This window comes from Mesoplodon mirus (genome assembly GCF_964341445.2).
Source record: "Mesoplodon mirus genome assembly, chromosome: 19".
Taxonomy (NCBI): domain Eukaryota; kingdom Metazoa; phylum Chordata; class Mammalia; order Artiodactyla; family Ziphiidae; genus Mesoplodon; species Mesoplodon mirus.
In genome coordinates this window covers 48,285,856-48,428,232 of record NC_138995.1, presented here as the reverse complement: position 1 = coordinate 48,428,232, position 142,377 = coordinate 48,285,856, and the positions used below count along the sequence as shown (strand labels likewise).

Sequence of the window (142,377 nt, the reverse complement as noted above, 5' to 3'; positions counted from 1 at the left end):
GTTTTAAAATAAACATTTATTTATTGCACCAGAATAGGTTGTTGGACTATGTTTTGATTAAGCACCCAGATTACAGGGTTATTGTATAGCATTGTGTCAAGAGGCCCAGCCATTCACGGAAAAGAGAATCACATCAAATTCTTGTCAAACCATAAAAAAGTTTCCATCAGAGGAACTTGGGCGGCCTTGATGCCTGTGAGCGGGGAGCTGGCATACATCTGTGCCACTGTTATCAACTCATTAATGGTGAAAGGCACTTTCGTCTTAATTGGTCACTGGAACTTGGAAAGACCAATCTGATAAACCAGAATTTAGGCCCAGCCCCAATGAAGGAAGTATAAAGTGCCTTCTATATCTGGCTGCCCGGGGTTCGTGTGGGCTGGGTTTTCTCCCTGGAGCCTGTGTGGAGTGGCTGGTTTCCGGTACTGGAACTGATGTTCCATCTGGGGGCCTCCTTGCCTTCACCTCCTATGAGATGAGCTCAAGGATGCGAGTCCTAAGCCTTCACTTTGGATGCATACATCAGCGCAGGGCTGCACATGTGCCGATCTGGGTCTCTACTCTCTGCCTGCTCACGACCCTGGGCTCTTGCAAGTGTCTCCTGCTGTGGTAGCCCCCTAGCTTCTTTGTGTGGAGATCATCAAAGGATCTGGGCTGAGCTGCCCCCCACAGGGCCACAGGACTCAAGCCTGCCCTGGACACCAGTCCTTAAGAAATCCAGAATGGCATCCCTAACCTTGCCTGGGAAGGGCACTCGGGGGTTGAGGGGGTCCCAGCGTGACTCAGGAGGGTCTCCCAGGCCCTTCTAGCCTGAAGGAAGCTCCTGATAGCTGCCTCCCAGCTGGACCCCTGCCTTGAGATTGAGGGGCGTAGTTGGTAGCCTGGGAGATTCCAAAGCTTTCAATCTACCCCAGGGAGCCCTGCCCTGTGTTTGGCAAACCCTGACGAGATAGCCTGGCCACAGACGTGACCAGGGACTGTTCTACAATCTGGAGACAGTAAGTAAATGGAAACCCATTCCAGACTGATGTTCTCAGATACTGTTTTCATTTCCTTTTTTGCTTCTGAAGGAAACGCATTTTAGTATAATTCAAAAACCACATTATCTGCCCAAATCCCATCTTTCCAGCAGCATCCTCTGAGTTGCCGCCCGCATGGGTTCTGAGGCCTGCCCCTGCCCCTTGCCAGCTGAAGGGTCTGTGGGCTCACCTCTTGGAAACCACAAGGGTGAGAGGGGTCCCCGAGGCCCAGGTGTAAGCTTGTGTGAACACAGCAGTGCTGCCTCAGACATCAGTTTCTTTTTACGCAGGCGTTTAAATGTGTCTTTGCTTGGAAGCCAAGCCCAGGCCAAGTAGATGGCGAGTTTTGGGGTAGAGGGAGCAAGTCCAGAGGTGGCCAGCTTGGGGAAGGAGGAGCAGCGTTTCTGCCTGGATTTATTCATTCCCTAAGACCCTGACACGGAAGCCACCCAGAGGCCCTAGACCTTGAATCAAAGTCGGACATTTAGGCTCTGTCCTTCCGTGCTGTGTCTCCAATCCCAATCGGGAATAAACATCTGTGTGAGAGAGGTCCTGTTTCCTAATTTGTGGCAACTGGTTCCTCCAGGTAATATAATTATATTCAAAATAAGTTATGTGATGGGAGCAGAATTTGAAGAGAGTATTGAAATGAGCGCTCTGGCTTTGTTCCCTGCTGGCTTTCTGCCAGTGAGGGGGGGGCTGCGAAATGAGTTTCCGAAACCACGCCCCACGATGCACAGCCAGATGCTGGGACAGATCTCATGTGGTCTTTTTTTTTTTTAATTGAAATATAGTTGATTTACAATGTGTTAGTTTCAGGTGTACAGCAAAGTGATTCAGTTATACATATACCATATATATATATATATATACACACACACACACACACATATATATATATATTCTTTTTTAGATTCCTTTCCATTATAGGTTATTACAAGATATTGAGTACAGTTTCCTGTGCTATACAGTAGGTCCTTGTTGGTTATCAATTTAATATATAGTATTGTATATATTTTAATCACAAACTCCTAGTTTATTCCTCCCCCCTCCCCAACTTTCCCCTTTGGCAACCATAAGTTTGTTTTCCATATCTGTGAGTCTATTTCTGTTTTGTAAATACTTTCATTTGTATCATGTTTTGAGATTCCACATATATCTCATGTGGTCTTATGCCTCATCACAGAACCTTGGCCCTGGCTTATCCCTGGTCCATCCTGCAGACGGCATCTTCCCTGCGTGATTGGGTAAACTGCCTTGTGTCACCCCTGCTTGCTTCCAAGTTTTAAGAACTTGATCCTGGGAAAGGGAGGAGAAGGAGCTGATTAGGAGTCAAACCCCTCATGCCCGGACCCTGTGCCCACGCTGCGCTATAAGGTACAGGCCATAGAAGCTTCCTTGCAAGCCTCCTTTCCCAAGATGCTCCTCTCCTGCTCGCCCAGGACACAGGTGGGGTGCGGACTCGCTTCAGGAGGGGCCCTGAAAAGTGCATCCGGGTCAGTCCTGAGGCCAGGACCCTTCTCTGCCACATCCACAGGGCTGAGGCTTTGGGCCTGAGACTCAGGACCTGAAGTTTCCTGTTAGACTCTGTCCTGGGGATGCACATGTGGATTAAATTAGAGCAATATGTTTTTCTAACAGCATCTTGGCTGAAAAGCCAAGCAGATAAATGAAGACAAACCCGGCTTTATGTGAATGAAAAGCGGCTGATGGGGGAGCCACTTCTGCCTGAAGCACCACAGCTGGCAGGGCTGCCCTCCTGGGCTTGCCCACCCTCCCACCTCCCCCTCCAGCCCTGACCCTGGAAGCACTCACCGCAGGGCTCCTTCTGCCTCTGAATACCCCTCACCGGGCCTCTGCTCTGGCCAAACCAGCTTCCTGCCCATCTCCAAACCTGCTGTGTGCTGCCCACCCCTTGGCCATGGCCGTCACGCATGCTGTGCTCTCTGTGCAGGATTTTCCCTCAAGTTCGTCTGGCACCGTGGTGAAGAGTACACAGTCCACCAGAGTCACCGTGGGCAGGTCGCTTACCTGCTTCGTCTTCAGTGTCCTCACCTGTCAGTGGGGATGATGATGTCTACCCCGCAGAGCTCAGGGAGGACTGGGGAATGAGTCAAACGAAGCCCTTAGCACAGCACCTGGGACACAGCTAACATTTGTTGATCGTCATCACCATCATTATTGTTACTACCATCTCCCCAAACACCGCCTGGCCTCAGGGCCTGGTTCTGTCTCTGCCCCACTGGTCAGCTTCCTGGAGGGATCATTTCCTCCGTAAGGAGTTCCTTCTGCACCTCTGATGGGTGGTTTCATGCTGGCTGAAGGCAGGGAACCCTCAGCGCAGGGGCCTTGTCAGGGTAGCAGCAGAAGTGGAGATGGCAGGTATTTGGGTAACATTTGTTGGTAGATTGGCTCGTGATTGTGGGTTTCGGTGTTGGTTTTAATGAGAAGGAAGAGTGGGCCAAGCTCTCCCACAAAGGCAGCCTGTATCCATCACTCCTGGGCCCGCTCACAGGTCTTTCATATGGAGCTGGTCCCGAGGCCTCCTGGGGAAACAGGTGGTAACTTCCTAGCAGTTGAACACTAGTCAGGAACTGATTAGTCCCTGCATGACTCAAGAGTTTAGGAGCAGTGTTTCGTATTATTTGAAGCCGCTCTGTTTTGCAAACACTTTCATGGACTTTCACTAAAGGAGCCCCTTCCTAGTATGACAAAAGCATAAATGGAATCCTTCCTTCTCCCCACCCAGTGCCCACTGGCTGCTTCCCCACCATAAATCCTTCCTCATCAGACAGCCCCACTCAGCTGACATCCCCTAGTAGACGGTAATCTTCAAGAGGGAAGGGAAGGGGTGGTTCTCCGATTCGTACACCTGCCCCCAATGCCGAGGCACTTATACAAGTTACGGGTGAGGCAAGTGCTCCGTAAATCTCGAGTGCCTGAGAGTACTACTTAGGAATGCCAAACCCTCCTCTCCTCTCGGCCCTCGCAGCGCTGTATCTGCACTTCTCTTCCGGACGCACAGCGTTCTCCAGGAAGGTAGGGACTGCATCCATCTCCTTACTGTCATCCTCCCAATGCTGAGAACACGGCAGGTGTTGCATAAATAGATGCTGTGAATGAATGAGTAGAAGGAGAGAGAGTGTGAGATAACAGAAAATACATACCGGTCTCTGCCTTCGGTTCCTGGCACGGGGCTCCTGAAACCCTGGTCATTTCCTGGGTGGTAAGGGTGTCTTTTGTTCTAATGAGGTGACTCTGTGGGGCTCCTGGATGACGGCTGGTCCCCAGAAACACCAAGCCATGGTTAGAAGCGTGGAGTTTTCAGCCCCACCTGCGATTCTCTTGAAAAGGACGAAGGGCTGAAAATGGAGTTAATGATAGATCATGCCTACGTGGTGAGGCCTCCACAAAAATCCCAAAAGTACAGGGTTCAGAAACCTTCAGGTTGGTGAACACATTCACGTACCGGGAGGGTGAACCACCCTGACTCCACGGGCACAGAAGCTCCTGTGCTTGGGACCCTCCCAGACCTCGCCCTATGTATCTCTACATCTGGCTGCTTATCTGTATTCTTTATCATATCCTTTTATTACCTGGTCAATGTAAGTAACTGTTTTCCTGACTTCTGTGCGCTGCTCTAGCAAATTAATCAAACCCAAGGAGAGGGTCGTGGGAGCTTCTGATTTATAGCTGATCCATCAGAAGCACAGGTGACAACCTGGACTTGTAACTGGCATCTGAAGGTGGGGGGACAGCCTTGTGAGACTGAGCCCTTAACCTATGGGATCTGACGATGTCTTCAGGGAGATAGTGGCAGAATTGAGTTAAATTGTAGGATATCCAGCTGGTGTTGCAGAATTGCTTGCTGTGGGAACCCTCCCACACACGTATGGTGATCAGAAGCGTTAGAAGTGAAGTGTTCCATGTGAAAAGTAAAGGAGAGGAAGCAGGAGGAAGGACTGAGTTTTCTTCCTAATACATAGAGAGGGATTGCTAAGAAAAGGGCAATGCAGGTTTATTTTACTTTTAGGATATTGTCACAAGAAGATGACTGTGAGTGTGAAAGAAAACAAGGGCCCTGTGATACCCCTCTGGACAGTGACCTTCACCAAAGGTGGCCCTGTATGGAATAAATGCCCTCTCTCACTCTCCTCTCTCATTCCAGTCTTGAGCTGGCGAAGCCTGGGGGCTTGACCACCACTAGAAGCCAGAGGCAAAGAGCCCATTAATGTGGACCCCCTGGGCCAGCCCTGAGGGCGGAGAGGGATCTGAAGTGCAACAGGAGCATGCTTGGCTCTCCTGGGAAGCAGGGAAGTGATTCCCATTTCTCAGCACTGTTCTCTGATAGGTACAAAAAGGGCCTTCATCAGCTTTGCCGATTCCATCCAGCTCAGCTTTTGATGCTTTTTAAATTCCCCACGGAAGACAGACAAAGATGGATTCAGGTAGGGTCCTGCTCAGAGACAAACCTCTGACATCCCCACCTTCAACCTACTACACCCCAGCCTCAAACAGGGGATCAGAAGTCAGGAGTTTAAAATCACAGCCAGGCTCCATCCCCAAGCTGGTTTGGGATTATCCAGGTCAGAGAGCATGGGAAGGAAAAAAGCAGATTTCTTTTTTCTCTTTGAGTTAAAAGCCTACAGCATACAAGCTACTCTTATATGCATGTCTTTTTGGAGACAAAGGGCAGTTGGAAAATTAGGAAGCAGTTTTTTTTCTTTTCTTTTTCTGATTTGATGCTGGTGTCTTAAGAATCTGAATTTATATTAAAAATGTGAAAGTGCCAAACCTCAAAGCAAGTCCGTGGAGCCAAAGTAAGTGGAGTGCTAGCGGAGAAGAAAAACGAAGGCAAGGTCGTGATGTGGTGTGGCGCAGGAGGCCCTGTGGGCCCGCTTGTCTGGAATTCTGCAGCGCTTGGGTTGTGTGGGATCACAACGCTTCCCAGCGCTTGTTCATATCTTATTGCCACGGGTGAGATGGGCGGGCAGCAGCATCCCACACATTCAAAAGACCTGTGTTACTGGTGGAGGGCTTGGATTGGGTCTCTGTTGGGAAGTCCGAATCTGGGAGACGCCTTATCACCCAGCAGGTCCCCCTTCTTTCTCCATAAAGTGGGGACCCCCTCTCAGGGTCCCGCTAAGCACCTCCCCTTCTGGGTGGTATATATCTTTCTGTAGCTTGCTTTTACACTATCTCTCTCCCTCTCTATATATAAACATATGTCATGATGATGTGTATAGATCTAGGTTATTCATTTTAATTACTGAATATATTTCATTATATGACTTACTACATTTTATTTATCCACTGCTCAATTAATGGAAATTTAGGATAGTCCCACTTTGGGGCTAATAAGCAATGCTGCACTTAACACATTTTAATGTCTCCATGTGCACCTGGCCTTGAGGACTCTGGGGTATGTAGTTAAATGAGGAACTCTCAGGTGATGAGTAAGTGCATCTTCAGCTTTTCTAGCTCTTGTCAAATTCAGCTCCAAATTGTATCGTGAAAGTACACTCCCACTGGGAACACATAACTGGTCCCATTTCCCACATCCTTGCCAACAGTTGATGTTATCAGATGATTACATTTTGCCATTCTTCTTCCTATTTCCCTATTTAATAGTGAGCTTGAATATCTTTTCACCAGTTTATGGATTCTCTCATTTTTCTCACCTATGATTGCCTGATAATATCTTGACATTTTTCTACTAGATTATTCGTATTTTTCTTATTTATTTATAACAGTTTGTGAAACACTCTGGATATGATTTTTTTTTTTTCGGTTATATGGGCTGTAAATATCTCCTCCCAGTCTGTGGACTGTCTTTTTTTGTTTTGTTTTGTTTTAACATTGCTGATGGTATCTTCTGATGTGCAGAATTTTTGAATTTTAATGTAGTAGAAGTCTTCTTTTGTGGTTTATGTTTTCTATCTTATTCAAAAAATTCTTCTTTAACCTCAATGACATAAAAATATTTTCCTATATTTTTTTCTTAATTCAAATTGATTGAAATATAATTTACACACAATAAAATGCATCCATTTTAAGTGTAGAGCCTGACACATTTTGACAAATGTGTACAACCGAATAACCCCGCCTCCCAAAGAAAATATAGAATGTTCCCTCACACCTGCCCGGACAAGCTGCCTTCCTACCCTCAGGACCCAGGCAATGACTAATCTGCTTTTTGTCACTATAAATGAGCTTTAACTTTTCTAAATTTCATTTAAATAAAATATACTGCATATAGAATTCTGGCTTCTTTTGCCCAGCATAATGGTTTTGAGTTTCATCCATGTTGTCACATACCACTTATTTTTTATTGCTGAATAGTATTCCATTGTATGGATATAACACAATTTGTTTTTCCAGTTAATCTGTTACACATTTGAGTTATTTCCAGTGGAGCTATTATGAATAAAGCTGCTATGAACATTTGTGTACAGGTCTTGATTATGTATATATATTTTGCTGTTTCTTGGGTAAATATCTAGGTATGGAATCTCTGGTTCACACAGTCAGTGAATGTTTAACATTATGAAAACCGCTAAGCTGTTTGCAAAGAAATTGAACTATTTTACACTTCTGAAATGTAAGAGAGTTCTAGTTGCTCCACCAAAACTTGGTATTGTCAGTGTTTTTAATTTTAGCCCATTTTAGTGGGTGTTTAGTGGTATCTTATTGTGGTTTTAATTTATATTTCCCTAATGACTAATGTTGAGCATCTGTTTCTGTGCTTCTTAGCTTGTGAAATGTCTGTTTAAATCTTTTTCCGATTTTAAAATTGGGCTGTTGGGACTTCCCTGGCAGTCCAAGGGCTAAGACTCTGCCCTTCCACTGCAAGGGGTTTGGGTTTGATCCCTGGTCCAGGAAATAAGATACCGCATGCTGTGCAACACGGCAAAAATAAATAAATAAATAAATAAAATTGGATTGTTTGTTTTAGTGAGTCCTTTGTAGACACTATGCAAGTTCTTCATAAGATATGTGTTAAGAATATTTTCTCTCCGTTTATGTCTTGAACTTTTATTTTCTTGACAGTGTCTTTCAGAAAGCAGTTTTTCTTTTCATTCTGATAAAGTCCAGTTTATCAAAACTTTCTTTTATGAAAAGAAAATAAGTGTCTTGTCCAACACATCTTTGCCTACCCCAAGTTCACAAAGATTTTCTCCTATATTTAATACTAGAAATTTTATAATTTTATATTTTACATTTATGTCTGTTAATCTATTTCAAGTTAATTTTTGTGTAAGTTTTGAGATAAGAGTTGAGCTGATTTTTTCCATACAGATGTCCAGTTGTTCTGGCACCATTTGCTCTAAGGACTCTCATTTTCCCAATCAAATAACCTTAGCACCTGTGTCAAAAATCAAGTAACCCTTTAAGTGTGCGTCTATCTCTGGACCTCTATTCTGATCTATATTTCAGAATCTATATCCTCTGATCTATATATGTATCCTGACACCAGTACCACATTGTCTTGATTACTATAGTCTTACCAAAATTCTTGATATCAGTTAGTATACATCCTCCAACTTTTCTCTTTTCTTTCAGAATTGGTTTGGATGTTCTAGGCCTTTACATTTCCATATAAATTTTAGAGTAAGCTTGTCAATTTCAACCCAAACATAAAATCCCACTGACATTTTTGATTGGAATCGCTTTGAAGCTGTGGATCCACTTGGAAAGAATTGATATTTTAGCAATACTGAGTCTTCAGTCAATGAACATGGACTATTTCTCCACTTATTTAGGTCTTCTTTAATTTGTATCAACAATGTTTTGTAGTTTTAAGTATAAATGTCTTGAAAATCTATTGTTAAATTTAGTCCTATATAATTTCATGGTGTTAGATGCCATTGTAAATTTTTTTTTATTTCACTTTTCAATTGTTTGTTGTTATTATGCAGAGAAAAAGCTGGGTTTTTTATATTGAGCTTGAACTCTGAGGCTTTACTAAATTCACTTATAATTTCTAGTAGGCTTTTGGACATTCCTTAAGATTTTTATGTATGATATCATGTCATCTTTGAAGAAAAAAAAATTCTTCCTATACAAGCTGTGTATTTTTAAAATTTCATTTACTTGCCTTATTGCATTGACTAGGATATTCAGTACAATGTTGAATAGAAGTGGTGAGAGTAGGGCTTCCCTGGTGGCGCAGTGGTTGAGAGTCCGCCTGCCGATGCAGGGGACACGGGTTCGTGCCCCTGTCTGGGAAGATCCCACAGGCCGCGGAGCGGCTGGACCCGTGAGCCACGGCCAATGAGCCTGCGCGTCCGGAGCCTGTGCTTCGCAACGGGAGAGGCCACAACAGTGAGAGGCTGGCGTACCGCAAAAAAAAAAAATAAAAGTGGTGAGAGTAGAAATCTTGTTATTCCTGATCTCAGGATGAAAACATTCAATCTTTCATGATCAAGTATGATGTTAGGTGTAGCCTCTTCAGAGATGCCCTTTATTGGGTTGAAGACGTTACTTTCAGTCCTTGTTTGCTGAGCTTTTTCTTTTTCATGAATGAATGATGAATTTTGCCAAAAGCTTCTTTTTGCATCTATTCAGATGACCATATGGATTTTTTTCCTTTATTCTGTTAATATAGTGAATTACATTGATTTCCTTTGAAATGTTAAACCAACCTTACATTCTTCAGTTAAACCTCATTTGGTCATCTATTGTTGGAATTAATTTGCACATATTTTGTTGCAAACTTACACACTGGTGTTAATGAAGTATATCAGCCTGGAGTATTCTTTTCTTGTAATGTCTTTGTTTGGTTTCATTATCAGGTTAATATTGGCTTCATAAAATGAGTTGGGAAGTGGTTCCCTCCTTCTGTATTTTCTGAAAGAATTTATGTATGCTTCTAAATGATTTCTTCCTTAAGTGTTTCACAGAAATTCTCAGTCAAGCCACCTAGGCCCCATAATTTTCTTTGTCAGGTTTTCAAAGTTATTAATTAACCAAAATTTAAAAACAGATGGAAGACTATTTAGACTTTCCATTTCTTACTGAGTCAGTTTTGATACTTTGTATCTTTCAAGGAGCTTTTCCAGTTCATCTGCATTGTCAAACTTATTGACATAAATTTGTTTATAATATTTCCTTATTATTCTTTCAAAGTTTGTAGGATCTTTAGTGATGACTCCTCTTTCATACCTGATGTTGGTAATTGTCTTCACTTTTTTTGTGTGATCAGTTTAACTAGAAGTTTTAAATTTTCTTGATGTTTTCAAGGTTTTGATTTCAGTGATTTTTCTCTGTTATTTGTCCATTTTCAATTTTATTGATTTCCACTCTTATTTATAATATTTCCTTCACTCTACTTTCTTTTGGTTTGATTTGCTCTTCTTTTTCTAGTTTCTTAATATGGTGTCATAGATAATTGACTTTAGACTTTTCTTCTTTTCTAAATATATGTGTTGAAAGATCTTCATTTCCCTCTAAGCACTATTCAACTGCACTCAACTCCACATTAGCTGTGTACCAATAATTTAGTGTGTTGCATTATTATTATTCAATCAAGATATTTTCTAATTATCTGTGATTTCTTCTTTACTCATTGATTATTTAAAACTGTATTGCTTAATTTCCAAATATTTGGGTATTTAATAGATATCTTATTGATTTTTAATTTAACATTATGTTGTCAGAAAACATCTATGATTTCAATCCTTTTAAATTTATTGAGGCTTGTGTTATATAACAGCAAATAGTGTATTTTGGTGACTGATTCATGTGCACTTGAAAGGAATGTGTATTCTTCCATTATTAAGTATAGTGTTCTATAAATGTCAGTTATGGCAAGATGGTTGATAATGTTCAAGTTTTCTATATCCTTACTGATATTCCATTTACTTTATCAATTATTGAGGGAGGAATGTAGAAATCTCCAACTATGATTGTAATTTTATCAATTTCTCCTTTTAGGTATGTTAGTTTTTGCTTTATGTATTTTGAAACTTTGTTACTTAGTGCAAAAAATTTTAGATTTTTTTATATCTTCTTGATGAATTGATCTTTTCATCATTATGTAATGTTCTTGTTTATCTCTAATAATACTCTGTCCTGATGTCCACATTGTATGATATTAATATAGCTACTTCAGGTTTCTTATGAGTGTTTAAATGGTATATCTTTTTCTTTCTCTTTTAAAAAAATTTTAACCTATCTGTGTTTTTATATTTAAAGTGTTTCTTAAATGGCATATAATTTCATCTTGCTTTTTTATCCAATCTGACAATCTCTGCCTTATAGTGTTTAGACCATTTATAGTTAAAGTAATTATTGATATGATTAGGTTTAAGTCTACCATCTTGCTGTGTTTCTTATTGTACCATCCTTATTGTTCTTTTGTTCCTCATTCCTGCCTTCTTTTGGATTAAATTTTTTTATTATTCCACTTCTATGTTGGCTCATTAGCTATACGTCTTTATTTTCAGTCACGCTCTAGGGTTTATTTTGTGCATCTTTAACTTATTATAGTCTGCCTCCAACTAATGTTATACTACTTCATGTATAATGTAAGAACTATACAGTTTTACATTTTACTGCCTCATGTGCTTTGTACAATTGTTATTACATGGTTTACTTCTATATATGTTATAAACCTCAAATGCATCTTTAGTTTTGCTTTAAAAAATCAAGTATATTTAAAGAATTTTTTTAAAAAAGCAAGAAAAGAGAGGGCTTATATTTATCAACCTATTTACTATTTCCACTTCTCTTCCCTCCTTTGTGTTGATTCACATTTCCATTTTGTATTGTATTCCTTCAGCCTGAAGAACGTCCTTTACCATTTCTTGAGGTGAGGGTCTGCTAGTGACATATTCTCTGAAATGCTGAAAAAAAGGTCAACCTGTAATTCTATATCCTGCAAAGGTAACCTTCAAATTTAAAGCAAAATAAAGACATTTTTCAGACAAATGTTTTTGAAGATTACCTTTGCTGAATGTAGAATTACAAATTGACATTTTCTTCTTTCAGCACTTAAAGCTGTTATTCCATTTTCTTCTTGATTGCAGTGTTTCTGACAAGAAGTCAGCATTAATTATCTTTGTAATTCCTGTATGTAATGTTGTAATCTGCCTTTTAAAAATATGTATATTTGCTTCGTCACCTGTTTTCAACCATTTAAGTATGATTTCTTTGTGCTTATCCTATGTGGGGTTTTTGAGATTCTTCTGTCTATGGGTGGACATTTTTCACCAAAATTGGGAGTTTTGGATCATTATTTCTTGAAAAAATCCCACCCCCACTTCCTTCTTTACTTTTATAGTTGTGTTATACTGCTTGATATTTTTCTGCAGACCACTGAGACTGTTCATTTTGTAAAGTCTTTTTTTCTTTCTGCTTCAATTTATTTCTATTCTATGTCTTCAAATCCAATGTCTTCATGTTTGCTGATTTTTATCTTCTTCAGTATCTACTCTGATATTAATCCCATCCAGTGAAATTTTCATTTCAAATGTGAATTCGTCATCTCTAGAAGTTCAGTCTGGCTCTTGTCTTTATGCATTCCATTAGTCTCATTATGTTCCCTTTAAATCTTTGAATTAAAAAATTGCTGATTAAATTTTTGTTTTTGATGTTTTTCTGTAAATTCCTTGGGATTTTACTCATCAACAACATGTCATTTGCAAATAGAGAATGTTTTATTTCTTCCATCCCGATTTGTATGCTTTTAATTTTTTTTCTAGGTTCTTGAGATGGGAGCATAGTTGATTCATCTGAGACATTTCCTTTTTCTAATGTTAAGCATTTAGTGCTAGAAATTTTCCTCTCATCACTTCTTTAGCTGCATTTCACAAATTTTGACATGCTGTGTTTTCATTTTCACTCAGTGATATATATATATATATATATATATATTTTTTTTTTTTTTTTGGCGTTACACGGGCCTCTCACTGATGTGGCCTCTCCCGTGGCGGAGCACAGGCTCCGGATGTGCAGGCTCAGCAGCCATGGCCCACAGGCCCAGCTGCTCCGCAGCATGTGGGATCTTCCCGGACCGGGGCACGAACCCATGTCCGCTGCATCGGCAGGCAGACTCTCAACCACTGCACCACCAGGGAAGCCCAGTGATATATTTTTAAAATTTCTTTTCAGGCTTCTTCTTTGATCCATGGACTATTTAGAAGTAGGCTGTTTAATTTCAAAGTGTTCAGAGATTTTCTTGTTGTCTTTCTGTTATTGATTTCTAGTTTGATTCCCTTATGGTCAGAGAACACACTCTATATGATTTCAATTCTTTTAAATTTGTTAAGATTTGTTTTATAACCCAGGATATGGTCTATCTTGGTTAATGTTTCATGGGTACTTGAAAGTAATATGTTCTGCTGTTATTGGGTGAAATACTCTATAAATGTCAATTCGATCCTGCTGGTTCATAGTGTTGTTCAGTTCTATGTCTTCCCTAATTTTCTATTTAGTATGTCAATCAGTTGCTGAGAGTGGGATGTTAAAGTCCCCAATTAGAATTGTGAATTTGCCTATCTCCTTTCAGCTCTATCAGTTTTTGCTTCATATATTTTGAAGCTCTGTTTTTTGGTGCACACACATTAAGGATAACTAGATTTTTTGGTGGATCAATCCTATTATCATTAAGTAACGTCCCTCTTTGTGCCTAGTCATTTTCTTTGTTCTGAAGTCTACTTTATATGATATTAATATAGTCACTCCTGTTTTTTAAAATTAATTTTTTTTTTTTTTTTTTTTTTGCGGTACGCGGGCCTCTCACTGTTGTGGCCTCTCCTGTTGCGGAGCACAGGCTCTGGACGTGCAGGCTCAGCGGCCATGGCTCACGGGCCCAGCCACTCCGCGGCTTATGAGATCTTCCTGGACTGGGGCACGAACCCGTGTCCCCTGCATCGGCAGGCGGACTCTTAACCACTGCGCCACCAGGGAAGCCCTAAAATTAATTTTTGCATGATATATTTCTTCCATCCTTTTATTTCTATTGAAATATAATTGACATGTAACATTATATTAGTTTCAGGTGTACAACATAATGATTCAATATTTATATATATTGCAAAATGATCACCACAGTAAGTCTAGTTAACATTTATCACCACATATATTTACAATTTTTTTCCTGTGATGAGAACTTTCAAGATCTACTCTATTAGCAATTTTCAAGTATATAACACAGTATTATTAATTATAGTCACCATACTGTACATTACATCTCCCAAGACTTATTTATTTTATAACTAGACGGTTGTACCTTTTGACTACCTTCACCCATTTCCTCCACCCCCCACTTCCTGCCTCTGACAACCACCAGTCTATTCTCTGTATCTATGAATTTGGTGTGCTTTTGTTTGTTTATTTCAGTTTTGTTTTGTTTTTTAGATTCCACATATAAGTGAGACAGTATTTGTCTTTCTCTGTCTGTCTTATTTCACTTAGCATAGTGCCCTCAAGTTTCATCCATATTGTTGCAAATGGCAAGATTTCATTCTTTTTATGGCTGAATAATATTCCATTGTATAAATATACCACATATTCTGTATCCATTCATCCATCAATGAACAGTTAGGTAGTTTCCATGTCTTGGCTAGTATATGAACATGGCTGTAATGAACATTGGGGCATATTTGAGTTAGTGTTTTCATTTTATGCAGATAAATAACCAGAGGTAGAATTGTTGGATCATATGGTAGTTCTATTTTTAATTTTTTGAGGTGCCTCCATACTGTTTTCCATAGTGGCTGTACCACTTTACATTCTACCAACCGTGCACAATGGTTCCCTTTCTCCATGTCCTCATCAACATTTATTATCTCTTGTCTTTTTGACAATAGTCATTCTAACAGGTATGAGGTGATATCTCATTGTGGTTTTGATCTGCATTTCCCTGATGACTAGTGCTATTGAGTACCTTTTCATGTACCTGTTGGCCATCTGTATGTCTTCTTTGGAAAAATGTCTATTTAGATCCTCTGCTCATTTTTAACTTAGACTGTTTGGTTTTTTGCTATTGAGTTGTATGAGTTCTTTATATATTTTGAGTATTAACCCTTTATCAAATATATGATTTGCAAGTATTTTGTCCCATTCTGTAGGTTGACTTTTCACTTTGTTGATATTTTCTTTTGCTGTGCAGAAGCTTTTTAGTTTGATGTGGTCCCACTTGTTTATTTTTTGCTTTTGTTGCCTTTGCTCGTGGTGTCAAACCTAAGAAATCATTGCCAATTAAAAAAAAATAATGTTTGCATGATATATCTTTTCCATCCTTTTATTTTTAACCTCCTATGTTGTTATGTTTGAAGTGAGTTTCTTGTAGGCAGCATATCCTTGGGTTGTGCTTTTTTACACACTCTGTCAATCTTTGTCTTTTAATTTGTGAATTTAGAACATTCATTTTTAAAGTACTTATTGATATGTTAGAATTTAAGTCTGCCGTTTTATTATTTGTTTTCTGTTTGTTGCCTCTGATTCTCATTGTTCTGTTTCTCTTTTTCTTGCCTTCCCATGGGCTATTTGAGCATTTTTAGAGTTTCATTTTGAACTCTTTATGATGTTTGTGAGTATATGGCTTTGTATAGCTTTCTTAGTGATTCTCTAGGTGTTACCATATACATACATAACATCGCAGTCTATTGGTGTCAGCGTTTGACCACTTCAAGTGAAGGATAGAAATGATGCTTCCATTTAGATCCTTTTACCATCCCCACACTGTAAACATAGTGGACTTCAGAGTTTCCTCTATATACATCAGGTGGTATTATAACTTTTGCTTCAACCACAAAATATGATTAAAGAAATTCATGAAGTGAAGGATAGTCTATTGAATTTGCTTCTATTTTTACCCATTCCATCGTTTTTCTTTCTTTCCTGAATGACTCAGTCTTCTACTTTTATCATTTTCTTTCTGTTTGAAGAGCTTCCTCTAAGGATAGATCTGCAAGCAACAAATGCTCTTAGTTTTCTTTTATTTGAGAATGGCTTTATTTTCTTTTTATTCCTGAAAAAATAGTTTCCCTGGATAGAGGATTTGTAGTTAACGGTTCTTTTCTTCAGCACTTGAAAAATGTTGTGCCACTTCCTTCTCACCTCCATGGTTTCAGATGAGAAATTCATTGTCATTTAAATTGATCTTCCTTTACAGGTAATGTATTGATTCTCTCGACTGTTTTTAAGATTTTTTTTTCATTGTTCTTCGTTTTCAGAGGTTTGATTATGATCATATCTTGGTGTAGATTTCTTTTAGTATTTCTCTCATACTTTTCAGTCCCACACTCTTTTCTTCTCTCCTTCTGGGACTCTGATTATATGCATGTACATCTTTTGTTATTGTCTCACAGAATTCTGAAGCTCTGTAATTTTTTTAGTCTGTTTTCTGTCTGTCTGTTGTTTAGATTGGGTAAATTCTATAGATCTGTCTTCAGGTTCATCACTTCTATCCTCTGTCATCTCCATTCTACTATTGAGTCCATCTAGCAAGTTTTTTTTCTTCCAGCTGTTGTATTTTTTAGTTTTGTAATTTCCATTTGGTTGTCTTTTATTACTGCTATTTTTTGCTAAGATTTTTAATTTTTAAATTTGTTTCTAGAGGATTTGTGTCTGTTGAAGAATTTTTATGGCACTGCTTTAAAATTGTTGTCGGGTGGTCTGACATCTGATTCATCCAGTTATGGGAGTCAATTTTCTTTTCTCATTCCATTTGTGGTTCTTTGGAATGATGAGTGATTTTCAGTTGTATCCCAGATACTTTTGTTTTTATGTTATGATACTCTTGACCTATTTAAATCTATTTTATCATGTAGGTTCTGGTATATATTCATCATATGTAGATATATGTGTATACCAGAATCTATCTGTATTAGTTCCAGTGATGGTTTGCCTATCAGAATCCTTTCAATGTGATTCTAGTCTTCTAGCCTCATTCTTCTAGCACTGCTGGGGCTACTGCTCAATCTCTGTTGATATCATTTGTCGATGTCATTCCTGAGGCCACCTGGTATTGCTGGGACAGCTTCTGGAGGGTTGGGGATGCGGGACAGAAGCTGCTGGGCCTGGATCTTTTTATGCCACTAGCTGATGCTGCACCTGCAGGTGGACCGGCTCACCAACCTCACCGGCTCAGACTGCCTGCCAGTGCCTCTGTCATGGAGCAGGCATTCGGGGTCCCCACTAGGTCTAGTCTCTTTGGGGCTTTTCTTTCCTTGTCCTTTGTCCAGAAAGAGTGGACTTTCCTTGTCTTTGTTGTTGTTGTTGTTGTTGTTTATGCCCGTTGGTGGTTCTGAGTTGTAGGAATCTTTGGTACCTAGTCCTCGGTATATGAGAGATAAAAAAGAAAACTGGGGAAATTCACCATGTTATAGTTCCTCAAGTCCTGAATCCCCTAGCTAGTCCACCTTCAGCTTTCTGGCTTTAAGAGTCTTTTAATCATTGTCTATTAAATAATTTCCAAGATATTTAGTTAGAATTAGAGGGCAGTGTTTTAACACCTCTTCTTTACTCCATTGGTGGAGGAGGTCTTCCTGCCCTAGGTTTGTGGGGATGGTTGAATACACAACTGCTGAGACTGGGCAAATGAGATCACCAGCGTTTTAACAGTCACATATAGTCATAGCCTGAGGGAGGACACCACATGCCATGCAGGGTCACATGGGGGTCTCACTTGAGAACAGAGTGAACAAAGAGGGGCTGTAGGAGGCAGGCTACATAGTGTCAAGAGGGTGGGGTGCCCCCTGGTTCCCACAGGAGAATGTGATTAGCTTATTTGAATAATTTCATGGGCTGGTATGGCACTGAAACCCAATACTCAGGAATAAACTGGAGCTGTGCCTGGTCCCTTTGATAAGGAGGTTGTTTGGCTAACGGACCTCATCTGTGGGAGCAGAGTGAGGAGGGAACTTACAGTTATGCCATTTGAGGGCCTCCTGATTTTACCAGATGTCAAGGCAGCACACAATAGTGAGTCTTACAGCACAGGGAGAAGCAGGGAAAAGTATCATCTTTCTCCAGAACTGGAACTCAAGTTTTATTTTAAAATTTATGAGAACTTTGTATTCTGATCCAGGTTTGTTTTGATATAAAACTGCTTTTCTCCAGATCTTCTATTAAAATTGTGGGTATATTCTTGGACCATCAGCATGAATCCTGAGCACACAGTATGCAGCTTGGGGTGATTTAGAAAGTGCTATTTAAGTTATGTTTTTCTTGAAGTATTTTAATTGAAAAGTAATACAACCATATTACAGATAATTTGAAAAATATGGAAAAGGAAAAAACCCTTCATAATTTTAACCTACAATCATATCAATTATAATATTAGTATAATTTCTACAGTCTTTTTTCCACCCAAAATTTAAAACTGTAAGTATAGAATGTATATAGTTTGTTCATCTGCTTTTTATGCTTGATGGTTTATCAGAGTTCTTCTATCCCTCTTTCTTACCTTAACAATTCAGGCCAACATTTATTAGGTGGGGCTGAGCAAGGGAGGAAGCTGTGGAGGTCCAAAGTACAGCTTGTACCCTGAGGGGTGAGCAGGACATCTGCAGAGGAGAGTAGTTCAGTGCAAGGTTGGGGGTTGTCTGAACCCACGCTGGATGAGGAGAACATCTGCACAGTGGTGTGGCCTAGCACATGTGTCAGAGCCCAAGGAGGATGAAGAAGGCATCAGGATTTGGGAGGAAGGCAGTGACTAGGTACTTTAAGCCTAGGGGAGCTGTGTTTCTCACTGTTGGAAAAGGGAGAACACTAGACTGGAATGTGGGGTGTTTGTTAGACTGGAATTAGAATTATTGGTAAGAACTCATGATTTTCTATATATATAGAAATATATACATAATATGCATAAAAGCATGAGTATATATGTGTACACACACACTTACATTCCCTGGCATTGTCCACTAAGAAGGTTTGGGAGAAGTGATACCCCAATAGCAGTGAGCACACATAGCCCTATATCTTGGTTTCTAAATGGTATTCTCCATTAAAAGGAACCAGTGTTCCTTGCAGGAAGGGCTGACTCCAGGACTGGAGCAGGAAAAATATAAGATGACTTTGTTATGCCAGGAAGCAAGGAGGTACTAAAAATGATGAGGATATGTCAAAGGAATATGAAAGCCAGCATAGAGAAGCTCCCACTGGCCAAATCTGGGGTAATTGGAGCACCAAAATAAATAAGGTAACAGATTATGACCCAATGAATAGAATAGAAATGGATGAATAAACCGATAAACAAATAGATAGAAAATTCCATGAAAAACGGGGTATTACATAGTTTCAAAGTACTATTAATTACAAAGAGGAAAGGAGTAACTTTAAGGAGGAGAAACCTGGTAGATCCCACCTTAATCTAATGATCAAAGTGAACATCATCAGTAATGGGACAAATAGAAATCATGTGCCACCTGATAGGATGCAATAAGAAAAACAGGAATACCCTTCTGGGATATTCTGGCCAAAGATTCATAACCTGAATCTTTATTTTTTAATTAAGGTGAAATTCACATAACATAAACATCATCTTTTTAAAGTGAACAATTCAGTGCCATTTAGTACACTCACAATGTTGTAGAACTACCACCTCTATCTAGTTCCAAAATATTTTCATTACTCCAGAAAAAGCCCCTACTCATTAAGCAGTTACTCCCTGTTACCCCCTCCCCCCAGCCCCTGGAAACCACTAATCTGCTTTCTGTCTCTATGGATTTACCTGTTCTGGATATTTTGTATAAATGGAATCTCATACAATATGTGATCTTTTGTGTCTGCCTTCTTTCATCTTACATAATGCTTTTGAAGTTCATCCATGTTGCAGCATATATCAGTATCTCATTCCTTTTCATGGCTGAATAATATTCCACTGTATGGATATACTACCTTTTGTTTATCTGTTCATCCACTGGTGGACATTTGGGTTATTTCCACCTATCGGCTATTGTGAATAGTGCTATACAAGTATTTGTTTGGTCATCTGTTTACAATTCTTTTGAATATATAAGTGGAATTGCTGAATCACATATCCTGCTCTTATCATGAGACAATATCGGCAAGCCAAAACTGAGGGACATTCTATAAAATAACTGGCTTGTAATCATCAAAAACGTTAAGGATATTAAAGTTAGGGAAAGGTGGGGGAAATTTCCCAGACGCAGGAACTAAAGAGACATGACTGCTAAATGCAACACATGATCCTGGACTGGTTGCCTTACTATTAAGGAAGCTACCAGAACAGTTGGTGAAACCGAATGGGTCAGAGGAGTAGATGTTGGTAACGTATCAGTGTACTTTCCTGATGTTGGAGACTGTTTGGTGGTTATATAGGAAAATGTCCCTGTACACACCAGTATCTGGGGGTGATGGAGCATCATGCCAACAAGTTACTGTAAAATGGCTCATAAAAAAATAGTTTTGCCTGGTGCTTACAAATTTTCTGTGGGTTTGGGGTTGTTTCAAAATGAAACAAAATTAATTGAAAATAGTTGATATATTTTCCCTCAAGGGCTCTCCATATTTGTTTCCAATTTCCTCCTCTTCTCTCTTGAATGTTCTCCATTTAAAGTCTTGCCTCCTCATTCCCACTTGATAGGGCGAGTGTTAAAGTCACCGACGAGCTCTATGCTCCTGAATCCAGCAGTCAAGCCCCAGGCTGCACCTTACTCTTGCCTCATCAGTGGCATCTGGCAGGTTGATATCTTCTTCCTCACTCAGCCTCCTGACCTTCCTCCCACCTTGTTGGCTTCTCCTTCTCGGACATCTCTCTGCTAATCCCTTCTTACCTCTCCTAAATTCTAGATGTTGGGTGCCCAAAGCTCAGTTCTGGTGCCTATTCCCTATGCTTTCTACCCTCACTCCCTTGGAGACCTCATCCAGTCTTTACCTACTACCTATCTACAGATGACCCTCTAACGTCTACCTGCAGCCTGGACTCCTCCTGAGTTCCCCACTTGTGTACCTGACCATCTGCCTGCTCACCATCTCCACTCATATGCCTAACAGACATCTCAACTCAACATGTTCAAACCTGAGCTCCCAGCCTTCCGTATTTTGCTCTCCCCCCAATAGTCTTCCTCATCCCAGTAAAAGGCAACTCCATCCTTCCTTTGCTCAAGGGAAAAACCTTGACTCCACCCTAGCCACCTTACTGTCTCTCATATCCCATACCTGAACAGACAGCTAATCACAAGGATTCTTCCTTCAAAGCGTGTCTAGAATCTAACCATCTCTGACCACCTCCACTCCTTCTACCCTGCTCCTTCACCACTCCTCGGAACTATTACAATAGCATCTAACTGGTCTCTCTGCCTCTCCCTTTGCCCCCTCAGTCCATGTCACTCCTCTAATGACCACTCTTCAGTGGATGCTCATCTCACTCTCTTAGAAGCCTAAGTCCTAATAATGGCCCACAGGCTATCTTAGATTGGGATGCTCCAGAGGCTGATGCTGAGACAAGAGCTTGAGTACAAGTGGTTCATCTGGGAGGTGATTCCCAGGAGCAGGGGGAGATAAACAGGGAAGTGAGACAGGAAAGGAAGGAAGCCAATACAAGGTGTGTTAATAAGTGGGTTACTGCTGTAAGCACCAGAGCTCCATGCTTCTGGGGACCTCTGGGAGGCTGCCTAGGGCATGCCTCATAATTGTCAAATGCAAGCAGCAAGGTACCTGGGTATTTATTCACCAACTCCACATTGGTTGAGGGCTACTCCCAGGGAACTAACTCCCTGGCCTGCCCTGCTGCACTCCTGTGGCCAGAAGAGGCCCTCAGACAGAGAGCTACAGGGGCAGGAGGAAGCCAGAGGGTTTGCGTGCATCCAATGGACAGTGCTGAAGGGATATAGGTGGGGCACTGGCAGCATTTTCTTCAAAGGCCCTACATGCTCCAACTTCTGTCCTATACCAGGTACCCCTGTGACCTCACCTCCTCTCACTTCTCACTCCTTTACTTACTCCAGCCACACAAGTTTCCTTCCTGCTGTTTCTCAAACGCGTCATGCATGGTTCTACCACAGGACCTTTGCACTTGCAGCCACCGTGCCCAAAGTGCTCTTCTACCAGGTATCTGCCTGTCTCTCACCTTACCTTCTTTAGGGGCTTTATCTAAATGTTCAGCCCAGCAAGGCCTTCCTGAGAAAACAGGTGGCACCCTCCAGTTAGGACAATCTGAAGAGAGTTTAATAAATTACTATTTACAAAGGGTAGACAGGGTATAGGGAAACTGGAAGGGGTGGTAATTTGCCCTGGGGCTAATAAAGGCAGCCATCGTTACCATACCTAGGCCTGAAACGGCAAGGAAAGCATGTGTTCTTGGAGCTGGGTGGGCTTTATGAGAAGACTCCTAATAGGGGGTGAGGCCTTTGGAGGAGGGATGAGGGAGGCTGACCTCAGTTGCCTTCTGCCCTCCAGTCTCCTGAAGGTGTTTCCTGTCAGCCATGACCAAAAGGAAGCCAGAGGGTAAGGGAACCCCTTCATGCTGTTCACAGATGTCAGCCCACAAGGAACAAGGCAGAAAAAGAGGGACAAATGGTAGATGTCCAGCACACCAGCCAAAATAGCAATACACACATACTGCCTATCCCCTTCTCTGCTTAATTTTTCCCCTTAACTTAGTACCATCTAACCTATGATATATTTTGCTTATTTATTTTGTTTGTTGTCCATCTCCCTCTACAGGAGCATACACTCCACAGGGTTAGGGATTTTTGTCTTCTTCATTCACTACTGTATGCTGGCAGCACCTAAACTAATGCTAGGCATATAGTTGGTGTTCAATGAATAGTTTTTGATTGGATAAGGTGGCTACCTAGCTGTGGCAGACAGAATAATGCCCCCAAATATGTCCACATCCTAAACCTAGGAATCTGTAAATATGTTAGGTTATGTGGCAAAGGGGAAGTAAGGTTGCAAATGGAATTAAGGTTAATCGGTTGACCTTGAAATAGATTACCCTGGATAATCTGGGTGGGCCCAATGTAATCATGAGTCCAGAAGAGTCAGAGTCAGAGATATTTAAAGATGCTACACTGCTGGCTTTGAAGATGGAGGAAGAGGCCACAAGCCAAAGAATGGGGGAAGCCTCTAGAAGCTGGAAAAGTCAAGGAGACAGATTCTCCCCTAGAGTCACCAGAAAAGAATGTGATTCTGCTGACACCTTGAATTTAGCCTGGTAAACCCATTTCAGACTTCTGATCTCTAGAATTGCATGATGATAAATCTGTGTTGTTTTAAGCCACTAAGTTTGTGGTAATATGTCACAGCAGCAATATGAAACTAATACACTAGCTGTTGTTTTTAACGGCTGGAGCATGGGTTCTGGAGCCAGTTGAGGCTGCTCTTCTGGCCCTTGTTATCTGGGGGATCTTGCACCTTTCCTTTTCTCTGTAAATAAGACTATTGATTGCTCCTTCATCACAGCTGTGGTTTAAGGATTTGGTGAGCTCATGCATGACATGCACATGGCTCAGAGCCTGGCCTCCAGTAGCCCCTCTACTTGACCATAGACCCTACAAGTGCCTGGTAGACTGTAGACAGTACATATTTATGGGAGGATAAATACATTTCATCAAATGATGTTCCATAATAGACTTCATCTTTCCTCTGTTTTTAGAGCACTGGGCTTTCTTCTATTTTCATTTTTACTCTTGTTAATAAAACTGAGAATCTTGGGACTTCCCTGGTAATCCAGTGGGTAAGACTCTGCACTCCCAATGCAGGGGACCCAGGTTCAATCCCTGGTTGGGGAACTAGATCCTGCATTCCACAACTAAGAAGACCACATGCTGCAACTAAGAAGTCCACATGCTGCAACCAGAAGATCCCATGTGCCACAACTAAGACCCGGTGCAGCCAAAATTAATTAATTAATTAATTAATTAATTAATTTTAAAACTTGAGAATCTTTGTGCAGTTTTTTTTGTTATGTTTTTTTGAAATTAGTCTTCTACTTCAAAACAAGGGTCCCTGTTGGCTGCAAGGCTGGTGCTCCCCACACACAAGCAGATGGCTGCCTTCAGCGCAGCGTGGCTCAGCTCACCCGGCAGCTAAGCACCTCCCAGGACAGTGAGGCCCCACGTGGTCAGCCCAGCTGGAGATGGAAGGTGGGAGGGGAGAGAAGGCAGACTAGAGGCTGTGTCTGAAGTCGTTTTGATGAATTCCATTTCTGGGCTGGGCTTCCACTGGGCTCCTCCGCCAGGGCATGGGAAAGTAGGGGAGGCAAGGGGATGGAGAACCAAGAGCGTGAGTGATGGTGCTGCAGTCATCTGAGCCAAGGAAGCCTCTGTGAGGCAAGAGAAGTGTCAGCGGCCAGTTCAGCAGCTCTGGGTGGTGCCGGCCAGGGTGAGCGCAACCAAACTGCCCTCCTCCTGGTACTCTTCCATGATCGGCGCTCCTGAGGCTACAAACCCACTAACTGAGCAGGGGGGTGGGGGCTTCCCCAGATGTCTGGGACAGTGAGAGAGGCTGAGCTCTGAGAGAGCAGGGGACAGAGGAAGCAGGGAAGCAAGCTCCAGGCTTCTGCAGTGCCAGACCACTTTCCATTTGTTCATCTCTGTGCTGCTCACAGCTGGTGCCCCTATAACCCACAGAACCTGAGTTTGTAACTCAGAGGGGAGGAAAGGATTGTGAAGTGAAGCCAGCAGGAGAACAAAGGAGGCTTTGCTTGAGAGGGAGGCACCTTCAAGTGAGGCCTCCAGGGCCAGGGGAAGTGACTCACAGGGCCCCGGGGATGGACCCACCCATGAGGGATCTGTGGGACTGAGAATGCAGCCCAGCTGCCCACGGGGTGGGGAAAGGGTTGTCAGTCTCCTGCTCAAGTTGGGTAGACCTCACCCAGTGCTCCCCCTACTGCCCTCCCTCAGGATCTGGTGTGCATCCACACTGGGGGTTTGGGGGCGGCCCTGTGCTCACTGGGCACTGCCAGGCCGGGCTCTTGCCACTGTTTCGGCTTCTGCCGCCTTGGCTGCAGGCACGGTCCCCTCTGCCTAAGCTTCACTCCCATTGGCCCAGCAGGGACCTGGGCTCCCCAACTCTCAGCAGAGCCATACTGCTGCCCTGCCGGAGCGAGGCCATCAGTGCCACCAAAGGTGGCACTGTTAGCGTTTGGCTCCGTCCCAGGCTTCCTGGATGCCTGTGATGAGAACTTGGAGAGCCCTGGCAGCGCACCTCGGGCAGTTGCATAACCTCCCCCAGTTATGCTCCTTATACTGTGTGGCAACCGGGCGAAAATTCCAGGACGTTGTACATGCTCGTACAAATCTGCCTTCACGCTGTTTGGCTGCAGGGAGAGGAGGTCTCTGTGGGCCCCGGGAAATGGGGGTGTGTTCGCGTCCAAGAGGGCGTGGCCCGCGTCCAGAGTGGGAGCAGCCGCCTCGCCCAGTTGGTGCAGGCTGTTTGCCCCAAACCGCAGCTTCCGCGGGAGCCCTGGACCGGGTCCAGGATGCAGATGAGGAAGCTCTGGTGACAGTCTCGACATGGGCTTTGAACAGCAGCCTTGGCTCGCTCCCGCCCCCCTCCCCGGCCCCAAGCAGCTCAAGCCCATGGCAGGTGGTGCACCTCCCGCCCCGTCCAGCCAGGGATGTGGGGACCCCCTGTTCTCCTAGGGGCAGGGCCGGCATCCTCCCAAGAACTTGGCTTGGGCGTCCCAGCGCTTCCCTGGCTCTGGCCCTGCAATTTTAAGGCTTTGTCGCAGTTTGTGATGTCTGTGTGAGGAGGTCCTGGGAGTCAAGGCCTGGATGACCCAGCTGTTGTCATCCTAGAGCCACGACTCAGTCAAGTAAGAGTGCTGTCCAGCTCGGCAGTGAGGCCCAGAGATGGCTGTCAGGATTGGCTGTTCTGTGTAATGGAAACAAAGAGGAGAATCCAAATGCAACTCACCTCCAGCCATCGCCTTTGTATTCCCCCTTGGGAGTGTGCCTGCCTCTGTCCCTGGATCTCTCATTAGAATTTCAGAGAAGCCTTGTTCACTATGGAGGTGCCAGTCATTGAGGCCGGAGAGGTTGCTGGCTCTACTTGCAAGTCAAGGAATTTGCGGGTAATCTATATTCGATGTTATGACAAATTTGAAAACTGTAATATAGAAAGTTCTTTTCCAGATAACTTTACAGGACCTCAAGTAAACAATTCTTGTGGATAAACAGACATCTTCTCTTAGCCCTGTGGGCTGTCTTGTCCTCCAAGTACCTGCAGTGGCTGGCACATGCTGGCTGTCAATCAATCAGTGGCACAGGTGGCAAGGAAGATAAAGATCTTTGCAGTAAGCAGGACCCTTTTGCTGACTGAGGTCCAAAGCCTCTGCAGCCACGTTAGCCCACTGTTCAAGTCAAAGTTACATGACCCCAAAATAGCATAAATACTGTCCAAGAGGGTGAGATTGGAAACACAGGGGGCCTCTTCCCTGTGAATAAACAACTACCTACAGGCAGCAACGCCTGGATACATATTCCAGGATTGGCCCCCACTCTGCCTGAGGCTCTGAGGTTTGAAGAGCTCCCCATGGGTCAAGCAGGTGTCTTGTTTTTCCAGCTCTGGGGCTTGGGAGAAGAGAGCTGCCATCTGGTGTTCCCAAACAAGATCAACCGGGGCAGGGGGTGAGGTTGGGGGGCTTCCCAGGGGCTGGGCTCTCCTTCCACTAACAGCTCTCAGAGCCATGCCCCTGGGCTTACCGAGGACTTGAGGGCAGGGACTGAGGCAGGGGCTGTGAGATCCTTCTCTGACCCTCAACCCTCCCGGGGGTTGGGTTCCATTTGGGTCACTCTGATTCTTCTGAGAGAATGTCACTGCTAGTCTGGCTCCTGGCAGGAAGCTGCCCTTAGCTGCCACCCATACTCTTTTCTTTCTCTTGGTCCACAAATGGCTACCTCATGAGCCTCAATCTGCAGGTGGGGCAAGGCTTCTCTCTACATGGAGCTGCCTCCTTTGGGTGGCATGGGGGTGAGCAGAAAGAGGGTCAGCTATGTCCTCCTCACATCTGAGCCAAGGCCAGCATTATGTGGCTGTCTTTGTGCTAAACACATTTGCCCACCCACCTTAAAGTCAACAGAAGTCGAGAGCATCAAACTGTGACATCACAGTTCTTACAACATCCCTCATCAGCCCAGATATCAGGCTCAAGGGCAGCAGCTGTGCTCTCCAGCTCTGTCTAGAACCCCCCATTGGCTTGAACCAAGTGCCCTGCCTCGAACTGAAAATCCTCTGGCAGCTTCTGCATTTGAATGTTCCATCTTGTCATCCACTTAGGAGGAACTCCAACCTTGTGGGTCCTCCAGGGCCACCGCAGCTGTCATCCTGTCTCTGGGGAGTCAGGAGGGTGGACAGGGCCTGATGGGATGGGGCCATCTTGGCAGGTAGCTTTCTCCAGAGAACTCAGGTCTGCCTCCTGGATGGGAAAAAGGGTAATCTCCAACCCCGTGCTCTAATTAGGCTTTGCTGGACTCAACCAAATTGGTCTTCCCTTGGTCAGGGGCTCAATGGAGCCATTTCTCACATCCATGCTTCTCTGCCCCTTTGTCAAATGTGTTAGTGGTTTGGTTTACATATACACGTGCACAAAATGAATATAGTACAAAAGGGCCCAACCCTCCACGGCAACTCCTCACCTAGATCAGGAAGATTCAGTATTTGGGACTAGGGCTACTCAAGGTGCTTATTCAGTGGACAAGCCAAGTCCCAAGTGTGGGGAGCAGTGGCTCAAGAGTCACTCAAGCCAGAGCACCTTCTTGTGGCTGCCTCGGTAGATTAGAAACGAAGTGCTAGAGCTGGGTGTATAATTTATAAAATATCCTTTATTTATTCTATGGAACACAGTCAAGTGGTAGCTTTAAAAAAAAAAAAGCTTTTTAAAAGATATTAGTGTCGTGACCCGACTTTGAGCTCCATGTCATTAGGACAGTGGCCAAAGCCACCTGCTGTAGCTTTGCAGCGTTCTCTTCTGCACGGGCAGAGGTCTGGTGGGGAACAGGGAAGTGTTGGCACAGCTATCTGTCCAGTTGCTTATAATCAAGAATAATTTATGAAAAGCAGAAGTAACACTTATATCGCTGGCAACTGATCAAGAGATTACTTACAATATAGTATATTCATTCAGGAAGCATAAAAATGTTTGTACTTATTGTTTATGGGGCCTATCTTAGAATTTTAGCATCACTTTGGGAACATGGTACTTCTCTACAAATTTAGAAATTCCCTAAATCATACTTCCTGGTTTGTCTTAATTAGTAAGGAGATAAGAGTAACATCCAGTAAGGTAGTTACTCTTTTTTTTTTTTTTTAGCACAATGGTTTAATCAAAATGATAGTTTGCTTGAAAATGTTAAGGAATCTCCACCGACCGGCAACCATGCTGGCTATCATACTATAAAAATCCATAAACACACGCGGCACTGAGCTGTTTCCACAAGACTTCCTTTCTAATAAACACAACACTTTCTCCTCTCAGATGTGAACCTCAGATGCCAAAATGCCCATGTGCTAACTGTAGGCATGTTGCTGAGCAAAGGAGAAGGCTGGCAAGTCTGTCCAGCAAATTCGATTGTACAGTGGGATGGCGACTGCTTTGCGGCCTCAGACAGCACGTGGCTGTGGCCCGTCCCCCAGGCAGGGAGAGCCTGGTGGCCCTTACTGGCATGGGAAAGGGTCCTGGTCAGTTAGAACATAAGGACTTTGAGGAAAAATACAAAAAGACTCATTAAAATTGGAGGCCTGCGTAAGTACATTCAAACTCCTTGGAAAGAGACGCATTGAGGTCTTGTGCTGAGCTAGGGTGACCTGTCCTCATGCGAAGGGCTGCGTGTCCCCTGGCTGGCCTGAGCCATGCATGGACCACCTGCCACCTTCTCCTACTGCTCTGCGGGGCTCTAAAGAGGACGTCAACCTCAACCAAAAACCAGAGGGAGGGAAAAATCACAAACATTGAAAACTGGGTTCAAAAGCCCCTGGACACTTTGGGTCTGCCTTTCCCCAGCTTGCATCTGGTCAGGGGCTGTGAATCAGAATTCCGAATCTGTGCTGCCCAGGGGGCACAGGCACAGCCGTGAGGAAACACCCAAATGCAATTAACAACAGCAAGCTCAGGACCCTTGTCCCTGCCCCACCCCCAGTTACCGCTGCTGGTTCTTCCTCATCTGAACTGAAGGAACCGAGGGAGGAATCCCATCCTCAAACCTCCCTGCACAGCACAGAATGCTGGAATCTGGCTGCCGCTTCTGCACAGGATGGAGCCTCAGTCTTTCGCTTTATAGCATCATTTATGGCATGAACTAGGAACATAATGTGTTTACACAAACACGTGACAATTGTACATCAGCATCTTTACAATATTAAAGGAGTCATATACAAGTCTACAGGCATCGTACAAGGGGCAGTGCTGGCCAGGATGCCCCGCCCACCCAGCAGTTCTCTGCGGTTTCTCCAACCCGGGAAAGAGCCATCTCAGGAGGGGAGGGGAACTGTGACAAGGCAGGCGGTATCCATCTTTGGGCCTGTCACCTGAGTGGCAGCAGGTCTGTGGGGACCCCTCAGAGGCAGCCCTCATTGGAATCCAGGGCCAAGAACCCAAGGTATGACTCTGTCCGGGTCTTACTGGCAAGCTAGTGTAACAACAGTCTAATTAAAATTCAGTGTGCATGTGAGTGTGGGAAAATCAGAGTGGGGGACGGCTTCCTGAGCTGGGGACCCAGAGGATGCTGCTGACAGATGGGCCCCTTCACCGTGGGGCCCATTCCTGAGGTAAGGATGTGGCGTGGCCCCGTGGCTGGTCCTGATGGGGAGATGACTTCTCTGGGAGCCCAGGTGTGTGCACGCACAGATAGGAATCGAAGGCCCTGGGCATTAGTTGGTCAGGTGGCTCTCAAGTGTGGCCTGTGCCCCAGGCAGCAGCAAAGGTAGGGTCTCAAGTGGTTCCACAGCTATCCATCCCCCACGCCTGTACCACCCTCCTCCCAGCAGCACAACCCCGTGGGAGCCCAGTTTCAGCCCCTGTGGCACTGCCATCCCTGCATCTGCCCCTAGAGCAGGGACCAGAAGTCTCCAAGCCCTGCTCTGCGGGCACCTGGGCCCGAGTGTCCGGCAGCTCTTCCACCCCCCATGCAGACATGCTGCACGTCCGACTGAGCTGAGCACCAGATAAAGAAGCATTGGTCCTTGTCGGCCTCTCTGACTTGTGCACTTACAGTTACTTCCGACTTAAATACTGTAGAAAAATAAGCCATCTCTGACGCAAGGAGACCCACTGGAGTCTGCTGTGTGGTGAAGGATGGACAGCTCCTCAGTGTGCACTGGGGAGGCCTCTGCTGACCCTGCCTTGGCACATGTGGAGCCTCGAGGACCGGACTGGGAGCCGAGGGGCCCAGACAACTGGTGGCCGAGTTCTCCCACCTCGGCATCTTTGGGTCACATCAACAGTCCTTCAGTGGACATGCCTCCAGCATCCCACATTCTGTTGCCATGACACATGGGGCCTTGGGGCTCTCTGGGCAGGCTTTGGACCCTCCAGCCCCACCCTCAGTCTCATGGCCACCGCTAAGCAGGCATAGGCAGAACTCCAGCACTGTTTCCTGGTCCCTGGGGGGTCCCCAGGGCCCAGAGGCCTCAGGTGGGCACTGAGGCAGGGCCTAGTCCAGGGGCTCCTGCTTTATTCGGACAGCAGTGGGCGTGGGCTGCGGTCGTCGTTCCTCCCGGCACAGCACATATTCACTGAACTGGGATGAGTCCACGCCACCCCCGCAGGACGCAGCCATGCTGAAACCCCTCTGGAACAGCCTCTCCAGGACCTGCCGGGGAAGAAACAGGGGTCAGTCCTGCCCAGCTGCAAGAGTCTGTCTGCCCTGCCTGGTGGGCAAGCGGGCACTAGTCAGGGCAAGCTACCTTCTCCTGTTAAGACATGTCTTGCTTGCTGACAGAGGTCCCTGCAGTGGGCCAGCCACAGAAGGGACAGGGGGCAGCCAGGCCCCAGGGCCCCTCAAACAGCCAAAGCTGGATGGGCGACCACCCTGCTGCCCTCAGGGGTCCACAACCTTGATTGGGCCCCTCTCTCTCCAGACACATGGTCCCAGGTTCCCCTCCCTCACTGAGGCCCCAGTAATAGAGACCCTGCCCCCAGCCTCTGGGCAGCCACCTGCTTCCCTGAGCTTCGAGTCCCAGATGGTTTGTTGCCTGGGGGCCCATCAGCTCAAGGGAGCTTGGGGTGGAGAGGAGGCGTCCTCCTGATGTTTGAGTCTCTGCAGGTCTCCGTGTCCACGTGGGCGGGCTTGAGCCTCTGTGAGGGCAGGGCCCGGTCACTGTGTGTGACACCTGGATCCTGCAACTAGCAAGTTCTGACGGACAGCTTGCGGAATTTCCCCCACAAAGTCCACTCTGTCCCAAGCCTGAAATAGGAGTCTGCTCTTGGGTCTGGAAGTGCTGATGGAAAATAGGGCTCCACTCCATGTGGGGCTTCCCAGCTCTTAGACCCATCTGGGGAAAGCCAGTCCAAACACGCACTGGGCGGCTGTTTGGGTGCTGGTAGCCCCGGGCAGCATGATGAGGAGGGGGGCTCCAGGCCGCCGCCACTCTCAGCCCCTGACCTGCTGCTCCCACTGCCTGGGTTTAATTTGAATCCAAAGTCAGACTCTGGGTGTCAAATGAAGCACACTTTGTTGAAAATACTCTAGGCCATTTTTAGAGAACATCCTTTCAGGAAAAAAAAAAAAAGCATAGATCAATTTTTTTAAGTCCACCCCCCAGGCGCCATCATTTAATTATGAGCGGGACATAAATTATGCATCGACACATTGTTGCCTTTTCTGTTAAGATGGCACTGGAGGGCCTCGCCATTGCCGGGACCGAGCCTCCCTCCACCTCCCTCTGCCGCCGGAGGGCGCCGGCGAGGCACGGGGGAGGCAGCGGCCGGCCAGCCCTCACCTGCACCGAGTTGAGCCGGCAGTAGCCGTTGAGCGGGAAGCGGATGACGTGCGTGGGGTCCTGGTTCCAGCCGGCGTTGACCGAGTTGCACATGACGTCCCCGGTCTCAGGGAAGACCTCCTCGATGAGAGCCTTCTCGCCGCTGAGCGCGATCCGCTCACCCAGGTCCGGCGTGACTCGCACCACCAGGCAGTCGCAGGCCCGGCTGCGGCGCCGCTGCGCCTGCTCCTGCTGCCAGCGCTCCAGCTCGCGCACCATGGGCTGCAGCTGGTAGTAGCGCGCCTCCTCGTACAGCAGGCTGAAGTCCTGCGGGCACGCGCACACGGCTGGGGGAGGTGGGGATCTGCCCTGCCGGCTACAGGGGGCGCCCGTCTCACAACCCGCACCCCCAGGGCACAGTGTGGTCTGGGATGGTTTGTCCCCATTGTAGGGATGGGGAAAACGAGGCTCGGCTGAATGTGTGCCCCCCCAAAAAGGTCTTGCCTCCATCCAGGCAGCGGCTGGTGTGCACCTGTCCCAAGACCCCCTGAGCTCTTCCATCTGGCCCCAAGCACTGGGGGTGGCTTCATCCCCCTGAAGCAGAGAGAAGCCTCTGGATAGACCCGGAGGTTAGAGGAGCCAGAGGCTGTGCGGATGCCTGGAAACCTGCTGATTTGTCAGCAAGGCACTGGGCAGCCCCGTCCTCACCTGCCCTGGAGGAGCTCACCGCGGGGCAGGGAGGCGAAACAGACCTGTCTGGGTTGGATTTTCGGCATCATTATCTACCAGACCTTCTCTGAGCCTCAGTTTCCTCATCTACAAAATGGATGTAAACACCCAGCTCAAAGAGGGGGTGGAGCTTAAAGGACAACAAGATCGGCCCCTGCGCTCGCAGGCAGTGTGAGGAGGTGTCTGGGGGGACACCCACCTCTCACCAGCAGCCCACTCCCGGGCTGGCAGGCTCGCACCAACCACCCCTCAGGCCCTGATGATCAGACCACTGCCCCGGTCAAACACATGTCCACCCACACCCACCCCAGCCCTGAGTAGCTGAGGACCCATGACCACCCCACTCAGCTTAAGTCCGGCTGGTGAGCCTGAGGACCCCTGGGGGGAGGCAAGGAAGCCCAACCCGCAAAGCCGGGCCCACCCCACTGTCCCTAAGTCCGTTCCTCCTGCTGACTGACCCCAGCTTTCGGAGTCACCCCAAGGGAAGCCTCCCCAGGCCTGTCATCAGTCAAGAATGCATCCTGTGGAGCTAGAGACTGTCATACAGCGTGAAGTAAGTCAGAGAGAGAAAAACAAATATCGTATATTAACACATGTATGTGGAACCTAGAAAAATGGTACAGGTGAACCGGTCTGCAGGGCAGAAATAGAGACACAGATGTAGAGAACAAACGTATGGACACCAAGGGGGGAAAGTGGCGGGGGGGTGGGGATGGTGGTGGGATGAATTGGGAAATTGGGATTGACATGTATACACTAATATGTATAAAATAGGTAACTAATAAGAACTGCTGTATAAAAAATAAATAAAATAAAATTCAAAAATTTAAAAGAACCCATCCTGTCCCTCCACAGGGGTTCCTCAGGGCACCATGCCGGGCCTCTGCTCTCATCCACTCAAGGTTTGAAATGATGTCTGCAAACCAACAACCCCAGTTCCTTCCTCATAGCCCAGAACATCTCCCCCAGATGCCCCACCAGCTCTTCCACACAGGAGTGCGGTGCCTGTTCCCTGCTGTGCGGCGCGGTGCCCCCAGCCTGTTCTACCCTGGGCCTCCACACATCCCCTCAGGACTGAAGCTGCAGGCCAGAGGCACCCTCGAGAGCCCCCGACCCTCACCATCCACACCCGTGGCTTCTGCATCTTCTTCCTAAGCAGTGAATCTAATCTAGCACTCTGTTCCACCTTCACTGCCTCTACCCTCCTGCTCCCCTCCGCATCCTTTTCCACACAACAGATCTGATGGTCATGCCCCTACTCACAACCCTTCCACTGCATTCAGGGTAAAAAGCCAAATGCTGAGCCAGCCACCAAGGTCCTGACACCAAGCAGCAGCCTTCCTTCCTGCTCTTCCCTTCCCAGTTCATATGGTCCCAGGCTGCCACCTATCCAGCTCCTTGCCCTCCCCTCTCCCCTCCCCACCAAGGCCCTCACACCTGTCTGCCCCCCGTTCCTCCGCCATCACCCAGAGAAACAGCCTTGCCTCCAAACCCACCCAGGCCCGCTTTCCGCGTGGTTCACCCTCACAACACTCTCTGCTTCTCTGAAGTGTTTGCCCCTGTGGAATTCAAGTGTTTCTTTGTTCATCATCTGTCTTCCCACTGGACCGTAACCACTATGGGGACAGGACCCATGTCTGCCTTGTCTTTCACTGCATTTTCAGCCTGAGTTCGGCTGTTGGTACCCAGGAACTGAATTGAATGAAGGAGAAAACAGCCCCAGGGCCACTGGGTCCTCTGGGTGCCAGCAGGAAGAAAGAAAGGAAGGACATTTGCTGGTTGGAGCTGGGGTAGCCCAGGCATGGGCTTCCTGCCTCCGGGATCCCCGTGCCGTGAGGGCCCTGGCACCGGGGGCAGGACTCTCAGAACCAGGTCGGCTGCCGCAGACAGACTCGCCTGGAGACCTGGGGGCAACCTTTTGTTTAAGGGTGTTTGGTTTGGATCAGTTTTCCCCCTGCCAAGTGCCTACAAGGAACAGATCTGGGAACCTCTAACTCCTGTAACTCCGGCACACGACAGTCGTTCAACACGACAAACATGAAACCGGGGTAAGCGCCACTGCCGCTGCTTAATTGTTGTTACACCCTGATAAATAAGCTAAAAATGTGAGAAAACAAAATTAGTTTAGAAAAACTGATTTAGCCCTTGGCTTAATCGTTTAAGTTTTTATGGTTGCCATGACAACTGTGGGTCCATTTACTAAGTCACAGCCTATCCTGTGTAATGCCACCGCACAGGCAGTGTGCCGTGCAGCTGCTGGCTGCGGACTTACCTTGAAGTCATCTGGGAGCAGCAGTTTCGACGTTCGCAGGAAGCTCAGGACATAGCGGAAAATCTCCCCATCCCGGTCGATGAAATAATGTTGCTTCAAACTGTCCAGGACGATGGGCTCGGTGCCATTGAAGAGGCGGCTTATTCTGGGAGAGATGGGGGCGGAGATGTGGGATGGAAGGGCGGGTCCACCTGCCCCACCCCGACTCCTTAGAGCTCTCCCTGCTGGAAGGGCCAGGGGCCTTACATGGTGACTCTGGGCTGCGCCAGGACTGCAAAGGATGTCTGCACACGCCAGCGGCAGCCAGGCCACAGTCAGCCGGGACAGCGCGGCAACCAGCATGTGCACACGCCCCGCCTACACTCACAAGCCACAGCCAGAGAAAGGCACACCCAGCTCTGTACACCTGCCCGCCCGCTGACACAGGTTACAGGCCTGGAAAACTACAGTGAGACACAGACACAGCCACCTCGTCCCAAGCACACAAACCCTTGCCAGACAGAACTGCCCAGAAAACCCCCACTGACCACCAGACATGCCAGCTCACAGCCACCCGCCCAGTGAACACATGTAAACCAGCTGCCACGCTCCCGGATCACACACATCCATCTCGCCCACCCGCGTGAACGAGCAGCGGACAGGACACACCTGGGCAGCAGGCATGGCGTCACATGGTCCCCTCCCTCACAACACACAAATCACAGGCAGACCCAGACACATCCCGGTGAGGGACACACCAGGCAGCACGGGTCCACCAGAGACACAGCTACGTACGCTCAACAAACTCACAGACGAACCACCCACAGCCCTGCGCTCAGGGAACCCTAGGGGAGAACAGAGGCAGGCACCGGGGACAGCACGTGTGTGTGCAGCTACAGTGCACGCACGTACACACACACACACGCATACCCCAGTGTGTACACACATACCAGTGTGGATGCACACAGAACAGTGCACACACGTTCTCCAATGCGTGCACACGTGCTACAGCGTGTGCGCACCGGGGAGGGGACCGCGAGGAGAGGCCAGGTCCCAGCACCCCACCTTCTGAAGGGCAGTGGCTCTGACGGAAGCACAGGACCTGCAGGAGGCTCTCGGGGCGCCCTGATGCCTGGCCCTCTCCAATTCCAGGGAGGAGGAACCGGGCCTCCCCACCTCCCAGGGCGGCAGGCTCTGGTTTGGCTAACTTCCCCTGCAGACCTCAGGCCCCGGTGGGTGGGGAGAGTTAGGATACCCCGAAAGGGGTGGGGACAGCCAAGAGCTTGACTTGGGAACCGCAGGGAGGTCGGCAGGGTCTCCCCAGGGGCAGCACCTCCAGACATCCTTCGGCAGACAGGCAGGGCCGCACACACGTCCCCAGCTGGACCCTGCACAGCCCGGGAGAAGGGTGGCCCCGACCTGGGCCCCAGGCCTTCCAGCCCAACCTGTACAAGCTGAGGCTTAGCCCCCTCACTCTCTCCCTGCACCGGCAAGACCTCCCAGGAGGGCTCCCCTCTCCCTCAGGAACCCCCTCCTCCATCTGCTTCAGGTCACCGCTCCGCAGGCCCTGCCCCACTCCAGCCACCGTGCGCCAGGGCAATGAGCTGGGGGGTCACGGCACCCAAAGCCTCTCTCGGGTCCTCCAGCCACTCTGGTGGCCTGGTACACTTCACATTGACACCAGCCACTCTGGTGGCCTGGTATACTTCAGGCATTGGCCAGGAGGGTCTGCTCAGGGGTACAGTGACTAACCTGTTCTCACTGTGGGGACATGGCCCAGCAGGGCCGTATAGAGGGTAAGGCTGCCTTGTAGATGGGCATGAGCAGGCCAGAGCCCATGGGGAGGTGTGGAGAGGCCCAAGCCTGTGGAACCAGTGCTACGGTCACCCAGATACAACTCATCTCAGAGCTCCAAAGGCCACGGAGCCCTATCAACCCCCAGGCCTGATGACAGTGACACTGGGGAACACAGCCCCGCTGGAAAGCTCTGTGGGCTCCATGGCCTATTCCAGGCCTCAAGCAACCCCAAGACCTAACCTCAGCAGAGCTTGGGCATCCAGATGTCAGAATAAGGGCCACCCAGCAGCCCTGGAGACACACAGGACTGAGCGAGGCTGCCAGGTGCCATGGGCAGTCATCAGCAGACTGCTGAGGGACCCCACGTGGCACCAGCAGGGAGAAGTCAAAGCCATTTCCATAGGTTAGCCAGCAAGTGTGAAGCCTCAGCCTCCCTGCAGAATTTTCTCCAGCCTTCTTGGTTGAGCTCAAGCTCTCTGTGCAGCCAGCAATGTTACACGGCTGTTTGTGTTGCAAACCCTCCTGACATCAGGCTGTGAAGCTCCAGACCTGTTGGTCTAGAGGACTCCCAATCTACCACATTCCAGGGCTTCCTGGGTTCTAGGTTGTCTTATTGGTCCAAGGCTAGAAGGCTCTCAGTCTGCCTTATTTCAGGACTGGCTGGTTCTAGGTCTTTCCACGGGTTCAGTGTCTCTTCACAGACTAAGGCCTTTCATGCCCTCAGGGTCTGAAGCTATCAAGGACATGAGCAGCTTGAGGGAAGGTTAGGACAGTCACTTCAAAGGGAGCTCCCGACAGCGTGTGTGTGTGTGTGTCTGTGTGTGTGTGTCTGTGTGTGTGTGTGTGTGTCTGTGGTCTTAAGGGTCCATTCCCACCCCAGGCCACTCTCTGAGGGAGGCCGCAGGTTCGGGGTACCAACTTCAGAAGTCTTCCACAGAATAAGCTGGCCGGTTCTGACCCCAGCTGATAGGGGTTGTCTTCTTTTTCTTCTTCTTTCTTTCTTTCTTTCTTTTTTTTTTTAAGCTTTGGCTCCAATTTCCTGCATGTTTCAGTGGCAGGTTTTATTAGTTCTAAAGTTCCTGGACATCTTAATTTGTTGCTTCCCACAGCAAGGATGAACGCAAGCGTGGGGCTGCCATGGCAGGAGCTAAACGCGGTGGCAGACACAGGAGCCCACTCCCAGCCCCGGGCAGCTGGGCGGGGCCGGCTCTGGGTGAGGACCCGTTGGCGCTCCCTGCCTTGCCAAGAACCAGAAGCCCAGGCATAGCTCTGTGGGCACCGGGACCTGAGGGGCTGGTGGGGCTCCTGGCATTGCCCAGGGTGGGACTTTGCTGACATTCAGAACCCCGTCCACCCCGGGTGACCTTAACACAATTCTCCATCTCCAGGTGACTTACACATCGGTGACCCTGGGTGAGGGATTGATCTTTGTTTCCAGCATTAGTGAAAAACAGTTTTTTTATTTTAATAATTTACTCAGAGAAGGACGAGAGAGATCTGAGGGGCTCTGGCCAGCAGAGCTGCCCAACCCACTTCTCAGGCCTGGCCTGACCCACTGTCCTGACTGTCCTACAGGTCACACCACCCTCCCCTGGCCTCTAGGCCAAAGCTTCAGGCTTGAGGAGCAGCTCTCCTGTGAGCCAGAAGCCATCCAGGCAGAACAACAGATTCATCCTGAGGCCCAGCCCCAGGAAAGAATGCAGACAGCCACCCGCTCTGGGCACATCCTGCTGGCCCGAGGGTCCCACAGGTCATGGGCCGACAAGATGGCCCGCCCCATGTCAGAGCAGGACAATGGGTGAGGATGGGCTGTGGGTCTGGGAGGGGAGGACCACCCCCTGCCCGCCCTGTTCCAGGCAGCAGCCTGGAGACAGAATGAGGAGGCCGTTCCCCGCGGGCCTGGGCCATGATTACTCCAGAAAGGCAAGTGTCTGATTTCGGAAAACACTCTTCAGAGAGGTTGTGGGCAAGGGTTTTATGAATTTCACTCGCAAACGTCGTCAACCGATTAAGGGATGATCTATCTCAAACAACGCGCGAATGCCGCAGAAGGCAAAATTGAAATTAAATAAGCAGAATCCATCTCCCATCCTAGACAGGGCTCTGCCAGAGTGCGCCAGGCCGACACAGCTGACGTGGCCTCCTGGATGCTGCCCCCTCCGAGACCCCCAGGTCACAAGTGCCCCAGGCCTAGCCTCTGTCTGCTGAGGGAGTGAAGCTCCAACCGCCACCTGCACCCGATTCCCCAGATTCTGAACGACACGCTGCATCCACCTCCAGCACTGCCCCCTGGAGGGCGCCACCCTGGCCTCCAACGAGCTCCCAAAGCGGCCACTTCCACACACTATGAATCCTCCATGCTCTGAGCAGCCACACCAGCGACGAGGCAGCCTGATCAGAAAGCTTCCCAGAGCCGATCCCCCTCGGTGTCTGGGGGATTCATTAACTCCTCTTTTTATTTTAAATGTCTAAAACAGAGGTGATGCCCTGCAGCCGTGGCCCTCCCGCCGCCAGCCCTCAGTGGTGGCCGCCTCACTGTACCAGGAGCAAGCAGTCCCAGGCTCAGCAAGCAGCATGCAGCAGCATCTCCAGGGGATGCTCAGAGACCCATCCCACCTCTGGTCAGCCCTGCTGTTAGAGGGGGAAACCAGGTCTGCCCCTAGGAGAGAAATGCCTGAGAGGCAAAAGCAGGAGAGTCAGCAGTGCCCGGCGCCTCCCACAGAGGAGTCCAGGAGTCAGGAGCACCGGGGAGCTGGGCAGAGTGTAAAGCTCCCTGTAGGGAGGGTCCTGGTCAGAGACGCTTTGCCCGCTGATGGCGGCATGTGGCTCATGCTTATCCATAGCTGTGGATATTCCTGAACATCATGGAATTCCTAGTCAGTCACTGCAACCCCCCCAAATCCAAGGGAGCCTGCTGCTAGCCCTTAGGGTCCAGCCGTGGCCACCCAAACAGGCAAAGATGACAAATTGCAGCTCCCCCTCACCCTTCCCCTTATGCTCTATCCCAAGGGTTAGACTCGGACATAGGATGAACTATTTCTCCCCAGCATGACCCCAAGAAGTACGCAGCATTGCTCACGAATGGTCCCCTGCAAAGGCCAGGCTTGAGTCTCACTCAAGAGTAACCTGAAGAAACATGAGATTCCCCAGCCAGCTGCTGGCCAGCTGGAGGTGGGGCTGGCTCTGAAAAGTGGCCTCTGCCAGTGAGTCAGGAACTCCCCCTAACACTACCAATGCCACGAGCTCAGGGTCACAAGTCCCTGTGCAAAGCAGCCATTGACAGGGGCACTCTGCTTCCTAAACCCTAGTTCCCCAGGTCTAGGAGCAGGGGGGCCTTGGAGAGCCCTGCGTGTTGGCTGGTAGCAGGTTACAGATGCTGCCTGTCACCACTGCACGCCCCGGTGCCATGAGGGGCTTGGCTCTTACCTGGAGTCAGGGTACTTGGTGAGCGTGGCCAGGCTGCTGGTGTACATGTGGCCGCCCACGTCGATGTGCACAGGCGCGTTGGACTTAGTGAGCTGGGCTGGCAGTGGGATCCCCTGGGCGGCCAGGGGAGACACAGGCGACCGGGTGAGAGACAACCGAGACATGCTTCCTCCCTCCTGGAGATGGAAACAAGGCACAAAACAAGGGTTTCTCCACGACGGAGCTCTGCACTCCTTTTATTGCCAATGTGATCACAGATCTAATCAGATCACTTCTGCCTGTGCCTGATCACATATTCAGCTGACAAATTATGGCCACCACTGTAATTAAGTGTATTTGCATCATTTTCTTCAAAGTACCAGAGGGAAAAAAGAAAGATGCTTATTAGCAATAAGAAATCAAGAAAAAAAATTTTTTTCAAGGTGTCAGCCTCCAGGGGCATAAAACAAACTGCAAAATTCTAATTAAAGGTCGTGGGCTTATGTGTTAGATGTGAAATATCCCCTGACAAACGAATCACCAATTTGTGAATTGGGATTCAGGGGTTTTTGCAAGTTTGTCTCAGTAACGAGACACCTCTAAATTAGTGACTTCCTCAGCACCTAAGGCGTTGAGTTTTATACATGTAGTAAATTTCACATCAAATTAAGAGCATTTTTGTTTCAAAAAAAAATACATAATCGTACGGCCAGTCAACAGCCATCTCTTGAATGCCACAGCTATGGCTGCGGCTGCGAGGAGGGGCAGCCAGTGAGCTGGCGCTTGGGAAGAGGGCAAAGAGGAGGACACCAGCCCTTGACCCAGCCCACCCTGCTGGCTCTCACCGCGGTGCCAGTGCTGCCGTGGGCGTGAAGCGAGGACCCGCTCGGCCGCTCCTTGCGGTGAGGCATCTAGGCTTCCATCGCTGCCCAGAGTATCTGTGGGAAGCACCAACACAACCAGACAGGACTTACTCCTCAGTGGTCCTGGGCGCCACGTCTCCCAGTCAAAGATGCTTACAATCCTGCTTTATGAACATGCGTCCCAGGACCCCATGCCCTACCACACTGCCCGCTACTATCCTGTCCCCACACCCCAAAGCAAGCCTCCGGGCCATAGGAGATTACTTACACAGACAGACAGACAGACACACACACACACACACACACACTCACTCACTCACTCACACATGTGTTTTCAGGGCAGCTCCATGTCTGCTAATTCAGCTAATGACAGTACTGAAACATATGCTCACCATTATTGCCCCCAAAATGTTTCAGAACAAATCCGATTTTCTTGGTATTTTGGTTTCAAGACACGTTACCAAGCATGTCTCCTCTTGCTTCAGAGGGAACCCTGGGAACCACAGCTCAGAGAGGATCCCCCCCACCCTCCATGGGCTGGGGAGCCCCAGGACCTCTTTGAACACCATCTCTTCAGTGTTAAGATGCAGTTTGCAACTGGCTGGACACAGAGAAGCCAGGGAAGAGTGAAAGTCACTTAGGAAGCCACCGCTCCCCCTGTGGCTCCTTAGAGAAGAAAACTTGTCTTTGTTTGCCCAGCCTGCACCTCTGCAGTTTCTCCCCAGACCCCGGGAATGGTCTTATCTGTGCCTAATACATGCCAGATCCCTTTGGGATCACAGCCCCAAGGCATTAGAAGGCTGGCCAGAAGGAAACAGCAGCTCAGCTAATGAACTCTCTCCTGCCTCTCCTCTGAGCCGCAACCACCTGAAATAAGATTGTCCCACAGTCTCTAGAAGCTGTCTGAGAACACTTTGCAGGCCCTATGCTGGAGAAGAGCAGGTTTAAGCAGACCCTTCCACTGACCTGGGGCTGGGGGAGACGTGCACAGTGACTGTCATCCCCCCCGCCCCCACTGGCTTCCATATACCTAAACCTGGACTTATCCGTTGCAGGGGTAACCCGAACCTCTCTCAAGGATTGACTTTGTGCCTTGAAATTCAACATCCACTTTTAATACATGAACCAAGGTCCAATGAGAATCAAATCCTGCAAATTTAAGCCGGGTCACTCTCCCAGGATTTGTCCTGCCCTCGGTGTCCTGGCAAGTCCTCTGACAGGAAACCGGTGGGGGTGGCTATTAGCAGACAGTAATGTTTAACGTCTAGCTGTCCGGGGTCTGCTGCTTTGGGCATTCCTGAGTTCCCGCAAGCTTCAAAAAGAAAACCAGGTCACTTATCTCAAGGAAGTTCTGAGAAACCAAAACATATCTCAGGAATGGGCTATCCTGCCCTGGGAGGCTCTGCTAGGGAGGAGTCAGAAGGAAAGCCACGCTGAGGATAAACTGTGCTGGAAGGAATTCCGATGGAACGTCTATCAAAGCAGTCTGCACAATGCCGGCCCTACTGCCAGGACACTACTCAGAAGTGACATTTAACACCAAGAACCCATCACAAAAGCTGCTCCATCCTGTTCTCACCCAGACTTTTCCATCGCAAGCACTACCTGATGTTCATGGCACACCAGAAACTCACCATTGGAAGCCCCAGGCTGTACGCCTTGCCGCGAACCTCCACTGCTCCCTCTGACAAACGCATCTGTGCTGGACAACGACCCTTTCCCCGAAACCACTGCCAAGGTCAGAAGCATAAAGTGGGTGCAGGAAGAGACACAAGTTCATTCCGCCAGCACCAGCATCAAACCCATGACCGGCCCCAGCTCGCCACGCCCCTCCCGAGGCTCAGCCAAACCGCCTGTTGCAGGGGCCTCGGCGGTAGTGTGCTGCACGGCCCGCGGGTCTCCAAACTGGCTGGGTATTGACCCGCTTCTCCAAGCTGCGTAGGGAGCCCGGGGCCCCGCGCCCGCCCGCCACCGAGCCCCACCCGCCCGAGCAGAGGGAAGCGAGCAGAATGCCATGCTCATTTACACACAAAATGATTTTGTGTCCCATTGTGCTCGCAGTTGTTCAGCTCTCTGGGGGTGATTAAACTGGCTGAGCTGCAGCAGCTTGAGACGATTTCACTAAATCGCTTCTTCGTGAAGTCGCTTCTTTGCTAAGCTGTTATTTTAACCATAAAAGGTAAACAGAAGGCGGCTCGAGAACTCCCTTCAGGTCTGCGCCCAGGGCGCCAGCCCCGGGCAAGAGGGCCAGGGGCCTGCAGAATTGTCCAGGGGGCGGGCCGGAAGGGAGGCAGGCGGGCCACCTGGCGCGCGCCAGCCCGGCCGCGGAGCCCGCCGGCCGGTGTGAACTTCGTTCGGGGCGGCCGGAGCCGGCTGGGTGCAGGCCGGCGGCGCCGCGGGCGGCGGTGGCCGCGGCACCCAAAGCGCCTGGCAGGACCGCGAGGGTGTGCGGCACGGGCGGGGCGGAAGACAAAGTTAAATCAAGAAGCAGACACTTAGAGACCACAGATGGGAAGCTCGCCTAATTAAGGACGTAAAAGCGCTTTTGTTCTCAAAGTTTATTGTTGCCGGGATTTAAAAAAAATTAATTGAAACTAATGCTGTTATTCACTCGTGCACTTAAATTCCTTCATGCACATTTGAGACGCAGAGTGAAAACTTGAAGCTGATCTTTATGCAGTCGGAGGTGGGGGGAGCGGGAGGACTGAAACGCGCTCCAGCTACGGGAGAGGGGGGCTGTTTGAGAGTGTGCCGGTGCGCGCGTCCAGGTCAGGGGGTACCAGCGGGAATCGGGGATCCGGAGGCGGCGATCGCATCTCCGCGCGGCCCGCCTGGGGCTCTAGACCACCAGACCGCCAGCCCCTCCCGCTCCATTTCGGACTCGCGGGTGGGCGTCAGAGGACGCACATCTGTCCCGTTGGAGACTTTTTCTCTCTCTGATTTGGACACCAAGCCGGGCCCAGTCAGCCGAAGCCCCGGCTGCGTGAGCCGGGTTCTGACCCCGGAAACACGCCGGCCCTGCAGGGCGCTCGGCCCGGCACTGAGGCCCGAGTGCCGGGACGTGAACACCCCCTCACCCCCACCTCCCCGTGCGGCAGGAAGCTCGGTGCCCGCCCGCGTGGGGAGGGTCCACCCGGGGCCAGGGCCGGCCCACGTGGGCAGTCCCCCCCTCCCGCACCAGGCCTTTGTGCTGGGTGCCCCCGTGCCGCCAGCCCCCGCCGCCCTGCACCGGGACAAAGCAGCCGCCCCTCCCACGTCCGAATCACGGCCGGGCGACTTTCTGGCGATCGCAGCCACTTTAGGGACAGGGGTGCGCGTCGCTGAGCGGTGGCCGCCCGCGCGAGGCTTACCTCGGAGCCGGAGCGGCGGATCGGACTCGGGCGCAGCCCCCGCCCCGCGCAGCCGCTGGTCTCGGGCGCCGGGCGCAGCCTCGTCGCCTCCGCTCGCTGCGCGGGTCGCTCCGGTCTCGTCCTGGAGTTACTTTCTCTCTCGCCCCCAACCCTCCCCCCACCCACCCCTCCCGCCCCGGCCCCCGCTTCGCGCGGCCCCTCGCGGCGCGGCGCGCCGGGGCCTCCCCTCCCCGCCCTCCCCTCGCCTCCTCCCCTTCTCGCGGCGGCCGCCGCCGCCTCCTCCTCGCGCCGCTCTCCGGCTGCCCTCCCGCCGTTCCCACCTCCTCTCCTCCCTCCTCTCTCTCCAGCGGCCTTCCCCGATTGCTGGCGAGAAAACCAGCCCCCCACCTTAGCCCGTAGCCCGCGCCCCGTCGCGGCCGAGCCCGGACGCAAAGGGCAGCGATCCGGCTCCAAATTACCCAGCGCTGCGAGCGCGAGCGGGAGCGCGCGGCGACTCCTGGCTCGGGGCTCGGCTGCGCCGCGGGGCAGAGGATTAGAGTCGCAATTAGCTCCGCGCGCCCGCGCCTGCCGCGCTCGGCGACAAAAATGCGCCGTTTCCCTTCCTTTAGCCGGGCGATCACCACCCGCCTCCCCCGGAGTCCGCGCCTTCCCGTCGGGGCCTCCGCCAGGACCCTCCCGGGAGCAGTGCGCCCAGGCCCCCGCGCCCTCCGCCGCCCAGCCCCCCGCCCCCCGCCGGCCAGCCACGCGGCGCCCGGGCCTCCTCCGGGCTCGGGAGGGGGCGGGGGAGAAGCTGATTTTAATCATTGTCATTTCATCTGATGTAATATTTCCCCGGGCGCTTTCAGCTGGGCATAAATTTTCGGCTCCCAAATAAGTAACACAGGGCACGTTTCTCACATTTCTTGACTCCTCGGTTACAAAGAGGAGAGCAGCCGCCGCCGCGGCGCCCGGGGATAGGGGCGGGACTTGGGAAGAAACTGGGCTGCGAGTCGGCCGGGGCTGCAGAGGAGCCGGGGGCCGGTGCCGCCCCTCCCCCTCCCTGGCCTTCCTCCCCGGGTCTCTGCCCCGGCTGCCCCTCTACCGGGGAGCAGCGCCGCCCGTGACGTCTGCGGACACGCGGTCGGCCACCGCGGGGGAGGGGCACACAGGGGGCGCCCAGCCGGCCCCCCGCCGCCAGACGCGCCATTTCCTTTACGCGCGCGGCGCGATGGAGACGTCTACCGCCAAGACTCCCCGCGGCGCTGAGGCCTGCGCCCGGGGCGTCCCTCCTCGTCCTCGAGTCGGCTGCCCCTTCCTCCTCCTCTTCTACCTCCTCCTCCCCTTCCTCTTTCTCCTGTTTCCCTTGCGCCCCGCCCGTCCCCCCTCCTCCTCCTGGACCATTTCCCGGCTCCTAGGAAACGGAGCGCGGAGCCTCCGGTGCAGTGCGTCCGGCCTGCACTGCGCCCCCGTCCGGCTCCGGGGACGCCCGGGCCAGAGCCAGGCTCGAGCTGGAGGACCGGTGCTCTCCGGCCGGGAACGGCGCCGGGGCCCCCACCCCGAGCTCCAGCCGGACCTGGACGCCCTCTAGCGGCTTCACTCACGGGAGGGGCGCTGGTGAAAAGAGGACAAGGTGGGGGCCTCCCTCCCTTGACCAGGAGACCTCGCGCGTGGAAAGAGGGCCCGCACCGCCGTTCTGTAACTTCTCCACGTGGGAATAAGGAGAAACTTTCCTCCTAAGGGAAGGTTTTATTTATTTATTTACTTTAGAGCTCGAACTACAGGAGAAGGGGGAAATTTTCTCATTAAAGTTACATCCCTGCAGTTAGTTCAATTACTTGATATATGCAGAAGATGTTGTTAATTTATAGATTTAAATAGCTTACAAAGATGCCGCAGGCCCCATCAGTTAATTTCCTTAATTTATGGATTCTTCGCTGCTCCTTGAAGAGAAAGGGGCCCAGGAAGTAGGTCAGGGATCTGTGCAGCGGCTCCCGCACGGCCCATGGGCTGCCCACTGCTCCCCACGCCCTGGCGCCCCCGGGCTTCTGGCTCCCAGCTCGGGCCTGACAGCACCACTGTCTGCTCTCTACATCTCGGCCAGGCCCAGCAGATCTGCTTTGCTCCTTGGTGGCTGCCCCAGTCTCTCCAGGGCTACGCAAGGCCAAGGAGCAGCAAAGCCCCCCTCTACACACACCCCACCCGGCACTGAAGGGATGGGCCCAAATAAGAAGTGAAACAAGTATCCAAATACTTTGATCTCCTGTGTCCTCTCTTAAATGCTGGCTGGGATCACAAATGGAGAAAGGCGCGTGTGGATACCCCAAACTTCTTCAGGGAAAGAAACTTCCCCCTTCTCAAGCCTTGGAGTGCTTGGCGGGGCGGGGCGGGGGCGGGGAGGGAGGCATGAGGAAGAATGCTCCAAGCTCCCGTTTGAGGAGCAGAGACCCACTGAAAACTTGCTTGTCATGGGGCCACCCCTGTGACCCCATCGCCCCTCACCCCTCACCCGCTAGGTGCCTGCTAGAGCTTCTTTGTTTTGTGTTCAATATGGATGAATATGTACAAATAAATTAATACTTAGAAGATGAGTATAAACTAAACTGTTTTAGGAAGCCACATGGCGATGTGATTAGTATTGGTATTCATGATTTAACATTTCTTTTCCCACTAGATGAAGTTTCTAAGATTTGCAAGGTACATGTCAAGGACGGGTGTATAAATGGATTTTTATTTATTCACAACTCCAAGACTAATTGCTTCTCTTTGCCTCAAGGCCATGAGATTGGTTTTAATATGACACTTCAAAAGTATTCATGGAACTACAGAGATACTAAGTGTCATTGTTTAAGAGACAAATCTCACTGTGGTACTGGTGACCCTGCAAAGAGGATGATGTTCCATTTCATTTTAAATTCCTCGATGTTTTTTTAAGAGTTTCACTTTATACCAACTATATTAAAAATGCACAATTTAATTGAAACAAGAACTGACCATTTTGAAAGACCTTTATTTCCTTAATATTGCTGGGAACTTTGTTTTCATATTCCTGAATCCTTTTATTAAAGAGCTGAACTTTATACGTGTCATTTAAGAAGAGTAAGTTTGGGCCATAATTTATTCTCAAGTGTTTTAAAAGTTCCCGGCTAAATGTCAACCATCTTTTACATTGAGAGACTTGGATGTGGGCTGTGATAGGCATTTAATGATCTGTGGTATATAATGCAGTGGTGAGGTTTTGTTTTTTTTAATTGAAGATGTATAATTAGGACTGAAAACATACTGCAACATCTTGTGAAATACATCGTGTTTCATTACTCTAGTCCAAGAGATGAAATTGGATGTGAGTCTAATCAGAATGGAACTTGCTTTATCAGTAGATTTGACTAGCACTTGAGCCATTATGGTTCACATATTTTAAAAAGTGGGTTCAAACCTGAGCTTGCTTTGAGGCTGCTCTGCATGAGCTCACATGAAGCTGAGGCGGGTCAGGCCCTGCATCAAGGTGTTGTGGACAAGACCTCAGTCTCCGGATGTTTCAAAGTGGCTTCCAGTGTGACTTTGTATTTTGTTGTTGCTGTGTGCAGACTATATTTTAAGGTCAAGACCTTAATGAGAAGATGAGGTCCCAAAGTCTGCTGAACTCAACCTTCTCAGGAAGTCTGTGACCAGATAGCAGATGTACAGGCTGAGACACAGCTGCTGCCGTCCGAGAGGGGAGAGTGTGAGGGTAGGGGGATGGGGAGAGGCTGGGGTGTTAGGGCTGTCTGCTCCGCCACCCCCAGGCTCTCTGGGGTGAAAGCCAGGCCCTCCCAGGTCTGCGCCCACCTCCAGACTCAGAGATGGCCCTGACCAGGCTAGGACAAAGCCAGCCTGGTCCAGAGATCACAGTCTGACATCCACTTGGCCTCTGTCTCCATTCCAGGAATCCCCCAGTCTTCCCTGTAGGACCCCAGTGAATCTGGAAACTAAAGGGAGTGATAAAATGTGGGGCTGTTAGCTCCGTGCCCTGCAAACAGGGCCTCCTGACTGTCAGCCAGGTGACCGGCTCCCTGGAGAACAGCGGTCCAAACCTGACTGAGGGATGGCAGGTGGGGGCCAACTGCCTGTCCTTGAAGTTAATAAAACAAGACCAGCCGGCTCTCACGGAGCTCGGCTCAGTCCCCAGCACTGTGCTCAGTGGGATTTCTGGTTTCTGATGGGAGGGAAAGCAGGGCCTCTCTCCAGGGGCTACAGACCACCCCCTCCTTCTTGCCTTCTGCCTGCAGCCCAGGTATGCTGCTCAGAACCAAACCAACCTGCCCTCCCCGGGAGCCAGCATCAGGGTGACAGCGATGAGACAAGACTACGATCTCCTGACCAGGAATCCGAACATGGTGGTGGCCTGTGGATGACCTCTGGGGGACCAGGACCCCCTCCCCCAACTTGATCAATATTCTGCATCTGAGCCTTCTTCCCAAGAGAAGTTTCAGCATGTTTACCAGATTTTCAGAGACGGTGAGTTTGGGTGCAAGTAACAAAACCTACCTCACAATGGACTTCATGATAAGGAAAGTGGATTCTTTTGCATAATGGCAAGTGGGAGGCAGAGTGGTCCTGGAGTCCATTCAGAGACTCAGCGGAGGATTCAAGGGCCCGGGCTCTCTCCACTTTCCCCTGCCATCCTCTGCATGTTCTCCTATCCTTATGCCAGGTCCTCTCTGGTCTCAAGATATTGTAGCTCAAACCTTGCTATCTCCCTGGACATGCGTGGAGAACAGGGAAGTGATCCAGTGGGCCTCACAGCCCTCTTTGGTGCACCATTGGCCAACTTGCAAGCCAGTCCCAGGGAAAGCGTGGACCAATCAGGTCTAGTCCTGGCCTGCGAGGGGCTGGGGTTGCTGCCCTGGGCTGTAGGGTGGAAGGTAGACCCTGCGCACAGTCAAGATCTGCCTTGGGGGAAGGAGGAGAGGATGGGCTTTGTGCTGGGGGCCCCAAAGGTGAAGAGCTGTTGACCAGAACCCTGAGCTGGAAGGAAGGTAGAAGCTAAATAGGAAAGAGAATCCCCAAAGGGCACCTCCAGAGAGGCTGCAACAGAGATGATGCTCCAGATCCTTCTAGGGTCCCAGGAGACACCCGACCTGGCAGAGTATGGCTGCCCCCAGGCAACCAAGCCAGGCCACTGACCCCAGGCCCTCTGACCTCCTCACCTCTGGCTTCTTCTCAGGGCTCCTTCTCTCGAGCTGCATCAGTGAAGTCCCAAGGTCCTCCCAGCAGCCCTTCAAGGTATGGAGACGAGGCTGTTCCCTGCAAAAGCACCTGGCATTCATCAGGGCAATCAACATGTGTTGCTCTCCCCATGCAACACACAGAAAAGAATTCCAGAAAGATGAGGCTATTGCAGTTGCTGGGGGCCGGTGAGGCCCTCTCTAGTGTCCTCCAGGTCTCTCAATCAATGTCAGGCTGGCTCGGATCCCTGGGAGAACAGCCTTCAATACCAAGTCCTGTCCTTAAATGACTTTGTGTGGCTGCCACTCTGGTTCCAGGTGACCATCAAAGTGGCCCTGGGGTCACAGGACTAGGGGCCCTGCAGATGCATTTATGTGGGCCTGAGGGAAAGCAAGAGTTGAGACAGTGAGGCAGCCTTTGATCAGTCATCAACCCTGTCCAGGGCTCCTTCCTCTGGCCAAAGCTCCGTACACTGACCCTCTTCCACGTCACAGGCAATTCATTCGCCTTGGGCCTAGGCTTTAGGGAGACAGTCATGCATGGCATGAACTTGGAAGTCTGAGTACAACTGGGTGACCTTGGGTTTCATCTCGCAGAGTCCCAGTATCCTCCCGTGTAACCTGAGAATAGCGATGATGAGGAGCTGATGCCCTTGCTGGGAGGATTCACGGTGAGAGCAGATGCAGAGAACTCGGCTCAGGCCAGTGTAAGAGCTCTTGGAAGGGTGATGGTTGCTTCCTCTTCCAACTGACCCTCCTAGAATCTCTGGTGGGGCTGTAGTTACACCCCCGGATCCTACTCCAGGTGCTGTTGGCCCAACACCCACCTACAGGAGACACACAGAAGCTGGGGAAAATGAGAGAGACGGAGGCCCCTCGAGTCCAAGATTTGGGGATTGAAACCTTGTGATTGTATAATTAAGATAAACATGTATACGTTAAAGGGGAGAATGTAAAAGTTGCCTAACATTTAAAGACAAAACACAAAACTTCAGAGAAATCTCATACTTGCTTTGGGCCATGCCTCTGGGGTGCGGCTAGGAAGTGTCCTCAGGCTCCTCTAAGCTCAGGGCGCTTGGGGGTGGATGGAATCACAGGTTGGGACCCAGGGGGCAAAGAGGAGCCCCAGAGGCCAACAAGGGTCTGCTGATAAATTCTTCTCATTTTTCAAACTGTGAAACTCTTTACTGTCTTTTTAAAAGTAATTTTACGTTTCAGTAAACACTGCATGATCATTGTAGAACACACACACACACACACACACAGTGAAACGTACAAAGGAGAAACAGAAATTAGTTTCTCCTTCCCTGAGAGCAATGAGTCAGTAATTTGGTGTTTGTCCAGCCATTCGTCTTCCTGTTCATGTACACACACAGACACACAATTACACAGACTAGCACAGATATGCACACACATACACACACTCAAGGACACACAAACACAATCACAGACACATACAGCCACAGATACACATACAGTTGCACAGAGACACACACGCGGATATGCAGGTACACACACGATCACATGCAAGTGGCAAACACAAAGGGACACGCAGCATGCACACATACATAATGTTGCACAGGCACAGATACACATGGAGTCTCATAGAACCACAGACACGTCGTGCGCACACCATCCAAGCAGGTATGCAAACATGCACATGTGCACATGGTTTTTAAACCATGGCATCAAACTACTCATACTAATCCGCAGTCTGTCTTCCCCCTTCTGTGTATTTCAAAATATAGAAAATAATCTAACAAATATCTATACACCCACCACCCAGGCATGGCAAATATTAACAGCTCAAATATTTGCTTCAGATTCCTATTTTAAAATCAGATGAAACGATACAGACCAGTTGAAACCCCTCCCTTCTTCCCCCACCCTGTAATTGCTACCCAGAAGTTGCCACATTCCTGCGCACCTTTTTATACTTTTTGCGACACATGAATGTATTCATAAACAATGATGACATTTGTGTCTGCTTTAAACTTTCACATAAGGGGTGCCTCCTCTTGCATTGTGGTTTGGCCACTTGCTCTTCTCACATCTCTGGGCCTGGTAGGTGCCCCCCCGCCTTGCTGCCCCTTTGATCCATGCAGTGGCCTCTGCCTCCTGCCCTGGCCCCCATTCCGCAGCCAGCTCTTCTGTGTATATAGGCCAAGGGCCCCCAAAGGCCTCTCCCGTTGGAATTGGGTCTTTGATGCGTTTGCTGAAAACAGTGGTTTCTGGCCACTGTGGTGTCAGAGGTAAGGAACGGCCCCACCTCCACCTCCCACCTCCCAGCAGGCTGCTTTTGGAAGAGGTGTTTGGATGGGTGTGGTCCACTCCTCCCCTCCTCCTCCTCTCCCCCTCCTCCCTTTCCCCATCCTCCTCCTCCCTCTCTCCTCTCCTCCCTCTTCTCCCCCTCCCTCCACCTCTCTCTCTCCCTCTCTCCCTCCATCTCCTTCCACCTCTAGGCGATGCAAGCCTCTGGCTGAAAAGCTGGAAGGTCACCCAAGGAAGTGCAAAAAGAAAAGGCATCTTGATATATCTCAAAATATTATCTCCAGACTAATTCTGACAGTTCTGTTTCTGCATTTAGGTCTCTTACCCTTTTAGAATTAACTTTTGTTTGTGGTTTGAGGTCAGGATCTAAAAAAGAATTTGTTTTTCAAAATGTCTAGCCAGTCTTTCGGGTGAATCAACTAGTAAAAATTTTATATTAGGCTTTTGTCTGGGACTGGGGAGAATCAAGGTCTTATTTTTGCTTTCTAATAGAGGAATGTGGGATTACAGGTAAATTGTAAGAAATTAAAACATTTGTTATTTTAGTAATTAGAATTAGTTACAAATTAGCCCCCCTCCCCTCCACACACACCCTGGCAATCTCATATTCCTCTTCCTAGGGAACCTCAGTTTGGCATGTGATAGATTAAATTATTGATACCAATTTTTCCCTGCCCTGTAGTGGCTTTAGACATCTATGCCCTTGCCATGCTCGGCAGAACGCACTCCACTCCCCAATCCTGGGCTTCACCAAAGGGAAGTTAGCAGGTGCAGCACAAGGAGCAGAGGCTTGAAGTTGACTCCTGTAGCTGAGCTTGCCTCTCGAGCTTCTGCCATTGCAGTAGGAAGAAAATGCCCCAGGCAACTGCTGACCCTCCAGGTTGAGCCCCAGAATGAGACACGTGGGGTGGGGCTGCACCAGCAACCATGACACATGAGAAATAAATGCTTATTGTTGTATGCCACTGATATTGTGTGTTTCTTTGTCACACAGCAAAAGCTGACTGATACAAACTGTATGCTTTTGTGTGTGTGTGTGTGTGTGTGTGTGTACATACAATCTCAATCCAATCTGAGTGGGAATGTATATACTATATGTATATAAGATACATTTTATTCTATGATTTATAATTATATGATATATATTTATTATAGATTATATATAACATAGAGAGTATATAAAATTATATAAGTGTGTATATTATATATGTTTGTTTATTTATTATACACCTTGGCCCACCCCTAACATTTGCAGGACCAGAACAAGAGCATAAGTGGAGATCCACCTTTTTTATTAATTTTATTAATTTTTTATTAGAGAATAGTTGATTTAAAATGTTGTGTTAGTTTCTGCTGTACAGCAAAGTGAATCAGTTATACATATACGCATATCCATTCTTTCTTAGATTTTTTTTCCCATATAGGTCATTACAGAGTTTTGAGTAGAGTTCCCTGTGCTATACAGTAGGTTCTTAGTAGTTATCTATTTTATATATAGTAGTGTGTATATGTCAATCCCAATCTCTCAATTTATCCCCCCTCTTACCCCCGGTAATCATAAGTTTGTTTTCTATACCTGTGATTCTATTTCTGTTTTGTAAATAAGTTCATTTGTACCATTTTTTTAGATTCCACATACAAGCGATAACATATGGTATTTGTCTTTCTCTGTCTGACTTACTTCAGTTAGTATGATAATCTCTAGGTCCATCCATGTTGCTGCAAACAGCATTATTTCATTCTTTTTTATGGCTGAGTAATATTCCATTGTATGTATGTACCACATCTTCTTTACCCATTCATCCATCTATGGACATTTAGGTTGCTTCCATGTTTTGGCTATTGTAAACAGCACTGCAATGAACATTGGGATGCATGTATCTTTTCGGATTATGGTTTTCTCCAGATATATGCCCAGGAGTGGGATGCTTCTGGCCTTTAATCCCTTAAAGCCTTAAAGCTCTTTCTCAGGTCACCAAAGACCTACATCACCTCCATTTCTCAGCCCTCACGTTACTCCACCTCTCAGCAGCCTTTGGCTCAGCCAGCCACACCTCCCCTTCCTCAGCTTGATGGTGATCTGTGCCGCCCAAGAGCTCCCAGCTCTCTTCCTCTGTGAACTCCCTCCCTGCCTCCTCTGAGGTTAGGGGAGGCCCCCAAAATGCGAGACAAGCCTGAGGAGCTGTGTGCCACACCACACGCCTTCCCTGCCTGGGCAGTTGTGGAAGCTGGTTTTGAGATGGAGCCTCTATCAACCCAGTTCCCAAGTGCATGATGAGAAGAGACCCTGCTAACCCACGTTGGCCCCAAAGAGTGAGGGAGAAATAAACTTTAGTCTTTTTCAGCCTTTGAGATTTTAGGGATATTCGTTTATGCAGCATCACTGCCCCTGGACTGGCTGCTGCACTTGACATCTGCAGAGCAAACCTCGCACCTGTTTCTTTCCCCTCTTACTCAGCCCACTGCTTTTCAGTTTTGTTTGCTGGCTCAGCACCCCTATCTGGCCATAGGCCTCCTTCTCCTCTCCTCTCACCTGTTATCCCTCCAGAATCTCACTCACAGCAGTTCTGCATGACAATGACTCACAGATTTACACCTCCTCCCACCTGCAGGTCCTGCTGCCTGCCCACCTGATGCCTCCTGGGGGATGTCCCAGAGGTTCCTCAGACTCAACATATCCTGACTCAGACTCATGATCTTGCCCCCCCTTCAAAGCTGGCCTCTCCCTGGTTTCCCCATCTTCCCCTCCCGCTCACTTGTGCAAGCCAGAACCTGGGAGTCATCCAGGAACCTCCTTCTCCTTGACCCTCTTCTCCATTTCCCATCTCCGTCCATCACCAGGGCCTCTCAAATTACCCACCCACGTTTCTCTATCACCACCTGCACCACCCTGGTCCAGCCGCCTTCTCCTCTCATCTGGATGCTGGAAGGACTATCCTGTCCTCATTGCTGTCAATCTTGCCCTCACAATTTATTGTCCTCATGCCAGCCAGAAGGATCTTTTCAAAAGATCGTGTAACTGCTTGCTTAAACCTTGCCAAGACTTCCCTTGCTCTAAGAGAAGATAACACCACCCTCAGTGGTGCACGCGGACTGGCCCACCTCAGGGCCCCACTTCCCTGCTCCCCCTCAGGGAGGGCTCCTCCCTGGAAGCAGGCTCGGAGGTGGAGATTATCAAAGGAGGTTCCTTACAGAGTGCTTTTGCATCAACATTTGTGCAAGGGAGGGCAAGGAAGCAGTGGGCAGAGGGAGAAGTTGAGCTCTTATCAGTCTCCTCAGAGGTCTCAGCTGACCCCACAAGGAGCGCAGAGTTGTCCCCCACATGGGGCAAGTGTGCTGTGCTTCTGTGCCGCCATATTGGTGGCTGGATGTGTCTTTGGATGTGGGGTGTAACCTTGGGCAAGGCGTCTCTCTTCACCCGAGGCATTCTCTGAAGGGAGCTGATGGCTAAAGGCTTTCTACAGGCAACACTCCCAGAAGTTGGGGGAGTAAGTTCTTTCGTACTGAAGGGGGATTTGGTGGTGCAAGAAATGTCCGACACAGTCCATCCCTTGCATGACCAGGCTCTACTTTTTCAAAAACATGCAGGGAGCAGCTCCTCCAGGATTCTGGTGTGCCTCTGCCTGGGGGAATTTAGAAGAGAGGGTTAGTGAGATTAACTACAACCTCCACTGCTGCAGTTGGTCTTGAGGCTACAATCGATACTCATCTTCCCTTGCCTTCGTTATCAGTTCTGGATTTCCCCCACGACTGTTCTGGTCTTAATGACTTACCTGGTGGAGTAACCAGACCCTCATCCCTGAGGGGTCTGAGACCCTGGCAAATATGACCCTCTCAGGCCAGAGTTGCTGCCCTTGCCCATTGACTGTCAAAACTGGGCTGGGAAATACCAACAAGCAACTGGGTTAACCAGGCACCAAATCTATCTCTCCCTGCTCCCTACTGTATAACAAAAATGCTACCTCTTTCTGATGATCAGGGTCCATTACCCCTGCCAAGCTGGTGAATCTTCTTTCTTGCTGGTCCCTTGGCACAAGGAGCCTCAAGTGTCCTCAAGTGTCCAGGCAGCATCTATAGCCATAATTCACAGAACTCTTACTGTGGTCCTTGACAGAAGCATTCTTTATTAGAACCAGGCTCTCTAAGCCCTTAGAGCCCAAGACCGTGGGAAGCACACATTTCCCAAGTGGGAGGCTAGGAGTGGTGGCAAGCAGGACACTCTTACTTCCACTCCTTGGTTCCCAGACCCGCCTTACCTGCAACGTAGTGTATTCATTTCCAGTTGCTGTTGTAATAAATTACCCCAAACTTGGTGAGTTAGAACAAAATAAATTTATTATCTTACAGTTCAGGATGTCAGAGCCTGAAACGTATCTCACTAGGCTAAAAATCAAGCTGCGTTCTTTCTGGAGGTTCTAGGGGAAAAGCCATCTCTTTGCCTTTTCCAGCCCCTAGAGCCTGGCTCATTCCTAGTCTCATGGCTCTTTCCATTATCGAAGCCAGCTGTGGCTGGCTGAATCTTCCTCACACGGCATCGCTCTGACGCTCTCTTGCTTCCCTCTTTCACTTAGAAGCACATTGTCCCCACCCAGATAATTCAGGATAATCTCCCCATCTCAAGATCCTTAATTTAATCACACCGGCAAAGTCCCTTTTGCCAAGTAAAGGGAACATATACACAGGTTCTGGGAATTAGGACATGGACGTCTCTGGGGGAACGGGTTGTTATTCTGCCGACCACACACAAGGAGACCCATGTCGACCTACTGTTGATTTAAAGTGTACGCTTTGCTCTGGAAAATGGCACCCCATCTTTGCAAAATATTAACTCCGAGCTGGTGCTTTAGCTGTGCTTGTAACAGGCCCTTCCATTGCTTTATCAGATTGTCAGATTCAGGGTGATATAGGAAGTGTTATGACCAGTGCAAATTACAGTCGTTTGCCTCCCCTCATACCTCCATTGCTGACGCAATGTTTTGTGGGACCCTGTGTGGGTGCATCAAATACTCTGTAAGCCCTTGTATAGTTGTCTGGCTTAGGCCCTGTGGGCAGGAAAAGCAAATCTGTACCCAGAATATATGTTTACTCCTAAGAAAATGAACCACTGCTCCTTTCAGGATGAAAGGGATGCAGTGTGGTCAACTTGGATCTGTAGGTTGGTGTCCTCAAGGAGTGGCACTGTGTGTAGGACTTAGCTTTGGCCTCTGTTGCTGGAAGATTGAACATTCAGCAGCAGCAGCAGCTGGATCAGCCTTGCTGGGTGAGATCCCCTGCTGTTAGACTCCTTCATAGCCTCCACCCTGCCACTTGTGCTGACAGTGAAGAGGTCAATGACAGGAGCTGGTTGATGTCACTTGGTCAAATCATTCTGTTGACTTGGTTGTTTAGTGCCTCTTCCATGATGGATGCTCTCCAGTGAGAAAGAAAGCTTCACACTTTGTGCCATGTCCCATCCACATGACTGCCCCAGATAGCCTAGCTTCTAGTCAATCTCCTTCTAGTCTCCCAACTAGAAACCCTATTAGGTTTCTATTGAGCTTCTATTTCCATCAAAGAGGATCACAGGTGCTCTGCCCAAAGGTCTACAGCTCTACCCACTGGGAAGATTTCAGTCTACCATGCTCCCTCAGGGTCAATCCTGAGTGGGGCTGCAGTGCAGGCACCACTTATTTTTTTTACTTGCTTCCACATACCAAGCTAACACCTCTGTGAACAAAGCTGGTCTTTCATTAGCTGGTCATACCCCTCACCATGTGGCCATAGGTATGAATCAATGGAGAGGCCTCGGTGCAACAGTGGTGGATAACAAGGTAGTCTAGGCTACCTGCTCGCACACCTTGCTTATGGCTTCTCCTCCTGCTCATACTTGGTCTTAGATGTTCCACTTCTGTCTTATGATGGATGCTGCTGGGTCCACTTGACCTTCTGACTTGGTGGGTCTGACAGAACTCAGCTCATGATGGGCAGCACTACAGTCTGAATGTTTATGTCCCGCTAAATTCATATGTTGAAACCTTGACACCCAAATATGATGTCATTAGGAGGTGGGACCTCTGGGAGATTCTTAAGTCATAAGGGTGGGGCCCTCATGGATGAGATTAGTGCCTTATAAAAGAGGCTCCAGAAAGATCTCTGGCCCCTTGCACCACATAAGGACATGGTGAGAAAATGCTGGTTATGAACTAGAAGCAGTGCCTTCACCCAGGCATGCTGGTGCTATGATCTTGGGCTTCCCAGCCTCTAGAACTGTGAGAAATAAATGTTTGCTGTTTATAAACTATCCAGTTTATGGTACTTTATTATAGCAACCCGAACAGACTAAGACAGGCAGTTATGGCTGCATTTTCACTTGGTGTCCCATGGTCGGTCTATACCAGGGCCCATAGCATGCTAGGAACTACTTTTCAAAGGATTTATAATTTTCCATATGGCATGGCCTTGTGACAGAACCTTAAGAGTCTGCATTGTAATCCTCCCCTTGGGGCTTGCCAAAAACTCTACATGGTATCTTTTCCCAGTGCTGATACCTCCAATACCATAGGATCCTCTGGGTCGTACAGCCTGAGTTGGCACCTCTTGCATCATAGCCGGACCTGCTGCAAATTCCTTTCCATCTCTGACCTGAATCAAAGCCAGCAGATTTTCATGTCTCCTGGTATGTGGTCTGGAGTCGTCCAGACCACATGTATGTGGATGGTGCCTTCAGAACCCAAGGAGGCCTACCAAGCATTATACTTCCTTCTTTGAGGTGGAAGGTGCAAGATGCCATTATTTGTCCTAGGCTTTGGTTGCCCTGGCATGCTCCAGACCATTGCAGCTCCTAAAAGTTTTACTGTTATGACAGGCCCCTCAAATCTCACTGGGTTCACCCTCCTAATCTTTGGAGTGCATGGGTCTTACTTAGGCCCACAATGTACTAGCCACTTCTTGTTCATTCATTCTGATGAGCACAAGGTTATTGATATGGCAGACCAATATGATATTTTGCAGGATGTGGGGCCAATCCAGATCTTTGGGGCCTATAATTGGACAGAGGCCTGGAGAGTTAATGTATTTCTGGGGCAAGACTGTGAATGTACACTGTTATTCATTCCATCTGTCTCGTTTTTGCAGGGGCAAACTGGTCAGTTCAATAGAGCTATAATGAGGACCACTACCCTTAGATCCTTTAGCTTTTAAAAGGTAGCACCATGGGAATTCCCTGGTGGTCCAGTGGTTAGGACTCTGCGCTTTCACTTTTGAGGGCCTGGGTTCAATCCCTAGTCATGGAACTCTTGCAAGCCCCATAGTGCGGCCAAAAAAAAGGTAGCTCCAATATCTGCCACCACCCTCCCCCTCCCCCAATTGGGATGCAATATTGTTTTTGTTTGTTTTTTGCTTTTTTTTAACATCATTATTGGAGTATAGTTGCTTTACAATGGTGTGTTAGTTTCTGCTGTATAACAAAGTGAATCAGCTATACATAAACATGTATCCCCATATCTCCTCCCTTTTGCATGCAATACTGTTTTTTATATACTGTCTTGGAAGCAGACAGAGGGCAGTTTCAGAGGCTTCCTCTTTGCCGGCCCCACTACAAAAGCTCTCACCCCACAGGCCAAGGAGTCAAAGTGGGGCTTGTGACAATTACTAAGTCTCTAATTACACTTTGGGGAGTGGGGAAATGACCACTGGGTGAATCTGTGGACCCAGTGGATCCACTGTAAGCCAGGCTTGGGCCAGCATTTCATCTGTTACCTGGCCTGTATGTCCCCACTCTAATGGAGGGCCGCCATGACACATCAGAGCTCAGCATATCTATATCAAGTTGGACCCTGTCCAATGTCTTAGACTTACTTGGGTAGCCTATTTCCCCAGGATATCTTTGGAGAAGGACTGGGGGTATGATTACTAGATATTCTTGCTTTTTGTTACAGGCTCATCCATCCTGGAGGCTTGATTTCTCCTTCAGTCATTGGGTTCCTGGTCTGAAAACTGACTTACCTCCAGAAACTGGGCAAGGAATCATGACATTTTTTTTGGTTGGGAGGATTGCCCTGAGGCTCCTGATTATCCATTCTTTTTTTTTTTTTTTTGTGGTACGCAGGCCTCTCACTGTTGTGGCCTCTCCCATTGTGGAGCACAGGCTCTGGACACACAGGCTCAGCGGCCATGGCTCACGGGCCCAGCTGCTCCGCGGCATGTGGGATCTTCCCGGACCAGGGCATGAACCCGTGTCCCCTGCATCGGCAGGCGGACTCTCAACCACTGCGCCACCAGGGAAGCCCCTGATTATCCATTCTTGATTTCTTTGATTGTACAGATTGAGTGTAACATTTGTTGGCTGCCCACCTATTTTGCCTCCAGGGAACACCTTGTTCTCGAGGACCTGCTATAGGCCAGGTCACCTGGGGCCACTCTGACCGGACCACCCATTATAACGAGTGCATCCACCTCTCTTCAGATGGGTAAATGTCACCACTAGACCTCTTTTTTGGGTTCTCTTGCCCTCATTGCTGTCAGTGACCCTTGTGTCACAAGAGCTGATCCTACCAGCAGCCCAGCGCCCAGAGGGGAGCCATCACCCATCATCTCAGTGATGCTGGCGCTCCTCTCATGCACACATTCCCTGCTGCTTGGGTAAGTGGTGTGTCTGCCCCTTACCCAACATAGTCCTCCACCGGTTTTCCCTGCCTTGGGGCTTTAGCACATTCACTCTAGCTCGCCCACTTTGCAGAGCCCTTTAAGCCCCCTTTCCACCATGACTTTTTCCATGCTTCTAGCAGAATTTTTGCACCATCTCTCGTGGTCCTTGCTAGGGAATCTTGCATCCCAGGAAAGTGCTCTCACATTGATAAGCCCTCCAATCATTCCAACCTTACGTGTCTCTCCCTGCTCCTCCGTGGACTTTGGATGATGCACCTTCAAAATCCAGTCCCACCTGTGCTCTCCTGGCTCCTGCCAGGACCCAAGGGCTATAGTTCCTTTCCTTCCTTATCAAGTCTAGCACTGCCTTGGCCCAGTCATGGTGTGACTTGACCCCTAATTAATAGGTCTAGTGGCCAGAAGGGGAGGTGGGGCAGATCCTGGAGGGGCTGTATAATGTCTTGCAGAGCAGAGATCTCTGCATTTCTTCAAGGAATAGTGGAGCATTAGTTCTTAATAGGGAAGAATGGGTCACTTCTGCAGGCTCAGAGGGTTCAAGACAATCTAGGGATTTCAGATTTGGGGTGCATCAACTCAGAAGTCCCATCTGAAACGTCAGGGTGCCATCCTCTCCCCATCAGAGTATGATCTTGACACAGAGCTACTTAGGTTGAGTTTAATTTTCTTTGCTGTAGCCTTGATCATTTCAAAGCTCTTTTGTTTTGGTGGCGCCGTGCGGCTTGTGGGATCCTAGTTCCCCGACCAGGGATCAACCGGGGATCGAACCCGGGCCCTTGGCAGTGAAAGCGCGGAGTCCTAACCATTGGATCGCCAGGGAATTCCCTAAGTTTAATCTTCTTTGGAACTTGGCTGCTCTGAGATTCTCCACCTTGTCTGCCCTCCTGCTACAGGACTCAGGGACCTCCTTTCGGCACAACATTGTAAATCAACTATACTTCAATTATTTCACACTTAACTCTTAATTGCTCTCAGCCTTTGCTTATCTTTTTTCAAAGAGTTAGTCAAGTTTGGCAATAGCCACCTAATTCCACCGATTTTGCTTTCCCCTGATATTTCTCAGGTGTCTGAATAGTTGCCCTCAGCAGTTGCATTTCTTTCCACAGGTAAACATCTCAATTCATGAAAGGTGAAAGTGATAACAATTGCACCGTCACCTTGTTGTAAGAGGAGCTACCCACCTACCACTGTCACCAGGCAGGCGAGATGGGTGAATCTGCTCCTGAATCCCACCCCAGCACCTGCTTTCTCAGCCTCCTCAGCCCTCGCTGCTGTAGGTGGGGTTCTCCGGGAAGCAGAACTCATTAGCATGCAAGAGGTTTATAAGGGAGAGTTCCTGGGATCAGCGCTTGTGGAATGGAGGTTAAGAAAGCAGGATTAGATGGAGGGAAAAGTTGTGCTCTCACGCTGTGTCAGTTTCCTGTTGCTGTTATAAGAAATTGCCACAAATATTGTGCCTTAAAGCAACACAAAGGTATTATCTTACAGTTCCAGAGTTCAGAAGTTGAAAATGGGTCAACAGGGCTGTATTCCTTCTGTAGGCTTTAGGAAGTATGTGTTTCCTCGCCTTTCCCAGTTTCTGGAGGCTTCCTGCATTCCTTGGTTCGTGGTTTCTTCCTTCCATCGCTCTGACCACTGATTCCATCGTTTTCTCTCCTCCCTGACTCTGACCCTCTGACTCACTTCATAACGACACTTGTGCCCACCTGGATGAGCCAGGATCTTCTCCCCATCTCGTGATCCTTAACCGTAGTGGAAAAAATCCCTTTTGCCCTGTAAGCTACCATATTCACAAGTTCTGGGGATGACCATGTGGACATCTTTGGGGGCTGTTATTCCATCCAGGCATGTGGAGCTTTGAGTCTGGATGACCCTTCAGAATTGTTGGGTGAGGACGCTGGGCCTTTCTATTTCCATGTTGATTAGATATTGGGCGTGCTGTGACCTCAGGCAAGCAGCTCTCTTTAGCCTAGACAATCCCTTAAGAGGACTGCCTGCCAGCAGCACTGCTGACACTGGAGGGTCTTTACTCCTGAAGGGGATCTGGGGGGCTCATCATGGCATCCACCACAGCCCCTTTGCTCCAGCCCCAGCAACCGTCTTCCCTCCCTCACCTGGCCACACAATCTTTCACCCCAGGACATTTGCACATGCTCTTTCCTTGCTCCGCCACCTGTCTTGATCTTGGCTCCATCGCCACTTCCTCCAGGAAGCCTTCCCTGACTTCTCTGTCTAGGTCATCTCCACCGTAGCCCTCTGAAGCTCATGATGCTACACCTGCAGCATTCCTCCTTCGTTAGCATCAGACTCCCCAGGCAGAGCAAGCTCTGCAAGGCAAGGATGGGGTTTGCTTTTGCTCACTATTGTGTCCCCTTCACTGAGCGCAGTGGGCCTCACATAACAAGTGCTCAGAAGGTATTTATTGAATAGGTGAATGAGAGGACCTACTGCTTTCTTCCTTAGGTGGATCCGTCATATTTGGCAACACGAGTGGATCGCATTTGGTCCTTCTACTTCCCTACTGATGAAGATTCAGGCTGTTTCCAGTCCTTTGATCGTTCACATCATGCTGCAATGAACATTTTTCACGCATATTCTCATCTCCCTGCCTGGAGTTTCTGCAGGACAGATCTCTAGAGATGGAACTGCTGGGCCCATCAGAGTGTCCCTGAGGCTGGGACTGGGAGTCAAGGGGCCTGTCCCTCCCTGGGCAGCAGTCCCTCCCCTGGTGAGTCCCCTGCTTGAGTTTCTGCCATGGGCACAGAAAGAGCAGGGGAAGTGGGTTCACAATGGGACAGAGAAGCATGAAACAGCCCGCCGAGGGAGTGGAGGTAAGCCCGATAGCAAGAGCCTTGGTGGCACTCAGGGCCCCAGGCCCTGGGCTTCTGCAGCCCTGCTGTTAAGTCCCCGTCTTACTGGACCCTTCATCAGGTCCTCCTTCACCTGAAATTGGTGCCAACAGATTTCTTATACTTGCTACGAAAAGGTCCCAGCTGTTATAAGTGCCAATTCTTGTCATTGCTGTCTAAATATGTGGCTTTTACATTTTACATTCCTTTCTTGGGAAATGAGGGGTGTGTGTGGGGGGGGGGTGGGGGGGGATGGAGGGATCTGTGATAAACTTTTGTATATATTCCAGAGGTCTCTGAAAAGATGATGCATTCTCTGGGGGGTGCAAAGTTATATTTATGCTAACTATAAGCATGTCAGCGTGAGCCCCTTGTTGGCCCTGGTAGGGGGCCGGGCTGGGTCTCTGGGCCTGGCTCTGGGTCAGAGGTGGAAAGAGGGTGACATGGCCAAGCACACTCTCAGACCTGGTGCCAGATCCTGTGTGCAGGGCCTGCGGTGTCAGCGGCTACAGCGGGGTAGGGTGGGGGATCGCTGCACCAAGGGGCCTGGGGTGAGGGGCTGAGGGGGAGCAACATCAGAGTCTGAGCAGCTTCTGGGGTTTGTGGCAGGGGCTGGCAGCAGGCTGGTCTGGGAGATTCTTTTGTGCCCCGTGGGCCGCCCCCCCGCAGTGTTCCTGCAGGGGCAGCGGAAGCTCGAGTGACCCGTCTGAGTGGCCGAGGATCTATGAGGGGATCCCCACTCCCACTGTCATCCCACATGCTGGGCCCTGGTTCCGGGCGGGAGCACATGGGTGCCATCACCACGTGTCCCTAGCACGGCGCCTGGCACATGTGACCATTCAGGAAACGTGGAGTGGATGGGCGCCGACGGCCTTGGCCTTATCATGGATCTGTTTTTGACATAGAAAACCTGTCGCATCTCCCTGTCTCGAAGCCTGGCTCCCCGTTGTTTCCAGCACAAAATCCAAATCTCCTTCTCGCGGCCAAGAGGTTCTGCCCTCCGCACCCCGCACACGTGCTGAAGGCGTACACCCTGCCCGGACTCAAGCGCTCTCTACCTCGGGGGTGGCCCCAATTCCTGTCCTTGGGGGCAGCCCTGCGGGGTCACATGCCCTCTCAGCCCTCGGGCTCCAGAGGCCTGTGATTGCGCCCCCTGGGGCCGGGCCCTCAGCCCCACCCGGGCCCCTCCCACCTCAGTTCACTCCGCACAGACCCCCATCAGGCCGGCAACCCTGGCTGCAATCCCACGGAAAGCCCAAGCCCTGAAAAATGATGGCGAGCTTTGTCCCTGTGCCATTAATTTTCCTGTGACTGAGGCCTCCCCTCAGGGTGGGTGCGGGGCTGGGGGACGGATGGCACCTGCTCGGCCTGCCAGGACTTTGCCAGTGGGTGGTGTGGATGGCGTTTCCCGAGTGAAATGCCGCGTGGAGATGAATGACCCCTGAGCTGTGGGCTCTGGGCGCACAAGGCCTGGGTGGAGCTGGCGGGGGTGCTCCGTGGCCTGGACACCCCCCTTCCCCACCCCGACCCCCGCCCGCCCCTTCAAGGAGGAGGGCTGCGGGCTCTTCACCGTCACCCAGGTTCCCAGGATCTCCCAGAAATGCTTGCCTCGGCTTCATGCCTGAAACCTCAAACACAAATAATTTCCAATTTGCCTGAGAGTTCAATCGCACAATCCAACGTTAAATAATAGATTAGATGCCTTGGGGAGAGAAACAGGATTTAAACAGAAGAAGTAAATAAAAGGAAAAGTAAAATTCAGCACATCGGCTCAGAGGGAGAGAACGCGAGCTTCCCCTGCTGACCTGCATCCGCTGCCCTGGCCTTTCCTGCCAGGCTGGGTCCTCTTCCCTGCGTCTGCCAGGACTGCCCTTGGCGCGCCTGCGTCTCCCCACGAGCTGGTGCTGGCTCCACCCCTCAACAGCCTCTCCCACCAGCTCCCCAAATAGAGGCCCGGCTCATAGCCCAGGCAACTGCCACGTAGCCCGCGGTCACGCGATGGGGCTGGGTTCAGACACCCGTGTGGAAGGGTGGCATCTTTAGACCCAAGAGGAGGCTGAGGAAGGTATGTCTACGGGACAGGACTTGTTTACAAGCTCGGGGACTGAGGTCGCGTCTGTCCGGCAACCTTTCCTTCTGCCCACCCTGCCCTCCACACACCTCCTGCCACAGTCTGTCCCTGTCACACAGAAACCGCACCGTCCCCAAGGTTACAGATCCCCAGCTCCCACCTTACTTCCTCCACAGACCCTCCCACCTTCCGTCTGCCATCAGCCCTTCTTGTCCTCATGTCCCTCCTTGTCCACCCCAGATCCCTTGGGCCACTGATTCTCTGTCCCCTCCCCTCTTTCCACCCCACGTGCCTAGGAGGAGCCCAGCTCTAACCTTTTCTGTGCTGCTAGAGAAGCGAGACACCACACTGGGGGACACCAGGGCCAAAATGCCGGGGTTTGAATCCTGGAACATCCTTTTAATAACTGTGTGAGCTTGAGCAAATTACTTAACCTCTCTGTGTGTCACTTGTCTCTTCTGTAAAAAAGGGGAGGATAATGACTGTATCTACATTACAGGGTTGTAGTGAGGATTACATAAGCTAGTATATACGAAATACATAAGCTAGTATATACGAAATACATAAGCTAGTGTATACGAAATACATAAGCTAGTATATATGAAATACATAAGCTAGTATATACGAAATACATAAGCTAGTATATACGAAATACATAAGCTAGTATATACGAAATGCTTAGAGCAATCCTGGGTAAAGCAATAAAACCAGAATTCTTAATGTTGCTCAGGGGCCTAGGAGGGAGAGAAGCGGCTTGGGTTAAGATGAAGGCACTGGACAGAGAGCGAAGTACACAGATTGAGGACATGCTTAGGGGACAGAGAGAATGACATGTGTGAAAAGGAGGAGTCCAGGGCCGATCGGGAGAGATGGGAGGCTTGGTGGGGACGTGAGACGTGAGGTGCCCTGAGATATGCCGACAGAGGTGTGGTGTGGGGTCTGAGGTCAGGGCTGGAGGTGCAGGTTTGGGTGCCAGCTGTACAGTGGAGTGCAGCTGGCTGAGCTGGCCCAGGGAGTGTGTTGATCAAGGGGTGTCTGTCGAATTCAGAACGTGGGGTAGTTGGAGACTCTGAAGCGACCCATTTCCATGGGGGGCGGGGCACTGGAAGGCAGACCACGGTGGGCTCAAGAGCAAAAGGCTGGGGAAGGAGGGGACAGAAATGGGCAAGGGCTGGAGGGGATGTGAAGTTTTGAAGAGGGAGCTGAAGCCTGAGGAGCTGGCAGAGAGAGGGCCTGTCTCTGAGGAGGAGACAAAGGGCTGGGATCCAAGAGGCGGTGGAGGGCTGACCCTGGTCGGGCAGCGGGGAGTGAGAAGCGGGGTCAGTGCACACAGAGCATCAATTTGACTTGAGACAGTGAAGGCCTTTCTGGTCCTCGCCTTTCCTTTCACTGCAGTAAGAGGCACACCGTGAGCTGTGCACATTTCTGTGTGTGTGTGTGCGTGCGTGTGCATGTCTGTGTAAGTGTGTGGATGTGTATCTCTCTGTGTCCCTGTGCACCTGGGTCTCTGTGCATGCTTATATGTCTGTGTGTGTGTCTGCATGTGTGTTTGTACCTATGCCTCTGCGGATGTGTCCCCAGGTCTGGATGTGTATGTATTTGTGAGAAGGGGTGTGTGTGTGTGTGTGCATGTCTGTGTATGTCTGTGCCCATGTGAGCACGTGTGTGTGATGCAGTCACAGAAGGCCTGCGTCACCCTCATGGAGAGTGGAGGACAAACGCCGGCAGGTTTTTGGTGGCCCTGAGAGCTCTGTGACGGTGAATGTGAGGACAGCCCAGTGAGCCCTCTCCTCCTGCAGTGGAGGGGGGTGGCTGGAGGGGGTTTGCCAGGGGCAGGAGATGGGTCAGGATGTACCCCAAATCTAAGCTTGCCAAAGGAGGGAGTGAAGCCAGCAGGGGTGATGGCAGACCCCCGCGCCAACACTCCTGGTGACACTTGGCCCTTCTGCTCTCTGTGTCCTTCGTGTTGACCAGTCTGTGCTTTCCAGGGCCTCCTGAAACCTTCTGGCCCCATTAGGCCCAGGAGGGGCGCTGGGGATGTTTGGTGTTAGGGCAGCTGTGTCCTCTGCAGCTGGAGGGTTGGAGATTGACCTCCAGGGTCTGCCCGGAGACAGACCTGGAGAGGCAGGGTCCCCGTGACCCTATAGATGAGAGGGACAGAGGGCAGAAGAGCGACGCGGTCTCCGGTGGCTCTGGGGGATGCTCCGACCCGCGTGAGCGGCACACAATCGGCGTGTTGCTGCCACCTCGTGGGCCTGCCGGGGATGCTCAGGCCTCTGCTCAGGAGTGAGCGCGTAGCGCCCTCTGGTGGCCCAGTACTGTCTCTGCTTGAGAAGATGTGCGCCCTCCCGCGCTCCCCCACTCCTTAACAGTATAGACGCCCAGGGGCGGGGCGGTAGGCGGGCCCAAAAGTGAGGGGTCTCAGCCTGACTGCTTGGGTGGGATTTCAGCTCCAGGTCCTGCCGCTGTGCAGCTCTGGGCAGGCCTCTCTGTGCCTCAGTCTCCTCACCTATAAAGTAGGGTAAGGCATGGTCAGGGCTGCTGGGAGGGTATATCAGGCAGCCCATGGGAGAGGGCATCACGGCACTGGCCCATCAGGAGCGCTTGATTCGCGGTGGCAAACCCTAGGCCCCATGGTTTGGAATTACTTCTGACCTCTGACACCTGACCCTTGCCCTAGGCTTCAAGTGAGCTTGGGAGCAGACCTCCAGCCCACTCTCTCCACCTCCCCTCCTGGAGGCCGGCCCAGAGACGGGGAGGGGGCAGGAGCGTCTGTTCCCACGTGGCCCCAACCCCAGCGGCTCCCTTGGCCACCCTCTGCTGTCTTCTTACAGCCGAGCCTCCTGTGAAAAGGGCCCTTCTGGGCAGCATGAAGAGTCAGGGAGCAGCGCAGGCCTCACCGCCAGGCCAGGCCACCCAGAAGAACCAAAGCTCAGGGCTGTCACGTGCCCTCCCCTGAGCCTGGGCCCGTGGACCATGGAGCCCCCTCCATCCAGCAAGATTAGCCGGGGCTAGCACACTCCCCATGCCAGGGGCAGCTCCCCCAGCCTCATCCAGGGTCATTGTACCCACCAGCATGGGGCCCGGAGATGGGGGTAGGATTATTTCAGCCCTGCTCAGCCCCAGACTGCCCACCCCCAGTTCCTGGATACCACCCTGGTCCACTCCTGGGTCCATAGGTCAGCAGTAATCCCCTTGTGCCCAGCTCTGGGTGAGATCGGGGGAGATACCAGGACAAAATTCCCATGGTTAGCCATGGGTGCTCCCCAGAGAGGAAAGGGCTACGAGGATGGGGAGAGTGAGGGGAGACCACCTTCTGCCCTCAGGGCTCTCCTGGGGCTCCCATTCCCCCACCGAGGGGTCTTAACCCTGAGAATGAAATTGGTAAACAGGCCCTGCCTGGGAGGGGATAGGGGTTTGGATGACTGTCCCTCCATCCACTGCCTGCCCACCTCTGTCTTGGGCCCTTTTGTGGGTGGCCTGGCCCATGATGACAGCAGATAGGATGGTATGGTCATGTCTGGGAGGCCAGAGGTAACTGAGACTCATGTCTGACCATCTGGCTGGACCTCACATCTCATCTCCCCAGGGGACTCTGGGGCTTTTGGGGATGTTTATTCTCTTCACCACTTAGAGAGCAGGTCTCATGTCTAGGGAGGTCTCAGCTGCAGGGACTTCACTGTGGGCTGCCCCAGAGAGGGCCTATTTGGAGGGCCAAGCTGGCAAAGGGCACTGGGAGATCAGTGGTTATTTTCCCAACTTGATGGGCCGGGTTGGCCCCTGGGAGGAGGCTGTGACCCCTTCTTGGGTCCCTGACCCGGAGGGCCCCCTCCTTCACCACGAAGTGGTAAACAGGTTAAATGGGGCAGGGAGGGGCAGGGGAGGGGCAGCACACGATGGTCCCAGAGAGGAGGGAGGAAGGTCCACATTCCCCCCATCCTCCCAACACATATACGGGCTCACACACGTGTACACACCCCCTCACCCCAGACACAGATGCCCATAAGACACCTACCACACCACTCACACACACTTATACACGTACACATAGACTCACATGCTCACCATGCGCCCCCCAGAAACACACACACACACACACACACACACACACACACACACACTTTCCTTTGTTGGCAGTTAAGTCCACTGTCCTTAGGGCTATATGAGGCTGGGCCTGGGGGCTGGAGCTGGGTCCAGCACCATCTCAGTGGATTCAGGGTGAGGTCTCAGGGCTGGGCTTCTGGAGCTCATACTGGGGACCATCAAGCGGTGATCATGGTCATTGCCTGGACTGTGCTTCTGGCATGGCCACCCAGAAGGAAAGCCCCTCTTTGACGGATGTGTTTGTGTGTACATCTGCCCAACCCAGGCCTGGTTGTCTCTGAGAGATGACACAAGATGTCTTTTCCTACCCTCAAGTACACACACACACACACACACACACACACACACACACACACAGTCATTCAAACCATGGAAGGATGGTCCCTGGGCAATCCTGATCGCCTCCAAGCAGCAGCAGTGGGTGAAGGTGCCCTGCAGGCTGCCCCAGCTGGGCTTCTGGGTGTCTTCTTGCTGAGTAGAAGACCAGTGACACTGCCACAGTCTTCGCCAAATGCATCCTAGAGCAGAGGCACTGTTTCTGCATTAGGAATTCCACCTCACTTTGTGAGCACCGCAGCCTAGGGGCAGCTGTTTCTGGGTCATGGTCAGCCAGGCCCCTCCCTGCCTCCTCTCACATTGACCTGGCCCTGGCTGAGGTGTTGAGGCATCTCTGAGCCTCTCACCATTTGCCTTCCTGCCTTCCACACCTGTTAATCCCTCAGGCCCTGACCCCAGCCTCCTCTCTGCCCCTCTGGATTCCTTCTGTCCGATGGCCCAGGCCACTTTCAGCTGGAACCCGAGCGGAGGCCTCACCCTGCTCAGGGTTCTTGGACACATGTGGCCCTGAGCAGGTAGTTGGCAGCCTCAACCCCCTTGTTCTGCCGTTATACCTTTCCAGAGCCCAGAAAGAAAGATGGAGCCAATCATGCTAGTGTGAACCTGGCTGGGATGTCCCACCTTGGGGAGCAGCAGCGCCCCTTCAGGGTCTGGCAGCATCTCCCTTAGCAAGTGGGAGCAGACTGAGAGCAAGCTCTGGGGCAAGAAAGGCCACAGAAAGATTCAGGGGGCATGCAGCAAACTGCGGGCAGACAGGCCGACAGAGAGATGAGACCCAACGGCGGCAGACAGACAAGCCCCTAGAAACAGCCAGGCAGCACTTCCCATTACAAACAAGACCCCCAAACAGCCACAGTCATACCCAAACTCAAAGCTCCAACAAACACTTTCTCTGAGTCTTTTCAAGAATCACCCTGGGGCTTCCCTGGTGGCGCAGTGGTTGAGAGTCCGCCTGCCGAAGCAGGGGACATGGGTTCGTGCCCCGGTCCGGGAAGATCCCACATGCCGCGGAGTGGCTGGGCCCGTGAGCCATGGCCGCTGAGCCTGCGCGTCCGGAGCCTGTGCTCCGCAACGGGAGAGGCCACAACAGTGAGAGACCTGTGTACCGCAAAAAAAAAAAAAAAAAAAAAAAAAAAGAATCACCCTGCCTTTTGACAATTTCAGACCATTTCTGCGTGTGAAAATGTATGGTTTTGGGGGGAGAAGTTTGCTCTACAGCTCCCCCACCGCCCCAGCTGGTTCACAAGTGGGCAGGCAATCCTGGTAGCTTTGAAGTGGTTCTGTCAGGGAATGCAGTCAGGGATCAAGGCTAGGTCAGGGGGTCTGCAGATGACATCTTCTGGCCAAAGCCCTGCTTATCCCAGGGTTCAGAAAGCCAAGGATGGCATCACTCCCTGCCTGGAAATGCCACACCCCCTGAGACCCATGTGCAGTGTCCCATTGATCCCAGGGGCAGCCCCCAAATAGCAGCTTGCCCAGAGAGCTTGTCACTGCTCTGGCAGTCCCCAGAGGGCCCCCCACAAAGTGCACTGACAAAAAGGGACCTTGATGGTCCTCCACGGGGACAGGTCTTTCTTTTTTTTTTTTTTTTGCGGTACGCGGGCCTCTCACTGTTGTGGCCTCTCCCGTTGCGGAACACAGGCTCCGGATGCATAGGCTCAGCGGCCATGGCTCACGGGCCCAGCTGCTCCGTGGTATGTGGGATCCTCCCGGACCGGGGCACGAACCCGTGTCCCCTGCATCGGCAGGCGGACTCCCAACCACTGCGCCACCAGGGAAGCCCTAGGTCTTTCTTCTTTGGGGATGAACGTGCCGGTACCAAGACGGGAGGACCCTACTGATGGAGACCTGGCCCTGGGAGCCTGAGGCGAGACACTGCTGGCCTCCTGCAGGTGAGCTGCTGGGTATGCTGCTCCTTCTGCTCGTGCCCTGCGCTTGCCTGGGCGGGGTCTGCAGGCGCGGGGCTCAGGCTGTCCTCAGGAGAGAGAAGGAGCCCCAGAAAGCACGGGGAAGGGCCCCTGTGTTTCCACACCAACGCACAGAGTATGGACACGGCTGCTCTGGAAACCATGTGCTTTATTTGGAACCTCATTCCAAGGGAACCTCCCCCCTGGGTCATAGAAAAGCTGCAAACCCTGTGGTTTGGTACAAGGCAATGGCTAAGGGATGCGGGAAATCCCTTACAGCCGGGGCCTTTGTCCTCTGGGCCTCAGACTTCCCTGGTCATCCTGACTCTTGGCAGAGCTGGGTATGGGCAGCTTGGACTGCTGGGGTGTCCAGCTCACCCCCCCAGCATCTTCCTTATTTGAGGAGTATGGAAGTGGGTATGGGACAGCGGCCAGGGTCCCCATCCAAGGCCTGGGCCTCTGTGCCCCCCTGAAGGGCCTGCACCACCCAGCAGGCAGGGCTCCTCAGAGCCTTGTTGCTCTGGATACATCTCAGCTCCCAGGTGAGAACCCACGGAGCGTGGGATGCCCCTGCGGGACAGGTGAGTGGGCGGGGCCGGGCCGCCCACGGCAGGTTGGCCCCGCCCCTCAGTACAGGTCTGCGAAGGGCTTGGAGTAGTTGAACATCAGGTAGTCCATATAGTAGAAGTCGTAGGTGCGCTGCCGCTGCGGGGTCGAGAGCTGGGCGAAGTACTGGTGGGCGATCTGTGCGGTGGTCCGCGCCTCTTGCGAGTGCCGGTCCTTGAACCGCGGGAAGGTCAGGTTCCGCGGCGCGCGGATGAGGCTCAGGAAGAAGTCGGCATCATCCTCCATGCTCTCAAACTTGCCCACAAAGTCATAGTCGATGAGGCAGGGGCTGCACAGCCGGCTGACGTGGTCCCAGTGGATGTCCATACCCACGGGCCGGTGCACGTCCAGCAGGTACTGGATGAACTCGGGGAACCGCACGCCGGAGCCCGTCCTCAGGGCTTCCCGAGAGGCGTTGGCCCGGTATCGGGCCAGGATGGCCTTGCCGAAGACGGGGTGATAGTAGCTATTGGGGTGCTCAAACTTGTCGCGGAAGGCAGAGACCAGCCTCTCGAAGGGCTCGCGGACGAAGAGCATCTTGGTGTAGGTGCTGAGACGGTGAAGGATGCCCTGGCGGTCGAAGGTGTCCAGCCGCTTGAGGGCGCTGCCGTAGTGGACGGTGTTGTGCTGGATGTCGGTGGTGGACGAGGCCAGCCCGGCCAGCACCATGAGCACCCGCTTCCAGTTGGAGCAGCCTGCCTTGGGCACCTCGCAGTACAGCACGCGGTGGCGGTCCTCCACGAAGATGCGGGACACGTGGCGGGGCGTGACCGCCCTGCGGCTGCTGCTCGCCCGGTACTTGGCGCACGCCTCCCGCATCACCCGCTTGCGCTCCTGCTGGCTCTGGTGAAGGCTGACCCAACGGCCGTCCAGGGCCCGGGGTGCAGGCCGGACGAACGTACCAGCCGAGCTGTTGGCCGGGATGGCCGCCGCAGCTGGCATTTTCTTGATAAGCAGTCGCCGGCGGCGCTGCCGGGGTTGCAGACGGGCCCCCACGTTTAGGTGGGCTTGAGGCTGCTGGGACACCTGTAGGTTCAGGCCCCTCGGGGCCCCGCTGGACAAGTCTCGGGGGATCCTCTCTGTGGGTGCCTTAAAGTCACCATCCTGGGAACTGCCTGATGGGAGGTCCTGGGGCAAGAAGAGAACTGGTTAGCAGGGTGGGCAGGTCAGCTGGGCACTGAGGGTCACACAGGTCAGGCCCTCGCCACGGCCGGGGTCCCTGACCCCTCTGTAGACTGCGTTTGTTCCAAGGTGATGGAGAGGGGGACAGGCTGGCCCTGCAGGACGCGATCCCTTTGGTCTGAGCCCCCATAACAGCCCCCACAATCCCCTCTCCCCTCAAGAGGCCGTGGTGTGAGGTGCAAGTGTCATTTAGGCCACAAGATGGCGCAGGTCTCCCAGGAATAGCCTCCTGGTGACGAGGGGCAGGGGGAGCTGGTGGCCTGGGGGAGCCAGGTTCAGAGGTAACGCTTCTTTCTATCAGCACAGGCCAAAGCCGCCATCCAAAGGGAAAGGGAAATTCATGGGGCCAAGGTCCCAGGCTTTGTTCCCAAGGCTCCTGGGAAAGACAGGACACATTTTTCTTTCCAAGAATGGATTTACTGTGATCTCTGGATTTTCTTCCCTGCCCTCCCCAACTTTCCCCAGGTTGCCCATGCTGAGATTCATCAGACTCTCAGAACTCACGCTGTGGGGCTCCTGTGGCCTGATGTTGAACTTTATTCCTGAAAAGCAAACAGAGAGGATAGTGTTAGCGGTGGAAGTATCATGTGGTCCACAGGGACCTGCTTACAGGCTCTTGACTGTGGGTGCCTGGGCTGGAAAAGGCAGTTCGGGGGGGTGGGAGGAGAGGCATGGCATGGTGCAAGTGCCCCTCCACTCTCCTACCCATGCAGAGAGTGGGAGTGCAGCAGAGACTTGGTCCCACTGGCTCCCAGCTGATGCTCGCTGCTGGGTGTCCCACCTCCTGACGTGACCATCACGAGGGTCCAGAAGGCACCCTGCCCAAGGGTGCCCGCATACCTGCCCAGTGGAGCAGCCAGGAACCTCACAGCCTGCCCCCACCTCACACTTTCATTAAGTCATGGGGAAGGGCCCTTCGGGAAGATCTGTCCGTCTTCTCTTTATACCCTGTCCTAGCTCTAGCCTTTCTGTGCCTGAAGAGGACACACTTGTACCCATACCTTGGCACACAGGCCTGGGAGTGGAACACACTCTTTCCCCTCCGACTTGGGCCTCCCCACTGGCTCCAGAAAGTTCCTTCACCTCGGCATCTGCTTTGCGATTTTGTCCATCTCAGCTGGTCTTGGGGTTCCGGGCTGAGCTGGCTTCATCCTGCTCACCCTGATTTCCTCCAAAGGGCTGAAGAGAGGCCCGCACAGTGACTGATTGCCTGGTGAGCCTTTATTGGCGACTAGGGGGAGAATGGAGAGAGATCAGTGCATCACTGGCCACACTCCAGACTGTTCGCTCTGCCCACCAAGGAGGTGCTTTGCCTGCGCTTATTTGCCTGCGCTTATCACTCAGGATAAGCTCTGGGGAGTCGAATCTTTGACCCGAGGAGAGGGCTTTGCTTTGGTCCGTTTGGTCCCAGTTTGGTCCTTTTCAGGGGAAGTCCTAGGAGAACAAGAGGATTTCCTTTGGGGGAGCCTATTTAGGAGTCTTGGCTTCCTTCCCCATCCCAGCCTGGCCTCTGAGGCATCGGGGTTCTTCCTGCCCCTGTGCCAGGTGAGTGGACATTTCTGCTCTGAGGCTTTGCCAAAAGCCACAGTCACAGTCAGAACTGGCCATCCTTTAAACAAGTGGAAAGCTCCAACTTCCAGCTGGCACAATGGGACGCCGTGCTGACCACACCTGACTGAGTTCTGGCTGCTGCTGGGGGTGGGGATTGTTCTGAAGGCACTTCCCCTGCTGTCTCTGTGTACACGGCAGAGGTCCAGTGGCTGGAGCCCAGCTGGCGAGGGGACATCCAGGTCCTCTGTCCCTGACCCAGGGACTCCACTGATTCCTTGTGAGGTCCATGTTTACAGGTTCAGCCACTGCTATGACCCTAGCCTTATACTGGTCAGTCTGAGGATGTGCCCACAATTCTCCTTCATTCTTCTGCAAGTGAGAGTGGGGGAACGTGAGGTCACCCCTGGGCTGGAAAACCTAAATTCCCTGAGCCTGCCTGGAGCTTTTCTGAGTCCCAAAAGAGGTGGAGGTGAAGGCACAACTTATGTTGCATCTTTCTTCTCTGCAATACTATTCTTTGACCTCTTTGCCCAGAGGATGACCCTTCCCTGGGCAAAGGGCAGAGTGTCCACACCTTCCTGGGCATCCCCCAGCTTCTGTGCATTATGTGTGTGTGCATGTGGCTGAGCCCTGAAACAGGCCTTCCAGACTCTTCCATGGAGAGGGGGAAGCTCCATGTAGAACTGGCTGCACCCCTCAGGGGGTGGGGTGTCAGCAGCGGGTGCCTGACCTTGAGGCAGGAACCTCTTAGAATTAAGCCCCTCAAAGGGTCCCCCTCTCAGCCCAGAGCCTCCTTCCCTGTGCCGCCCCCCCTCCCCGCGCCCTTCCACATCTCTCCAGGTGGCAGTCCCCAGCATGAGCTTCCTGAGCTCATTTCCCTCTGATACGTGCAAATTCTCTCTTGCAGCCAATGATCACAGATCCCTTCACCAGAAGGGACCCTCTGCACACGCACTTTTCCTTCATGCTGCCGGGTTTCCTTAATTATTTTCTGATGGCAGCTGGCTCTGCTAAATCACCTTTCCTCCTCAGAGCCTCAGACACAGGAATTTACTCTGCTTGTCAATCCTGTCAACTTGTCAAGGTGCGATGGTGCTTATTTATATTTCTTTTCTGGAGCAAATGAGTTGTGTCAGATTTGGCCAAGAACGGGGTGGAGGAGCCACTTACAAAAGGCATCTTGCCGGGTTTCCCTGGTGGCGCAGTGGTTGAGCGTCCGCCTGCCGGTGCAGGGGATACGGGTTCGTGCCCCGGTCTGGGAAGATCCCACATGCCGCGGAGTGGCTGGGCCCGTGAGCCATGGCCGCTGAGCCTGCGCGTCCGGAGCCTGTGCTCCGCAACGGGAGAGGCCACAATAGTGAGAGGCCCGCATACCGCCAAAAAAAAAAAAAAAAAAAAACATCTTGCCAGCAGGTGAAGTCAGATGAGGATGTGCTTACAGAGTCACAGCCCCTACGGCTGCGACCACCCATCAGCTCTATCCCCACAGCCTGGAGGGTGGTGGGCTGTGAGGTCTGACCCGTTTTCATCTGTGCAGACTGGACAGGAGGGCTCTGAGCCTGAAGGGTTTCCAAGGCAGGCCAGGCCAGAGCTCTGAGCACAGCCTGGAGAGAAAGTCCTTGCTGGACAGAGCCCAGGGCTGGGTGAGTCTCCTGAGCTCTTGGCCACTTTTGCCCAACAAAGCCAACCTGGTTGCAACTGTCCCCTTTGAAAAAAACAATTATCTAGTGGAAAACCCAACAACAGATCTTATGTGGAGCCTGAGTTGGCCACCAGTTGCATGTTCGCGACCCTTAAACTTATGGCAGCTTGTTTGCAGACTGTGAGCCTATCCCACAGGGCCACTTTGGAATAAAGAAACTTAAGGAAGGAAATGTAACAGAAATGGACGGAAATGGCCCTGCTGGCCAGGGTCCCGGTGTCCCTACTTTTTCTTGGAGGAAGCTGCTCTTTCACACACTGTTCAGATAAAGGCTGAAGCAGAGACCACCCCCAGCTCTGAGCATGTGATGGCCCGGAGGAGCCTTGGGCATCTTGAGCCTGGGGCCTGCGCATTCCCTAGAGAGCTGCACTTCAGGACCCTGGACAGCTCCGGGGAGCAGCCCGGGAAGGGCCCTGCCTCTGCTGCACCACCAGGAAGGTAATGTCCCCAGGAGCCCCCGGAACTCGTGCCACAGGGGACTTGGCCTCAACATAACACCACCTGCCCAGCCCCCAAATAAGTCCAAGAGGTAGATAAAAGCCATGCCCCCAGCCTTCTCTTCCATCCAGTATCACCATGCTGCGTCCCACCTCGCCTGTCTCCCTCATGCCTACCCTGCGACAGGAACCCCCGATGCCAGTCATGCACAGCCTCTGCTTTCAGAGTCTGAGTCACCTGTCCTCTCCCTTCAGCATAAAATTAATAACCTGTAAGGGAGCCCTATCCCCCTGATCGGAAAGAAATAAACGACCACTTTCTCTCTCTGGACAGAGGAGATTCGCAGAGTGGTTGAAACACATGCAGTATGATAGCAGTGAGCGTCGGGGAGAGGAAACAAGGTGTGAGCTGTTGGGGCTGCCAAGCGCCCTCCACACTGTGAGCCCTTCATTGGCTGAAGGTTTTCTTCTGAGCGTTTGGCTGAAGAAGCTTCCTGGCTGCCTGCCAAGGGGATGCAGAGACTGATGAGGATGAAGCCAGCCCTATAATTAGGCCATGCAGCCTGGGTCTGCAGCAGAGCTGGGGAGGGGGGGTCACTGGCATGTGGGCTGTTGGGGAGGACGGTCCCTAGCCCACCACTCCTCTCTGAATCACAGGAGGGAGACCTGCTGTGTTCAGTTCAGAAGTCCCAATCCTGGATGCCCAGGACCCACTGGGGGTGGGGACTAGGGACCAGCCTTTTGGTCTGGCTGTGTAGACAGGTGACACTGACGTGGGTCAAAATAGGACTCAAGTGCCTAGAAAGGGCTGCCTCATGAGCCCTTGACCTCTTAGCCCCAGGTTGGTCATTTGAGGAGAGTGACTGCCGTTCTGGCTGCTCAAATTCCAGCCCTAGGCCCTGGTGGGCAGTGGGGAGAGGGTCCTGCCACTCTAAACACTGCAGCCTTGGGGAAGGCATGGCTGTCCTGAAGGAGTCAGACCCACAAAGAGGGACAGAGATGGGAGAGAACTGGAGGGGCCAGGAGGGGCCACAGGCTATGAGTGCAAGTGCAAGGTCCCTGCCCTGTCCGAAGTTTCAGACTCGTGGTCCTTGGAGTCCCCAGAGTTTCCTGCATTGAGCTGGGTTTCCTTGGCTCCTTTTCCACAGCCTGGCTCTTCTGGCGGCTGAGTCTGCATGATGGACGTCCCCACACCCAACTGTGCTGTCCATCAGGCCAGGAAACTCCAGGGGTTCCAGGCTGGGCGGAGCCAGGAGAGACACCAAAGGCAAGTCCCCCACTGCACCCTGGTTGCCCCAAGTGCAAGATCCTGCATCCAAGCATCAGTCCCACCCCAGATTCCCTGGCAGTTGCATCTGGTGGGATGAACACCGTTGCCCTGCTCTGCTGTTTCCATATCCCAATTAGAAATAAGTTGATCCTGTACCTACCATGTGCACTGGGAGAAAGGCCTTCATGCCCTGGGGCAGCCCTGCCTGGCTGGCCAGTGTGCAGGACCTCACGCGAGCGGTGATGAGCTACAAGGTGTGAGACTGGAATGCTGGCAGGAGAAACGGCAGCCAGGGTGCATGTGCTGGCTGCTCGGGTCAGGGGAGGGACCCTGAGGGAGTTGCGAGGCCCCACTCTGCAGGGAGTCTGAAAGGTTTCTGAATGAGGGTCCCCCAGAGAAACCACCAATAGGATATGTATATGTGGAGGAGGGTTTAGTTGAAGCAATTGGCTCTTGCAGTTGTGGAGGATGGGTGAAATCTGCAGGGCAGGCCATGGCCTAGAGACCCAGGGAAGAACTGATGGTACAGCTCGGGTCTGAGGGCCGCCTGGAGGCAGAATTCTTTCCTTCTTTTCTCCTAAGGCCTTCACCTGATTGGATGAGGCCCACCCACAGTATGGAGGGTAATCTCTTTACTCAAAGTCTATTGATGCAAAGGTAATCGTATCTAGGGACTTCCCTGGCGGTCCAGTGGTTAAAGACTTCACCTTCCGATGCAGGGGGTGGTGTGGGTTCGATCCCTGGTCGGAGAGCTAAGATCCCACATGCCTCGGGGCCAAGAAACCAAAAACATAAAACAGAAGCAATATTGTAACAAAAAATCAATAAAGCCTTTTAAAAAGGGTCCACATCAAAAAATTAAAAAATAAAGGTAATCACATCTAAAAAATACCTTCACAGTAACATCTAGACTGGTGTTTGACCAAACATCTGGGCACCACAGCCTAGTCAAGCTGACATATACACTTAACCCTCACAGAGGGTGTAGTAGTTTCCTAGGGCTGCTGTAACAGAGTACCACAATACGGGCTGATGTCAAAATAACAAAAATTTATTCTCTCACAGTTCTGGAGGCCAGATGTCTGAAATGAAGGCGTCAGCAGGGCCCTGCTCCCTCTGGAGCCTCAAGGGGAGGATCCTTCCTTGCCTCGTTTAGCTTCTGGCTGCCTCAGATGTTCCTTGGCTGTGGCAATTCAGATCCAACCTCTGCCTCTGTCTTCACATGGCTCTGTCTTATGTACCTGTCCCTTCTCGTCTGGTCGTTTTGAATTCGGGCCCACCCTAATGACCTCATCTTGATGACATCTGCAAAGAGCCTATAATATGGTCACATTCACAGGTACTAGAGGCTGAGACTTCCACCTATTGGGGGGGAGGCGCATAATTCAATTCATAACAGGGGGGAAGCGACTTCAGAGGGCTTTCAGAGCACTGGGCAGGGATAACCTGGAGGAGGTGAGAAAACAGTTCCCTTGCTGGGTTGGGTGGTCCAATCAGTAATGAAGGATTGTGTTAGTTCTCCGTGTTCTTGGGGCAGAAACTGTGTCAGACAGAGTCTGGCACAAGATCTGGCACACAGCAGGAGCTCAGTAGATGCTTGTGAACAAGCTGAGGCTGCCTGGACTGAGAGCTGGCCCTGGAGGGGAGACGGGTGTTGGGCTTCTCTCTGCAGCCCAGGGTTCCGGCTGGAGTCCACCAACCCCCGGCTGCGCTTCTCCAGCTCGGTCTGGAAGCCTGAGAAGCGTCTGTGTGTCTGGGCGGCAGGTGCCAGCCGAGTAGCTGGATGCAGACAGGAGCTGCGCTGGCTGAGGGTTTGTCCACCCGACCCCGGCTGTGTGGGGTCTGTGTGGTCGGAAATAGGACACACCCAGCTGGCGCCCTCCCATTGCCACCTGGGGGGCACCTGGCCAGGGCCTGCTCCTGGGTCCTCACGGTGGCTGTATCCCCTCTGGCTCTTCTCCCACCAGCTCAGGCTCTGCCCTTTTGAGGGCCAAGCCCTCCTGACCGCCCCCTCGGCCTCTGTCTGCCTCATTGTGAGCTGCTCCCTTCCTCTGGGCGGATTGTTAATTTATGCAGATTTGATGCAAAACTCAGCAATTAGAGGGCAGCCTGGACTCAAGGCACAGAATTCAGATGGAAGAAGCCTCACCAAAGGGCCTTAAATTCTCACTTGTGTTCACTGGAAAATTCAACTCATTAAATTCTCTGCTAGGGACTCAGCTCACAGCCATGCCACCTCTGCTGCCCCCAGGGCCCAGGGCAGGCAAATGGGGCTCCAGGCAGCTGGGGGCCCCAGACGAAGGTGCCGGCTGCTCCTGGAACCAAAAGGTGGCTCTGTAGTCAGTGTGGACCTTGGGGAAAGGTGGGGGTCAGGCCACACATGCTCCTGGGCGGGACAGCAGGTGGCCCTGCAGGGCTCTGTCCTTTTGCCTCAGCCTCTGCGGAGTGGGGAGAAGTTCTTCAAGTTGTTCTGAGACAACCAAACTCACAGTGGGGTCACCTTTGGCCCCAGACCAGAGCAAGGGCTTCCTCTCCCTTCACCTAGAGACTCCACTCTGAGTCATAGCTTTTAACAAGGGGTCAGCATATTTAAAAAGAAGGAAAAAAGAAAACGAGAACACTGCTGTGTGACCTTGACCTCACTAAACTTTAGTCTCCTCACCAGGAAGATGGGATAAAAATACCCATCTCCCAGTTCCACAAACGTGTAAATGAAACGATGCACAGTGGTGGGCATAGAGAGAGTACACAGGATAGAAGCCACCGGCCCCTGCTATTCCCATCAAATGGATACCTTCGCCCCTGCTGAGTTTCCCTGAGCACAGCTGCCGCCCGATCGCAGGACCTCTGGGACGTGTCTGCGGGGGAGGGAAGCGGGAATCTTCCCGTCTTGGGCTGATGGGCACCTGACAGCTCAGACCGCTACTTGTCTTGTTTAGCGATTCCATTCCCTCGCCTCTGAGATTAGGATCCACATTTCAACTGGGTCGTTCCTTGTCTGCTCAGCCTTGGCTGTGAATCCCCTTGGAGCTGTCAGAGTGGAGCACTGGAGCCGCCTGTCAGTCAACCAGCCAGTTAGAGGGTCTGCAAAGCCAACAGCTGTCCTGCCGTTCCACCCCTACCCATCTGCCCATCACTTGGTTGGGTGGGGGTGTCCCTGAGCGTCCTCCGTGTGCCCGCCTGTCCACAGAGGAGGGGTCCCCAGCTCCCACTTCGAACCTCTCCTGTGTCAGAGCCTGGGGGTGACTCCACCATGTTCAGGGGGTGTGTGTGGCCCCAGCGCACGTGCCACGCACTGCTCTGCGCCCTCACATGTGCACGTTGCACTGGACAGGACCTGGTACGTCGTGCTGCTACACCGTGTGTGCCAAGGGGATGCATCACACCACATCTCTGTGCCGCACACACGCGTGCTTCCTGCTGTGTGCTGCGGCCTGCGCTGGGCGGGGAGGCTATGTTCATGTCCATGCACGGTGTCTGAGAGCACGTGGCACACGCTTTAGAGCAAGCCATGCCTTTCCTTCCCTTTATGTATTCCTTCAACACACACAGGCCTTTCCAGGATAAGCAGGAGCTAGTGAATGCTGCTGCAGATGAGAAAGAAGCAAGCTCGTGACACTCGCCGGCAAAGTCACGGTGCCCCCGGTGGCACCTGCAGCGTGGGGGCTGGTGGCAGAACACGGTCACGCAGGCCACCACGGTCTGTCCATTCACTCCACACTGACTGAGTACTGTATGTGCCAGGCAGCGTCTTAGGCACCAGTGACGGCGTCTTGGCCGTGAAGGGGACAGTCGTGGCCCTGCCCTCATGGAGTTTACAGGAGGTGAGGCGCTGAACAGTGGGTCCATGTGTGATGGCAGTCACGGAGGACGTGGCAGGCAGCAAGTGGTGGGGACACCAGCAAGTCCAGGGCGTCAGGTGAAGTCTCCCTTAGGTAGTGACAATTAATTGACACCTGAAGGTAATGAGGGCATTCCTGGCAGAGGTCGATGGCCTTGACCATGACCGCAGGGCTCATGGAATGCAGAGATGCAGAGACTGAAGGGTGTCCAGGAATGGCAGGACCGTGGTGGCTGCAGGGAGGACCAGCAAGAAAGGGGCCGTTTGGTCCCGACAAAGGTAGCAGATCCTTAACTTCTCTCCTGAGGCCCCAAGGGGAGCCTAGAAGGGCTTAAAGCTGTTATCTTGAATTCGAGTGATTCTGAGATGAAGAGCTGCAGACAGAGCAGAAAGGCTGGTCCGTGGATGTTGCCATTGTCCGGGCAGGACATGTCTGAGGCCTGGCCCCAGGTGATGATGGTAGAAAGTGGGGAAACGTGCGAAGAATATTTCAGGAGGAACAGTCAGCAGTAGGAGGTGTGCTGGTAAATGTTTAACATCTGGCTCCGTGGGCGGTGGGGTTGGGGAGGAGCCTCACTTGTAGTGTTTGCTGATTTCTGTGGTGTAAATACTCCTACTGGGGCTGATTCCAAGCTGCTGATGTAACTGTGGAGTTGGGCCCTCGTGGACTAGCACCAGTGGGGCCCCTGGATCAGCAGGACCTGGGGGCTGACTGGGACCCTGGCTTCTGGCTTGAGCAGTAGGGGTGTGCTGGTGGCATTTCCTGCGAAGGGGGGCAGATCCTCACTGAGTCTGAGACTGAGACGCCTGTGGGTCTCCCAAGTGCAGATGTCCGTAGGGCAGCTGAAGTAGGGACGATAGGGGCATGTGTACGAGCTGGGGCACATTCCATGGCCTGTGGTTCTCTGGGGTCGGTGATGGTGTGGGACCAGCACTTTCCAGAGGACAGAAAGCAGGGCAGATGCAGCCAATTACCTGAAGCACAGGCCGTGGGCCTGGCCTGAGTCCTGCCTTTGTCCACAGCCCACGGGGAGCCACGGCTCCGGCTCTGAGTCACTGTGAGCAGGTTAAATGGGATGGATGTAACGTTCCTTCCGTTTGGCTGTCAGGGGCCCCTGGTGACTGCTCTGCAGCCAGCTCTGCAGGGAGGGGCCTAATTTGGCTTGAATATTGGTGACTTCCTGCTGGGGGTTGCCAGAAAATAAAAACGAGTGAGTCATGCTGGAGCCTGAGGCTGAGATGGCCCCACTGAGGGGCTGCCTGTTTTCAGGGAAAATGCCAACAACACCGACTGGCCCAGGCCTGTGACAGACTCTCCTTCTCTGGAGCCGAGTCAGGCCATCAGAGGCTGCCGGCGGGGCAGCCTCATTACTGCGATGGCCTGGCCACAAGATAATGATCAGGCCGGCTCAAGCCGGCTTAAGGATGTGACGTTCTGGCCGCGGCATCAATTACTGAGCTGGCCTGTGGCTGTCAGATCCGTCACAGCTGCTGCCTGCGATACCCTGAAGAGCCACAACAGTAAATCCGTCCTAGCTGATGGTTCCTTGAAGGGCCCCCCACGTGCTGCAGGGGCCGCTCGGTGAGGGAGGCATTCCAGGTTCCCAGGGGGGAGTCGGGCTCCTGCAATTGAGACTGCAAAGGGCTGCCCAGGGGCTCAGGGACGGATGCGCTGATCCTCAGAGGGCCGCCCCAGATGGCCGTGCATCGGCAGTCACGCTGTCCAATGATCGTGCCTGGAGGGGCCCCTGGCCCCGACTCCAGCACCTCCCAGGCCCATCCTCTCTCCAGTGTCTCCTCCAGCACCACTGGGACCCCCCACCCCGCCTCCCCGAGGGGCAGTGGCATTTCAGGGATCATCCTGTGTGCCCCTGAGCAGAACTGAGCCCCTGGTGACTCACAGATGGCAAGGGCAGGGCAGGGGGCCCTGGCAGTCAATCCAGCTGTCCTCTGCCATGGGTCTGGAGAGCTGCAGTCCACAGCTAACCCTAACCCCAAGGCAGGGCCTTGAAAGTGGAGTCGGTCCAGCCAAGGACCGGGCCACCAGCAGCTCAGGAAGTCTTCGGCCTGAGGACTTGGCCGGGTCCTCCAAGAGGTAAGGCATTAATCCTGGCCTTGGCAGTGGCTGGCTGTGGAGACGTCACCTTCCCTGGACAGCTGGCTAAGACCCACTCACTCTCCCTTCTGTCTGGCCAGCTCTTGGCTCTGCCCAGCTCATCACCCTGGGGTCCAGCCAGCAGTGGACCTGGCTGGCTGGGGGCTGACCATGGCATCCCCAGCCACCCTGGGGAGCACAGAAAACCTGTCCTCCCACTGCTCCCTCACAGCGTGCTGAAGCTGGGCTCTACAGCCACATCACACAATCATGCAAAGACCCGCAGGCCCTGTGTCCCCGGCCCCCAGCTCACGAAAGGTAACCAATCCTGGGGCACTGACTGCATGGCTGAGAAAAAAGAGGAGGGCAGAGGGGCCCTGCGGGCTGCAAGTTCAAAGGTCTTTCTGGAGGTGACTGGGGAATGGCCTGCAGAAACCGGAGGCCTAAAGGAAGAGGAAAAACTGATCAGGATTCTTAAACCCTAATGTAGATGAGCAATGCTGGGCCTGAATGCAGGCAGGGCAGGGAGATGAAAGGGGAGGGTAGATTCTGGAGAACCACCAGGTGGGAGGGCTGGCAGGCTTGGTGAGTCAGGGGTATGAGGGCTGAGGATGAGGGAAGTGTCTGGGGTGCCCCGTATAATGCTATCCGGGGGAGGTCCAGGGGGAGGGAGGAGCCAGCGGGGGAAGACAACACCCTGGGTTTGTTCATCTTGAACCAGAGACCCAAGACTTGAGTAAGGCCTGCAGATAGAAGCTGGAGACAGTGTCTAGACACAACCCAGCCCAAACTTCCAACATCCTTGAAACACGAGCCAACATAACACTGCATAACAATACCCTCTTAGCTCTGAGCACAGAATATTAAGTAGAACTACACACTGGAAATATCATCCAGCATTTTCACAATTGTCATGTGTATTTAGAATTTGCCGAAGCAGCAGAGACCCCAGTGTCCCTCTGGCCAGCAGCATTTTGGGGGTGTCACCTTAACTCTGAGAGGCACCCTTCACAGGGTAATGCCTGGGTGGGGCACAGGGGCTGCTGGGTTCCTGGCAGGCACTCTCTGAGGTACCCGAATGTTCCCTTCAAGGCTCAGTTCTCCTCTTAGGCTTGGCCTGCACATTGGCAGCAAAGCTCTGGGAGTGAGACACGCCTGCTTTGCAAATAGAACATGGTCCCTGTGTGATAGCTGCTCACAGGGTGGCGAGGGCCACTGTGAACAGAAAGCTGAAGAAGATATTCTGAGCTGTCTTCCTGCTTCCTTTGAAGTCCAACCAGCAGCTGCTCTCAGGACGATGAGCACGGATCACAGGCACAGACGCAGCCCCTCCCGGCTATGTGCATTTCCTTCGGAATTAAGACTCCTATCTGGATTACTGGGCATGCGTTTTGGGCACCTCTTTGCAGTTGAGAATGTGCAATCCCACAAAACAAAAGCAACCTGGCTCATGCCTTGTCCTTCTATGCCTGTGTGCGGTGGAGATGAGGGGCTGCCCATGTTGGTGTCTTTGGGGCCATCCTCTCTAGAATGAATGGTTCTCTGGCTGGGTGAGAGCAGCTCAGCCCACTGAGGCTTCTTCTGCAGGATTAAACATCATTCCTTCTAATGACTTGATTTATGTCTGGAGGTTTACAGCTCCAAACAAAATATTGTGATGATGGCAATAAATCACACCAGGGATGTTTACAACGGCGACTAGAGTGTTTTCTGTTTGTTAGGGAGGTGATTACAGAATGAGGGGCTGCTGTGTAATAGCTCATGTGGGGCAGGGAGTGCCCAGGACACACGTGGCATCAGGCAGAGGGAGGCTTGAATGCCTGAGGCTTTTGTGAGAATTTGTGGTTGGGAGATGGCAGGGGTCTCAGAAGAGCTGGAAATCCACAGGAAGGCGCTATTCTGGGCGCTGGAGGAGGCTCACGGGTGGTGGACATCCTGAGAATATCACTTCCAGCTTTCAACCACTGTCTCCCCTGCTGCATCCCCGACAGAGGGCACAAGCCGGCTGATGTCAGGGCCCAGGATATGCCGTTCCTCTGTGCACTGGACAGCTCTGGAGCACACTGGGGCCATTTGCCAGTCTGCAGCCTTGTCTTGGGTGGGGAGAGGACCTGGATGGGCTAGGCTAGAATGGCTCTGCAGGGCTGAGCTTCTGGGAGGAATGAGGAATGAGGACCAATCGGGCTGCAGACAGGTGCCCCTGGGCTGGCGTCTCTCACTCAGATGGCCAACAGAGAGTGATCTCTTTCCCCCGAGACATCACCCTGCAGAGCAGAGCTCAGAGGAACTGAAGTCAACCTCCAGGTTGGCCAAGGATTTAGATAGGACCCCAGCCTGGGCTCAGGAAGAAACCCACAGCCCTGCTTCCCCGGCTCCCGTCCTTCGCTGAAGTCTTCTGTCAGAGACGCTGTCACCCATGCCCCCAATGGCTGGGAGTGGCTGTCCCTGTGAGGCAGGGCAGAGGCTGGAGTTGGCATGCAAGGAGGGCGAACACTTGAGGGGCTGCCACAGAGCCACCTGGACAGTTCCCACCAGACCAGCTGACGCTCCATTCTGGCTGGAAGTCTATGAGAGTCCAAGCCTTTTTGTTGGTAAAATGAATCCTGTCCCTGGCATCAAACTGGGGGAAAGGCAATGGGAGGAGGCAGGACTGGGGTCAAGTTCTGGGGGGAGGTCTGCTGATCCCACGGGAACCCAGCAGCTCTTCTGGCACTCTCTTCCTAGGCAAAGAGATGCGTTCTCGGAGGAGCCCCATGGCCTTAAATGCCACATCAAAGACAGTGTGCCCACTGGAGGTCATGAGACGGGGTGACTCAGGGATGCTGGGCGCTGGGGGAAAGTGATGCATGACCAGGTATTGGCCCCAGCCGCTGCTCATGGCACATTTAACTGGGAGGTGTGGGTGGGGAAATCAGGGTGGGGGGAGGCTCATGTGGTGCACAGGGGATGTCTTCCACATCAGACGAGATGCAGCACAGGTGATGGTTGGGGAGAGGGCACGTGAGTGGCACACTGACAGCACAGAGGATAGTGGGTGGGAAGGGAGGAGGATGGCATGTGGGTGGGAAGGGAGGAGGATGGCATGTGGGTGGTGATGGATGGTGGGTAGATGGTTGGTGGATGGGGGTGTGGATGGAAAGTGGATAGTGGATGGATGGGTTGAGGTCCAGGGAAGGAATTTCAAAAAAAAATTTTTTTTAATTGGAGTATAGCTGGTTTACCATATTGTGTTAGTTTCTGCTGTATATCAAAGTGAAAGTTACACATATACATATATTCACTCTTTTTTAGATTCTTTTCCATATAGGTCATTACAGAGTATTGAGTAGAGTTCCCTGTGCTATACAGTAGGTCCTTATTAGTTATCTATTTTATGTATAGTAGTATGTATATGTCAATCAGGGAAGGGATTTGAGATGGATGCTGGGTGAGGACTGGACAGGTGGGTAGCTGGAGGGGTGACAGAGGGATGCGGAGGCTACACAGACACAGGCAGGCTCCAGTCCAGTCCCACTGGCCAAAGATGCAGCCTCTGGTCGTGGCTTCCCTGTGGGCAAGATGGACGGGAATCTCAGTCCCTGACCATCTTTGGCTTCCTTGATGGTCAGGAGGTGGCTTAGGTAACAGCTCCAAATCAAAGGTAAGCCGGCACCCCCTCTGACCCCCCTTGAGCCCTTGAGTGTACATCCTGGCCGTTTCAAAAGATGGCACTTCCCTTTCCACCAAATGCTGAGAGCGATCTCCAATATGTCAGAAGACAAAGCTTCTGTCCATCTTTGATTAAAACAAGGGCCTCCCCCCCAAAAAATGTTGTTTGTTTTGTAAAGTCTGGCAGATTTTGATAAGGAAAGCTTCAGAACATATAATACCAAAACTTTTCTAATTCCAGGCAGATAAGGAATAATGGTAACGTATTTCAACTTCAGAAGCAAGAAATAACCTTTTATCACCTAATTTAACAACGTTACTGGGAAAATATGTTAGGATAATGTAAAAATGCTATTTAAATGATAAAATATGCTGTCTTGGATGGCAAGGATTTTAATTGCCACACTCAGAGTCCAAACACACTTCTATGCCAGCTCTGACAAACACCGCTAATGACATGGTGTCCACAGAGGCGCGGCGGAGAGGGTCAGCATCTCCCCTGGGATCTGCCAAAACCCAACAGCTGTCTGGGCTCTGCAGTGCTCATCAACATCCCTGCCTTGTGAAGTATGAACCGGTTCGGTATTAATATTAATCGGCCAACACATTAATATTAATCAGTTAATATATACTTCCCATGACAACAAGAGATAAAGGAATCTTATTATGTGGGGGGGATCAGGGAACACGGAATATCTAAGTGGATTTCTTTGGGACGCACAGCATGAAGGAGCCTAAGCCTCTTACATGTGTCGTCTCCGCAGAGAATAGAACTAGGGCGCACTAGCGGGCAGAGTCACGAGCAGGAAATGCCTGGGGCAGGGTGAATCCTCTCCAGAGGCAGGGAGATGTTTCCCCTAGTTGGCGAGCAGGTTGGTGGGACCGTGGAGGGTGTGGGCGGCCCTCACACCCCTTCCTCTCAGAAGAATAGCCGTTCCAGGGGGAAGCAGGCTGCACAGCCCACAAGGAGAGAACACAATGGCCCTGCCCTCGACCCCCAACCCTCCTGGTCCTGGTGAGAGGGGTCCATTGCTTCTGGAATGAATCATCTGGGACCTGGTGGGTGCTGAGGACCCAAGGGTGTCTCATGTACTTCAGCAGGGGAGGTCTTGCTCCTATTTTGCATGAATGAGAGCATGAATCTCAGAGAGGTCACGTAGGCTGCCTGCGTCCACACGGCTGGCCCTGTGGGTGGCAGAGCCAGGGTCCAGGCTAGACCTGTCTGACTCTGTGCCCTTGTTCTAACCATTATGCCACACTGCCTGTCTGTGTCTGGGGACAGTGGGCTGGCCAGGCAGGGGGTCACAGCAGGTCTCACAGAGCCATCACGCTGGCATCACATGGACAGAATGAGCACTTGTGCTGCCCACTCTGGGGTTCCTGGGGAGGCCACCCTGCTGGGCAGTGGCAGGGGGTGTACGGGGGCGGGGCTCTCTCCACCAAGGACTGCCTTCCTGCATGCTCACTTGCAGACAGCTTCCAGAGGCAAAGGCACATCTGAGCACAATTAACATTTTAAGCACTAATTATTTTACTTGGGTGTCTAAGTCTGAGGATCCTTCAATTTCAGTTTAATTGGAGAAAAATGGTCATCAGTTATTGAACAGCGGGAGGGCGGCTCCACGCTTCCCCAGTATCGAGCTTCCCCAATACCGAGCCAAGCTGAGAATCATCCAAACATATGGGTCGCCGTGGCAGCAGCCGTGCCTCTGTGCCAGGCGAGGGTGCGGTGGGCGGGCCTCGGGCACCCTGCCCTGCCGTCCCTGACATCTGCTGGGAAGGCTTTGGGGCTGAGTTACTCGCCTTTTCGTCTTTTCCATTGTTCCATTTTCTGCAACAGCATCTGTTGCAAGAAAACCAACTGCAAGAGGAAATGGGATTCATTATTAAAAGGAGAGCTTATAATGTCCCCTTCACTCCCCCTGGAACTTGATAATAATCTGAGCTCATAATGAAATCCTCAGGCCCTCCCTGGCATGGCTGGGAGGGTCGGGGGCTGGCAGGGGGTGCACTTACCTGCGGCTGAGGGACATAAGGGCTGTCCTGGATGGGAAGCTCAGTCCGAGGGGCTTGGGCCAGTGCCCATGGCTGCCTCTCCCTCCTCTGGGGGTGGGCACCCGGTGTCCAGGGTCTCATAGGAGAACCATGAGGTTTTGGTGCCCACACGTGTGGAAAGCTAAAAGGAATGTTTTATTTTGCTTTGCTTATTTTTTTTCCTTCGGTCCTCTGTGAGCAAGCAATTAAGAGAATCAATAGTTCTGGGCCCCTGACAGGGAGCTGAGAAGGTGGGCCCCAGGGGCCTGGCTGCTGGCGGAGTGGGGCTGTGGCACTCTCCTCTGGCAGAGTCTCTGCAGACTGGATGGCCTGGCCCAAGGCTGGGGGAGGGGGTTGTGGAGGGAGGGGTGGCCCAGGTAGCTCTGGAGAGGAATGAACAAGAGACTAAGGAGAAAGGGTCTGTCCCAGTACATGCCCTTGCTGGGGACCAGAGCCCCCCGGTGAGGGCATCTAGTTTTGTGTGCAGCTGAGTTCAGCTGTGACCAGCCGTGGACATGTGACAGGTCCCTGCCCAAGAACGCATCCTTCCGACCCCCACTGACCCCACTCGGTAACCTCCCCTAGTCACAGACTCCTTGACCCCATCAGGGTCTCCTTAGCGCCCCCATGCTGTCACCACCCTGCTCAGGATACCCTTCTCAGGCCTCATCTCTCTCTCTCTCAGCTTCCAGACCCCTGGCCTTCCTCCTTGGGGAGAGACCCCACTTCCCAGGCAGGCCTGATAGACCACCCTGGTGCAGGGTCTGGGTCCTTCCAGGCCTGACCCCTCAGGTCTGCGTCTGGGTGCTGTGGCCCCTCAGTCAGGTCAGCTGCCTGGGATCACCCTTAATCCAAGCTCTGGCTTCACAGAGGCCCTTGGGCCCTGCAGGACTCAGGCGATGCATCTGAGTGCCTGGCATGGCCCCTCCTCGCCTGATGTGTGCAATGACCCCAAGCTTTTCAAGACCCTAGCACTGTGTGAGCCCACTGCATGTGCCCACCCTCTGCAAGGGGCCCCTGCCTCCCTTCCCTGGAGCTCTGATCCTAGAAGGCTGGGTCTCCCACCTCAGCGGCCCACCCCCCACACCCAGAGACCACCCAGGGAAGAGCCCACTGTACTCCCACACCGACCCTGCTGTCCTTGTCAGTGAGGGTATTTGTTGATTCCAGGTACCTTTGTAGAAGCTCTGGACCCTTACAGAAGCCCACAAGGTCGGTGTTATGTTGACCCAACTTGACCCATGAAGAGACAGAGATGCACACATGTTAAGCCACCCAAGGGCGCACAGCTGGTCAGTGGCTGAGCTGGGATTTAAACCCAGTGGTCCTTGGCCCCAGGGTCTGCTCTCCTCCCCACCTACTGCTTTCTCAGGGTCTTGCTGAGCATGGGACACAGGCTGCCCTTGCTACCTCTCCTCAGCACCCAGCTCCCCCATTCCACTCCCAGTCCGCACAGTCTCTCAGGGGGTTGACACAGCGTGGGGACTTTCCTTGCTGCCTCCCTCCAGCTTCAGCCTGGGCCGTATCTGAAACAGCTTCTGGAACTTCTCTGACACCCTCAGGCATCTGTGTGCAATTGTGGGACATGAGCTTCCCAGCCTGAGTTTCTTCTTTAGACTCTCCCTGGCTGTCTGCCTTCAGTCCTGGCTGCCTCCCCCTGGGCTGTGGTCCCTGCTACCTTACTACACCAGCTTCTGCATTAACGAAGGTGGCCTGGCCCTGAGGGTCTGAGCTGTGAGAGTCCCCACGGAGCCCATGAGCAACAGCAGTTCACTGGCCTGCAGGCTCAGTTTCACCAACTCTCTAATGGGACATCAGGGGCTTTGTACCCACAGATGAATGTGTCTCCCAGAGGAAAGGGTGACATGAAGAGCCTGGTGAAGGAGGATGCAGCCACTGTGTTCAGATGGCAGGAGCCCCCGGGTGCCCAGGTGTGGACCAGACCCTCCATCTTCCCCTCCTCAGCTGGGAGCCCCACCCAGGCTGCAAGCAGAAGTGAACCCCGGGGAAGGAAGGCTCTGGTGAAGGGAACCTGGGCTGCTGGAGGGGACAGGGCCACAGCCGCTCAGTGGCGCTGGCACCAGAATGCAGGTGGCACCATGTGGCTGCAAAAGCAAGCCCTCCTGCCGGAAGCTGTGGCTTCCACTTCTTGCCTTGCCCGGTTCCAGACTCGCTCCGGTCCTGCATCTCCTCACGTGGCAAATGGGATGATGAGGGGGACTCTGGGGAGGGCGGCAGGGGCTCATCCACAGGAGGTGAAAAGCAGAGTGCCCGGGGCTGCTAAGTGCCTGGGGCAAATTCAGATCCGAATGCTAAGTATCACACAGTGGGATGGTCTGGCTCTAATAGCCCCTCCAGGTCAAAAGAAGAACTGAGTTGGGTGCAGGCGCAGATCTAGCCTCAGGCCTGAGGGCAGCATGGCTTGGTTCTCGATGGGGGGAGGTGCTGCACAGGGCAGTTCTGTCCACAGGCCCTCACTCATCTCCTTCTGCTGCCCCTCCTGAGAGAAAAGGGAATCTCCCTCCACGGGACCATGCTTAGGGCTTGTCAGGGGTGTAAACTTTGTAGCTGCACCCAGCAGGCAGATGCGGGGAGAGTCAAGACCAGCCTTCAAGCTGCCTCCACAGTCGCTACCAAAAAGCCACGCCTTATGTGTGTAAGTGAAGACGAGTTCAAAGCTTAAAAGGCTTCTTTAGAATTGCTTTTGTCATGAAACATTTCATTCACGCAAAAGAAGATATATAACATATAATGTACACAGTACAAAGAAAAAGAGCACGAACATCCAGGTATCTACGACCAAGCTTAAGAAACAGAGTTTTATCAACAGTATCAGTATCACCCAGACTCCCTCAGCCCCTCTCAGACGTCCCTATCGCACCCGGCCAGGATAACCACTACACTGAATTCTGTGTTTATCATTCCCATGCCTTTTTTTTTTTTTTTTTTTTTGCGGCCTCTCACTGTTGTGGCCTCTTCCGCTGTGGAGCACAGGCTCCAGACGCGCAGGCTCAGCAGCCATGGCTCACGGGCCCAGCCGCTCCACGGCATGTGGGGTCTTCCCGGACCGGGGCACGAACCCGTGTCCCCTGCCTCGGCAGGCGGACTCTCAACCACTGCGCCACCATGGAAGCCCTCCCATGCATTTTAAATGTCATTTTTTTTTTTTTTGGCATGTGCTTACACTCCTAAGCAACTTATTTATTTTTGCAAGGTAGCCTGGAATTGGCCATAGTGGGAGTAGTTACACCACAGACATTGGAAACTGCTACAAATCAGGGCTTTTTCGGTTTGTCCCCTGCACCCAAAGCACGTTAACCAGAGTGTCTCTGGTTGTAGGCCACCTCCATGAGGAAGGCATCACCTTCCAGATGAGGATCCTGTGAGCCCAAGTCAAATCTCTGAATTAAGGGTGCAGCTGTGAGCCATCAGCAGCCCATGCTTACGGTGGCGGGTGGCGGGTGCATCACTGGGAAAGCAGATCTGGGCGGGGCAAAGAGTTAGAGCAAGATCCAGACTAGAAGTGACCCCACAAATCTGTCCCCTCATTTTTTTATTCTACGGCTCACAATATTTACAGGCCACTCCCTGGAGTCAAGCACATGCTTACCAGAGCTCTTCCCAACCTGAAATTATTTATGACTTGGCATTCAGGGAGGAAAAGCAATTTTCTCGAAATGTCTGATGTCATGATATATAGTCCGTTTGACATGCATGTGCCCAAACCCGTTGCTCTGCAGGTCTGCCCCTCAATTACTATTACCCTGAATTAAAAAGGAGAATTAATATTGCTTGGCAGGACACTAACTCAAGTAGTATCCAAAGAAAGTGCCTAGAGCACCTTCTAGAAAAATACATGCCTTGGAAGAAATTACAAAATGCACCAGTTATTTGGCCAGAGCATTGTTTCCTAGGGCTCTTTGGTTAAGTGATGCTGGAGTGAAGTGATGTCTGGTCTCCTGGCTCATGGAGCCCCCCTCCTAGCTACTCAAGGCTGCACGGCTGTGTAAGGTCACACCCCTTTACTGAACTTCACTAAGGACCGCATTGCCTGTGTCCAGGTATGCCGTGACAGTAAACTCTAAGAACATGCCTACCAACAGATGAATGGATAAACAAATTGTGGCATATCCATACAATGGAATGCTACTGTCTGTAAAAAGAAACAAACTACTGATACACATGGCAACATGGGTGAGCTCACAGACCTCATGCTGAACAAAAGAAGCCACACTGTACGTACTGCAGGATTGCACTTACATGAAATTCTACAACAGGCAAAACTAATTTCTAGAGTCAGAATAAGATCGGTGGTTGCCTGGGGGATGGGGACGTGGAGGTTGAGTGAGCAGGCGTATGAAAGCACATTCTGGGATGAAGGAAATGTATATTTCGATTGGGATGATGGTATACATTTGTCAGAACGCACAATGAATGTGTTTTCCTGTGTATAAATTATACCTCAATTAAATTGATAAAAAATTGTGTGAACATATTTTAGAACTCTGAAGTGTCATGTTAAATAAACCTGCCATTTCCGTTTTAGAGATCATGCTTGTATCTCAGGAACCAAATGGCAATTCCTGGAAGGAAAAGGCTTTTATAAAACTGAAAAAAGAAGTGAATTCAGTAACATTAGCTACGGCTAATTTTCAATGATACTTGAGTAAGCAAAGCAATTTGGAAAAACTGCTCCCTGAGTTTCCCTCCAGAGATTACTCCTGGCTGCAGAAAGTCGCCTCACCCAAGGTCGCATCTTCCCTGGGGCTGCCTGCATCCAGTAACTGGCTGATGCAGAGTATGAAGGCTCCAGCTCCTTGCATCAATTCAGGGCCATCCTGCTCCAAAGCTCCACATGGGACTGGCTGACTAAATCACAGTCTGACTTCTTCTTCCTCTGCCCACTCTTGCTTCTCTCCCTTCCTGCACAGGTGTTGATCCGAGAGAACACCTTCCATAACACATGCCCTGCACTTCCTCAGAGTCTGCTCCAAAGGAATCAGACAGTTGGTGCCAGTGGTCTGAGAAAGCACATGCGAAGATGAAGTGTTAGAGTTGAATCACCTGATGGCCAGCCAGCAAAGAGGACCCCGGACCCGGTGGTAGGTGGAGCAAGATTGTCCCTGGCAAGAGGCAGTAATACAATTGTTAAAATTTTTACTGGCGGTGAACTAGGATGGCATACCAGTGGAAGGAAATGCACTGGTGTATACAAAAATGTAGGAGAAGTTTGAGAAATAGGGGGCAAACAGTAATTTAGGGACAATGCAGTTGGTTGGCTATTGCCTCTTTGGCAGCCTACCAAGAAACTCTCATCTTCTGCAGCAGGAGGACCAGCCCCAGGACTTCATAGTAGGAGCAGCAGAGCTGCAGAGACAGTTCATTCTCAGCAATGCCAGGCACCTGATGGAGAAGGAATTGGAGCCTGAGAAATGGGATGGGGACATCTGGACTGATGTATGTGAGGAGAAAACGGACTCTACTGGGAGAGGTGAAGGATCCATAAAACAGGCACTGGCAGGAGCCAGGAGTATACACAGATTCTGCGGGTGTTAGATAAGAAAGCAGAACATCGTTGGATAAGGAGGAACAATTTATAGGGGAGCGTTCTCTTGGGATACAGGATTTAAGAGTATTGCGAGGACCCCAGGTGATGATGCTAACATGCTGCTAGGATGGCTCTTAGAAACACAGAGAAGGCTATGGCCCACACAAATGAAGCAGAAATGATAGAATTGCTGTGACAGACAGTGGAGGAAGAGATCAAAAGGCTCACAAAGGTGATCATGCCAGCTGATCTATGAAAGGCTAAAGAACTCACCACATGACTGAGTTTTGTAGGAGGACCTGAAGGGTACTCTCTTGTCTAAAGCAATAGAGAATGCACTGGTAAGACAGGCACCAGCATCAATGAGAAGCTCAGTGGTGGCTCTCCTGTGTAGGACAGGGCTGAATAAAGAGATGCCATTATAGATCAGGACTCCCTGATATCAATGGGAGACAATAGGCTCCTGAAATAATACAACCCACGTGGCAGTGCTTAGACACCATAAACGAATCTTAATGAGCAGCAATGTCAGAGCGTCAGCCAAGAGAAGCTGGCCTGCAGAAAGCTATGAAGAAGGTTAATAGAACACATCATCCCAAGGGCAAGAAAGATGGGCAGCCAACAAGGGTACTGACCAATATATACAACCAAAAGAAACCAAGGATGGACAATCAGGAGGTTGAGGGCCACTGATCCAATAAAATGGCACAATCCCTGGACCAGTTTTCAAATCCAGAACTCAATGATTGAGGGGAGGTTGGGTCCCCAAGAGGAAGAACCTTATGTCATCGTGGCAAGTGTACACAGTAGTCCTTCCTCAAAGTGACTGGTAGCCATTTATTTGGATAAATGTACACTGCAGGGGTTGGGGGGAATGACATCTAGACTTTTCTAGATTTTTGTCTGAGTTGACATTTACACCTAGGGACTTGGCTCTTGGGAACCTGACATGTAGCCTTTCAGGTAGAGTGAGGGAATATAGGGACCAGGTAATAAATGGCCCATACCTGGTTCAAGTCAGGTTCACAGACTCCCCCACCCCAGTGATCATTTTCCCCATCTCTGAATGTGCAATTGAAATGGACATATGTGATAGTTGGCAGAGCCCCTATGTCCTTGACCCATGGGATAAAAGCTACCATAGTAAGGAATACCTAGGAAGCCTTTGGAAGTTACCATATCCCCTGAGCCAAGATATTAAATCAAAGGTAATATTTAATTTTCCATTTTGCCATTCCTGGGGAAATGGCAGAGATTAGTGCTACCTTTAAAGACCTAAAAGATGCAGGAGTAGTCAAACCATCAAATCACCGTGTAATTCACTAGTCTAGTCCCTACAAATGACAAATGAGTCCTGGAGGAAGACGGGAGATTGCTGCAAACTCTATCAAGTTGTAGCCCTAATTGTAATCACTGTGTTGTGTGGTATCTGCTAGATTTATGTGGCCTTGGGTACATGGTATATGACCATGGTTTGACAAATAGATTCTTTTCCATCTCTGTCAAAGAAAAGTATCAGAAACAGCTCATATTGACTTGGAATGGACAACAGTAGACGTTTAGTTTGCTCCAAAGCTATTTTAACTCTCCTGTCCTCTGTCATGATATAGTCCCAATAGACTTCCTGCACGTAAATCTCTGTCTCAGAGTCTGCTTTCCCAAGGAACTAAGCATGCAGTAGAATGAAATGGAAATACAGCTTTGCAATCAGAGGCCAAACCCTGGTTCAGGGCCTGGCAAGACTGAAGTCACAGGCAGAGCCGATTCAGACAGGATCACGTCAACAGCTGCAAGGACTGGGAGCATGACTGAAGCAAAAGGCCAGATTCTTGCCAGAATCTAAGCTGCACCAAGAAGCACAGCAACTAGCACTTAGGTGACTGAAATCAGGCTGAGGCCTGGCACTAAGACATTCCTGAAAATGGGACCCTGTGGTGGCAACTCAGCCAACTGGAAGAAGGGTGGCTGTTTTCAGGACCATGGACAGCTCCCAATGCTATTTCGCCTCCAAGGTTTGGCCCCAGGTCGTGTTCTCTGGTCTCTCGTTCCAGGAGCCCCTAGAAATGTACAGTGTGAAGTCTGTCAAAACATCACTATGGATAACCAGGTGAGGTCCTGGCCATCAGCATAACCAAGTGAAATGACTGCAACTGAGTGTCAACACCACGGACAGTTCCTCAAACTCAGAAGCCAAGATTTGCACATGCACGTGATACCAGTTCTGGGGGCTGATACAAAAATAAATCATTTATCTCCAGAGGGATTCACTGTCCAGTGGGAAAGACACATAGGTCAACTTATAATCCCCTTTATGGGTCCTTGAACCTCCTGAGATGAGAGAGAGAACAAACAGGAGAGGAGAGGAGGAGGGAGGCCCCAAAATGTTAGGATCCACTCCTCTGGCTGAAACTCCATGCTGTGGTTTAATCGTGAGAGTCTAACAGTATGTCTTAAACTGCCAGCCTAGGCCTGTTTCAGAGTGATTCTCCTCTCCCTGGAAAGGGTGTTTCCACTAATTCCCTAAAGTGACATAGTCCAGCAGTGTCTTTGTCCCAGACTCACCTTCCCATGGCACATGGCCACACAGCCTGTGCTGTGTGGGGAAAACCTGTGTCTTCTCAGCTTGGTAACTGCTGACTTTGAACTTAGTATGGCACATGGTTTTCATGTTCTGCAAACATACCCTCACCCTTGAGGGTCATTGGGGAGGTCCCTCACCTTCAGAGATTGGGAATTTCTACCAAGGAACCCCACAAACCATTGTGAGACACTCTTGGAGGGAGCTGCGAGAGGTCTGCTCTATGACCTGGTTTGACTTTCTCTACTCAGGGATCCTGTGGTTTGCTGTATGGTTCCAGCACAGCCTCCTATTTGCATCTAGTTCCAGGACAAGTGGTTGGCATTTATTACAAACTGATTTAGAAAATATTTAAAAGCACATATTCCTTTTAAAAAGTAGTATGGGGCTCCCCTGGTGGCGCAGTGGTTGAGAGTCCGCCTGTCGATGCAGGGGACACGGATTCGTGCCCTGGTCCGGGAAGATCCCACATGCCATGGAGTGGCTGGGCCCGTGAGCCATGGCCGCTGAGCCTGCGCGTCCGGAGCCTGTGCTCCGCAACGGGAGAGGCCACACAGTGAGAGGCCCGTGTACCGCAAAAAAAACAAAAACAAAAACAAAAAGTAGTATGGAAGGACCTATAAGGAAAGTGACAAGGTCCTCATTCTTTCTTACCTCTCCTTCTTTCTGAGAGTTTACCTCCTCTAACCAGGCTGCACCTGACCAAAGCCTTGAGCGCGTGGCACCACTTGCCAGGATGTAGGCTTGTCTAGTTCTCTATGGCTCCTTGTTTATCAGCCCCAAATCCCATTAGATCCCTTGACCTTCTCTTTCTGAGAGATGCCCAGAGCCTGGATGTCAGAGAAGAGAGATCTCATTTTCAGCTCTTACCTAAGCATTCAGGGAATATTAGAAGACACAAAAGTGTGTTTGTAAAAATACGTAATACATGTGAACTCTTGGGAACAATGTTTTGGGGCTGATGGAATGAGCCCTGAATTCCATTTAACACGCAAGCAGACACAAAATTTCACACCTGTGCATTCACAAATGTAAGTACCACTCGAGTCTCACACTGTGATTTGCAGCAAAAAGTAAATAAATGACTTAATTTCTATTTATTAACCAGCCCTGAGCACACAGGAGAAAACAACAGCGTAATTTGGGATGAACAAGTCCAGACACCGTGTGAGGTGTCTGAGGATGATCAGAGCCCCACGGGAGGAAGACAACTGGTCACCCAGCTCTGAAGGAAGGGGAGGGAAGGTTTTCTGCTTCCATGACTTCTGGGTGGATGGGTGACGTCGGGGTGGGGATAACCTTTCTCTGCTTGTTATTGCTCCATCTTGTGGGAGTGGGAGAAGCATCAGCTCGGGCTGGTAATAGCCATGGCTGGGAGTGGGCTGGGGAAGAGATCAGGTGGTTGGAATGAAAAGTAGACTCTAAATCTCCATGAACTTACATTTTCCTTGCGCTCTCCCTCTCTCTCTGCAGATGGAAATGGAGAGAGGAGAGTCAAGGCACGCCCTGTGAGTTTAAGTGGTAAATGGATTTCTGAAGGGGGCAGGGCTGGGTGGGGAGCTGTGTCCGATCTCCTTGGACACAGCCCATCCCAGGGAGTCTGGCTGGAAGGGAGAGGAGACAGGACTCTCACAGCCTTAATTAATCCTGGCAATTTCCTCTGTGGAACCATCTGTGCCCTTGCTAGAGAACTTATACCTCATCTCTCCAGATGTCCAAGAGAACTAATATGGACATCAGAATAACAGCACACAGGTCCATGCTGGCTTTCTGGCTCATTTGTAGTCCACGACTCCCTGCATCTGACAGAACTAGAGTTTTGAAGTAATACGGGAATGCGTTTGGTAGATTCCACTCTGCTACAGCCACCTGGGTTGCGGCGTTTTGCCAAAAGCCGGGGGATGGCGAGCTCAGAACGACCGCAGAATCTTTACAAAGGTTGACACGAGTCCTCCTGCCTCTGCAACTGTGCCATTTCCCCAATTAATTTTAATGACTCGGGGAAGGGCAGAGATCAAATGCTGCCCCAATTTTCCAAACATACATTTTCAGGGCCTTTTGAAGTACCCAGTTCGTGACCCCATCTTCTCACACAGGCTGAGGGTGGCCAGGGGACACAGAGTCCCCAGATCAGTCCTGGGAAATTATAAGCAGGCAGAGACTATGATACATTTATCTAGCAGAATGTTCTCTAGCTGCATGTCATATCCTCATCAAGAATGGGAAAAGGGTAATTGGATTTAAATGTCAAGATGTTCCCAGTGTAGTGTGGAAAGCACATCTCTATTTTCTCAGCTACATTTTTTTTTCCCCTTTGGTCTTATGATAATGAAAACTGCAACCACTTGTTGCTGAAGATGACAGAAAATTCTCCAGGACTCGGGGATAAATGCTGAGTCACAGCCCAGGGGCCAGGTGCGTGGCTATCAAATGCAGAGGTCATGTGACAGGTGGTCAGGGGAAGAGGCAGAACCCAGGATTAGGCAAGGGGATAGGCTGGGCGGAGAACAAACTGGAGAAGGCCCAGGGGGAGCCTCAGGGGAAGAGATGGCTAGGACATCCATCCTGGAAGGAGAGCGTGACAGGCCCAAGCACTCCCTGCCGATAATTCCTTCTTGGAGTTCTGTCCTGTGGCCTTTTTCTGGATCTTGAAAAGCTGACGCTAAGGATCGGATGGCAAGGGGAAGTGAACTGTCTCCCCCATTTGTCTCAGCTCTAATCAAGTCCACCTTTATCCCTGGTCACCAGGCAGTCAATTTCCACTGCAGGGGACAGCTCTGAATGGATGTCCCACTGGCCCTGCACTTGGATGTAGAATGACAATGGCACACCACACATTCGTTCTTTCATGTACGTTGGGGACAGGGTTGTGGGCTGTATCCTACATGGCCACAGACCCCCAACTTCTGTGGTGTGGGGTAAGGAGGTGGGGGGCAGGGTAGTGTGTCTGCTGGTGGTAGACCATCTCTTCAGGAACAGGAAGGGAGTCTGGACAGCCCCAAAGACATGGGACCTCTGCAGTGTCCCAGGTCCCCAAACTGCCCATACACACTTATCTGCCAAGGAAGCGGTCACCCAGGTCGGCCTGGCAGGCACAGACTGTGCATCTAGTCTGAGCTCAAGCAGACCCCACAGAGTGCCTCAGAAGGGTCCTCAGAGGGATGCCTTCTCTGTAAAAGTGAAGCCCCGCTCTCTGGAGGTGGCAGTGCCCAGCTAAAGAAACAGCCAGGTGCAGGGGAGGGGAAGCAGGGGAGCCTAAGTGCCTGTAGGAAGCGCCACCTCCCCACCCCTCACCTTCTGGGAGACGCCCTTGTGATCCCGATGTGCGTCCAGGGTTGAGAGCCCCCGGTTCGACCAATGCCTCCTCCCCCCACCCCCAACCCCATCATGCTTGTAGTTGACGAAGCAAGGCGGTTTCTACCGCAGTTGGGAGTGGAGTCCTGGAGGGCACCCGGGAAGGCAGGCAGGACCCCAGGGCAGTACTGAGTCTGGCTTAATCAGTTCCTGGCTAGTGCTTCACTGCTGGTTTGCAAAAAGCACCTGGACTTTGAAGCACTCTCTAATCCAGCCTCCAGCCTCCTCTCTTGCCCTTGAGGGGTCCAATTCTCAGTTCAGTAAGCGCAGCTGATAGGACAGGAATGAAAGCAAATCATTCAGCCTGAGGGCAGAGTTGGGGCTGCTGCTAGGAGCTGAGAGGAACATAGGCTTAGGAAGGGATTCCCGAGACCTCCTCCACCCGGAAGGCCTCCAAGACTGTCCCCAGGCTGAGAGCCCATGCAGGGAAGCGAGGCTAGAGGCCTTTCTGAGAGAAGGCTGGGGCTCAGGTGTCTGTCTTGGTCACCACAAGTTCTTGGCTTGGTTGAGCTAAGGTCACTTGTGGCCCCTCAGCAAGGAGCCGTCCTCCTCATTGGTGGTGGGATGGTACCTTTGAAAACGCGCAATCCTTAATTAGAAAGAGGTGGAGGAGACGTTCAATTCCATTCACAGGGGTGAGTGATCCTTCTGGTGGAAGGCAGAGAGTCTGATTTTCTATGGCTGGTGTAGAGCAAAGTGTGTGTGTGTGTGTGTGTGTGTGTGTGAGAGAGAGAGAGAGAGAGAGAGAGAGAGAGGAGGAGGGACGGAGGGAGGGATGGAGGGAGACGGACTAGGTAAGACCCCCTGGCTGTCCATAGGCTGGGGAACCAGGAGGTGGACAGCACTCAGCGGGAGGCAGGCACCGCTCCCTCTCACAGACACATTCTCACGCTGCCAGGGGCACACTGGGTGTCTTTCCCCATCAGTCTGTGAGTTCTCTTCTCCAGCTCAATTGCTTATTCTGCATGTGAGGTGTTTGAAGCCTCATCTGGATGTGTCCTCTCACCCCCTGCTGAGAAGCAAGGGGCCTCTGTGGTGGGATGAGTGCCAGCGGGGGGAGGGGGCCCAAAGCTGTCCCCGCCTCTCTTCCACTTTTCCCCAGCCAGGCTGTGTCCAGGGATTGTCCTCATCTCTGCCAACTGCTGGGATTTTTCTAAAGGAAAGCCAGATCTGGTACTGCTGCTGGCCAGAAAGCACATGCCTTTAGAGGCTGCCCTCCTCCCCCGCCCCGGGCCACAGACTCCCCACCTGAAATTTACCACAGCCTCTAGGCCACGGCTTGGAGGACCCTCGGACAGAGACCCCAGCCACCCTCTGCTCAGCTTGATGAGGGGAGCAGAGAATGTTTCGGGGACCAACCCGGGAGGATTCACGGTCGTCACTGGGACCTCATCCCCGACTCACCGTGCAGGGTTTGTACCCACTCCCTCACACCCTGGGCAGGAAGGATACCCTGGGTAAGTCCGAGCTCCCAGAGAGGGGGGCTGGGCATGATGGGAGGGGCAGCTCTGGGAACAGGAAGCTGGGTCCCCACTCCCAGCGGACTCTGCTGCTGGTGTCCCTCCTGCTTGGGCACAAGTGCCCTCCCTCCTTCTCCCCTCACTGAGCTCCTGCAGTTGGGGTGACAAAGGAAGGGCACACTCCTTAGAGTTAGCAGCCTGGGGTCTGGGCGCCCACCCCTTCCTCTCCACCCCACCTGAGGGCAGCACCCCGAGTCACGCTCTGGGGGCACACCCCAGCAGACACACCCTGCTGCTGTCTGCTCACAGAGCAGTGAGCCTTGACTTGAAGAATTTACAAGATCATCAACTAAAGTCTCAGCAGCAGGCACGGGGGTGAATTGGGGGCCCTCTGAGAACCGAGCTCCTAGATGTCAGGTGTGATACACATAGGAAGCTTGCACTCTTAGGTCACATGTTCTTCTGGACCTGAAGCTAGAACCAGGGATGATTTATCTATTCTCCTCCATCTTGTGCAGAGAGGGTTGAAGATGGCATACAAGAAATGACAGCATAGGGCTTCCCTGGTGGCGCAGTGGTTGAGGGTCTGCCTGCCGATGCAGGGGACACGGGTTCGTGCCCCAGTCCGGGAGGATCCCACATGCCGTGGAGCGGCTGGGCCCATGAGCCATGGCTGCTGGGCCTGTGCGTCCGGAGCCTGTGCTCTGCAACGGGAGAGGCCACAACAGTGAGAGGCCTGCGTACCGCAAAAAAAAAAAAAAAAAAAAAAGAAATGACAGCATAAATTAAAAGCGGGACTGACAAAGGAAAAACAAGTGAGGGGCTGTAAATGGATCCGGAAGCAAAGCTGAGAATTGCATTTCACAATGACGTATTCACTTGGGAACAGGCTGTGATATGATAAAGAATATAACCGGTCTTTGTCCTGGGGTTCCTGGCACAGAGCTTCAAACTCTCTTGGAATTTCCTGAGTGGTAGGGGTCTTTGTTGTGCTAACGAGGTGACTCTTGCTGGGCCCCTTGAGAGCTTCAGGATGGGAGTTGGTCACCAGAAAGGTCAACCACCCCCGATTAGAGGGTTGGAAATTTCAGCGCCTGATGGAGGGGGGTGTGGGGGCCTGGAGACTGAGTTCCATTGTTTGGTCAATGATTAATTGATCCTGCCTCTGTTCTGAAACCTCAGTAAAAACTCCGGACACTGAGGTTCAGGGGAGCTCCTAGTTAAACACAATGATGTGCCAGGAGGGTGATGTGCCCTGACTCCATGGGGAAGGACATGGAAGCTCTGGGTTCAAGACCCTCCTGGACCTGCTCTATGTGCATTCTTCATAATGAAACTGTAATTGTGAATATAGCACTTCCCTGGGTTCTGTGAGTCTTTCTAACTAGTTATCAAACTTGAGGGGATCGTGGAACCCCTGAATTTGTGGCCCATTGGTGAGCAGTGTGGGTGACCTGGGGACTCCACTTGTGGCTGGTGTCTGCAGGAAGCTCAGTCGTGTGCAGGACTCTGCCCTCCACTTGTGGGGTCTGACACCCAACTCTGGGTGTCAGAGTCAGAACTGTGTTGTAGAACCCACCCCCCTCCTAGTGGTGGGAGAAACAGAACATGGGCATGAGCTTCTCAAGAGCCAACACAGAACAAAGATTCTTGTTGACCTCATCCTTAAATTAAAGGCAATCATGAACTTCAGGGGGCTCTTTTCCAGACCCTCCAAAGAAAGAGGCAGTGTCACAGGGAGCACATCCAGCTGGACTCACAGGGCAACGCTCAGCGTGGTGGCAGACCTGGCCAGGTTGAAGTGGAGGCTCTGCGGCCCCAGCGTGTGGATGAAGGCCCCCCCACACCTGCACCCCAATCTCTTCCATGTGATCAAGGTGCTGAGATGCCTCTCCTGGTTCCCTGAGACTGTGAGCTGCTTCAGGTGGAAATGGGGCCTGAGGCAGCCAGCAAGGAAAACAGAACATCCTCGCACCTGTCCTCTGCCCAGGGTCTTCTTGGGCAAAGGAGAAAATTAGGCCACCCTTGGCTGCACAGGGCCCAGGGCTCCAGGGGAAGAACTTGAACTTGTCTCCAATCATTGTTTGCAGACATCTAGACACATAAAGACACATCCAGTGAGATGAAGGTGAAACCGAGTCCCCCTAAAACTGAGTTCTCCTGCCGGGTTTATGATTCACCTCTCTATCCAAAACTTTACTCCCCTTCTGGTCTTGCACCTGTTCCCCTCCGGATTGAGGAATATCAAAGAAAAGGGGGATTGAAGCTGAGCAAGACACTGCAGGGCCCTCCTGTGTACAGAGGCCTTTCTGTGTCCTCTGTTTCTTGTTTGTAGAAAAAGGCTTTAGTCTCCAAGGCCTTTCCTGAGTTCCAAAGAGCAGATTCAAGCAGTTACTAATTAGGGAAATGAGGGAAGGCAGGAACAAAGGGAAAGCAGTCAAGAAACAACAGTTCAGCAGTAACAGGGTTCTAATTCCTCCTCAAAGGCTATATGGTTGTTCTGCAGGAACTAACCCCCACTCCCTCCCACCAGGTGGAGGGTGGTGACCGCATGCTGAGGACAAGCATGTAGACCCCAGACTGGTTGGAGCCAGAGGTCGATGATTAAGATTTCTGAAACACTACCAACCAATCAGAAGAAATTCATGCACCTTGCAGCCCTCACCCCCATCACACCTTTAAAAACCATATGCCCTGACCAGCCAGGAAGATGGATTTGAAACAAGCCTATGTCTCCCATCTTCTCGGTTGGTGCTCTCAGTCAAGAAATATTTCTCTCCTCTAAACTCTGATGATGCGGTTTGTTTGGCTTCACTGTGTGTCGGGCACACAAACTTGGGTTCTACAGCAAAGGGGGCAGCGGCAAATGCCCGACCCTGGGAGGGTCAGGGGCAAAAACACGTCCGAAGGAAAAAGATTACACGTCTGCATCGCCCCATGCTGAGCTTGGTCCCCATATTACCTCATTTAATTCTCACAATGACCTGTGAGGAAGGCTCTGTGATTAACCTTACAGCCACTTTACATATAGGGAAACGAATCTCAGAGAAGTAAAGTCTCCCTGCTTCATCCTTGCCCCGTCCCAACTGTTTCTCCACACGGCAGCCAGAGTGATCCTTTATAAAGTAAATCAGAACATGTCATTTTCCTATGAAAGCACCTCCAGACCCCGCGGTGGTACCCAAAGATATCCCTGCCTGGTAACTTCCCTTGCAATCCCCTCTCCCCACATGTGAGAGACCAGCCTCTAACACACAACACACAGGAGACAGCTAATGTGATGGATGTCACTTCTGAGGGTAAGTTACAGAGACAATGAGATACCTGTTTGATCTGCCCTGTCCTGCTTCCTTGCTCTGAAAGAAGCCAGCTCCTGTGTTGTGAGCTGTTCTACGGAGAGGCCCACAAGCAGGGAACTGAGGGAGTTCTCAGGCCTGAGAGGAATAACTCCTGCCAACAGCCATTTGGCTGAGCTTGGAAACAGATCCACCCTTAGTCAAACCTTCAGATGAGACTGCTGCCCCAGCTACACCTTGATTGTGGCCTGTTTCGCTCTGAGCGTCCACTGGATTTCCCTCTAAGCTCCACTGGTAACTGAGGTCTGGAGCTCCTGGGATGCCCACAAAGCAGGGCACTCTGGTACAAAACAGGGTCGGGCCCATCTCCCCTCCATCTCACCCCTGTTAGATGCCAGCAGACCAGTTCCCTGTGCTTTGTCAGCACCTGGTCAGTTGCTCTTCCTGCCTGTTCCCAGCCCCTCCCACAGGACAAGATGTGGTCCACAGAGGGTGGGGCCGGAAGTTGGACTAGAGCAGCTGACACCACGGGTGTGTGAGCTTGTCTCCATCCCGAGCCCTAAAGCTCCCTCAGGGGTCAAGCCTGCCTTAGGATGCATTTTTTCCCTGGGGGCCCCAGCTGCTCTTGACCTCAGCTCACAGTCTCCCAGGCAGCTGGAAGGGGTGGGGTCTGCCTCCCTCCCACCCCCCCATTCTGTGCTCCCCCACATCTCTCTGCCCAGTGGGCTGCAAGCCTCTTGAGGGCAGGTGCACGTCTGGGTACCTGTAGCCAGCCCAGGCATGGCCAGAGGAGAGACCACGATGCTGATTGAACAAAACCCAAGTATTAGGGAATAGGCTGGGAGCTCTCTCCCGAGACTGCATGAGGCATGGTTATATGAGGTCCAGCACAAATGTGCCCTTTCTTCACCTGGCACCAGTTGGCACTACTTCTCCACCTGCCTTCTTTGGATCTGGCAGCTACTCTGGAGGACATCCGTTGTTGGGGACTGTGATGTGTAGTCCTGGGAAAAGCCAGGGGACGAAGCAGACACTACCCAGAAAGCTGAGGGGCACCACCACCCCTGTAATAGGAGCCACCCCCAAAGCAGCATGTGCGTACGACCAGATGGAGGCCGTAGACACCACCCTTGGCCCAGCCGGAGCCAGGAGAGGTTTCTGAAAGGGATGGGGTCGTGTTTATTATCCCAAATTTGTCCAGGAAATCATGGGTTGGGCTGCATTTATCTGAAAGAGTAGCTAAGCAGTCTGCACGAGGTGGGCTGGGGGATCTAGAACAAAACAATTCAAATCTCTTCTGGAAATAAAGTTCTGCCTGTTAAGACAGAATTTCTGTTGACTGCCACCGGTGGGGCTGTGACCCTGCCATGAGGCTAAGGCTGGCTGGAGCCACCAGGCTCTGCGCACAGCAGGCCCACATTGGTACTCGGCTGCCCACGGCCCTGCCCTTGACCCTCTGAGGACACACACATCCATGACCCACCACAGGTGGTAGAGCCTGGCTGGTTTCGGGGCTCAGTGGGGCCAGGGCGGCGGGACTCTGGAAGGAAAGGCAAGGGGAGGCACATAGGTTTTTGCAAACAGCACACAGAGGCTGGCCTGGAATGCAGCCACCAGCCCGCTACAGCGGAAGGCATCCCCAGGGAGCAGATTCACTTGGCACCTGGTCACGGTAATTACAGCTGAACTTTAAAACCTAACGCAGCAAAACCGCAAATATTTAACACGTGCTCCTCCCCCCAGGAGGCACGGAGGAAACAGGAGCAAATGGCCGGATTCACAACATGAACTCCAAGTCTGCTCACAAAATGGGTTCATAAAGAAGCCAGCCGAGACAAGGTGCACGACCCGCAGCAAGCGGCAGCCCCCCGCCCCCAGTGCCGCTCCTCGGGCTGGGGGCAGGACCACGTGGCACACACACGTGCACTGATACTCATGTGCATGGATGCACCTGCCCACAGGCCTGCAGGCCCCCAGCCCCACCCCCCCGTCCTCGGGTCTCACAGGCAGGACTCCTCGGGTGGTGCTAAGAGCTGCTATGGGAGCTGGTCCAGCCTCCCAGGTTAGCACGAGACTGTGGTCTGACCCTGCCTTTCTATCCCAAGCTATGAAGATGGAGGACTTCCAGGAGGGGATGCCCACAGTACCAGGCCTCTCCCCTGGCAGGAGCACAGACTCAGCCTCACAGCAAGGAAACACATGGTTCTGAAGAAAGGGAGGTGATGTGGGAGCGTCATAACTTAGGCGCAGCTGGGGAGCAGGACACTTGGCCGTCAGTGGTTCCCACGTGACTCTGGACAGAGTGCATCGTCCCAGTAGGTGCACATGCTGGGAGGGGGACCCGTCAGGTCAGGAACAATCGGGGAGTGTGGCCAGGTCTGATGCTGGTGTGGGTTGGGAGCAGCGTTGAGGCTGGGCAGATGGGAGGCCCGGATGCAGGGCCAGCTGTCACTTTTTCTTCCGGCTCCCTTTGCTCACGACCCTCAGCCCACGTCTCCCTCGCCCCTTGCCAGGGGAGCCCCTCCTTTGTGGCAGTTGGGATGAAGATGCAAACCCAGAGCCGCCCTTGCCAAGAGTGGGGCTGGATGCCGTTGTGCAGAGAGGCAGGTATTTGGTGGGTCTCTCTGCTCTGGGGAAACGGACCTAGCTCCATCCTGTTTCCCACCCAGCAGGGAGATCTGAGGCCCGAGACCTTGCCACCACCCCTAGGCTGATGCCTCCCATTTAGGCGGCCTAATGCCCAGTGTGGCCAGGCCCGCGTGACCTGGCTCTGTGCTCTGCCCTACCCACAGCTCCACCCTGCACTCCCAGCGGGCAGCACGGTCATCTCAAGAGATCAGTGGCCTGAGGACCCTCCGCCCAGGTCCACGAAGGCCTCAGGACAGAGTCAGGTCAACTCTAGTCCCCAGCTGACCACCCTCTCTCCCAGGTCCAGGGAGGGAATAAGAGGGATTGTGCAGGATGCCCCCACCCTCTGAGCAGTGACCCTCCTGCCCCATCCCGGCTGCTTCTCTCTGGACTGGCAGGAGAGCAGGACCCCCTGCAGGAGAGAGTCCCGAGAGGCCCCATTCCAAGCGCCCAAGTGGCAAGTCCAGCTGAGCCCAGGCCCCCGCCCAGACCACCCTGAGCCGAGCCTCCCCGAAGTGTCTCCCATGACTGGAAGAGGGGACACAAAGGGACAGGGAATGCTGGGGCCAGAGGTCACCTGTGGCTGGATGCCCCTGCCTGGCTCTCCTGGCGTCTCCTCCCACCCGACCCCTTCCCTGCTCACACCTCTCTACAGAGACCCCCAGAGTCCCAGGTGAGGACCAAGTGGGGGGTCAGGGGCAGGAAGAACCACAGGAGAAATCCGACCTCTCACTCGTGTGGCATCTGGAACAGATGAGGAAGGGAAGGAGGGAAGAGTCACTGCTTTCTACTCAGGAGGACACCAAGGCGCCAGGGGGAGGAGCTGTCAGAGGAGGGCATGCACTACCTCCAAGGCCCCACCCAGGGCCCAGCAGGGAGCCCGGGCTGGCGCAGTGACCAAGGAATGTGCCCCTTGGTTTCTAATTTTCACCTTTCACAAATTTCATTACCGAAAATTCCAGGTTTGAAGGAGTACAACTTCAGGCTCAGCTCTCAGAATGAGGGTCTTTGAGGAGACCCGACGGCGGCCAGGGGACGCGCTCCAGGACGGGACGCCCTGGGGTTGTCTCTGGGGCTTTGAGGGCTCAGCCTGGAGCTAAAGAGAGATGCCCTGCCAGGCGTGGGACCTCCTAGCCCTGATCAAGGCTCTGCGACACGCAGAGCCGTAGACCTAGAGACCCAGCTGCGACCCCTCAGTCACACCCACAGCCTCCCAGCTCCTGATACATCCACACAGCATGACACACCTGCACACACACACACGCTCACGGCCCTTGTAACATCTGCCTCCCCACCCCCGCCACGTCACTCGCACAGCTGAGTTGGACGGCTCCCCAGAGCTCGGAGAAGTCACTACCGGCCCCCTTTCCGCACTACCTGCTGGGTCCCTGCTCCAGGGATCTGCCTTGGAGCAGCTGCAGGCTGCCTCTGCTCCAGCCTGGCCCCTAGCTGGGGTTGGCCCAGGTGGGGCCCCTCTCTCTGGGCCCCCTGGAACAGCCGCGGAGAGGAGGGGCTGCTGGGGATGGCCCGGGCCCCTTCCCCTCCCCTTCCCCAAGCGGCCACTCTGGGCAACTCCAGGCTTGCTAGGCCTGCCATAGGCAGCAGGCCCTCAGCAGACCCTCTTCTGCCCTGAGGGTTCCAAGGGCGGCAGGCAGGAAGGAGACGGGTGCAGGGGGCAGGCCCAGGTCTGGCCTCCACCCTCTCCAGGGCCATCCCCGGCAGATGGGGCCCACGCAGCAGCACCCTCTGGGCCCGCTCCTGCACGCAGTGAGGGAGGGGCGTCCTCCAGGCTGCAGGCGCACATTTTAAGGTGTCTTCAATTATTCATAGACACTTGGAAGAGCTGCCTGCCTGCTGCAACCTGGCAGCCACCCGCGGAGGGCTGCTTCCGGCTCCTCTGGCGGGACGCCAGAGGGGTCCTGGGTGTCTCTATCCAGGATGGGAGGACCACTGGGAAGGCGAGGCCCCCCAGGCTGTCCACGGGGAGAGAGGGGCTGGCCCAGCATCTTCCCCTTCTAAAAGGCTGCATGGGGTTAGGGGCCCCACGCCAGGGTGCAGATACTACCTGTGGGTCAGGGTCTCTAGGGAGGAGGGGGAGGCAGCAAAGCAGGAGACAAGTCGGGACCTGGCCAGGGAGTCTGGGGTAGGGTTTGGGTTTCATGGGCAGGAGCCAGTTTAGGGCCTGGGTGGCTGGTAACCAGGGGAACTTGGTCAAGGGCACGTGGCCAAAGGCCAGGGTCATGGAAAACCTGAAGCCAGAGGAGCTGGCCTCACCCAGGGCCTGCAGAGTGGCTGTTGTGAGCCCCCATGAAGGGCTGGGGCACTGAGAAGGAAGGCCCCGTGCCCTTTAGGCTGCACCTGTTCGTGCCCGGGACGCGAGACCTACACCAGGGAGAAAAGTGCCCACATCCTGTTCCTGCCCACCCAGTCTCCCCGTTCCCATCCCGTCAACACCCACTTTATCCCCGCCACACTCTCAGCCCCTGCAGTTTGGATGGGGCAACCCCACACACACCAAGACGGACATGTGATCCAGCTGGACCGACCAGCTTAGTGACAAGGCTAGGTGATAATGGAGGCCTGGAGATGCCAGGGCCACCCCCCTGGGGAGAGGCTGCCTGGGAGTGAAGCCCATAAAGGGAAAGCAGAGGCGAAGAATGGAGAAGCTGAGTTCTGATGACGGAGACAGCACCTGAATACAGCCCTACCTGATGCCGTCCTTTTCAACTGAGATGTCCCTGTCAACCCCGGACCCTTCTCCCTATGGATTCTCCTTCTCTCTCTGGCACCTGTTGACTCCAGCAGGAAAGGTACAATGAGTGAGAACAGAGCTCCAGCCACCACTCCTCCCTTCCAGGCACCAGCTAAGGGGGGCGTGAAAATGAGATGGCCCAGGGCAGGGCATCCTGCAGGCACCCCTCGCCCGGAAGGAGGACGCAAAAGGGGTACCCAAGGGGGCTGCAGCCTCTGGCACGTACAGCAGCACCCTGATGACAAACAGAGGCACCTGGCACACACCTTCATGTAGACACACACATGCGTAGATACATACACGCACAGACACGGGCTTCTAAACGCCTGTGCATGCACACACACGGACACTCAAGAGATACGCACATAGACACATACAGACACACACATTCTCAAACAGATGTTCACAGTCATATGCACACACTTACAGATAAGCCCTCAGGCACACCCCAAAGGCCAGGCATTCACCCTCTAGGCTGCGCACATGCACATGTGTACTCACGAGCCCAGGGCATGCTCACGCTCCCACTAAGCCACGGTGGGATTGCGTGTTGGGAGTGGAAGTGTGACCTGGCTGAGGACTCTCGGCCTGCAGGGCAGTGGGACAGAGCCTGACACTGCCTCCTGGTCGCCAGCAGGCCTCGGAGGAGAGCCGTGGATCTCGGGAAGGCTGAGTGCCAGGTGAAAGATGACTAGCTGTCACTCAGCACTTGGTTGATGCCTCTTGCTCTTGACAAAGAGCTGACACGTTATTGATCCACTTAGTGTACTCATACCAGCAGCCTGAGCCGGGGTGAGCTAAAGAACTCAAGGAGCAGGGCAGGAAAGGGCCGCGTGGGGGCAAGGGGCGGGGTGCTGGGTCAGCAGTTACACTCGGGTGGGGAACAGTCCTTTCTCCCCAGAAACCTCATCTCAGCAGTCACGCCCCTTCCAGGTTTGTGTCCCAGTTGTGAGGGCCCAGCCCAGGTTGCAGAGGGGAAGGGGCGTAACCAGCGAACAGAGGGAAACTTGATGACAAGACCACAGGAACACTGGGTGTGAGGAAATGTCAGCATTTGGGCCTTTTTCCTGGAGATGCTGGAAAAATGAAGCTTTCTCTCTTTTTCCTGAAAGAATTCAGTCCACAGCCAGGGCTAGAGCTTCAGTCTATCAATGAGCCTTTATTGACCTCCCTCTGACTTCCTTCTTATAGTGCATTTACCTATCCATCCATCCATCTATCCACTCATCAACCTGCCCACCCATCCATCCATCTGTTGATCTGTCCATCTGTCCATCCAGTTGTTCATCCATCCACCTACCTGCCCATTTGTCCACCCACCATCTGTCCATCCATCCATAGGTCCTCCCTTCTTCCCTCCCTCCCTCTCCCTTCCTTCCTTCATCTATCCATCTATCCATCCTTCCATCCATTCAACAGTTATTAAGCACTTAGCAGGTGCTAAGTCCTGCATCCTTTATGGTGATGGGAGGTGAGAAGGTGGCTGGAGGTGGACAGAGACAGGAACAGACCTGGGCCCTGTCCTGAGGGGGCCCAGTCTTGGAGGACAGAGGACGGAGAACTGAGGGTAGACTAGACTGTTGTGAGCAGGCTCGGGGCGCCCTCTGCTGGTGGCAAGGCACATGCACAGCTCTAAAGCCAAGGGGGGCTCTAGGGACCTTGGAACTGGGCTTCAGCGGGTGGTCACAGGGCTCCCAGAAAGGGTCCTGAGGGACCACCAGTGTTCCCACAAAGTTTTCATTTGTGGATATGTGGACTTTGGGCTTCCTGGTGCTACACACCAGTCACATCTGGGACAAATGGCTTTGAACCCGGGGATGACCATAGGCACAGGCCGAGGACAAACAGAACATGTCTGTCCAACTAGGCTTCGGCCGCCCTTGCTTGGGCCAGGTCCAAGCACCTGCGTCCAAGCTCCCTGTGTCCAGGCTGAGCCAGAGCACAGCAACGGCCAGAGCACGGCTATCCCTGTTGTGGTCTCCCCCACTTCTGACCCCAGTTCCCAGGCTAGGCTGACCCTGCAGAGGGAAAGGAACCAAGGGGTGGCATTTAGGATAGGCAGGCAGGGTCCTGCCCTTGGTAGCTCTGGCCCTGCACCCCTTTGCCTGCCCAGCTCCCTGCCTGCTGCATCCTCATGGCTTTGGAGTGGAGATGTTGCCCAGCTCTCATCAGGGCAGGTGCTGCAGTCCACGTGGGAGCCCCGGAGGGTTAAAAGAGGGAAAAGGTCGCCCCCTGCAGCGAGCAGACACCAGGATTGGCAGCAGAGCTTCGGCTGTGCGTGACTTTGGCTGGTAAACCGCAGCCAACGGGATGGAGTGCGGTGTGTATGTATGTGTGTGTGGTGTACCGTGTGATGCGGGGTGTCTGTGCGTGTGTACACGTGTGGGTGTGTGTGGACCGTAGGGCCCACACGGCTCCTCCCTGCCCCTCCCAAGGTACCAGGAACCTCAGGTCCTTTCCCTCCTCTGTCAGGCCGGTTCTCTGGTCGGGAAGGTCTGGCCGGGAGTTCCCACCGCTCAGAGGGGTAACTCCAGCCTCTGCAGGAGAAAGCCATCGAGGCACACAGCGGGGCTGCCCCACCTCCCAAACACTGCCCGTGGAGAAACCAGTGTTGAAGCTCTCGCAGCGGGGAAGCCGGAGCCCAGGTGTCTCCTTGTGGCGCTAAGCCTTCCCATCGTTACCCGGCAGCTGACACGCTGAGTGTGCAGTGGCATTGTCACGACACATGCCGGCAGCCTCTCTCGTTGGCTGCAGAGATGTTTGCAGGAGACAGTCACAGGCCATGTAAAGCCCGGCTTGCTGTGAGTGGTTCTGGTCCCCCTGCACAAGTTTCTTTATTTCTTGTAACTCAAAATAAATTGCTCCAGGCCCCACTCTGCTGAGGGCAGGCTCAGGCTCAGCCATGTCTCTCCCCCTCTCTTCCTCTCGAGGGTCCTGAGAAGCCCCCCGGCCTACATAGTCTGGGGTGTCCAGGGAAGGCCCTTTGCCTTCTGTTCTCCTTGGTCATTGCAGGCAGGTGGAGGTCTAACCCTCAGGCACCGTCCAGTCTCCTCAGGTGTCCCCCATTGTCCTGCCACTTCCTCGGACCTGTCACCCCCTACCCAGGGAAGCCCAAACACCTACCCCTTCCTAGCCTTGGGCAAACTCCATTCCTCTCAGCTTTGGACACTGAATCTGCCTTATATCTTTCAAAGACACTCCCCGTTCCTTTTCCCTAGAACAATTCCTCAGTAAGCTCAGGATTTCCAAAACAGAAGCCAAAAGTAGGGGTGGGTGTCTCCTCAGATACAAACCCACTCCCTCACAAGGACACAGAGAGACTTGGAAGGAAAAATTCAACTGGGACTAAACACAGGTGACTGTCACCATGGCTTATCCGGCAACTCAGCACAGCCCCTTCCTGCCTGCCCTGCAGGTCCCCCTCCCTCACAGACACAGGGCCCCCTACCCCAGGCCTGTGTCTCCCTCCAAGCCTGTCCTTTTCCCCCGTGGAGAGGCCTTGCTCTGATCCAGCTTCTCCAGTTTAAGGCCCCCCGCCTCCCGACCCACATCCGGCTGACAGAAGGTATTTGCCTTATATCAAGGGAAGTGTAAACGGTTTTAAAAAAACATTTTAGCAGCTTCAGCAACAGTTAGGAAAACATGTATTATTTTGGAGGTGTCAGACGCCCCCCCACCCACCATCTCTGGCTCTAGAGTGTCACACCTGTGACCAGGTGTGAGAGGCGCTGGCAGGCAAGGCAGTTCCAGGCCCTGGAACCAAGCCTGGGGTCCAGAGCCCACCATCACGCACAGCAAGAGCTAGGAATCTCCTTCCCTCTCTCCCAGCAGCAACAGGGATTCAGGATTCAAAGGGCAGCTCCATAGGCCTCACCCACAACCGTGGTGGTCTCACCCCAAACCCACCCCCCCAAGCCCCAGGTGGCTATAGCTCCTCCTCATTGGGTCCAATGGGGCCAGAGAGCCCTTGGCTGAATCTGCGTTGCTTCTGTGCCCTCCCCTGCAGACCAGGCGGCTTCTGGGTGGACACAGTAGATTGAACGTATACATTTATCTCATTGTCCTCCCAAGATTCTAGTGTAATGACAGCCAAGGAATAAAACAGATAGAGGCCCATGGGAGCAGAGACCTGGAGGGGGACAGCAGCAGATGACAGATTCCAACAGATTTTTGGAAGTTGGAAAGTGGCTGGAGGGTGGTAACAGATTCCACAAGGTGAAGGAAATGTGTAGCTGAGCTTGCAGACGCGCGTGTGGAGGGTTGATCTGTGTCACGGAAGCTAGGACTTGGAGAAGCACAGCTGCCAGGGTTGACGTGTAGGCTTGAAAGCCTAGCAGCCAGGCAAACTGTCCCTTAATCACCACCCGCACCCTGACCCCACCCAGCAGGAGATGGAAGATCTCACCTCTGATGAAACTGCAAAGGGCCTGAGGACTCCAGGCTGAGAGGGGAGCAGGGCAGCTCTGAAATAAGAGGATTAACTGCACATACCAGGGGTCTCCCCCTCAGGCTGGAGATCGCAAATCTCTCTGTTATGGGTTAAGTTGTGTCCTCCCAAAATTCATATGTTGAAGTCCTGACCCTCAGTCCTTCAGAATGTGACTGATAGGGACTTTAAAGAGGCAATGGGGCTTCCCTGGTGGCGCAGTGGTTGAGAGTCCACCTGCTGATGCAGGGGACACGGGTTCGTTCCCCGGTCCGGAAGGATCCCACATGCCGCAGAGCGGCTGGGCCCGTGAGCCATGGCCGCTGAGCCTGCGCGTCCGGAGCCTGTGCTCCGCCACGGGAGAGGCCACAACAGTGAGAGGCCCGCATACCGCCAAAAAAAAAAAAAGAGGCAATGAAGTTAAAATGAGGTCATGCGGGTAGATTCTAATCCGATATAACTGGTGTCCTTATAAGAAGGAGAAATTCAAATACAGATAAAGACAGATCATGTGAAGACACAGGGAGGAGACGGCCATCTGCAAGCCAAGGAGAGAGACCTCAGAAGAAAGCAATCCTGCTGACACCTTGATCTTGGACTTCTAACCTCCAAGACTGTGATGGAATAAATTTCTGTTCCTTAGGCCCCCCAGTCTGTGGTAGTTTGTGGCAGCCCTAGCAGATAAAACACTCTCCCTTGGAAGGCTCCAGTTAGATGGCTGATTCCTCCCCACACTTCATGAAGTAAAGCCCTGCCCCCGACCTTACTTCAAACAATCAGGTGTTTGGTGACCTGCTCTCAATTATGAATCGATATCTACGGGTCATCAAGCATCTGAGGACAGCCTCCAACACGAGAGAGACCAAAAGAAGCAAACAGATAAAGATGACCCTAGAGGAAACAGAAATAATTCATGAACCAGCCAAAAACTGCGAACACCTTAAACAAAAATCAGGGGGGAGCTGGTTAAATAAATCAATGGTACCTCTTTACAATGAATACCATAAGGCTGTTAAAAAGGGTGAAAATAATCTTTATGTGTCTATGTGGAAAGAGGTCCACCATGTAGCATTAGGTGAAAGAAAATAGATTACAGTGTGCAGAATGTGACTGCATTTATGCAAATTACACGTACCTAAGAAGGGCCTGGCAGAGGGTGGTAGGCAGGCTTGCAGTGTTTATGGGTTGAGAATATCTTCTAAATGGACTCACACATGTGATAGTAAAAAAGTGTCTATGGCTTTCCTGACCTCCAGGCTTGCCCAGTTACCTCTGGACCCATAGAGGCATTCGTGTTTGACCTGGAGGCCCAGGAACTCATATACCTGCCTGAAGAGGCCAGCATGAGGCCAGGCACACAGCAGACGCTCAGTGACTGCTTACTGGATAAACAGATGGATGGATGGATGGATGGATGGGAGGTTGGCTGGCTGGTTGGACACGGTCACATGATCATGCAGGTAGCTAGATGACAACTGAGGTCAGCTAACCCAGCAAGGAGGTGAGGGGCATCCTGGCACTGAGCTGTCTGCCTGCTGAAGACCTGCACACCTCTAGGACTCCTGTCACCTCCCGTCTGAGCAGACAGCGATGCCCAGAAAAGGGGTTGAACCTGTTGAGTTACCAAGGCAACCAGAAGCATGCTGGATACAGAGCTGACAGTCCCAGGAAGTCTGATCTTCCATTTCTTAAATCACAGCCCTATCAGCCCTACCTCAAGGCCTGTCTCTATCAGTTCAGAAACCAGCCCTCTGGGTCTGCTTTCCCTCCCTGACCCCAATTCCAGGAGAAGTTGCAAGACGCCAGCCAAGACCCCTAGGTTCCCCACCCCTGGGAATGGGAGTCCCAGCTCCTGAAAGAGCTCAGATCATGCAGGGGACAAGGCACGGGATGGCACAGCCAGAGAGTGAATTGGGAGCTGCAGGCCATTCACAAAACACCCATGGCTTGGACCAAACAGCAGCCCTGGGAGAGTGAGGAAGGGGAGGACCAAGGGTGAGCTAGTGACTTGTTTGAAGACAGGGCTGGAGTTCTTTTTTTTTTTTTTTGCGGTACACGGGCCTCTCACTGTTGTGGCCTCTCCCATTGTGGAGCACAGGCTCCGGACACGCAGGCTTAGCGGCCATGGCTCACGGGCCCAGCCGCTCCACGGCATGTGGGATCTTCCCGGACCGGGGCACAAACCCGTGTCCCCTGCATCGGCAGGCGGACTCTCAACCACTGCGCCACCAGGGAAGCCCAGGGCTGGAGTTCTTTACTGGCTGGAGCAGAGGGGCAGCTCAGATGGCAACAGGGCAAACATGGAAACAGCAGGGCAAGCATCCTGGACAAGCCGTCTAGAGAGGAGTGGGTGTGTGGGAGAAGGTGGCAGCCGGCGTCTTTGGCGCTGGGGTTAGGGGTCTGTGGAGGGAGGGGCTGGCTGGGTTTGCAGGGAGGGTGCAGTGGGGACACTGTGTTGAAGAGAGTGCTGTGTGTCAGCAGGCTGTGCCTTCCTCCTGATGGGCAAGGCTGCTCTTCGAAGCTGGAGCCAAAGTTCTGAGGCTTCGGGCAGTGTAAGCAAGCCTGGTGTCAGGATCCCACCTCAGGCGGGATAGGCAAGGAGGGGCTGGAGCAGGGGGCATGGGGAAGGCAAAGGGAGGGACACAGCCAGCTGGGTCAGGTCCCAGAGGAGGAGAGCAAGAGATGAAAGAGCTGTCAAGATTCTGGAAGGACCCAAGCCTGGGCTTTGTCATCTGATGACGAAGAGGTGTTTGCCTGTGACCTCTGATGAGGCCTGGAAGCAGCCTGCCCCTCTCTCTAAGCCTTGCTGGGCCACAAAAGTCTCCTAAACCAGTGTGTCTCAACCTCAAAGCGCATTCAGACCACCTGGGAATCTTATCAAAATGCAGATTCTAATTCAGTAGATCTGGTGGCAGGCCCTAGAGTCTGCATCTTTAGGAAGCTCCCAAGCTTTGCGGATGCTACCGATCCACAGCCACACTTTACGTAGCACGATTCCAATTATGAACCTTTGCTGCTAGCAATGCAGAATCTTGGGCCCCGCCTAGACCCAGAGAACCAGAATCTGTATTTTAACAGGTTGTCCAAATGACCTGTAGTCATGTTAAATTCTGAGAAACACTATTCTGAATCCAATGGCTTTCAAAATCGCTTGCACAGCGGAGTTGCCTGGGGAGCTCTGAAAACTTCCGCTGCTTGGGTCTCTTCCCCCAGAGATTCAGATTTGATTGGTCTTAGGCATGAGGAAGCTCGGGCATCAGCTTTTTAACATCAACACAGGTAACTCTAACACGGAGCCCAGGCTGAGAACTGTTATTCTACGTTGTGGCTGCCCCTCCCGGTGCCAAGGTAGGTGGAAGCTGTGGCATGCAGGCTGCTCTCACCCAGTCCTGCAGTCCTCAGCCAGGCTCTGCCTGGAACCCGTGGCTCAAAAAACCTGGCAGATTCAAAACCCCAATCTCATCGTCTCCAGAAATAACAGTTTGAAATGCTCGGGTTTTGCCTGGTAGCTACATGCCTCAAAGAATGAAGACCTTGGGGAGGGAAAGAGGGTTGTGCTGGTGAGTGTGCCTCGGTGGCATTTGAGATGGTGCCTCAAAGACAGCTGAGGAGGGAGCCTGTCACTTCACTACTGCTGCAACGGTACCTGCCAGGGTCACCAATCCTTGTTCTTCTGCTTGGAGAGAAGATACCGGAAGATGTGGCACCTCCACAGATCCCCGTGGACTGGGAGAAGCCACAGGTGGCAAGTGGAACCTCATTTCACCCACCCACTGAGCTACGCTGGTTCCTGAAACACCAGCGAGCATGGCCAGGCTACAGACCCTTCACGTGTGTCAGGGATGGAGGGACCTGCGCCAGGTGATGCTGGGGTTACCTATGGCAGGTAGGGGCTGTGAGTACCAGAAACTCCAGTGCTGGGCTCAGGGCCTCATTGCTGGTGACTGGCTGCTGTCCATGGGGTGAGGGCCCACACTGGTTGGACAGTCTCTATCTACATCATTTCTGAAGGAATCACAAACTAGGGGGCTATGGGGTTCTATAGCATGTTCCTATAAATGAGGTTGGACAGATGGTGGAGAGAGAGATGGATATACAGATAGGCAGGATGCAAGGGCAGAGGGTGACCAGGGCAGGAGCTAAGCAGGGTTCCAGCACCTTAGCTGGGGTGAGGGGAGTCCTGAGACTACAGCAAGGAAGCCCTCTCTCCAGCTTTTGGCTCAGGGCTGCCCCCACTCAGGGTGAGGTGTTTCCACTCTTAGGCTTCTGTGGGACAATCTGCCTAAAGTAAGGTCTAAAATTAAGGCCCAATATCACATGCTGCCTTGACACCTAGTGAAATCAGGAGGGCCTCCAATGGCCCAACTGCAAGTCCCCTCCCCACTCTGCTCCTGCAGATGAGGTCCGCTAGCTAAACCACCACCTATCAAGGGGACCAGGCACAGTTTCTGCTTTCCCTGAGTAGCAGGTTTCAGTGCCCTACCAGCCCATGGAATTATTCAAGCAAATCAATGACATCCTCCCATGGGAACCAGGGGGCACCCCACCCTCTTGATACTACTAGCTTGCCTCCCACAGCCCCTGCTTGTTCTCTCTCCATGTGACCATACGGGAAAGGCATGCAGTGTCCTTCTTCCCCAGGCTGTGAGTGACTAATCAATGGCTGTTGAGCTCATCTGTCCAGTGTTGAGGGTTCACCATTCCCATAACCATAGGCTGGGAATCCTCTTTTACCAATGGGTGAACAGGAGGTGATTAAACAGGTGCCCAGCTCTAACAGTGGGGCTACACTGAGAGGGGCCAGTGCAGAGACTCAGAAGATATACATTATACTTCCAGGGCTGAGCCGCATTTGAAAATAAAGCCCAAAGTTTATTACTATCCCTATTTTCCTCCCTAACAAAATTAAGATCTTAGAATGCTTAAATCCAATTACTGTCCCCATACATACTTCCATGTTATTGCAGTTCCTAAACTTGCAAAATGAGTGTTTATTTTTTTACAGTAAATATTTATTTACATTTATCTACATACCTACAACTTATTTCCTTACCATTATTTCTTGCATCCCATTCTTTCTGGTTAAATTTTCTTCTTACAGAATTACACTTACACAGTGACTTATCATCAAAATAAAGCCACTTCTGGGAGTGAGGGGAGTGCTGATGATAATTACACCAGGCCACAGGTATAAATTGGGGCTGTCCCAAGCAAACTGGACCCATGGGGAGAGGGTTTGATACCTTCTGAGGGTGCTATTTATAGAGAGGCTGCACTCTAGCTCAGCACCTTAGTCAGGCCAGAGACCTCACCTCCTGTCTTTGTAGACATCAAGACCCCAGTCCTGGAGGTGGGACGTCTAGAATGACTGAGTGAGGAGCTCGGCAAATTCCTTCCCCCAAAGAAATGACAGAACAGGAAAAAAAAAATCAAAACAACTGTTTAAGAACTCTGGAAATTGACCAACGGTATACAACATACTAGGAAACATTTATTCAAGAACTTCTACTGAACTCTAGGAAGAATAAGGTAAGCCTATGGCATTTTAGCCTGGGGCTGCTTCCATCACTCCGACTCAGTTCCCTGGTGGTTGAAGTTCTACCAAGGTAGAGCAGGCCAAGAAGATTGAAACATTCCATGCCCAGGAATGTTGCTGAAAATAATAATTCCAAATTCTCAGCTAGCCCAAGGTTGTGATATGGGTTGAGGGAAGCAATAGACCATGCAGAAATTTAAAGGGAGATTCTAGGAAATGAGACAACTAAAGTGGACTACAGATAAAACCATGCTTAGAGGGAAATTTATAGGTGCAATATCTATATTAGAAAAGAAGGATCTCAAATTAATGACCTAAGCTTCTGCCTTAAGAAACCAGAAAAAGAAAAGAAGAGCAAATTGAACTCAAAGCAAGGAGAAAAAAGGAAATAATAAATATCAGAGTAGAAATCAATGAAATAGAAAACAGAAAAAAAAAAGAAGACAAAAACAGTGAAACTAAAAGCTGATTCTTTGAAAAGATCTACAAAATTGACAATCAGGAACAAAAGAGGGGCCATCACTAACGAATATAAAGAAATACTATCAACATTTTTATGCTAACAAATGAGACAACTTGAGTGAAGTAAACAAAGCCCTAGAAAGACATAAATTACTGAAGCTGACTCAAGAAGAAACAGAAAATCTGAATAAACCTATAGCAAAGAAATTGAATTAGTAATTTAAAAATCTTCCAGCTGCAGATGGTTTCATTAGCAAATTCTTCTAAACATTTAAAAAAGAAATAATGCCAGTCCTTCACAAACTCTTCCAGAAAAATAAAGGAGGAGGAGGAGGTCTAATTCTAAGACCTATGTTAATCCAATACCAAAGCCAGACAAAAAACATCACAAGAAAAGAAAACTACGGACAACTACCCCTTAAAAAATTCCACGACACAGTGACTTCCCTGGTGGTCCAGTGGCTAAGACTCTGCACTCCCAATGCAGGGGGCCCAGGTTCAATCCCAGGTCAGGGAACTAGATCCCACATGCTACAATTAAAAGATCTCGCATGCCGCAACTAAAGATCCCGCACGCGGCAATGAAGATCCCACACACCACAACTAAGACCCGGTGCAGCCAAATAAATAAATATTAAAAAAAAAAAATTCCACAACACAATCCTAGCAAAATGAATCCAGTAACAAATAAAAAAGATTATGACCAAGAGGGATTTACCTTAGGAATGCAAGGTTGATGTATTAATGTAATATATTTACAGAATAAAGGATAAAACCATAAAACATCTCAATAGATGTAGAACAAGCATTTGACAAAATCCAACACCGATTTAGGGTAAAAAAAGTTTTTTTTCAACAACCTAGCAATAGATGGAAACTTCCTCAAAATGGTAAAGGTGATCTACAAAAATCCTACAGCTACCATTATACTTAATGGTCAAAGCCTGAATGAACGCCTTTAAGATCAGGAATAAGGCAAAAATGTCCACTTTCACCACTTCTATTTCATATTGTACTAGAGGTTCTAGCCAGTACAATCAGGCATGGAAAAAAAAAAGGCATTTAGATTGGAAATGAAGTAAAATGCTCTTTATTTGCAGACAACATGGCCCTGTATTTAGCAAATTCTAGGGAATTTTCACAAAAAGAACTAGAATTAATCACCAAGTTGCAAGGTACAAGATCAATATAGAAAAATCAATTTTATCTCTCTATATTAGTGATGAACAGTCCAGAAATGAAGTTAAGAAAAACAATTTTAGGGACTTCCCTGGTGGCACAGTGGTTAAGAGTCCGCCTTCCAATTGCAAGGGACACGGGTTTGAGCCCTGGTCCGGGAGGATCCCACATGTCGCAGAGCAACTAAGCCCATGCACCACAACTACAGAAGCCCACATGCTCTAGGGCCCATGAACCACAACTACTGAGCCCGCATGTCTAGAGCCCATGCTCTGCAACAAGAGAAGCCACTGCAAGGAGAAGTCCGCCCACCGCAATGAATTGTAGCCCCCGCTTGCCACAACTAGAGAAAGCCCACATGCAGCAACAAAGACCCAACGCAGCCGCCCCCCCCAAAAAAAAAGAAAGAAAAACAATTTCATTCACTATAGCATCAAAAAGAATAAAATACTTAGGAATAAATCTAACAAAAGAAGGGTAACACTTGTATACTGAAAGCTATAGAATATTGCTAATAGGAATTAAAGAAGATCTAAATAAATGGAGAGGCATTCCACATTCACAGATTGGAAGACTCAATATTGCTAAGGGTGCAGTTCTTCCCAAGTTGACTGTTGGATTCAATGCAATACCTATCAAAATCTCAGCAGGCTTTTTGTTGGCAGGATAGGCTGATCCTAAAATTTACATGGGAACTTACACTGTCTTTACAGAGACTCAGAATAGTCAAAACAATCTTGAAAAAGATGAACAAAGCTGGAGGACTTATACTTCCTGATTTCACAACTTATTACAAACCCATAGTAATTAAAACATTGTCCTGTTGGTGTAAGCATCAACAAATAGATCAACGGAATAGAATTAAGACACCAGAAACAAACCTTTACATTCAAGGCCAATTTAGTTTGACCAGAGTGGCAAGGTAATTCAATGCGGAAAAGATAGTCTTCAATAAACAGTGCTGGGACAACTGGATATCCACGTGCAAAAGACCATACCTCATACAAAACACAAAAATTAACTCAAAATGGATCATGGACATAGATGGAACAGCTAAAACTATAAAACTTTTAAAGGAAAACATCGGGGAAAATCTTTATGACTTTAAGTTAAGCAGAGATTTCTTAGATACAACGTGAAAAGAATGATCCATAAAAGAAAAAAAAATGAACTGTAGTTCTTCAAACTTAAAAACTTTTGCACTTTAAAAGACACCATTAAGAAAATGAAGACAAACCACAGATGGGAGACATAATTTGCAAATCTAATAAGTACTTGTATCTACAAAATAAAAATAACAACTCAATAAAAAGACAACTCAATTTAAAAGATGGGCAAAAGATTTGAATAGATATTTCACTAAAGAATATATTCAAATGACTACTAAGCACATGAAAATATGCTCAATAGCACTAGTCATTAGAGAATGCAAATTAAAACCACAATGAGATACCACTGCACACTCACTAGAATGCCTATAATTAAAAAGACAGATAATAACAAGTGTTGATGAGAATGTTGAGAAATTGGAACCCTCGTACATTGTTGGCAGGGATGTAAACAGTGCAGCCAGTTTGGCAACAGTGTCTTTAAAAATTCAACATAAAGTTACCAGATAATCTAGCACAATCTAGCAATTCGACTCCTAAGTATCTGCCCAAGAGAAATAAAACACCCGCATGTGATTGTTCATAGCACTATTATTCATAACAGCCCAAAAGGATAAACAATCCAAGTGTCCATCAACTGGTGAATGGGTAAACCAAGAATCCATGGAATGGAATACTACTGAACAATAAAGAGGGATGAACTACTGATGCAGGCTACATGACGACAAGTGACCACAAACTTGATGCTAAGTCAAAGAAGCCAGATGTAAAAGACCACATATTGTATGATTACATTTATGGGCAAATCTATAAAGACAGGAAGTAGATTAGTGGTTGCCTGGGGCAACAGGGAGTGACTGCAAAGTGCCTGAGAGATTTGGGATGGAAATTGGGGGCGGGGCGGAGGACAGTGGAAATATCCTAAAATTGGATTGTGGTGATTACAGAGCTCTGTAAATTTATTAAAAACCACTGAAGTGTACACTTAAAATACATGAATTTTATGGCATGTAAATTATACCTGAATAAAGCTGTTTTGTAAAAAAGGCTCTAGCCACAGGCTCGGCGGCAGGGGACCCCTGGCACTCACTGCTTCTTCGCTAATCCGTCTCATTTTCTGGCTCCTGGGATTTCCCTTTCCTTCTGGAGTTTTAAGGAAGTTGTAGGTTCTGTTTTACCCAGGGTGGGTGGGCACATCACCTCTGTCAGCCACACTACCGATATTTGCTTTCTTGGGATTCTGGCATTTTCTACTCCCTGAGGAGGGCTGTGTGTTCCTCTCAGTGAAGCAAATGGAAGAAATGAAAAACGGGCTTGGGGGAGGGATGTTCCAGCCTGGGTGTGAGCTCCAACTGACCTCCGGTGTTGGATCTGGCTCCCTTATCCCTCTCCCTAGGACACAGGATGGGTCAGATGGGGGTCATGCCACGCTAATGCCCCTCCTTTCTCTTTCTCTGGTGCGTGGAAATTTTAGGATCAGCCTATGTTGCCAACAAAAAGCCTGCTGAGATTTTGATAGGTATTGCATTGAATCCAACAGTCAACTTGGGAAGAACTGCACCCTTAGCAATACCGAGTCTTCCAATCCGTGAAGTTCAGCCTCAGACCCTAATTTACAGGTCCCCAAGTGGAAGGAGGCAGTTCTCGACATCACAGGGCTCCTGGGACCAGCCTGCTTGGGAAGGAGGTGGGAGTCGGGTGGGGAACACCAGGAATTCCCCATCATCCTACTCACTGTTGAGTTCCATGAGCGCAGGGACCTCATGGTCCTATTCGCTGCAGAATCTCAGTGCCCGGCCACATTGGGACTCAACATTTCTCATATGAATGAATGAAAGTGGAAAAGTGCCCCCTGCAGTAAGAACCCACCTCCTTCTGGGCCAGTTGCCTTCCTGATCTCCCCGACTTTCATCCCAGTCCCCAGGAAGGGACAAGGCCCACACACATCTTGCAAGCCCTGTATATTGTACCTGTTTGACAAGCAGACTTGGTTTAAGCCCAGAAAATCCTTTAATTACTGCTGCTACTTCTGGCTGGGTTCTGGGAAGGAACTAATTCGAGCAGCAGTCACTCGACCTGACCTATTAAGAATGTAATTTCATTTTTTGGTCTGCCCCGGTCGCAGGCAGGGGGTTTCAATAACTGGTTTTGCCAAGTTCCTGCTGGAATGGCAATTCATTCCTCACCCACTGCTGTGGTGACAACCCGCAGACAACTCCCACCCTGGTGCCCAAGTCACTTGCCCCAGCCCAGGCCCTGACTGTGTGTGTCCCACGCCTGCTTGTGGCAGGTGGGAACGTCAGTGTGCACTCCAAGGAGGTGGCCCCAAACTTCAGTGGGAAGCATTCCCCATGTGAGCTATGAGCCCGAGGCGGGCACACACCTCATGGTTGTGCACATACACACTTGTACACAGGATCGCGGATGAGAGCCAGACACACATGTTCGCAGAGGTCCCCGTCCTTCACCAGCAGATCTAGGCACAAACCAGAACGTGTCTGCAACACACAGGAATGAAGTTCACCCCACACGTCAGCGTGGCACTGTGTGCAGGCTCCCAGGCTGGTCCTCCAACAGTGCGTGTCTCAGCTCTGAGTGGCTGTCAGAGTCACCCATAAGACCCTGTGTCTTTGGGGTCCAAAGACCCAGGTTCTAGTTTAGGCACTGCTACTTCCTGGCTGTGTAACCTTGGGCAAGTGACTTGGCCTCTCTGTGCTTCAGTTTTCCTGTCTATAAAATGGAGACAAGCAGCTGTGAGGCTTCAGTGTGAAAATATCTATAAAGCAGGTAAAGTGCAGTGCCTGGGACACAGGGGGCACCTGGCACTCATACCATCATCACTGCCCAGAACACACCCCCAGGTGCCACCTCCCTGGGTGCTATTGGGACTCTCAGGTCCCGCTCACAGCCCCAGTGCCATTGCCACTCCCTGGCCCTTGCCTCCCTGACACCTCTGCTACCCAGTCATCTTCTGGGCCCCCCAGGTCCCAGGCCTGAATGGTGAACAGTGATCTGGCAGGGCTCCTGGCCTGGGCAGGGGCCCCTTGGGCTCTGGGAAGCCACCGTTGGTCAGTAGACACCTGGAGAAGCTCTGCCCAGCACTCGCTTGGGGCCTGGCTTGGAGTGAGTCCTGCCGGGGCTGGAAAGATAACAAGTTCCCTGCCCACCAGGGAGACCCACTACCTCTCTGTCCTGGGGCGGGGGTGGTGGGGGGAGTAGCTAGGGAGGGTGGGAGGAGGCAAGTCTCAGCCTGAGGGAGGGCGGGAGAGTGGACACAGCCTCTCCTTCCAGCCCATCCAACCAACAGGCGGTGACAAGCATGACCAACTAACTCTGAAAACACCTTCTAAAGTTTGAGCTGCCACTTAAAAATCAGAAGAAATGATATAATTATATGTTACAGATTCCTTGTTTCTTTGAAAAACTAAAAAATAAAAAGGAGGATCTGGCCACGCTGGGCCCGCATTTCACACAGCGCTCCTGGCTGAGGCTGAGCGGCGGCCCTGCCCCAGGAGCCAGGGACCATCTGTTCCCCCCTCCCCTCCCCCACCCCGCTCCCTGGGGTCTCCCGGCCCTGGCAGCTCTGCGCTGATACAGTTTCTGATGGGCCTGGTGACCCAACACCATTTTTTTAAATTGACATTCCCCCTCATCCCTTCCTCTTTCCTATCTCCCTCCCTGCGGGGCAGGCCCAGACCCTGAGGGCAAAGGGTTGAAAGCACCCACAGATGTTTGTAGCCTTTGGAGAGGTAGGGTGGGGGTCCCAGACTCCTTCCAGGCTGCCTTTTCTTCCCAGGACCTAAGCACATTCAGACACACAACCAAAACATGGTGAGGGGTTCACAGATCACCCCCCTCGGTCCAACCTAGCTTGGAAACCACCTGGGCTGAGAACCACTGGCCAGGAAATGGACCCTTGACCTGCTTTGAGGACAACCAAGCTGGGGTGAGCAGGTAGCTTGGATGGGGAGAGCCTGCTCTATAGGTGGCCGGTCTTCAGGACTGCTGAGGAGGGCTGGGAAATGCCATGGCTAGGCCGCAGGGCTTGGTAAGAGGCAGCCCCCAGCTTCCTGCCTGGACCGCAGGCGGAGAATGGGAAGACCCCCCCGGGGCTCTTCACCCCTCCATCAGGAGCCAGCCGGCTGTGCAGGGGCTCCGGAGCAGCAGCTGTTGGGGATAATGGAACCCATTTAAGTTCAGCTATTTTTCCCAGATAAATAAAAAATTTTAAAAGCGAGAATTGCCCACTGAGTTCTACCATGATTCAAGTTAAAACCGTAGAGCCATAAATCCTGGGAGATAAGCTTTACAATGCAAATATCAGTAGACACGTAACAATGAGCTTCTGGCTTACATGGGATCTGCCTGAGCACCCAACTTTCTGCAAAGATTTCGGGAAGGAGACCCACACTGACCCGAAAGCTACAAGAAAGGCATCATCATAATAGGAGGGGCCAGCATGCCCACCCAGCAGGCAGTCGGTGCCCAGGTGAGAGCTCTACTTGGCCTGGCCCGAGGGCATCCCTGATCGGCCCACCTCCCAATGGACCCGCATCGGCCTCCAGAATCAGCCTCCAGCACTTCTGTTGTCATAACTACAACCATGACATTTTTGGGGTTTAAAAAAACAAGAACCATGTATGGAGAAGGATGACAATCGTAGCAACAGCCTTGTCCTTAGACCAGGTTCTGGCAGAGAACCATTCCTCTGCTGCCCACGTTAGCAACCTAGGACTTCTGGAAGGTTAGCAGGGCCTAGATAAGCACATGTTAGGACCCGACCGGACCCTTCCCCAAGCTGGCAGTGAGATTCACTGTCTCCCTAGCCTCTCTCCCAGAGCCCTGAGACTGCAGACCAAGCGGGGCTGAGTGGGGAGGCAAGCCAGGCAGGAGGTCACCCCCAGAGCCCTGTGCCACTTTGGGATTGAAGTCTCGCCCTGCCCTCCTGCTCTCCCTGGCAGAGCTCCTGGGCTGAGTGGGGGGCTTGGCTCTGATGTCAGGTGACTGATTCCCCCTCCATCCCCCCACTGAAGATGCCTGGTTGGTGCATGGGCACAGAGGTGGGGAGGTACGGGGTGCATGTCCCTGCTAATGCCGGCCCAGGTGTGTTCCCCACAGTGGCCCAGACGAGGTACTTCTGGGGCATCTCACACACAGATCTTGAGCCCTCCTCCTCCTCCCTGGATCCCTCCTATTCATTCTGGGCTGGGCAGATGGGAAAGGGGTCACCCCACACCTGAGCCCCGCTCTGGGCTCACGTAGTAGTGACTCACATCGCAGGTGAACAGAGCCTGATTCACCTCCCAGGTGGGGGCTTGGTGGGGGGGGAACAATCAGCTGCTGTGGAGACACAACCTGAAACCGGGGCTTCCGGGGTCGGCATGAGCATCGGAACCGCCAGCCCAGCTCAGCCGCTCAGCCCCGCCCAGACCCGGACACAATGGGAGCCCCAGTTTCCCAGCTGCACTGTAATTTCAGAAGGTGTCTTTGTGTGGGTTTTATTAACCAAGACGCCAGAGGAGCCTTGGGGTTGGGGCAGGGAGTCTGGCTGCCAAGAAATCTGCTGGGTGTCGGCAAGAAATGCCCTTTGAGGAGATGGTGGAAAAACAGAAAATACAGGAACTGCTGACCGTGACATTTACCAGCAGCAACAGGTGAGGAGGGCAAAGTGAGCCTCGGAAGGGCTTTGAAAGCAGGCAAATCTGGGTTCGAATCCCAGCTCTGGCCACTCGGGCTGTGGGACTTTTGGCAACTGACCTAACCTCTCTGAATGTAAGTTGAGGACAATGATGCCTGCGTCTCACTGGGTGAAGGAAGATGAAATAAAGGCACCTGAGACAGTGCCTGGCGCCAATACACGATAACTATTACTAGGTTTCATGCACACTTTGAAGCTTAATTACATTGTCTCATTTAAAAAATTATCATCATACACGTGTGTGGAGCTCTGTGGTTTTCAAAGGCGTCTTTGTCCATTACCTCATGACAGCCTCACAGTGATCCTGTATTCTATTTTTAGCATTTTACTTTAGTTCCTTTAAAGCATGTCTTCCTCTTATTGGATACGATTGTCCCCATTTTCTGTTCTGCTCTCCTTTTTAATGTCCCCACCCCTAGGAACATTTAGCATAACAATGCTGGGACCATTTTCTATTAATATCAGTTTTCAGATTACAGTGATAAGATGTCTGTTTCCTAATTTAATTAGGTGATTCCTGTTATTAGCTCCTACATGCTCATTATTGTTCACTTAGCATATTCTAACGCACCAAAGGAAAAGTGAGGCTCCGGCTAGAGACCTCCAGGGCGTCTTCTGCAGTGGGGAGGGAGGAACCCAGGAAATGGGGGCCACAGCACAGAAGCAGATGCCAGGGGGCTGCAGGCAGGGCGGTGTCTCAGGTGAGAGAGGATGGGGGCAGAGAAACTTCCACTGAAGACGGGCCCGCAGTGGACACTCCTGAGGTCAGGGCGTCCCAGGGAGGGCTCTGTGAGGGTCCTCCCCGCAAAGCAGACTTCAGAGAAGGCTCCAAAACCAGCACCCCCGGGGCCTACCAGCCCCCCTGGGCTCTGGTGCCCACACTTGAGGGCTGCGTGTTCTGACATGGCCCCCCTTTCTGGCACTCGTTGTCCGATTGCCGTGGAGGTCGCATGTCTGCCCCCCCATCAGTACTGTCCTCTGCACAACTCCAGGGGGCACCCTTCACACCACAGTTGAAATCAACCCTACCCTGGAATTAGCAGAGAACACAGTGTGAGTAGTGCCCTCGAAATGTGCAGGCCCTGCCTGAACGCTCCCACCTGACCAAGGCAGGGCTCAGCCATCGTGCCATGGGCTCTAGCCACCCCTGGTCCCCAACCCTCCAATTGTCCACACTGACCCCACCGTGCCTTCCCTAGGTTGGCACGGTGATGGCTGGGCTGGCCCAGCTCACTGCCCACCCTGTGGTACCAGAAAGAACCCCCCACAAAGCCACTCTGGAGTAGAGGAGAGGGGGGACAGGAAGCCCCAGGGCCACGCTTGGAAGGAGCACTGCTACAAGCATCCTGACCGCAGCCCTGACTTTGAGAACCCAGTGCGTTCTGTGACAAGGAGTGGGCATTCCAGAGAACCGAAAACTCAGTGGGTGGCTTTAACCAGAGTTAAATTTTCTTTGCTGTGGTCATAGAAAGGCGAGGCGAGGCAGGTGAGGCAGCCTTCGTGAGCCCTGGGCGGCGTTTGGTGAAGAGAGTTTGAACACACGCTTGCAGGTGCGTTGTTTAGAAACACTGGGTTCTGAGAATCCCAGCCCTGCTGATTTTGCAATGATATATTGCCAGCTACTTAACAGGATGGATCACTATAATTACATGTCACTTCTGATATTCACAGTCACAACAAGGTGGTGTCAGTTTCACAAGGGTTGTAGGAAATATATATGATGTTCCACAATGCTGTTAGAAAAAGGTTTCTGGAGACAGACTCGAGAGGATTCTAGTAAAACCCACCTGCCGGGGCAACGCAGACAGCTCCATGGAAACGAGGGGCTGGCTCCCCTGGCCGGGGAAGGAGTGTGGACTTAGGCACACCAGCCCCAGCAGGCTGCCCCTACCCCAAGGCCACCTTGCCCAGAGAAGGGGGAGGAGGGCCGGCCACCGCGCTTCCGGTTACTCCATCACCCTCACGTGGGTGAGCTGTTGAGAGCAGTTACCCCTGTGGCCCTGGCTCACCCAGGGCTTTTGGTCTGGTGGTTACAAGGGGTCACACCTGGACAAAGACAGTCATTGTAAGAACAAGACAAACCCTCTGACATTGACCCCTGCACATTGGCACAGGCAGGGCCATGTGTCCCTGGTAACCATGGAACCGAGAGTGAGGGCCACGCTTTCTCCAGCCAACACAGCCCTGCCTCCAGGGGACCAAAGCAGGAGCTCTGTCAATTTCTGAGTCAATTCTGGCTCTGTTAATTTCTAACTGTGAGATATTGGGAAGGATACTTAGCATCCTGCGCTCTGGAGAGAGACCACGGCCTCCCACTGAGTCTCGTCCAAATCCACTTCACTGCTTCTGCTGGAGGTCAGCATCTTGTCACCTCTTGTGCCCTGGAGAAGGCCAACAGCTCCCCTCCTCCAGGAAGCCCTCCCGACTCCTCCAGCCAGGACCTTGCCCTCAGGTGTGTGAGAGTGAAGGCGTGAGTGTGTGACCTGTGTAAATGAAGATGCAGGTGGAGGAGGGATGGGCAGGGTGGGAGCTTCCTGCTTTTCTCACCTGTTCTTGTGGTCTGTGAGTCTGGAACCCTGGGTGGAGGAGTCACAGTGCAACTCCACACACCCTGCCCAGCATCTCAGATGCCATCTGCCCAAAATAGAACATGTGGTCTCCAGCTCCCTCCTCTGACCACTCCCTGTCTGAAGTGTCTGCCTCGGTGAGTGGCACCCTAACCCCCATCTACCAGAGACAGACACTCTGAGCTACAGTCACCCTGAACCCTGATGGCTGCCCTCCTCACCCTCCTCATCCTCTCACCCATTCTCTCACCAACTCTGGGGTTGCCGACCCCATGATGGCCCTGACCCACCCTCTCCCGTCCCTGCCTGCCTGCCCCAGGCCTTGCCATCTCTTCCAGTCTCACTCAACCCCTCCCAGCCACTCTCCTTCTACCTGTGGTCTCTTCCTCTGCCCACAGGTCCACGACATGCAGTCACTGGAGTGAGCTCTCTGATGGCCACTGCACCCTCAGGATCCCCAGAGCTTTCCTGCTGAGCCTGCAGCAAAGGCTCGCTTCTCACAGTGCTCCAAGGGCTCAGGGGGGCCAGCGCCTGGCTGTGTCTTCAGCCACTAGTCTGGATCCCCGGGTCTCACTCCAGCTCCTAATGCACTGGGAGCTCTTCGCACGTACATTCTCTCATGCCTCTTTGATCCACGCTCTTCTCTCTGCCAGGTTCTGCTCTGGGACCAGACAGGCCAGACCGAATGAGCATCACTGCTGTTGGGAAGGCAGTAGGTGCCACGGGCAACAGCCGGCTGCCTAAGGATGAATCCGGGCTCTGAAGCCCAAAGTTTTATGGCCCTGGGCACAGCTCGTAACCTCTCTTACCTCAGGAGTCTTGTCTGTCAAATGGTGTAATAGTACTTAACTCAGGGGGTTCCGAAAGTATTAAATGAGTGCTAAGTACTTGTGAAGTGTTTGTCTTAGTGGTGGGCATGCAGTGAGTGGCTGAGAGTGTTAGCCCCCATCAGTGTTTTCTGCGTGTCCATCCTGTAAGGCTCAGGACCTCATTTATTATAAGAATGACATGCATTAAAACATGTAAAGGGCTTAGTATAAGACCTGGCACATGGTAAACTTTTGTTATTATTATCATTCCTGGATGCCCTGGAAGGAATGCCCTGGGGCCTGGCTATGGACCAAGTCATCAGAGGCTGTCCTGTCTGCACTCGGGGCCACTGAGCCATCACTGTGGCTGCCTTTTTCTGTCGGCACCCCAGCACTGGCCTCAGTCCCCAGAAACCCCTCCCATCACAACTACATGGCTTTGGGGAAAGTAAAGAGCTACTTCACTAAAACGTGGGGTGGCTCACTCTAAGAAAATCCACTCTGCCAAAATCAAACATTAAAAAAAAAACCCCAAAAAACCTATTTGTAGTGTGCCAGCAACAGAATCTGTATCATAAGGTCACATTTTTAAAGTATATCAATGAATAAGCTAATCAATCCACTGTTCACTTTGGCTTCATGGGTCACTAACAATGCTTTGCCTCACCCCATTAAAACAAAATCCATCCCACTTAAAAGAATGAAGAAGGAATGATAATAATTAGAACACCACAGGGGAGGGGGCTGGGAGACAGATGGAGTGGGAGGTTGGGGTTAGCAGATGTAAGCTTTTATGTACAGAATGGTCCTCCTGTATAGCAGAGAACTATATTCAATATCCTATAATAAACCATAATGGAAAAGAATATTTTTAAAAAAGAATGTATATATATGTATAACAGAATCACTTTGTTGTGCAGCAGTAATTAACATAACATTGTAAATCAACTATACTTCAGTTTAAAGAAATAAATTAAAAAAAAAAAAAAAGAACATCACTGGACTTGCCTAGTGGCGCAGTGGTTAAGAATCCACCTACCCATGCAGGGGACACGGGTTCGATACCTGGTCCAGGAAGATCCCACATGCCGCGGAGCAACTAAGTCTGTGCGCCACAACTACTGAGCCTGTGCTCTAGAGACCGCGAGCCACAACTACTGAGCCCACGTGCCACAACTACTGAAGCCTGCGCGCCTAGAGCCCGTGCTCTGCAACAAGAGAAGCCACCATAATGAGAAGCCCGCGCACCACAATGAACGAAGAGCAGCCCCAATTCCCCACAACTAGAGAAAGCCCGCACGCAGCAACAAAGACCCAACACAGCCAAAAATAAATAAATACTTAAAAAAAAAAGAACATCGCATTGTACAGCCCCAAATGAATGGATGGTCTAGGCACAGGGTCAGTGGCTAACTGACATACCAAAAGAAAGCCGGGCAGATGTGCGTCTCCCAACGGAAGAACATAGGACCACACGTGAATTCTTGCCAAAAAAAAAAAAGAAAAAGAAACCAAACCTCCATCTGATCAAGCTGCTAAATTTACTTAATTTATAGGGAATACAAAGAGCAGAAGGCTGTGCTGAGCTATACCAGACAGGCACAATCAGCAAAAATCCCAGCTGTGGGAAACTTACGACCCAGTTTCCTCCAATAAACAGCAAGAGAGAAATAAAGATGTGCAGGGTCTCTTATAGACTGAGAGAGACTTAAACGACTCATCCACCAACTGTGACATGTGGGCCTTATCTGGATACTGGATAAAACAAATTGGATATAAAGGTATTTATGATATTTGTGGGACAACTAGAAATGTGAACACTGGTCATTTGGTGAGATTAAAGAACTGTTGTTGAATGTTAAAAAAAAAGAGTTCTTATCTTTTAAACTGAGAAATATATTGAAATATTTATGGCTTTATGGTTACCAGTGGGTAAAGCGGGGCAAGGGGGGAGGGATAAATTGGGAGATTGGGATTGACATATACACACTACACACTACTATATATAAAGTAGATAAAATAAGAACCTACTGTATGGCACAGGGAACTCTACTCAATACTCTGTAATGACCTACGTGGGAAAAGAATCTAAAAAAGAGTGGATAGGGACCTCCCCGGTGGTCCAGTGGTTAAGACTCTGTGCTTCCACTGCAGGGGGCACGAGTTCGATCCCTGGTTGGGGAACTACGATCCCGCGTGAGGTGTGGCGTGGCCAAAAATAATTAAAAAAAAAAAAGAAAGACTGGCTATATGTGTATGTGTATAACTGATTCACTTTGCCGTACAGCAGAAACTAACACTACATTGTAAATCAACTATACTCCAATAGAAATTAAAAAAAAAATTGATGGCTGAATTGAGAGGCCATATGGTATATGCTTCAAAAGGAGAGAAGTGAATGGGGCTGTGGATGGGGCCCTCTTGAGGCTACTGGGTGTTGGGTGCATGGGGTTCATTGCACTATGCTAACCTACCTTTGTGTGTGTTCCAAGCTCTCCATAATACAAAGTTCATAATAAAGACAGGCAGCTCATAAAAAGTCAGTGTGCCCAAACACACACATGGAGTGTACCTTCTGTACCCTCAGGGCCAGCACATTGGGATGTGTTATTCCCGGCTCTGGTCTGCTCTCTTCCACTTAAGGAAGGGGCAAGTGTAGTCTCCTGGGTCAAGAAGTGAGTTTCCTGAGGCCTCAGGGCCTGGCAATATTGGAGACTGAAAAATAGTAGGATAGGTGGATTCTCTGATACCCAAGAAAATCTAACCTTAGAATGAAGGTAGGTTAACCGGCAGTGATTTATGTTCCAGGAGGTTTGATTTAAAATATAGCAAATGGGGCTTCCCTGGTGGCGCAGTGGTTGAAAGTCTGCCTGCCGATGCAGGGGACACGAGTTCATGCCCCGGTCCGGGAAGATCCCACATGCTGCGGAGCGGCTAGGCCTGTAAGCCATGGCTGCTGAGCCTGCGCGTCTGGAGCCTGTGCTCCGCAACGGGAGAGGCCACAACAGTGAGAGGCCCGCGTACCACCAAAAAAAAAAAAAAAAAAAAAAAAAAAAAAAAATATATATATATATATATATATATATAGCAAATGTTTTGGAAAATATCGCTTGGTTTACAAAAGTTGGCAGCCCCATAGGATTGCATCTAATGCACAAACCAGGTGAGATTTGCTGACTGGTGTCTGAGAAGTTCAGGTGTTTTTAACAGCTGGTAGCTGTGTGGGAGAAATCTGAAGGACACCCCAAGCCCAAGTGACCACAAACAACTAAAGGCTCTGCCTGCCTTCTCAAGCTTGTTTCTGGATTTTCACCTGCCCACCCTCCCCCTTCCACCTTGATCAGTGCCACCAACAGCGGATACCAGACACTCCATTCCCAGGGAAGTTGCTGCTGCTGCGAAAGCCAGAGTAGCCTGTGTGGAATTTCCTCTGAAGGTGCCCCGCACCATCGGCCTTGCCTGATCCGGATGACAGGGCAGACCCCACACATCCACACCTCCCGCGGGTAGAAATCCTGACTTGTCCAGGGTCCTTGGGGCCACCCACCCATGCAACTGGATACATACACTTTGTAAGTACTGGTTTTCAACAGATAAATGTAATCAAGGTTTATATGCTCAAAGAACCCAACAGGATGGGACTGTTTCACTTCAAAGATCAGAAGAAAATTGTAACTAATGTTGTGGAAAATTACTTTGATATTGCTTTCTTGGTACCGAATCACAATTAGGCTGCTGTGAGAAGTACAGGGAAGGAATAAATGAATAGCAACAAATCAACACAAACAGCCTGTGTCAGGAACACTTTGCTCAGGGAAAGTAATGTAAGCATTACTTAAGGTTTTATGACTGTGTTTGATGTGATTTCCGTAGAACGTCCAGGTTGCCCATCACCTGGCATGTGGCGAGGGGGTGGTCCAGCTCCACCTACAGCCCGAGGAAGGGAGCTCAAGACCCAAGTGTGCACCTTGCCTGGGTTTGCCAGGCCTTTGCCATCCCCGGCTGCAGCGGGAGGGGAACCTCAGCTTCCTGCCATCCTACACGGCCTGCCAGCTGAGGCTCCATGCTCCTCTCCTGCTCACCACTCCAGCCCACCCCAGAAACCCCAGCCATCCGGTAGGCTCCCACCCCACCAGTAATCAAGGAGATCCGCACGTGTGTGCACTGGGGCAGCTGTGCAAGGCAGTGCTGGCTGGTGGGAGGGACAGGAAGCCACGTCTGCAGAAAAATGAGAGGCAAGGGCTCTGCGTTGCCAGCTGCTACAGCACGTTGGGGTGTGTGTGTCGTGGCCACCAGACCCCGAGCCCACCCAGGAAAACAACACCTGTCTCCAGAGGACACCACGGATGGGATACCCAGGTGGACACCACAGACACACTCATGCCTTCTCTCCCAGGCTCGTCCCATAGGACGCAGATCCTCTGCCCACGTGTGCTCCAACCACACATACTCACCAAGACCTGTGCCCAGGATACATGGTGCCATGAACCCCAAGCCCTGTCTGAGGGCCCTTTTTTTGGGAGCTCGCTTCTGCATATATAACCCACAACTGCAGAGACCAACTCTTAGTGCCCCTGCCGGCGCTGCCTGTGGAGTCCGGTTCTGCTGACACAGTGAGCCGGCCACTCTGGGGCTCACGTGAGGCTGCAAAGTCTCCACAGAGGACCAACTCGGTCATGGGCCCCTGCTTTTGCTTCTCCAGAAGCCAGGAAGCAGCCAGACCACCTTCGACAGCCACCCCCTAGGAGGGTCCGGCCCAAGCGTGAGTCAGCCCCCCTGACTCACCCACTGTCTCCTGGAGACCCAGCGCCTGGGCTGCCTCTAGCTGACTCTCTGTGATGAGAGAATCAACTCATCAGCCTCTCCCACCGGGGCCTCTGATAGCAGCTGCCAGGCCCAGGGCCCCAGCTCTGGCCTCCTCGTGCTTCTACTGCCTTTCCACGTGTTGCCTACAGGCCCCCAGTCTGAGCCTGGGTGCAGGCTGCCCTGAGCGTGTGAGTCATGGCTGAGGGGGTGCTGGGGGGGGAGGCTGCGGGCCTGAGAGCCCTCCACACTCAGGGCCAGGGGCCCCTGTGCCATGTCTCGCACTCCTGTGCTATGGGCTGCAGGCAGGGATGGCACAGGAATCCCTCTGCCTAACTCCCCAGCCTCCACACCTCTTTCATGCTGTTCGTGTCCTAGAGCAGAGGGCTGTCATCACGGACCCTCCCCTCACAAGGCCTCCGGGACCCCTGCTGGGAAATGCTGGTGCTCGGGCCTGGCAACCACGCTTTCCTCTCACCCTAGAGCAGAGTGATCCCTGGCCTTGGCCCCGAGCCGGATGCCCTCCAGCCCTGCCGTGCTCTCTGTGTCCTAGCAGGAGGGGCCTGGCCTGAGCTCCCCTCTCCACATCCTGTCCCCGCCGAGGCTCCAGAACCATCCTTCCTGCTCTCCCCTCACTGCCACCCCACCTCTGAGTCAGGGAGGGTACTTCCCTCCAGTGTGTTAGGAGGGAGCAGGTGGGGGGCCAGCAGGAGCCACCTCAGCTTCACAAAGCCAGGAGGTACCCCGACCTCCCTGACCAGCTGGAGAGGCTGAATTCGAGGGGTCCCCAGGGCTGGGCAGAGAATCAGAGTCCCATTTGGGAGGCCTGGGCTCAGGGAGAAGGCATTCATCTTCGGATGTCCGAGACCATGTGGAAGAGGCCCCGAGAGGTGGCAGGATCCTCCTTAAATCTGGGTTTCACCAAGGCAGTGACCAGCTGAGTGATGGGAAGCCTGGCTGTCCTTCCCCAGAAGAGTGCACAGACCAGAGGCCAGAGGCCAGAACTCTGAGGCTGGTCATCTGACAACAGACACTGTGTTCCCACACTGAGGCTGAGGACCACCAGGAGGAGGCCAGGGCCCCTGCCTTGGCACCAGAGCAGCGTGGAGACCTGCACCTTGGGTGGGAAAGCCGGGGCCAGCAGACGGCGGGGCGGAGAGTGAGGGCTCACCTGGCACCTGCCGGAGGGCGAGCTCCGTGGGGTCCTGCAGGCTGATGAAGAGGAGGAGGCCTGCAGCTCCAAACAGCAGGATGGACGAGAACATGCAGGCCAGCCGCATCGTTCCTGCTCGCGGGGTCATCCAGGGCTCGCTCTGGGGTCACCTCTCGGGTGTGGGAGGCACGTTCTTCCCTCATCGTCCACACCAGGTGTCCATCAGGCCACGGTCTATGGAGCAGCAGAGGAGAAAGACGGTCCATCACTGAGGCCCAGGGCCCCAGTCACTGCACTTGACCAGCGTAATCCTGGGTCGCTCCACCCTTACTCAGGTGTGTCCCTTTCACGTTTTCAAGGCCAAGGAGGTGAAGGGAAGCCCGGTCACCACCTGTGGCCAAGACACCAGCTTCCTGCCAGGGTCTCCTATATCTGCACCCCTAGAAAAACCATGGAGAGAGACACTGCCCAGCTCCTGCCCAGGGGAGCCCAGGGTGGAGCCCCATCACCCACAGCCGGGGACAGCGGCCACCCCCCTGCAATGTCCAGGCAGGAATCTGGGTCCTTCTCCCTCGCAACTGGCCTGGTGGACAGAGAAGCTCTTGGGTCTCTCTCTGCCCTGGCTCCTGTTTACAGGGTGCTAGGGACAAGGGTCTCCACGGAACTGGAGGCTTTGAGAAGGAGCCTCCCAGGCCCAGAGGATGTCAGGGATTGAGTGACTCCCCACCCCCACCAGCCAGAGCTTTCCCTCCCTGACAGACTGAAGGATGGGCTGGTGGGATCGAGGCTCCACTGGATAGTCACACCTGCAGGAGCTGAAGCTCTGGCCAGATCACGGTTGTCCCTGCTCTCAAAGCCCTGGGGCCTGGAGCTGAGACAGGGCAGCCAGACCCAGATCTGACAGACCCCAGGCTCAGAGGCTGTGTCCCTGCAGATGGACCCCCACTGCTCTGGCCGCTGCAGACCCAGAGCATGCCTGCGTGGCTTGTCCCAACCCTCCTTCCTCCTGAAGTAGAAGAAATTGCAAATACACCAGTACCAACCAAGTGACATCGGTTGGGCCAGGCTGTGGGTCAAGATGGGGGTACCCCAGGACTTCCCTTGTGGTCCAGTGGTTAAGACTCCGCGCCTCCACTGCAGGGGGCGTGGGTTCGATCCCTGGCCTAGGGAATTAGGATCCCACATGCCACGCGGTTTGGCCAGAAAAAAAAAAAAAGATGGGGGTGCCCCAAGGCCATCTGCCCAAGGGAAGGATGTAAGTTTCTACAGTGGGGCGGGGCTTGGTGCAGTGGGACAGGTGCAGAAGGGGAATCCGCCCAGTAAGCTGTCACTGGGTCCCCTTACCTTCACTGGGTCTTGCCCGCCCAGACCCAGGGATAACACCCTCTTTCCAGCCAAGGAGCCCTTGGGAACTTGCCCCTCCCTGGCACAGGGCAGCGCCCGAGGGAGGCTGAGTGCAGGTGGGCAGCTCCCAGCAGCCTCCGAGAGCACAGCTGGGTGGCTGATGGGGCCCCAGACCAGATGTACCGCTCGGCACAAGGATGGTCCCTGCCCGGGGTCTCCGTGGTGCGATACCTTGGTCAGAGAACCCATCTCCGACCTGGCACCCATGTGCTGGGGGAGGAAACCCTACCTTTTTTCCCTCTGCATCCAACCTGGGGGGCGCGGAGCAGGAAGTGATACCAAGAGAAGCCCTTCCCTCCTCTGCCCAGACAAAGATTCCCAAGGACTAGACAGTTCTCAGCAAAGCTCTGAGGCTGAGGAGAGTTAAATTGCAGGTTTAGGTTTCTCCCCTCTACAGTCTCTGTAATTATTTTTTCACTCAGTTAACTTTAATTAACCTGCTCCAGACCTCCACGCACGGGAACGCGCGGGAATGCTGGGCTCTCTGGGCTGACCTGAGCAGGGGTTTCCCACGGCCTCCCAGCTTTTATGTTTGGGAGGCAGTGCTGAGCAGGGCTCGGTTTGCCTCTGGAGTTGGCTCTGGGCTTCCAGCTGGCCCTGACCTCGCTGCAGTGGTCCCCTGCCACAGAGAAAGATGGCTGTTTCCTGCCATCACCAGGGACACTCCCACCCTGGGCTTGCGGTGGGTGAAAATGGGTAGCCACGTGTCCCCAAAGGCTCAGACCCTGAAGCCCCTCATGAAGGGCTGTGGCCTCCCCCTCCATGGCTGCCCCAGATGGGACTGTCCTGGGGACCTGGCTCATCATCCTGCAAAAACACAGATGCAAGAGTGCAGGCCCCAGGCTCCGGGAAAGGACGAGGCCACTCTCAGCGCTGCCCACAGCATGCCCGGCACCCTGTGGTCTCCTAGGCCCTTCCCTCAGTGATGACAGGCCCTGAGTGCAGGACCCACAGGGTAAGCCTATAAGCAAGGCCGCAGCTGTAAGGACACCCAGCTTATGCTGGCCATGGTGTTGGCACATCTCCTGCAGCCACACCGGCCTGCAGAGTCAGACACGAGGCCAGGAGGCTGATCTGATCTAAGGAGGGGGAGAGGGAAGGAGAGAGGAAGGCGGCACGAAAGGATGGCAAATTGATGGGCAGCGTACACAGCTGCCCGGTTAAACAGCTAATAAAGAGCTGCCTGATCTCGACCCAGAGACTCTATTGGATGAGAAAAGGGGACTCAGATGCACATGTGATCATCATCGCACTGTCTGTACAGTGGCTGGCCCTTCAGAAGTGAGTACAGAGAGCTGGTCAGCCCCTTTATCTTCCTAATCTGTCACACTGTCGCCGTTCAAGCCAGTATTGATTCCCCTCGTCCTGCAGGCACGACCTGTCCTCACTTGTTTCTGAACCTGTCCAAACCAAGCCCACCCAGTGGAGCCAGGCTCCAGCAGCCCATGTGCCTGGAGCCGGGATGAGGACCACATCCCCGCCCCCAAATCTGGGGGAGAAGAGAACACAGCCCCAGGACCTGCACCTTCACTGTGGCAGAAGTGTCAACCGTTCAAGTGTCTCATTTCAGTGACTCTTTTCTTGGTTGGCCCCCAAGAGAATATAAGCCTCTTCCCCACCAGCCCAGGGAAGCT

General features: G+C 51.7%; 2 protein-coding genes and 1 long non-coding RNA gene across 4 annotated transcripts; 1 reads left to right on the top strand and 2 right to left on the bottom strand.

Annotated features, from left to right (window-relative positions):
* Window positions 1-28,234: 28,234 nt before the first annotated feature.
* Window positions 28,235-44,377, bottom strand: KCTD15 (potassium channel tetramerization domain containing 15). The gene is made up of 7 exons (XM_082606066.1): window positions 44,252-44,377; window positions 42,536-42,631; window positions 40,884-40,976; window positions 40,060-40,235; window positions 34,858-35,002; window positions 31,878-32,183; window positions 28,235-30,748 (listed from the first exon to the last, which is right to left on the bottom strand). Exons 3-7 carry the CDS (start codon window positions 40,947-40,949, stop codon window positions 30,590-30,592), a joined length of 852 nt encoding a protein of 283 aa, XP_082462192.1. The 5' UTR covers window positions 40,950-40,976; window positions 42,536-42,631; window positions 44,252-44,377; the 3' UTR covers window positions 28,235-30,589.
* A 4,122-nt stretch (window positions 44,378-48,499) lies between these two features.
* LOC309795372 lies at window positions 48,500-50,145 on the top strand. Its single transcript, XR_014292243.1, has 3 exons — window positions 48,500-48,724; window positions 49,434-49,492; window positions 50,032-50,145. It is a non-coding gene; the product is annotated as an uncharacterized lncRNA (long non-coding RNA).
* Window positions 50,146-72,242: 22,097 nt separating this feature from the next.
* On the bottom strand, window positions 72,243-139,487 carry CHST8 (carbohydrate sulfotransferase 8; the record flags this gene model as incomplete). 2 transcript variants are annotated; one of them, XM_082607648.1, is made up of 3 exons in its annotated part: window positions 72,243-73,349; window positions 73,908-73,945; window positions 139,358-139,487. In XM_082607648.1, the coding sequence occupies 3 exons, from the start codon at window positions 139,485-139,487 to the stop codon at window positions 72,243-72,245; spliced, it is 1,275 nt and encodes a 424-aa protein (XP_082463774.1). The 2 variants fall into 2 exon arrangements, with proteins under 2 accessions (XP_082463774.1, XP_082463775.1); XM_082607649.1 differs by having other exon boundaries at window positions 72,243-73,325.
* Between the last annotated feature and the right edge of the window lie 2,890 nt (window positions 139,488-142,377).

What these genes read in the sequence shown, in the direction of transcription:
- KCTD15 (XM_082606066.1), bottom strand. Translation starts at nt 40,949, where the DNA reads ATGCCTCACCGCAAGGAGCGGCCGAGCGGGTCCTCGCTTCACGCCCAC. An exon ending in ACCAAGTACCCTGACTCCAG is followed by an intron (nt 35,003 to 40,059) that starts GTAAGAGCCAAG and finishes CATCTCTCCCAG; the next exon opens with AATAAGCCGCCTCTTCAATG. An exon ending in GCCGGCTCAACTCGGTGCAG is followed by an intron (nt 30,749 to 31,877) that starts GTGAGGGCTGGC and finishes CTTCCCCGGCAG; the next exon opens with GTCCTGGAGAGGCTGTTCCA.